This window comes from Rhipicephalus sanguineus, chromosome 9 (assembly GCF_013339695.2).
Source record: "Rhipicephalus sanguineus isolate Rsan-2018 chromosome 9, BIME_Rsan_1.4, whole genome shotgun sequence".
Classification (NCBI taxonomy): domain Eukaryota; kingdom Metazoa; phylum Arthropoda; class Arachnida; order Ixodida; family Ixodidae; genus Rhipicephalus; species Rhipicephalus sanguineus.
In genome coordinates, this window is record NC_051184.2 from 152,701,092 (window position 1) to 152,823,483 (window position 122,392).

General features: G+C 47.0%; 3 protein-coding genes across 4 annotated transcripts; 2 read left to right on the forward strand and 1 right to left on the reverse strand.

Moving 5' to 3' along the window:
• The first annotated feature begins 10,326 nt into the window (after window positions 1-10,326).
• LOC119404023 (cyanocobalamin reductase / alkylcobalamin dealkylase) lies at window positions 10,327-30,969 on the forward strand. The gene is made up of 4 exons (XM_037670649.2): window positions 10,327-10,488; window positions 10,722-10,916; window positions 22,409-22,567; window positions 25,450-30,969. Exons 1-4 carry the CDS (start codon window positions 10,414-10,416, stop codon window positions 25,765-25,767), a joined length of 747 nt encoding a protein of 248 aa, XP_037526577.1. The 5' UTR covers window positions 10,327-10,413; the 3' UTR covers window positions 25,768-30,969.
• A 22,014-nt stretch (window positions 30,970-52,983) lies between these two features.
• LOC119404025 (zinc finger protein 367) lies at window positions 52,984-67,897 on the reverse strand. The gene is made up of 4 exons (XM_037670651.2): window positions 67,468-67,897; window positions 62,837-62,956; window positions 56,351-56,510; window positions 52,984-53,466 (listed from the first exon to the last, which is right to left on the reverse strand). The coding sequence occupies exons 1-4, from the start codon at window positions 67,775-67,777 to the stop codon at window positions 53,175-53,177; spliced, it is 882 nt and encodes a 293-aa protein (XP_037526579.1). The 5' UTR covers window positions 67,778-67,897; the 3' UTR covers window positions 52,984-53,174.
• Window positions 67,898-68,109: 212 nt separating this feature from the next.
• LOC119404024 (plasminogen activator inhibitor 1 RNA-binding protein) lies at window positions 68,110-117,008 on the forward strand. Of its 2 annotated transcripts, none has more exons than XM_049419327.1 (7): window positions 68,110-68,490; window positions 88,031-88,199; window positions 97,306-97,500; window positions 97,600-97,671; window positions 99,762-99,857; window positions 108,057-108,288; window positions 114,973-117,008. In XM_049419327.1, exons 1-7 carry the CDS (start codon window positions 68,232-68,234, stop codon window positions 115,267-115,269), a joined length of 1,320 nt encoding a protein of 439 aa, XP_049275284.1. In that variant the 5' UTR covers window positions 68,110-68,231; the 3' UTR covers window positions 115,270-117,008. The 2 variants fall into 2 exon arrangements, with proteins under 2 accessions (XP_049275284.1, XP_037526578.1); XM_037670650.2 differs by having other exon boundaries at window positions 68,111-68,490; window positions 108,048-108,288.
• Window positions 117,009-122,392: the final 5,384 nt, after the last annotated feature.

The window sequence follows — 122,392 nt, forward strand, 5'->3', positions numbered from 1 at the left end:
GACGTTGCAGGTTCGATCACCATGATCGAAACATGAATATCGAAAAGAATGCACACGTATGCGTTTCGCAACATCGAAGAATTCGAAGTTGCGAAAATTCGTCGAACAACAATGCCGTTCGAAAGGTACCGGTGAAGTACAGGTGAAGTTAGCAGAAGCGTGGATCGTGGCCGTAAATGTATCGCTCGGACCATTTCGCTTCCGCTGGTCGAGCTCGATCGAGCGTGTTGGCGGCATGATACGGCGCTCCATAATATCCACAATAAGTTGCGCTACATGCAATGCACAAAAAAAACTATGCTTTTATTTTGATTTCGCTCAAGGACATTGTGCATTAAATACAATCAAAGCGCAACTCGCTCCTCGTGAGTTAGCAGCTGATCGTTCATCGTCGCTATCACTCTCGGCACTTAGCCTTCTACGTCATCGTCGTGGTCAAGATGGTTTCTTTCAACATCAATGCTGAAAACAATCTGAAGAATTTCCCCCGTGGAAAGACTTGGACTACTCCGCGTCACCATGTTTACAATTAGAGAAACGTCTGCCGGAGAATATATATCTTACTCTCAAAGCTTTCAACAAGAAAATCGCTTGCAGTGTGCTGACACCTATTAATTACACACGTACAAGACGAAGCGGCGCAGCGCTGTCTATGAATGCATGAACGCAACACACAGGTGAATGACGGCGTTGAAGGCGTTCGCTCCACGATAGCCGTGGAGCGGACGCCAGGGGCGTAGCCAGAAATTTTTTACAGCGAAAGCTGTTATGAGATCATTACAACGGCCGTTTTTGGCGCCGTAGTTGTCCGCCGCCGCCACTGCCGCCGCCGCCGGTGTCCGTAACCACCAGGGGCGTAGCCAAGGTGGGGGGGGGGGGGTTCAGACCCCCCCCCCCCCACCGAAATTTTTCAGTTTTGCTTGCGTATATAGGCACGCGCACATACAAACGCACGTACGAACATAAATAAAGTATGGCTGAACCCCCCCCCCCCCGAAAAAATTTCTCCCCTGGTAACCATTTTCGCTCGAAATAAGAAAAAAAAACGAAATAAGAAAAAATTTCCAGGATGGAACGGGGTTCGAACCTGGGCTCTCTGCCTGGGAGCCCAGTGTTGTACCTCAGAACCACGCCGGTGCTCGGAACTGACTTGCGAGAAGACGCTATACAGGCTTCATGTCCAGAAGGAACCACATAAACATATGTAATTTAGTGTGGTAGAAGAGTGAAATAACAACCACGCACCACACAACGCGAATTCTGTAACCAGGGGTCACACAATGTGAATTGCGCAACGATTGGGCTGTTGGATGCTTCCAACCCATTACAAGGGGCTCTGCAATAATTCTTCATCGTCATCAAACACAACACCAGAAAATGCGCATAATGCCTTACATGTTTTTAGCGGGTACCCCGGCTCTCCGTTGAATGACGAAAAATGGCATGTGGCTGTTTCCCTACTTCACAGAAATTATGATGGGTTATAGCGCAGTGGGTTCCTCGCAAGTGCACTTGCATTAGTTGCCAAGGAAGCCCATAAACCCATCAACCATTTTCTCAGGGTGTCAATAAAGTTCTTCCCTCCTCTATCTGTCTCTTTTTCTCACGTCAACGTATGTTATATTGCATGGTGGGAGAGTGAAATAGCGACCGGGCGTCCCATAATGTGAATTACGCAATTTGGAAACTCGAGATGCTTGTGTTGTTTGATAGTCCTGCATGCGGGGCCACTTCTGACCGATTATGAGTGACGAGCGTTGCCTTTAAAATATTTTAATTTGGTTTTAAAGTAAGCCTGAGCGCTCATCTGAATTTTGAACTCCTATCAACATAACCACTAGCATGACGTAGACGTAGGCCCCTTGTGACGTTGCAGAGGTAAAGCAAGTGTTGTCGACGTCACCGACAGAAATATGCGCGGTGCATGCACTGTGGTATATTGCGAAGCATGTTTGCTTTCCCACCTTCTCCTTCTTCGATACGTGTCGGCAGGCAGCGTGAGCTCTCCGTGTGTCTGTTCTCCAATTGGCAGTTAAACAAGCGCGTGGCTGACGTCACCGAATACTGAGCGCACGTCATCACGCGTGCAGGCACGACCGCCGCGGCGCGGCGCTAGTTTCTTATCCTCTTTCGGCGGGCGTTCTGAGCCACAATTCTTCATCGTCATCAGTCGTCACGTAAACAAAGTGCACATAATGCCTTACATATTGTAGCTGGAACCTCGCTTCTGCGCACAATGATGAATAATGGCGTTGTAGGTGCTTCCCAACTTCACAAATAGTGTGATTTATGGCGTAGTGGGTACCTTGCTAGTGTACTTGTATTAGTAGCCCCCACAGAGTTTACAACGGGCTGTAGAAATGCCGCTCTTCCAGCTTTCGCTGTGACTGTGCTGCGCTTTCCGCGCAGGCCTGGCGTTTTTTTTTTTGTTTTTTTTTTTTGGGGGGGGGGGGGCACCGTCTTGATCTGAAGTGGGGGTCGGGCAGGCAGATGTGATCGAGAGTCATGTTGGGCTCTGTATGCCATGGCCAAAAAAATTCCGGGGGGGGGGGGGGGCACGGTTCCAGTGTGCCACCCACCCCCCTGGCTACGCCACTGGCGGACGCGTCCTCGAATGACTACAGCGCTTTTCTGACAAAGGATAAATGGCGCTATTTTAAAGTATCGCCAATTTGAGAGCGCTCATGCTATAGAAGAGCACATCGCGAGCCCGCGCGACTTCCCGCGTACAATGTTATGGGATCCATGCACTAGAAACACTGCCGAAGTGCAGTGAAGCCTGCACGAATGTGCACACTAAGTTTCAGGTTATTTAAAGAAACACGCGGTGCGTGATGCGACTTCGAAATTGATGTGTGCAATTGTACACACCGTGACTGAAAGGGATATGCGCTTGTGTGTATGTATGTGCGTGTCTGAATCACGTGTGTATGTATGTGCGTGCGCGTCTGTATGCGCGTGTATATGTATATGCGTGTGTGTCTATATCGCCTGTGTATGCGCATGTGTACGTAAGTGCGTGCGTGTCTTTTCGCACGTGCACGCACGTGTGTCTGTATCACGTGTGAACGCGCGTATGTGCGTATCTGTATTGCGTATTAGACTTCCGGAAGTGCCTAGTGATTTCCATCAAGTACCTGTTATGAAGCCATGTGTTCAGACTGATTTGCCACACATTGTGATATTTTGACACTGAGCAATGTGATGTACGAAGTGCAATACCCTGACCTGCCTCTGACTAATCCTGAGTTTATAGCTGTGTGCTTATTGAGTAACAAATGGAGAAGAGTCACAATTTCTTTAGCTGGTGTGTCTTATCGTTGTATTTATTCTTTTAGCTGGACATTTTTTAAATTCTGGGCATCATAAAAGAAAGTTTTTTTTTATCAGGCAGGTATTTTCATATTCCTAAATTTTATTTATTCATTTTAGTAAGTGGCCCATTCATTGTAATTTCTGTGGTCGTTTCCATTAGTTTTCTGTTCATTCATTTTGTTTTCGCGCTACAGTTGGTTTAGTTGTACTTTTTGCTATATGCTGCTGTAATTTAGTGTTGATATTTTCTGCTAGCCATGGCACATTTAAACTTAACAGTGTGCTCTCTAGGAATGTCAGACGATAATTCGTGTGATAAGTTTTGTACGCTGCATTTCGAAGCCTGAAACCGTTCCTTCTTTAGTGGGCGAGGTTTGAAACATGGATGCTGCATCCACAAATATTATTAGCTACCGTCTAAAACGGCGCCTTTTGTTCCGAACGTCTAGTCTTACTTCTTTAATGATACCAGAGTTCTTTTCCAACATTTTTTCACTGAGAATTGTGTTCCAAGATCGTGAGGCGTATGTTGTTAGAAAGTTTCTAAAAGTTCCATTTTGTGAGCAATACACTTCAGCAACAGTGATTTCATAAGCAATTTACGTTCTTTTTTTTATTACGTATTCTTGGCTGGGGGGCCAAATATATTATTTAGCAGTTTTGTTTGGTTATTAGTGATTTCAGCACATTGGAGTCGATTTCCACTAACGACTGTTTTGAAACGAAGGGAGTCACACGCCAGGTGCTTGATGCATGCCTCCTTTCCTGCTTAGAATGCTGTGTCGGAGCAAGATGGCGAGTCGGGCATGTTAGTTTGCGTTCATGTTTGTAAAATTAGGTTGAAGCACACTGAAAAAAAAAAAAAACGTGGACAGTTGAAGTGGACAGGAGTAAGCGCTGTCCTGTCCACTTCGGCTGTCCACGTCTTTTTGTTGTGTTGCTGTGTTGGCTGTGGCTCGGTGTAGCGTCTTCTAATTCATTCACTTATCGGATTGGTAGGGCAGATTAAACAATGTGCGACAACCGCAACTGTGTAGAGACTATCGATCATCATTTGTGCCGCTGTCCGCAATTTCAAACACATCGCCGGACTCTCCAGTGTCTACGAGATGCGTACGGGGGCACGTTCGCCGAAGCCGCTGAACTGTTATCAGAAATACGCACCCCCCCGCGATGGATGCCTCCGTTGAACTTCACTTGTGCTACAGACAGAGTTGTCACGAACAACGCAGCGGACTATTCGAAGCTTAGGGGTGGTGCCACCAAATTTGTGGCTTGCGCGTTCTTTGCTGTAAGCGTTTCCTATAGCTCCAGGAAGCATGATGCACGCAACAAGATTCATGTATTCTCGCTAAATAATTTAATATCGCCTTTAGATGCGGATAACTTTCGGTTTCGGTTTCTGGGCGCCGAGGTTGTGCAGTGACGTAGAAGTACGGTCTCTTCTAGGGACCGTAGTAGAAGTGTAGGAGGCGTGGTGCATGACCAGACAAGGCTGTGACGCACTTAGCCAGGAAGCGATCGAAACTCGGGAAGTGATGTAGCGACCGATGCTTTCCCGGTACTATAGTGAACTAGAATATATTCTAGTTCACTACAGCCGGTACGTACGTTGCGGAAGTGGCGGAGGTCACTCACGTTACTACAGCATATTTGGTGTGACGTCACTACAATTCTTTCGTTGCCCATCCTACAGTAGAGCCACCCTACCTACAGATCTACGTTAGTGTTGGCGCGCTAGCGATTGGTTTCGATCGGGAGAATGGGCATTTAGGTACACTTTGGAAGTGAATTAAAATATATACTAAACGTTTGATCTGCCCGACCCTTCGTGTGGAGTGTCCTTGCATACAGAGGAAACCCACAACAGGCTTGTTATAGCCTCGAAATTTGATGGCACCACCCCTTTTGTGCATTGGCTACCGCGGCGAAGTGACATCGCAATTTATGCCTCGCTAGAAAAGGGTCAAATGTCTTGGATTTTTACTCGCCGTTTAATTCGCCTAAACGTACTGTGTTAGTTTTTTCTCTTGCCTGTGTCTGCTTAGAATAAACGTGTTTGATCAACATCGACAACTGCTGGCGTTTTACGCTCCAAACAAGGTATGATTATGAGACACGCCGTTAGTGTGGGAATCAGGATTAATTCTGACCGCTTGGGGTTCTTTAATGTGCACATAAATCTCAGTACGCGGGTGTTCTTTGTATTTCAACCCAATCGAAATGCGGCCACCGTGGCCGGGAATCTATCCCGCGCCCTCGAGCAACAGCGCGACACCATGCATGCTATATATGCTAGCACGGCCTGGATCAACGTCCGCGTGCGCGCATACATACCGCGGGCTGGGCATACGGCAGAAAAACGTTGACGCAGCTACCCCTTGCCTCTTACTTTTTTTTTTTTTTTACTGCACTAGTGGGCAGCTGGTATCGACGCAGCACGTACGCGATGGAGGCTTGTGAGCCTGCACTAGCTTGACGCAAATCTCAGGACGCAACCAGAAAATGGTGACGACGGAGTCGCCACCACGGCACAGCACTGTCGCTTCGACGACGTATGTACAGACGTAGTCTGCTTTGCCGGCCTTCTCTCCGTTTTTGCAGTGCTTTCCTGAGAAGGTAGCCTTCAGACAAATTATTTTTTTTCTAAACCATAGAGCAGTATTACTTGCGCAATGGCTGCTCGAGCTGTTCGCGCCAAAATGAAGCACGGGAACGGCGCACGCGCGTGCGCTCACCGCGGTACAGTGCGGCCGGTCGTCTGAGCGCGAGTGGCATGGCCTCCGAGATTAGCCGGCGGCGCGGAGGCATGCGAGCGGCTGAGTTACAGTGTAGCTGAGTTATGTCGCGACTCCCTGCCAGGTGCCCTTTTTCGGCGCGCCACCTATCCAGTATTGGCCTCGAGGAGTTACGGAGTCGCCCTCTATCGGACGCGCCTCGATTGCGTGCTAGGCAGGATACCGCCGGCGCGCTCCCCATAGGTTTTGCTGTCGGCGCTCTACAAACACCTCGCGGAAGCCCTCCAGGGCATTTCTGTAAGTACTTTCGAAATGAACTATTTTCTTTACTGTCAAAATAATCATTTTCGACGAACTGAAAGTACAAGATAGTCTACAGTCGCTGTCTGTTTGCAGAAAACCGAGCACTCGCTTCACGTTGTCACCGCGTTGGAGACCCCTGAACCGGCTTCTTGCGTGAAAGGTAGTCACTCGCTGAGTGCAAACTATGTGAAATATCTCGTTAGAGTAGACTGCCTGTATAAACTAACGGAGCATAACAGAAAGAAGCCTCAAGCCAGCGATCGCACGGGTTCGCGACGACTGACGGTGCCTCTGCATGTATGAGCGTCTGCATGTATGTTCGTACTGATGGTTTCGCTTTTGCTACGAGCGCGTTTTGGCACCGCGCTGTGAACTTTAGGCCGCAAAATATGAGAATTTGTCAGTAAACAAAGAACTACTCTTGCGCGGACGCTATCAGAGCAGTTCAAAAACAATTTCCTTACAACTGCGGCTTCGGTGCGCATGGCAACTTTGTGATCTGCCGTCCCGACGATTCAGTGTTTTTTTTTTTCTTTCTCGGTCTAAATTCGGGTACGTTTCAATGTCATTTGACAAGTTTTCTCCCACTGCGTATTGATCGGTCTTCTCAGCGGGCAAATGCCGCTGCTTCTGTTTCTTTAATCAGCGCATTCGTTTCGTTTGGTGCTCACACAAAACGTGAGCAAATGCGACGCCTTTTTTTAATGCTCCTTAATTATCGTTCCGCTTGCCTTCCAGTGAACTTGCCGCTCTCTGCCATCAACAAATTCATAGACCAAAGTTTCACCACTTCGAGATTGCTGGTGGAAGGAGAACCAGTCTAGTAGGATGCGACGCCTAGGAAAAGAAAGAAAATACAGTAACGTTTGCCGGACTTGTTCTGCAAACGTCGGCGGTGAACTAGGACCCACATGAACTTGAAATAGCGGTGAATGAAATAGAAGGTATATATTGCAGCAACCAGCAGCCGCAAAACAGGATAGTAATTATTTGGCGAGTATCCCAGCAATTTTGGCAGCAGTGTCGTGTCTAACGCCAACAGGGTGGCATCTTTCGCACGTAAGTAAATGAGGCTCTAAGAAAATACATGGGGTTGGCCGGTGGGCCGATCACGGAAGCAATGCAAAATTTATGTTGCTTATGAAGCAATGCATGCCTCATCAAATGGGAAGGTTGCCCGTCGGCGTCCCGCGTCGGCGGCGCCAACACGAGTGATGCAAAAATAATCGTCACGTGATGGTGTCACCATATGACGTCATCATGACGTCACAGATCGCCAAAATATGTAGCGTCATTATGACGTCACATAATGTGACGTCACATGATGACGTATTCACACGTCATGGTCGCTTTGCATTGCCTCCGTGATCGGTCACGGAGGCCGTGCAAAACCGCGTTAGGTGCAGAACGCTTTTGGAGGGGGGCGCGGGAGTACATCGACTGACAAGAAGAAGATGGCTTTCGCCTTCTAGTCATCTTTAACGAATGCATAAGGGACCCTGTGCGTTTTTTAATTCAACGTATCTAAACAATGACTTGCGCATCTGCAGCCGATTTTGTGGACGCTGGGCACGGGGCCGACGATCAAGAGGTCGCATTGGAGGCTTCTGAGATGGCATCGCACGTGGTAAAAGGTAGCGCTTTTACCATCCTGTGGCAGATAAGCATCATTTGCCGGGGGGAAACGCGCGCGAGCCATCGTTTCAGTGCGCGCTTTCTGCTACTCACCGAACATCGCGGGCCCGACGCAGTAACAAAAGTCTTCGTCGCGGAAGTGCTTGTTGCACAGAAGACTCGTAGCAAATGGCTACTTGACGGTTCTTAGCTTTACAACCCATGCTTCACGCTGTTTCTTGTCATACGGTTACCAGTGCAGGCTGACACTGGGCTCCTTTGCGTAAGCGCGGCACTGCGGCACCGAGCGGTAGAGCCCCATGTTCGTTGCCTTCGGAGGCAGCCACTCTATTACAATGGTTTCAATTGAGTAGAAAATGACAGAAAACTTCCGAATTTGAACAGACCGCAGCGCATGTGGGACTTGAAACTCGTTTTCAAAGCACGCGGCAGTGCGCCACAAGCAGCCGACGCGGCCGCTGAGACCACGTGATCCTGCCAAGCACGTCACGCCGACGGTGGCGCCGGCGTTTCCAGTGGTGGGCCTCGAGGCCAATATATCCAGCGCTGGTCTCCCTAGCGCCGTTGCGAGGGGGTGTGCAACGGGAGCGAGCGCGCGCCGCATTATATACGAGCGCACAGTTGTGGTGGAGAGAGAAAAACGGGAGAGGACAAATGAAGCGGAGGCGGCGCTCACGCGAGGGGAGGGGGAGAGTTGGCGCATGCGCGTGGGGAAGCGGACGCGGGAGGGAAGGACGCGTACACAGCCCCGAGCAAAAGCTGCTTCGCATCTAAAAAAAGTCGGAGCCTGTTTACTGGCCCTTTAATATCCGCACTCATGCAATGCACTATCTCCTGATTCAACTGCAGTTATTCCCCGTTCACAAGTAGGCTATCCCTAGCCACGTCTTCTTTCCACCTACTGTGCCCAAAACCTAGGGATGGGCGAATAGTGAATTTGAGGTTCGAAGCGAATCCGAAGCGAATAGTGATTTGGTCGAATAATTTCGAATCGAATAGTTCGAATAGTATTTACCGCATATTATTAAGAAAAATTAGCACTTTTGTCATAACCCTTGCAGAATATTTTTAAGGATTGGAACTAGGTATGAGTGAATGTCACTTTTTTGGTTTGAAATGAAGCGGAAGCAGCCCTGAATAGTATCAAGACTTGAATATACAATTTAAAAATTACTATACTTGGCGCAAATATGCCCATGTAACACGCTTTTAAATATAAGTACATTTAACCTTGAAGTGTGGCTTCGCGGCAGTGCAGACTTCTCCTGAATGGGTCGCTTCACGGCACAGCAACCAGACGCTGCAGTGAAACCACCTTTACAGAGGGTTATGTGCGATCAAATGTATATATTCGTTCATTTCGAATACTTCGAAATTTCGAATAATCTAAATTCGTATCGAAGCGAATTCGAATACTGTAACATTCGTTCGAATATTCGAAACACCCGAATATTCGCCCATCCCTACCAAAACCCAGAGGCGCTCTGAACAAGTCTGAATTCACTCTGACCCATTTGGCTCCGCGGTGAATTAGCATTCCTACTTTTATTTCTGATATGATCCTGCTGCACCCTTCCCAAGCATAACTGTCAATATGTGGTGGCTCTTCCAAGTCTCTAAGGTGTGTTTCTGTAAGAACATAAACGCCTATCTGTTCTTCATTTAATATGCTCCTCAATCTCTAACCATTTGGCTTTTTTTCTGCCACCCTGCATGTTTATGTAACTAATTGCAACACGCGCCTTCTCCCTTTTTCTGGGGTTTTTTTGCAATACTACCTGTCAATACTCCTGGTTGTCTTCCCTGTTACTAGCTACCCCGGACTCCGAAGGGCCCGCGTTCCCCCCAGAAAAGCTGCTGCGCATCCTGCCAGTCGCCAGCCCACCTCATGACCAAGCCTCTTATCGAAATTAATTGTCTCTTTGGAAACCACCCCACCTGTGCACCTCCCTGTTTATATCCACTACCTCGAAACCCTTCTCTCGACTAATTCGCCATATCTCCAATATCTCTTTGTTTGCGTCGACAATAACCGCTCTTTGCAAGACTACCGATCGCAGCGCCACAAGCGTATTGACCCTGTTTGGGCTTCATTTTTCGAAGCTCGTCTACAGTGTGTCCACTGTATATGTAGTAGCGTCGAGAGCGTGGCCATCTATCGGATTTATTTTTAAGCTTTCTTGTACTACCCGGTTAGGGTGACTCGGTGTTGCCTCCAAGATGGCAATGCCCGATCTCGGAGGCCGCACCCGGCATATCCGCAGCTCCGCAGCACGTACGCGTGTCGTTCTCGTATGCGCATGTGGACTGGCGTGTGGCGCGGCGGTTTATTGAAGCGCATCTCGCCATTGACCGGCTTCCTCGCAAACACGCCGCGGAGCACCGTCTCATCGTAACGGAGCACCGGCGAGCTCGTGTGGCGATGCGGGTAGAGCACGTAGCTGCCGTGCTAGAGCAGCTGCTGTCACCCGTGGGCATCGAAACGTATCCTTTCAAGGTAAGGCGACATTGATTGACATCGACCACGCGAAGCTCACACGCAGTGCGAGAGCGTAACTGGCGCATTTAAAGACGTGCGTTTAGCCTGGAGCGAACGCTCGATCTCTTCGAGGAAGTCGCGCGTCTGCAGTACGCAAAGCGGTTCAAGGCCACGTCGTGTTTTGACGAGTGCCGATAGCGGCTCTGTTTATGCCTCGACCAGATTAGAGCTGTCGCCGCGGTGCCTTTCAGATCTCGTGGTACAACGAGTGCGTGCCGGATGCCTTCAAGTTCCCGCACCAGCCGGACACGCTGTGTTTCGTGGCCATCAGCACACCGTCGACGTTCGAGAGGGCCTTCTTGCCTTTCATCCTGGACAATCGCAACTCTTCGCTCAAGGACCCGTACGACCAGTGCATGACGGCCTGCTTCGCCACAGTCAAGCAGGTTAGCTCGTTTTCATTCGCACTTCAATTTCACACAAGCATGACCTCACATATTTGGCAGTCTGCATGTATTTCCATAGAGCAGCGCGAATTTGAACAGTTTCATTCTGAAGAGTGCCGCGAGATCAGGGTTGCTGAGTGTCCGACTGCTCTACGTGTAACCAGGTTTGGGCAGCTTGCAGCAAATCCAGCGATGTGAACAGCATTGCATAGTGCGACATGCGAATTAGGACGTGCTGTACTCGCTTAAAATTGCTTCTCTGCAGAACACTTTTCTGCTAGAGTATGCTCATCTGTTTGGGAAAACCTGGTCATAGTTTATGATTATTCACATTCAGCCAGTATTTCTTCTGTAGCCAAATCTAGGTATTGTCAACTTGCTCATCACACACAAAAAAAATGCTTTGCCTTTGTTTACTTGACAAAACTTCCTTTCACAACAAAGAGATGAAACAAATTTCTAGAGGAACCACCACATGTGTCACAAAACATCTCAAGTTCGCAATTTCGGTGTCAGACGTTCTCTAAGGGAACAGGGTAAGCCCTGTGGCACAGTGTGTTTGGACAGTGCCACCAGCGCAGTGGGGTTCAATGCCGCTTCCGCGTCACTGGGCTGATAGCATTCCCCTCCTGCGAGGTTCGTACGATGCGCGTGAGCGCACACTGTCTACACGCGTTCTGCTGTAACTGCTCGCTGGGTTTCAGAATGTAAAAGCCTTAAATGGACACCATTCACTGCTTGATGAACATAGTAAAGGCAGGCTACTTCAAAAAAACATGCCATGTTGCAATGTTAAAACAATTAACTCGTGGATACAACATTACTGAGGCTGGTGTGGCCACCAACTGCGGATCAAAGTCCTGTTGCAAAAATGTCAAAGTTACTAGTAAATAAGGGTTTTTATTCCTTGGACTTCCTACACTTTATCCAGCTTTTCTGTATGGAAGCTCTCTGGAAACAATTGTGTCCTTAACGCGACTCACCAATGCAGAGCAGACATAGCCGGCAAGAGCAAACGTGGCGGCCTTTACCAGTCGTAAGCAAGTCATCCGAGACCATAGGTATGCCAAATGTAAGGAAAGAATACCTGAATAGCTTAAATATAGCCTGGCTGAAAAAAAAAAAGACGAGGCTTACTTCTATTCTGTAGCTACATTGCACACATTAGATGTAGCTTTGTGCATTAAGCTGGAAATGTAAGTAATGCGACGAAAGGGGCTAATTGTTTCATGCTGGCTTGGTGATGCCCTTACAGCAGGGACATGCTACAAAGGACAGACTACACATTAAACCCAATCAATTATCTAAAGACAGACTAAGAAGGACACAGGCACTTATTCTGTTAAACTGTGTCATTTGTAGTCTGTCCATCGTAGCATCTCCCTACTGTAAGAGCATCACTAAGCCAGCTGGAAATGTAAGCGGTGCATGTTTAGTGGACTTCAAAGATCCGCTGAAGTGTCTAAGCCACCAACACAGTGACTGGAAAAGAGGCATAAGCCAGCTGTTCGAGCCCTCTTGTAAAGGAAATGAAAATAAAAGAAAGAAGTGCTTCAGCAAGCAGGCAGTCCCCTTGAATGGTCCTAGTATCGTCCACGAAATGCCTGCCGCAGATTCTAGTGTTCTTCTTGTGGCCTCTGGACTGCCTACCAAGGTTGCGCACCAAAAATAAGGACGATAATAGAAAATATTCCCACAGTTGTTGAACAATGAGTCAACACACTATGAATTGGAGGCCTTGCGGTCATTAACAATTGCATCGAAAGTGCTCCAATACCTTCCCAGCTGACCATGCCATGACACCCTCAGTGGAACACAATGAAGAATTCTTGTTGCAATGAACGAGCTGAATCCAACGTTGACGTCTCTTCTCTGAGCGAGCTTTCGAGAAGTGGTAAAACTTCGTTCCAGGTGAATTACTGTAAATATTGTGGCGGCCCATAGCACAACAAGGCATGCTGCTATGACGTGAGACCATTAAACGATGAGCCAAAAACATTTGTTCACCAAAAGTGAGCCAAAAAAAAAACAAGCAAGCAAGCAAGCTGGAGCGAAGACTGCCACCAGTCTATGTAGCCAAAGCTGCAATCACCTAAGCCGCTAGAGACTCTCTCTTCAGCGGAGAAGCACAGGGTGCCTATACATTTCACGTATTTAAGGGCATATCGTGGTGGACTTTTTTTTCAGCAACTAATAGAGATAGTGGCCGAATGTTTATATAATTCTGTTCAGTGCCTTGTGTTTTATTAACTGAACTAAAATTGTTTTATTACACCAAGAAAGAAAATTTTTAACGATGTTCTCGCAGTACATGATGTTAGACAAATTTTTGTATTTTTTCTTACCATCAAGTGAAAATGATTAGTTCTACAGTCTGAATTTTAGTTCTGTATACTGCCACGTAAATGTTGAGTATGTGTGCAAAATATCAACATGCCATCATTTGTCATTGTGAAAATAATTGCACTGACATGATAAAAAATGGGAAGGCACTGCAATGTTTGACGCACAGTTTTGGTTTGCTCAAATTAAACACAGCCAAAAACATATTGAACATGCATGTTGAGCTTGAGATTTGATTATTTTTATCCTAAAATGGAACATGACTGACTACAGAAGAAATGCATATTTAATTACTCTCTAATAATGGTTAATTTCTGGAAATTGCACGATATGGCGTATTACCCATTTCTCTTGAAATAAAACATCGAGTGCTTTGGAAAAATGCCGTTTTAGTTTGACACACTTACAGACAGTCTTTCATTGTTCACACCTGAAGAGGCATGCTTTCTGACACCTTTCGTTTAAACCGACCAAAGCACCTACCCGGCACTGCTGTGTATTCTCATGTTTGGGACTAAGTAATACGTAGTGCCTTGCATATTAGAAGGAGACATACGTGCAGAACAAACAATTTGGTGTAGCTTAAGGCAGTGCTTTTATGTTACAAGATATTGTGTGCTTGTCCTACAGTCGGTTCGAGAAGGTGGGAGAGGCCCCGCCCTGATGACCAACGCGCAGCAGCCTCCGCAACTAAAGAAATAGTGCCGCTTGTGTTTTTGGCCCCGTTTTCCTTTTCCAGGTCCAGATTGTAGTGTCAGTCCAGAGTGTGCACCTATTTGTGCAGGCTTGTATGCGTCTGCCTGAGAGCTGGAAATACCTTGTAAAGTTGTACCTGACTGTAGGGAAGGCATTACTGACCTGTACGACCATACAAGTAGAATGACAAACTTTTGTGACCAGTGGTTGTAACACGTTGTTTACACTTGTGACTGAGACGTGGTTTATTTTTACTTTTTATTCCAATATGAAAAATAAAGAGAAGACATAAGAAGGTAGGCTACATTAGAGCCGGCTATACCATCAACGTGACAGTAGTGAAGAAATGCACCAAAACAAGGAAAACTAGAACGAATAAAATAATAACAAATGAGAAAAATAATCAGAAGCACTGTGTACTTAAATGCAATATGTGGCATATAAAGAATTAGCAGAGTCTAAGGGCAGAGTCCAATACATAGAGGGTGGTCTCATAGATTACCGCGGATAGAGTCCATACACACTTATATATGACATGACTATGAAGTATGTTCATTAATAACACAGTACTATGATGGGAAACAATAATGACAATTATAAACAGTTAATTAAATTTGTGTTGTATAAAAAATCCCGAAGAGCACTCACTGCGCGTCTTTGATTGTTTAAGATCGTCAAAACAGCGCGTAAACACTAGAAGACATACGAGCACTGTCTTGACGATCATGAACAATCAACTAGCCTGAATTACCGCGCTTGAGACGTAGTTTATGGCTCACAAATCATTTGACCCAGCCTCCCATCCATAGTAGCGGTTATAATATGGGGAGTAGCTATTCTGTAGACAGCACTGCAGATAAAAAAAAAAAAGGACCGCATGGTGTGTGGAGGCAACTTTTGCGACTTTTGGCAACATTGGCTGTTTTGTATGAAGCCAGGTATAAACTGGAGGCACAGCTGCTGCTGCCTTTATGAAGCGGTGGCCGGTCTTTGTCTCGAAGTTTCGTGCAACTGATTTAACGATGAGTGGTTGCTTTCTTTTTATTCGAGCTGCATGAGGCTCAAAGCAGTGCTTGACTGCTGCAGTCGTCTGGTGACGTAGAGACGAGAGACTTTATTTATTTATTTATTTTATTTATAGGATACTGCAGGCCCATTTAGCGGCCCAAGCAGGAGTGGTTACATATACATTCAACTGAGCATTATAAATTCTACACAGTTAGATCCGTACAACAACAACAACAAGGTAACAAAACAAAACGCCATGCTAAAAGACTGCGTCTGTAAGTTGTCGTTCAAATTAAGGCGGGGGTACCACTGCAGTGTAGTTTCATTCTGAACCACCAGAAGACGCCACCAAGTCACGTTTGGAAAAAAGAGAGGAAAATGCGCTCTCTGGCCGTCGCGACAGCGAAGAGCCTCTCCCTGCTGCAACTAATCCACTCTTTTCAGGGGCGCCGCTGCTCCTTTGAAAAGTTTCAGATGTGCTTGACGCCCCCCCCCCTCCTTCCCCCCCGCTCCCCCCCCCCCCCCCAAAAAAAAAATGCACGGCCCAGAGAACCTTCGTACTCCCATGCAACAGTCCAGAAAAGAGGTGCCTCTCTCTCTTGGTAGTATAACTATTTACGCGCTGAGCCACGCTGGCTGCCGCAAGGGCTGCTTTTTTTTTTCTCCCCTTCAACAACGCCTCTTTCTATCGCTCCTTCTGTGATGACCCTAGCTCACTTGTCCCTTTCCCCAGCGGTGCGGCTCTTTCCACGGGAGGAACAATTGCGCTGCAAACCGCTCACGTAGGCTGCCAGGCCAGCTGCTCTCCGTGACATACAGTGCCGGAATGCGGGGTTGGGTGACAAGCTCTATCGCGGAGGCCACATCACAAGCGAACCATGAGACATCACATCCTTCCGTGTACAGTGTACATATGTAAATAATCCCATCTGTCGCTGTCGTTTACTCCTACCTCATTTACTGATTGTCACTACGCAGTCATCTGCTTGAGCTAGACAGCGGTCATCATAATAAACTCTCCTTTTCCTTTGTTCCATTTCTATGTACTTCCTCAAGTAAACGGCCACTTACGTCTACCACTCTATATGCCGTTACACACCCTGACACTATGTACTGAAGATTTTATTTCTCTCGAGATAGAATTGACAGCAATATTTTGCAGAGAGAATGCTATAATTATGCAGTAATTATTGTCCAAATAATTATGGTGACATGAGGGCTTCTATTCACACTTTATGTATGATTTGCAAATGCTCACGGAAGTCCTGTTCTCGTATATATATATATATATATATATATATATATATATATATATATATATATATATAAGCAATTTTATTTTACGTTTCGCTGGAGGTCTAAGCTTCATTAGATAAAGCTCGGACCCCGAGCGGCACGTAAATAAAATTGCTTAGCACGCGTGTCTGACTTTTCTGAGAATATTTCACCGAACCTAGAAACCCTGCGTTGTTTCGGTGTATGAGCAATGAGGGCTTATGAGCAAATACGGCGCTGTGCGAACATCCCAAATCGTCGTGGTCACTCTTAGTTGAAGGAAGGAAAGGAAGAAAGTAATAAATAAGTCAAGTTGACAGTGGTGACGTATAGTGCGGCAAACAGTTCCTCTCGGCTCATTCGCTAGAGCAAGCAAACAAGAAAACGGGGAAAAAAGCGCCGTTTCGGCGGAGTGGGGCAGGTGCCGAAGATACGGGCGGGAAAAAAATAAATAAATAACAGTAAATAAATAAAATAAAAAAATAGAAATGGCAGAAAGGAAACAAAGCGCATAGTGCGGCTTCCGCGACGCGCCTTTGAAGGTCGCGGGGGGCATTGTTCCTTTGCTTGGACGGCAGCAATTACTCGCTGCGAGGGGTGCATCCATGGCAAAGCAAGCCCCGGTCCCCGCGCCTTTTGCGGTTACTTCCAGAGGGGGGAAAAAGGGTCGGTGTTCTTTTGTCGCTTACCCGTTGCGTGTGTGTGTGGCGGGGGGGGGGGGGCAAAGATTGTGCATGCGCGCGGGGCCGTTTGAGAACTACAGTTCAACCCTCATGTCTATGTCAATGTGGCGGCGTGGGTGCAGGAATCCTGCCCTGTTAGTGCGGCTCTCTGAGGCGCCTATGGTTGAAAAATCTAGTGTGGGTGAGCCTATCCCGTTTGAAAAATGAAAAGGAAGAAGATAAGACTAAAACGAATAAAACGTAATAAATATATATATATATATATATATATATATATATATATATATATATGTATGGGTCATTCCATGCCAAATCACCCAGCGTTTTTTCCGACCATCACAAATATGGCTGAAAAAATTTCCACGCTTTTCTTGAAGTTCGAAACTCGTTCTGCTCGTTTATTTCTGTTGCCAAAAATTTTCCGGCCTGTTTGTGAGAGTCTGTAGTTTTGCGGAGACTGAGCTAAAGGGCATCAAACAACAATTTTTTTTTTCAAATGACGTTTACGGCATGCACTCGATAAAATGGTATTTCCGGCAAGCTAATGAAGTGATGTAACTGTAAAAATAATGACTTATTTATGCATATCGATTCTTCGAGGGCTTTTCGCACGAGCAAAATTGAATAAAGTTGCAAAGTTTGATATTTTTTTCCAGGAACAAGGCAAACTCAAAGGGTAGAAATTAATTATATACTGGAAGCCTGTTCGACATACTAGAAAAGAAAAATAATTTAGTCGTTGAAGGTGTAGCAAATCGTCTGAAAAAAAATTGCGAATTCCACTTTTTTTTTAGAAAAGCTCTGTATTCATCGTCATAAAACTTGCCTTGGTGGTCGGACTAAAAATATGCACGATACTTAATTTGAAAGCTCTATGTATTAGCTGAACATAGATAAAGTTACAAAAGGGTATGATTTTTTTAACTTGAGAAATATTTTTTTGAAATTTTGTATCTCCACCAGCTTTCCGCCGACGTAACTCAAGCGGCATGAAGCACTCGCAAAGGCAATCTTCAGCCCATGCCCACTGACCTGGGATGCAGACGTCAAGCATGGTGCTGTCTATAAAGCAACCCCATTTCCTTTTCCATTACTTTATAGACAGCACCATGTTTGACCACCTGGGGTTCTTTAACGTGCACCTAAATCTAAGTACACGGGCCTCAAACATTTTCGCCTCCATCGAAAATGCAGCCGCCGCGGCCGGGATTCGATCCCGCGACCTTCGGGTCAGCAGTCGAGTGCCATAACCACTAGACCACCGTGGCGGGGCATAGGCGGAAATCGGACCCACGTCCTGAAGCGAAACAGTCCGATGCATAACTTGCCAAAGTATATGATACACGGCGAATCGGAGCGAGCGTATCCTGCCAAGTTTCCGCTTGTAGCCTAATCTAGGAAGTACAGAGCACAGCAAGCGCAGTTGAACGTGATGGGTTACTTTCGCGACACGCACTCCTACCGTGCCGTACACTCACAGGATAGATCGAGTAAAAAGGGCGTCTGTTTGTCCCGCAAGAATAATCGTCATCTGGCTTGCTTGCGTTTCCTTTCTTGAAAACTCGGCGCTGGCCACTTTTCTATCAGGAATGCTGTCACGCTGATAACGCACGCGCCGTTCGTGACTAGAAAGTGCCGGGCGCGCAGCGATAATGCAAGGAAAGGCAGGCACATTAAATGACGATTATTGTTGTGGGACAAAAAGAGTCCTTTTTTACTCGATCTATTCTGTGAGTGTACTTTTGCCCGGGGTAAATGCTGCGACGCATAAAGGAAAGGTAGCCGGTACAAAAGAAATTCGAGTGACCTACATTTTGTAGAAGTGGAGGTATACATCTATTGTTAATTTAGTTAGTTTAACTGTGCGGTGTTTAGTTTGTTAGCAATGGCAGAAAGGAACACACAGCAAGTACAAAACAGTTGTCGTGTCATTCCTATATATGTGTGCCTCATCTCGCATTTATGATGTTTATTGCTGCGGATTCATACGAACAAGCCCAGCAAACCACACTTCTCAAAAACTACATTTTTTGTTAAAAAAAGGGGGAAAAAAAGGAAAACTGAGGTGCTATTCAAAACATACTTCGCCCACGCAGATCTACTCAGTTCCCTCGCATCGCACGCGCACTGTCCGCTTTTCTGCTTTCTTTTGTCCGTCGTTGCACACCCCTCGTTTTTTCGTGGTCGCCTCAGTGGGGCCACAAACATACGCACACACACGAGGGGGACGTTCCAAGGGTACGGCTTTTCTTTTCACTTGACGACCCTCACCCCATACCCTCAGAGGACTTCACAGTTCACACCAGCTTTCACGCTCCCCCACGCAGCCTTCCGGAGGGCAGACAAAAAGAGAAGACTTACAGATGCTGGGGCATGGTTTGAAGTTAGAAAAGACATTCTCCCTTGAGGTAAAATGCTTTCGAACGCCACAGTCGGGGAGACGGGGAGCTTTCCAATTCAGCGCTTTCGTGTTGTCTGTCTAGGTGGCGCTAGAGGAAGATTTTCGTTGTAGTGATAGGAATAATGCAGATTTCTCAGTGTTCCTGCAGCATTTGTGAGTGATTAGTGTGTATAATTATATAAAGAGACCGTAACTGTTATATTTTAAGCTCTGCATGTTGAGATTTCAGCGCAGTTTGAAGATTACTCCGCTTTTGTTGACGTTTTCAGCATGAAAAATTACGAGAGTTTACGAGCTTCGTATCGCATTTCTGCTTACTTTATTGAAAAACGCTACGTCGAGGAGGTAGATCGGGGACCCTAGTTTCCTTACGTGCAAATTCGGCCATGGAACTTCAGTAGCTTTCCACCAATATGGGCCACGGTAGGTCCCTATATTGAGAATAATGCCCACTTTAGATGAATATAATTTAAAAAGTAGCACGTGCACATCGATGAAATTGAGCATTCAGACGGAAAATCTTATCCTCTACATACGCCCCGAAAATGAACTTTCTCTAGCGAATAGTTACTGGACAATCTGCTGCGGAAGTTACTAAATTTGGCTGTTTTCAAAAGCTCAGCAGCAAAAAAGTAGAAGTCCAGCATCAATTTGCTACGTTGAGAAAATAGGTAAATATGTCTTGAATGTGCTGTGCAAAGAACAGTGCTGTAACTGTTGCAGATTTTTCAAAAAATGGTCACTGCTGAGGCACAGTCAGCCAAAACCGTGTAACTTGCGCTTATTCTTGGCTATCCATCCCCAAATACTAATGGTTGACTTGTTTTTAATAAATATATTTGAAATGTACAAAGATCAAGCTTTTCAATGATATATAAGTCAACTATATGAAACACGGAGAACAGCCGCCGCGTCAGCTGGAAAAGTGACAAAACCGACGTATTCGTGCCGCCGGAGTGAGACCGCCACCTTAAGTGGGAAATTTGTATACTGGGACTTGCCTGTTGCACATGGATATGTAGCACTGTGTACACATATAAAATTTGTGCTGGAAATAAAAGCTTTCGATAGTTAATAATAATAATAATAATAATAATAATAATAATAATAATAATAATAATAATAATAATAATGTGCTGGAAACACTAGGTGGACTAAGAGCCAACAAGACAAAATATAATGTACGTGAACCTGGAGATATGCAAGTAAAAAAGTGTAGCGCTAATTATGGAAAACAGAAGCTACAGTCCTTGCTACCTACATTAATGAACATCATTATTAATGAACAACTTTTTGATATTAATGATGTTTCATTGCATTATGTACTATTAACATTAACTTACTCATGCCTATATGCAGTTAATGTATAAAAGTTGTTGGTTGCATGATTTACAAATACTATAATACACTTATGTTTGTTTTTCTCTGTGTATGCTACGTAAAATGTGCTGCACTGTTCAGCGCTATAGCATTGAGGAGCCTGTGTCACAGAAAATCTGGTGTTGGTGTCGGCAGCGTTGGCCATAAGCAAAAAAATCCCGATAGATGCAACGAATAAGAACAGGCCCAGGAATGCAGCTCATATTGGCTGCAAATTTTTCGGGGCAGTTCCTGCAAACAAAGTGAAGTAATTTAGTTGCAAAGAAAATTGGGTGAAATTGGAAAATTGGGAAAACGACAAATAGTGATGTGCGTGCACTGTGGTGGTACCACTTTTTCGACAGTCACTCTATGGTCCGGCAATTTTTTGTAGAAAAATTCATTTAAATACAATTGTTCGCTTATTCTGTTCACATTACTTTTTAAATGGGTAATGAACCACCTCTTGGGCTTGATGTGAACACACATGCTGCAGATAGCAGACTGCTATGCACAGCTCAGCCAAATCTTGCAGTGGTGCACGGCAAGGAGAGTTTAGATGCAGAGTGCCAAGTTGCCATTTTCTCAGGCACCCTCTTTTCATTCAGAGGCCTGTGCTCACTATCTTGATCGCATGCACTTCTTGCCACGGGGTGCCGCCACGTGCCGTCGTTGAGCTCCATAGTCCGCTAGCATTACACAGTGAGCCACACTTGCGCAGAGGAATCACAATGGGAGACAGTGATTGCGTTTCATCACGTGCGCTCATCACATGCGCTGACGTGACCTTTTTCCCCCGTGCCATCTCACCCTGTGTAGCTTCCAGCACACTCGTCGGGACGAGAGAAGAGCGAAAGCGCTGGAAGCGTGTTACATATCCATGTAACTGCACTCGTTCTTGACCGATTCGTGAAATGTTTTGCGACAATCAATTCTTGAAGCAATAAACTCTGATACTGAGGTCATTCAGTGATTACGTGGAGAAGTGGTTCATGACCCATTCAAAAGTGCTTGCCTTGTTTAATGTTTCACATAGGCTCTCTCTGTTCAAACATTGGTGTCATTTTACTGGTCAGTTTCAGAGTAAATCTATTGATTGTGTTGCATACAGAGAATTGAGGTGCGTTATTCTTGCACATCCGAGATGAACCTTGTGGTTGCTGGCGCCTTTGTGAAGCTCTGAGCTGACGGATTTTTTTTTGCTTTGTTCCCGCGTAATGTCTGTGCTGTGCAGTTGTATGTGTCCAGGCTATTTGGTTTGTGTAACAGGGAAAAAACGGTACAAAATTCTTACAGGACACAAGACGAAGAAGAGACGACAACACTGCTGACTTGCAACTGATTTTATTTTTTGACATGTGGGCACATACTATAGACCATGACAGTAAAGAAATGGAACAAAAAATTAAGAAACTTAACATTATTGATGCCTCTATCTCTCGTCAACGTTTATCACCGTTGAGCGCCACAAGCACGGGCTGCACGTATCAGCTACAGTTAAAAAAATCTATTTCTTTTTGTGACAAGGTCAAAGATAGCATGCTCGCACAGTTATTCTTAATATGTTCTTTTCTACAGCTTCAGTTATTGTGTAGTTCTATGATATTTGTTTTTTGCTATAACTTTTGTTTCTGGAAACATTAGTTTGCACTGTTTTTTTCCCTGTTACAACATGAACCAACTAGCCCAAGCTTCAACCCTAGAAAACCGTTTGGTTTTTACCGCAGGCTTTTCCTAATGATGTGCTGGAGGTGATTCAAGATTTTGAACTGCATCCCAACCGGCGACCAAAGGTCATCATGCAGACTGCTGGTCATGTGGCCGGTGCCGTGCACTATTACAGCTGCAGGGGCATGCAGTTTGACGAGGAGCTCCCACCGAAAAAGGTGAGCCGCACCTTCGTTATGTACAGACGCTTTTACAGTGAAAGCTGCTATCGGACCACAACAACAGCTGATTTTGGTGGCATAGTTGTCCGCCGCCATGGTGCCCGCAATCGTTATTGCACATAATGCAAAAAAAAATATCCGGGATCAAGCAGGATCTGAACCCAGGCCCTCTGCGTGGCAATCGAATGTTCTACCGCAGAGCCATGGCAGTGCTTGGAACTCATTCCCAAAAAGACCCTATACGGGCATCATGTCAGGCAAGGAATCATGTTTACAGATGCAATATAGCGTGGTAGAAGAGTAAAACAACAATCAGGCGTCACACTATGCAAATTGCACAAGTGTGTGGTTTAAAGTTCTCCACCCATTACGAAGTACTCAGCCATAGTTCTTCGTCATCAGCCACAGCATCCACAAAGGGCACATAATGCCTTATGGTACTTGACTTCTTCGCAGAATGACGAAAACATTAAAAAATATCATTTATGGCGTAGTGGATACCTTGCATGTGTACTTGTATTTGATACCCCAAGAGTGTTTGCAACGGGCTCTAGAAAGGCCACTCTTCGAGCTTTGGCTGTGACTGTGCTGCGTGTCGCACGCAGGCCTGGCGATCTTTTTAAACATTGACACAATTTTAAAACATTGCCACCGTCATGTAGCACCATTCTACTTCTCGAGCCAGATTGCTCTTAGGAGTGCATATTATTTTCATCAGAAGGCAAGACGAATATTTGACTAATGAATAAAGCATTGGTAACTTTTGCGTACGTACTTATTACTTTACGGCATGTGTGGCAATACATTCCGCTGTGTTGGCCAAGTGGTTACGATGCTTTGCTGCTGAACCAAATGATCTGGATTTGATCTTGGCCACGGTGGTTGCTTTTTGATGGAGGTGAAATGCTAGAGGCCTGTGTGCTGCGAGATGTGAGTGCACTTTACAGAACCACCCTGCCGTATAGCTCGAGTTGCTTTGGAATGTTAAATCTCTGAGACAAACAAACAAACAAAAGTTAGTGTATGAATTGTTGCTGGTGTTTTTGCAAAGTATGAACCACTTGTGATGAATTCAGGTGATGTGCCAGTTTCGAGATATGCATTAACAAAACTTTCCATGTAATGTGTTCTTGTGTTTACATTGAGCCTGAATACCTAAAGAAGAGTCTTTGTAAATAAGTAACTGGAACAACTGTATAATGTATTTTCTTAAAACTGATGCTAGATTAGAAATTTGTCCCGAGTGGATATGCCTTGTGAAATAGTGGGCTTTGTACTTTGCGTTGCATTATGCTTGCTACCTTAATAATCAGTAGACTCGTTAAATGGAACCTGAAGGGACCAGGAAAATCTTTTCTGCTTAGACAGGACATCCGTTTACTGAGAGATGAGCATGAGTGCAGAATTTAAGTATAAAAGAAGTCATATTAGAGGCAGCAGTATCTAAGCAGCAGTTCCGCTTAATTCCGTTAACAGGTTCCTCCTCTGTTGTTTGCGCTGGAGGAGAGGGTACAAAACATGCACATACACGTGCTAAGGTGGCCAGTTACACTTTGAAGAAGACAGGTCCGCTTGTTGAAACGTTGGCTCCAGCGACACCTCCTGCTCCAAGGATATTTCATCAGGAGCTAAAGGTGTGCCTATACACGCCTGACTAGGCTCTTGGCAGCACAAGTACAGAAGAGAACTGTAGAAAAACAAATATATATACACATCCTATGTACAGGGGTGGTCACAAGTTCCCAGGCCGCAACGCCCAGCTGCAGAGCAGCAGCTCGCTGCTATTGGGGCGCTGCCATCGTAATCACACCTTGGCGCATGCTAGCGTCAAGCATGTGTGTGAGGGCGGGGGAGGGGGGGGATGTATCCCTCTGTCTTTGTTGCTCTCCTTGATAAGGCTTCGACCATGTTCGCATGCAGCGAATTGGCCTGTGCAGACGGCTGAGAGAGCCACCGCAGTGCCAGTGGAAAGTTAAACACATGATACTATTGTTGTCCAGGAAGCCAAAAACCACGGTAATGTGTATGGTGTCTAGCTAAATGTGGCCGCAATCATAATGCATCAGTTTTCCGGAAGATTGCCGCCTCGCTACACGCTGCACAGTAGTAAAACATCGAAGAACGGACAGTGAGGGAACATGACGCACCAAGTTTATACGTCGCGTTCTCATCAAGGGAAGCAAGAAAAGGAGAGGGATGCACTCCACCTCCGTCAACACGCTCGACGCCAGCGTGTGCCAAGGCGTGATTGTGATGGCAGCGCCCCGATAACAGCGAGCTGCTGCTCCGCGGCCGGGCGTTGCGGCCTGGGAACTTTTGACCACCCCTGTACATATGCACAAATGGCACAGTTACACATGAGCTAAGTTAATACAGCATAATAAACGGCAGTAACCCGAATTAGTGTGAGCGCAATAAATGAAATGCATAGATGCACAGATTTGGAATGCGCCCGATATTGTAGTAAAGCAGAAATCAATCAACAAAAACAGTCGTACAATCCATAAAACTGTGCAAAGTACGAGCACTTGAGACCAAAATTGTTCACACTTCCGAGAAAGTACCGCTTTTATTTTTTCCTAAATGTTGGAAGAGTTAGAGAATGTTCCATAATATCGAATTATGCATGGTCATCAATAAGGACATTGCCACTGTAATACTAGTTGTTTTCTGTATTTTGTTCGTGTTTTCACATTAACAAAGCTGGAGTTGCTCAAGGCCACCTAACCCTCATTATAGTATAATCTCCTCTCTAGAAAAATGACCTTTCATAGCCCTAATTTGTTTACTCAGTGTCTAGGCATAGCAAAGAAGTGCACATAAAAATGACCGTCTCTTGTTGCTAGATGCCTACATTGTGTGCCCCCTGCATATTTCAGAGGCTTCTCGGTGTCAGCATTCACCCGCGATACGGCGGGTGGTTCGCATTTCGAGCCGTCTTCATCTTCCGCAACATCGTCGTGCCCGATCTCCAACGGAGGCAGCCGGTGGATGTTGTTCGTTCCGACGACCAGCGGACAAACCTCGTGCGCCTGTTCAACTTCTCGTGGCGTGATGGACGCTATCGCGACATCATCGATGTGGAGGAGCGCTACTCCGCGAAGCAGCAGGAATACTTCAACACGCTACCTGCCCAAAGGTGGCAGCTCATCGAGAAGTGGAGGCAAGAGGCTAGCTCCTGCAGACAGCTTTCCTGATGACTGTTGCCCCTACTAGCTGGTGAAATTAGTAGTTGCCATTCCACATCTCAGGAAAGGAGAGAGGACGTTTGAAGCACGGGAAACTTATCCAGTTCCGCAAAATTTTCTATAGGTAACACGAAAACCATGATTTGTGTAAGTTGGTTTATTTCACTGGAAGTGCGATAGGGCATCAAAGACAAAAGGTGCAAAAAAAGGAATGTATTGTGAAATAGGGGCCCATTTCCAGCAACTGCATTTCGAAGGTAATAGTACTTGCCCTGTTGGGTGTGCTTTTTGCATTATGTTGACATTGCCAGCAAGTCAGCCTTCAGGCTAGTGCTTGTGTCTTTGTGTCGATTTTTTCATTGTTTTCTGGGTATTGATGGGTGGTCTTTGTAGCATGGCCAGCTCCACCAAATGCTTTCGTTAAAGGGATACAGAACTGAACTTTTGCCACCAGGATTGTCAGCCCAATTGAAAGCTTGGGTGCTGAAAGTGGTTAACAGAACCTTGTGTTTGGGCAGAAGCTGGTGGAAAATAATGAATTTAATGCGTCTTTCACAAACAGCTGTGAACCAGAGGAGGTGACGTTTAACCCCCCCCCCCCCCTCGCCGGAAAACGGAGTCGCCAACCATGCTGGCCGTCACCTGCGCCTCTCAACCTGCTCCACTCCATCTTGAACTTCATTAGTACAGCGCTACACTAGACACGGACAAAAGGGAGGAAAATGAGCAACCTTTTTTCCATGTCCAGTGTTGTGGTGTAACGACGTTCAAGATGAATCTCAACCAACTGGCCCAACTTGCCTTCTTGCTGCTGCGGTTCCTAGAACCAGTACAAACAACACTAGCAGCGAACAGTGCTTTCGGGTGGAGTACATCTCAGTGCTTTTGTGGAAGGAGAAAGGGAATTAGCTGGACAGGAAAGCGTGCACCCTGCTTCTGTCGCGAGGATGCTTGACATCACGCCCGTGAATGTGCAGCTCTGTGACATGCAGCCGCCACGCGATCACATTCCTCTAAAAATACAGCCATCTGTTAAAAAACATGTGAATCGAACTCTGTTTGCTGGAACAGTCACGTCTTACGTCTTCTGAGTGGAATTTCAATGTTTTCGGCATTTCTTTCTATTTCTGTTCAGTATCCCTTTAAAAAGTGTGCATCAGCATTTGTGCTGTGTACAAGAAAAGCAGGTTGTGTGTGTGGTGTAAGTGCACAGGTATAATGACTGCTCTTATTCATACACTATTTATTTTCACCAGCCCTCATGAGGGGATCGAGTTGTGATATTGATCTAATGCTAAGTCCATGAATTATCGTTCGATTACTATTTGATGTTATTGCGTGGGATGTTTTGTGCTTATCTGATTCTTTCACACTGTACCTAAGAAAACCACAATTTCCACCTCTTCTATCACTCTACAGCGCAAAACTAGGGGGGCAGCCACTGTTCGCTTCTTTTCGCAGACAAATGAAACAGTTGTTTGCTCTTTTTTGGGTTTACGAAAGAAACAGGTAAGCACCACACACCAAACGCAAGAAATAAGCGGTCCACTTGTGTATCTGAGACGACTGGAGGTTTTTCCTGACCAGATTCTGCTGCAACGTGCCCCTTTTCAAAGTTCGTCATGTGAAGTTCGGGTCTGGCACAAAACAGCCACCACATTTCCTGCGCACACGGCACGCTCATTTTCGATATCACCTCGATTGGGGCTTTCAATTTAAACGAATAATGTCTCAAAGAACAGGAGAGTTTAGTGATTTCTAAAATAAGGGGCATGCCATTAATTGTCACGTCCTGCAACTTTCCACGTAAACAACTGCCCTCAATTTAATAATAACATTTAATTAAATAGTTTTTGTTAATTACTCATTCACTGTAACTTTGGGTGTGCAGTTTTTCCTGCCTCACCGTAGAGTTCGTGTGTGAAGACAACAGGTGCCTGACTGTCATAGATTTTTAATTAAGATCTGTGTTGTCTAAAATGAACAATGCCTTGTACGTTTAGCCTCTGGGCAAAGATGTTCAGAAAAGTAAGAAGTCCATTGACGCTTAGGATATTCTGTTATGTGAAATCGGAGTTTACCCTTATCTAAATGTGCTCCGAACTAGTTGCCATCCCTGATGACATTGAGTAGATTGAGAGCTGCCATTGGTTCTCTGGAAGTGGGCAGTATGTTTGGATCCTTCCTACTGTGATTGCAGTATGTTTAAATGAAGGGGTGTGCGAATGTTAAAAAAAATTTCATATGACTTGGTCTTTGAATGAAATACTAGCTATTCATCAAGGCAAATATTTTTCCAGTCTTTTAATGTGTGAACTGTACCGAAATATACAAAAAATTGGTGAAAAAGTATGCCATGTTTCACTCCCATGGGCATAGTATTGGCATAAAACATAAGGAGTTTAAGTAGAACAGCCTATACTTTACTGGCCTATAGAATGATCATTCGCAGTCAGTGAAGACTTTAGTGCATGTAAATAACTCGTTCATTTGGCCCTGATGTGTGTTTCTAGCCATAAAATTTTGAATACTAGGATGTGAGCACCATGGTATATTAATTGTAAAATGCCCTGTTCAATACTAAAAGACGTACTCGAAATTCAATTTCATTCTTTCCTGGCACCACTAGTTCAATCTAAGAAGTGTTCATTTGTACATCCTTAATTAATGATGAAGCTAATTAAATGTGCCTTTGATAAGGGTTGCACACTTCTGAGAGAGATCTGCTTATGCTGCATCAGTAAGGACTGAAATTGCTGCACTGTGTGCATCTTGGAACATGGATTGGAAACATTCTGCTCTTGATATCTAGCTATACCCATACTGAGAAGTTAAAAGAATATTTCTGTGAGGCACTTTAATTTTTTTTTATAAGAATTCATTGCCTTCCAAAAGCATGTTTCAGCACAATTAGCTGGTTGCTTACTGCTCAGTAACAACCAGCAGGTACTCTGTTTTTCCCTTGCATACCTGAGTTTTTTCTCGTATAGGTAACTGTAAAAAAACGTTCAGCGTCTGATGTAATATGAAGTGGCCGTAACAGCCAGCTGTGGTGGCGTATGCAGACCACAATCCACTGGGTTGTCGAAAGAATGATGAAATTGTGTTGAAATTGTGGTGGTTGGAGTTGTGGTGAAATTGTGCCGAAAGAATGGAGAACGGTGAAACTGTGTCGAAAGAATGGAGAACGGTGAAACTGTGTGTTGTGTCAGGTAATACTCTTTCATGCATACAAGTGTTGTTCCGCAAAAGACAACTTTTGATGGGATGGCATTAGGTGGTGATGGTTGTACAAGATGATGTGAGCTGCTGTGCATTTGTTATGTTGATGATTTTAGTGGCCCACTTTGATGACTGAAAGTTTTCTCTTGGTACGCACTGCTATTCCAGGCAAACTGGCATGTTGCATTTACCTACCTGGGAAATTGGGCGGGCTCGTAATGATTTAATCTTGTTTGGATGATATTGGTCACACCTCTGTCAGTGCATGACATGGTTGCGTTCAGCCAGGAGTGGGTGGAACTCAAGGAAGCTGATCATACATTCCGCACAGCTGTTCCTGTGCAGTGGTGAATGTGAGCTGTTTGCACATTTCCAAGATTCATTTCGTGTTACTAGAGTTGAGCCCTTTCGTAAGAGACATAACCAGTCTGTGTCCCTTATACGAGGGGTCTCTTATAAGTGGGCTCTCCATTTTATGATCAAGCCTTATTTTCATCTAGGAACCCAGCGACTAAAATAAGCATTAAGGAAGGGCCTGTTGCTAGATGCTTACGATATACCATTTGCTCTAATGTTGTGCTGTTTGCTTGGTGGACTGCCACACAGAGAACATGTTATCGACACGACGACATTCTAGCATTATTTGATCTTGCTTCCTCGGAAGTTGGCACGGTGGCTGGTTTGTGCCAGTGAAGGTGCAGCTTATCGCTGTGCTCTCATTTGCCAGGTAGATTGGTCAACACTGTGCAGTGTGGTAGGCAGTGCACTCTTTCTATTCTTCGGCCTTGTGGACACCACCACATCTGCGGTACTTCTCAGCTAGGCGCTATGTGAATGAAAGAGCTTACCACACACTGCTTGTATTTGCTCACAGAGACGCACACACTCACACCCTTAGCAACTTCTCTGCATCGCATTCCTATTGCAGGGCTTCAGTGTTTCACAGCCTGCCGATGCACTCTGCGTTTATAAATCATGAGCGCACACATCTGTGATAATTAAGTGCCGTTAAAGGGACACTAAAGGCAAAAGTCGACGTTGATTGTCGAAATAGCGTTCCAGAAACCTTGTAGTGCTTGTTTCGTGCCAAGGAAATGCTTATTTTGAATGAAGATCACGTTTAAGTGGTCAACACAGCATTAGCGCACTTCAAATCGCGCACCAGAAAAGGCCTCCTGACGTAGCGTTTGCCTTGCCCAATGTTGCCTGCCTTTACTGCCCGGCAACCGACGCTGTGGTTTCTGCTCTGAAGGGCACATTACACAACATCACATAGACACTGCATTTCATCGAAAATTCCGTTAGAGCAACTTTAATGAGCATGCAAGGCAGGCCCGTAGCCAGTGGGGGGGCCCAGCACCCCCCCCCCCCGAAATTTTGATGACACATGGTGTTTTATCGAAAGTAAATGATGAATATAGGCGTTTTTTTCAAATAGTCAAGGTTTTCAACAAGTGGGCCCCCCCAAAAAAAATTCCTGGCTACGGGCCTGATGCAAGGCACACGCAGCAGTACGCGATAGCGAAACTACGACTGAGATGCAACCATGCAAGCAGAGCGCAGCCCTGCGAAAACTGAACTTTTGCACAACCCACACCGTTCTCTACTGCGACGTCAAGTTCTATTTTCCACGAATCGAACAGAAACTCGCAAGCACCATTTTATCACGTCTTGCAATGCTCGGAATGTTCTTTTTTTTATCATGAGTAATAGCTTGAATACTAGTGATAACTTGTACTCTGGACTCTTGACATCACGGGCTCGTTCCAAAACGCCCCCGCTGGTGGCACATATAGTGTCCTACATTTACCTTAATTCTCGATTACTAGAGCACTGCTATTGATAATATGACATTTTAGACATTCTAATTGACCTTTCACTCTTACATAAATTTCTCTTTGCTTTAACGTCCCGTTAAGTGCTAATGGCACTGCATTTGAAGTTGAAATGTGTGCAGGGGTGAGACGTCTGCGCATATTGTGCCTATTTTTGACACATATTTTTGACACTGCGCATATTTTTGACACAATTTCATTTTCCTGTGCCAAGCTGCTCCAAAGGCATAAAAATTGCAAAAATTGCACCAAGTTGCTCCAAAACAGCCTCAAAGCAAGAATTATGATGCCCGCATCAGCTTCAGTGGGAAAAAAGGCAGAGTTGACATGATTTTCCAAGCAGTGCCTGGGATACCAAGAAAATGGGACGTTCGCAGAACACATAGACGTGCCTAACTGTGTTTCTATGCAACTTTTCAATGAATGTGCATAGAGGTGCTGCCATCATCTCCTCTGGGCTGTTGTAAATATGCGTGACCCTCCCCAAAAATGTGCTGCCATGCCCCAAGCATGCTGGTTCTACACGCTAGGCTGTGTGTTCTGGGGCTGCTGTCGCTAGCGAAAACTATCGAGTGGCATGTGTAGCGGGGTTGACTCTCAGGTTTCTTGTTGTGCATAGCGTGTTCCTCCAGTCGCTCTGATTTTCATGTCGACACTGCTGCGTGTGGTCATCTACGACCGCGTTTGCCGTGGGAGTATTCGTACCACTATGCCCTATACCGTGCAAGGGTGAGGCGAATAACTCGTTGCGCCAACGCGGCGATACCTAGCTTCCTGCATGCAACACTTCTCTATGATGCTGTGCTTGCCGTACCATACGCGTGCGTTTGGCGAGGTAGTCAGCGCGCGTGAAGTTTCTTGGCGCCCATGCCGCACTCTTGAAAGCGGTCCCGCACGAGGTGGCAGCGAACGGCGGTGGAGCGCGCTTTTATTGTCGCCTGTTAAAATCGTGCACTACACTTGACGCTACGCCAAACGCGCAGCTGACCTCTGGGGAAGCTTGAAAAGCTAAGTGGGCAGACCTACAAAAAAACCAAAGCAGTAATCTGCTAAATCATATCACTGATCTTAAGCAAAGGCTTATGTAACTACAATTCTGGTAGTCCGCTGATGCTCGAAGCAGTTGCCATGGTGGAGGCCAGAACTTGCAGTGCATGTTTTGCAGTAGAAGACCATCTCCTTGCTGCCATCTTCCTATCACTGCACGCAGCACAGTCCTTGCTGTTGCCATTCACATTCTCGTATGTGAAGGGTAGCGCTAAAATAAAGTCCTCCATCATCGGACCCGCTAACATACCGCAAGTCCCATCCATGAAATGGCCTCACAGAAAATGTTGCCATCCGGTCAGCAGCATGCGCTACAAATTGCGTGCAAAAATCTCTTCAAGTCCCTTTGAAAAATTGCTTCCCTCACTTGGAGACAACAAAAACTGCAATTTGTAATTAAAGAACTATGCCTAGAGATGGTGCAAGCCCACCCAAATAAACAGAGAATGCAAGCATGTGTGCACGTCGGGAACTTCCCGACATGTGACTGCACTTGCTCATGCCTCAAGTACTGTCTTGAAGCAACAGATGCACTGGTATTGCAAAATTTCTATGTGCATTGGCAGGGTCACCTGCATATTAGAAAGGTTGCAGTGTTCATAGACAAGGACAGGCACTGACAGGTCAGCGTTATGTCTTATTCCTTCTTCACTCTTGTTACTGACCGTGTGCACTGTAACCTTTCTAAGATGCAATACCAACTAGTAGCCCGCCGAGCCATCCTCACCAATCACAGGCATGGAGATTTTTCTTATGGGTAGTTGCAAATTCTTCAGTGCGTTCTTGCATTCCTATGAAAACAGTGAAAGGAAACACTGAGCTTAGGTTACACTAATAGAATAGTGAAAACTCTAGTGTCATTAATTTTACAATTAGACATTGGCTATCACATAAAAAAATAATGACATGGAAATTCTTTCCTAAATTTTGTACTTGGCATTAGTTTGCCTGGGCGACGTCATTAATCTTGATGTATTTTTCTTGTAAACGTTTACCCTCTTAAATGCTGTCAACAGTTGCAAATTTGAGTTCCTTGTTTTGTCTTTTAATTCAGTGTTAAGGATGACATCATTAAGCAGTGTTCAGGTGTTTGAAAATGTATGGTGTTATGCTGGAATGGTGCAAAACTATAATGTCTGTCCACCTGTGTATTGTGTCTTTTCTGGTTTCACAGATAACACTGATTTCTCAGGAACTTCAAAAGTGCAGCTTTTTTTTATGTCTAAACTCTAAGTCATTAGCATGTTTCAATTAATGTTGACACACATTTTCAAAGTTGTACATACTTTCCTGCATGTAAAACAATGGTGACAAATTATTGTTGAGGTTATGGTGTATAGTTTGATACAAAAAGTAGTCTCGGAGTGTTGTGCCTGGTGTCGTTGACAGATGTGATAACAGGCAGAGCTGACGTCATTTGACTGCTAAGCTAACTGTGACGATACTGCTTGCATTTTTTTGCCTGTGATAATTAGGGTACTCTCCTGCCTCACAATATTTTTTCTTGTTTTTAGAGAGTTTGCATATTAATGTAAAGGACAATAAGAGAAGATAATAAGCTGAGTTGTATTAGCGATTTACCATTCTGTAATCTTAAAAGTAGGCTTAGAAAATAATAAAAAAAAAAAGAGCGATGCCTTGAGAGTTGTTGCATGTGCTGGCTGTGTCATTATGAATTGCACATTTTAGTGGACTCCAAAATGGACTTTGCTGTTAAGTAGGCCAAACACAGAGAGCCCTCTGTTCTTTTTCCGAATCTTGTGTACGCTGTAAAAGCCATCTAAATCTATCTTGCCCAACTTTCAGCCCTTGCAAGCGCAAGTCATTCTGGCAAGATTTGCTAATTTTGACTCTGCTGCCATGGCCCGAATACGAGAGAATGCTTTGAAATCTGCGACATAAAAGTTTCTGGGCTTCAGTGGAAAAAGGAAGCTACTTTCTTTCCTACTAATGAACCTCTTGTAATGAAGTTAATTGAAATATTTGCTTAGGATACTTGCTCACTTCTTTAACAGAAAGAGTGACCATTTCAAAATCTCTCATTGCTATTCCTTTAGGAGGTATTATTAAGTTAGTGGCAAATACGACACATTTTTCACTCGGTTTAATTCGAGTACCAGTGAAAATGACCTATGTACGAAACCATATTATAGGGAGCCTTTTTAAAACAGAGAGGGAAAAACTGAATTGAGGTGCCACCACTTTTAGTCCCAGTTGCCACCAGAATTAATTTACGTGCCAACTAATTAATTCCTCGCACCAGCCACTTTAGGAGCAATACTTAAATTTTAAACCCCTTGCCATTAAATGTAATCCTGGAAAAAGGTTAAACAACCAGTAAACATTGCACGAAGGAGGATCATAAAAGATGTGAATTAATAATGGACGAATGTGCAAAGTCATCATGCCGCCAGTGATGTCATGGGTGCTTTACAAACACTTTGGTTGAGTATGTCACTAGTCTGTTTTTAGAAAATGAGCAATATAAGGAATCAAGGAACCTGCTTTTCTTTTGTTGTTGTTGCTGCTAGGCACAAGCATATGAAGCCAAGGAAAGTATTATCGGTATTCTTTAGTTACATATGAGATAAAGGAAAATTGGAGTGGACGAAAAAGCAGCTTGCAACTGGCTGGCATCGAACCGACAACATTGTCATTGCACGTCACTCATCTAGGTGTTAAGGGGACACTAACGGCAAATATTAAGTCGACGCTGATTGTTGAAATAGCGTTCCAGAAACCTCGTAGTGCTTGTTTCATACCAAGGAAATGCTAATTTTGAAAGAAAATCGCGTTTTAGTGGTCTGCACGGTGTCAGCCACTTCAAATCACCCGCCTGAACGGGCCTTCTGACGTAGCAGTTGCCGTGCCCAAGGTTGCCCGCCTTTACTGCCCGGCCACCGACGTTACGGTTTCTTGCGCAACAGCAGCCATCAACCTTTCCAAGACGCAGCCACGGGCCACTCCAAAACTGGATAGTTCACTGTAACAGAACTTAGCTTGGGCAGCAGCAGCAGTAGAGTAGCAACAGTGCGAAAATAGCGAGAGCCAGGGCTGGGCAAAGATACTTTCAAATTGTATCGCGATACAATACAAGATACTCAGGCAAGAAGTATTGGAGATACAGATACAAGATACTGCTGCAACAATTGTATCCGATACGATACTTGGCAGTTGTATCTTAAGATACTTCAATACATTCTCAAATTTGTTATTATAGAACCATATAATGTAGCAGCAAACGCCTATGCACGAAAATGTCTGCTTCAAAATTTCTTAACTGTGACCTATTTTGTTCCACTTTAATGAAATGTCTCTTAGTCCTTGTTTTGCCCTTCTTGCTCAAAGTACATTAGTTTCCTTCCAAAATAACTTATTGGGGTTTGTTTTAGCTTCTTCACAGGACAACTATTTGTCCAGTTCGCTGACAACAGTACTTGCTTTTTTGCACAGCTTGCCGACCATCTAGCAGGTTGCCATATAATCACAATAACTTCAATAAGAAGCCTTCTCACGACGGCGCAAATACCGGTGTGGACTTTTATCTTGTCCGTAAAAGACAGGTTGCACAATACCGTATATCTGGACAGGTGTACAGCAGCAACAACGCTGGTAGCGACATTTTTTTTTCTTTTTTTTCTTGGGGGGGGGGGGGGGGGTGCGCATGGTGTATACTAGGGGTTTGAGCCATTTCGCTACCAGCCCGGTCCGCACACATCACTGTCTTCGTCTCATTTGTTTTTATTTTCTAAAGTGTGTTCGTGAGCTGCACGGACATGACTGGTCTCAAGCATTCCTTTCGTGAGGAACATGTGGTCACCATGTACTAAAACATAACCGTGGAACAAAAACTATATTTCAGAATCCGCGTCGAGATATCAGTCATTCTCTACATCGCTATCAATGTTTCTCGAATCCTGACTCCAAATCCCCTTCAGAAATGACCTATATATGAGATATGGGAAAGGCTTCCTTTCAAACGTCAATTTGTTCAAACTCTCTCCCACCATTTTCACTGTCCCAGCCCTTGCAACTAAATTTCGCGACTACGACCCGCTGGCTGTAAGCTCAGTTTGAGACCCCTGGTGTATACGTAGATGACGTAAAACTGCAATGAATTGTCATATTTTACTTATCTGCTGGCGTAAAGGATTCTTTGTTGAGATACTCACTAACGTGCAATCTTTTTAGCAGTTATCCTTCAACGAGGGAACATGTGCAACACAGAAACATCTCAGACGTATTGTATAGTTCCACAAAGCTTCGCAGGACACCGCCGCTATTCGAGCTATTGCCGCTTATAGCTCCCATTAGGTGGCGATTAGTAATACGAAAAATATTTAAGAAGGCCTAAAGCAGGAAAACAAATATAAGTAAAATAGAGAGGTGGTTCTGTATCAAACATTCACATTGATGGGTACAGAAAACAATACAGACGGTGCCCTTAATAGCTATGTGCATGAAGTATTGTCATCTTAAATGTTGAGACAATAAAAAATTCAGTGCCTATGAAAAATTGCCCGAAACGGCTCGTTGGGACACTCATGAGTAAACCGGAGCATTCAGTAAAACAATGTTTCCCGAATCCCCTTCCTAACATCCTTAAGATGCCTCTTAATGATTTCCATTTATATAATGCAAACTCAATTTCGTTATTTTCCTAAGCGGTAAGCAGAATATTTTGTACTGTTTACTCAAGGTACGTCCACATAATTATATATTTGTTTGCAAAATCGTCTTGGCAACGTGTAAATGTGTAAACAATAGTGGAAATAAAGTAGACAGAAGAATAAAGCAGAGATCTTATTTTGGGAGCGCGTTGCAAAAGACATACTGCGGTGACCAGACCGGAAAAACAGTGCAGAGACTTAGGTAATGTAAGGAACGTGAAATGACAGCTAAGAAAGCACTTGTACTAATAATCAAATTATGATTTCATAAACTGTTTGAATAAATGTAGCAAGAAGCGAAAAATACGGTATGCTAAGATAGTTTGTTAGGTAAACGCTTGCTCTTTTAGATCTAGCATCAGTACCAGTGGTGCCAACGTTGTTAGATTCTTATTTGCATATAAGTAATTTCATTGCATGCAAGTCAAACTTACATCCACGAGGTCATTCAAATTGCTGATATGTAAAATCCACGCGACGCAAAGGAACCCCATTCTTGCACGCATTACATTTTGTTATGGAGCAAGACGCAAGACGCAATAGAATCTTCAGTATGTATAACGACACTGTAGCAATATCAGAATTTGCGCGATAGACGCGGCGCAGGACAGTGGCTAAGAGCAGGTGTCGTGGCATTGGCGCAACTAAAAAGAAAAGAAATCGAGCAGACAAAAGGTACGTGGGCTGGGCGTAGACGTCCGCGTGCTTGACTTCCTCATCTTCTGCCCTCACTGGGGTACTATAGAAGAAAAATAAAATTGCACCACTGCCCTAGGGCTTAATCAGATGGCTTAGTAACACCGGTACCAGCTTGACAAGCGGAGCTTGGCCAGCGATCAGTGTTTCACACGGTTGTGTTGCAATAGAAGTATCTTGTATCTTAAGATACATGATACATTATCGAATGTATCGGAAATACAGATACAGATACTCGTCTTTCGAGAAGTATCGCGATGCAGATACAAGATACCCATAGAGTATCTAAGATAGTATCTAAGATACATGTATCTTCGATACTGCCCAGCACTGGCGAGAGCCAAGCACACACAGCAGTACGCGATACCGAAACTACCACTGAAACGTGACCGTGTGAGCGAAGCGCAGATTGGTGAAAACGGAACTTTTGAATCACTCGCGCCGTTCCCCATGGTAACGCCAAAAGGTTCTTTTTTTTCCATGAGTCAAACAGAAATGAAGAAGCAGCATTTTATTACGTCTTGTGATGCATGGACGGTTCTTTTTTTTTTATCACAACTAGTTTGATTACTAGTAGCTAATTGCACTCGGGACTCTTGACGTCATCGGGATCATTTCAAAAATGCCCCACTTGTGGCGCACATGGTGTCCTACATTTACCTTAATTTCTCGATTACTAGAGCACTGCTGTTGATAATGTTGACGTTTTAGACGTTCTCACACATTGACGTTTCGCTCTGGCATAAATTGTTATTTGCCTTTAGTGTCCCTTTAATAATTAATGTCTTTCACGACCTTTTTGTAATAATTTATTTGTGCCTTGAATCTTTTTCAAGATGGTTAATTTCATTTGCAAGGAATTAAAAGTACAGCTCTTGCATTAAAGTGGCCGGCACGAAGATTGAATTAGTTAGCTTGTAGATTACTCAGATGGCACTGGGATTAGATGTGGTGGCATTAAAATAAATTTGTGGCTTTTTTGGCTTTGAATTAAGGACACCAGTGCTCAGATTAAAACTGGCTAGCAGATGGGTTATCTTACTGGCACTTGGATTAAACAGAGTGGGAAAACCTGTAGCTGTGTCCAGCTTATCAATTATCATGTTTGATGTTGCATTTTGGAACTCGCGTGTGTTCTGTACAGCTCTTGCAGCTGTATCAGGCAGTGATTTGCTTGTCCCAGCTGTGGACAGTGTGAGTGTACAAAAATTCCAGCAGGAGCGTGTGATGTGTTTGATATGTGTGATCCGGATTTTGTAAGTTTGTGTTATTTTGTTGGAAGATTTTTATGAACATTTTTTGTTTCGTTGCTTTATTTTTGACCGTTTTTGGTGCTTATGGAGATATGAAAGCCTGCGGTAATTCAGATCGATTGTGCATTTATGGAGGACGGCACCCTCTGCGTCAACCGGCAGAATCGTGCGAGTGGTGTTGTGCAAGCTACTATTATGCAGGCCTGCTTGCATCTTACATGCACGTGCAGTGAACTCTGAATGGTGTGGAAAAATCATTTCACATATTTTTAAAATAGAAACTTGAAATCCTAAAATGGAATAAAATTGTCTTGTTAAGTGAAGTGAAACATTGTGGAGTGTTTCCATACGAGAGTCAAACGTTGACATAACGAACGTGGTTGTATTTCAGCAAGGAAACGGGAGTTTGTGATTCACAAACACACGCTAGAATCTGTGCAGGAAGTACATATGTCTATGTCATTGACTAGCAAGTGAGCCTGCTCAGCAAAATTAAATTCACCAAAGAATAAGGATGGGCTGGTGCACATACGATAGACATTCCGAGCTCGTGACTGGCAACTTACTGCTGTCTCTAAACCATTGCATATTGCCAGTACTAACATATGGGACTGAAACCTAAAAAGGCAGAAGTTCAGGGGAAGATGGCAGCTTGAAGAGATGAGAAATTCGTGAACACGGGGTGTCCCTGGAGCCGACATTTCAACCAGTGGACTTGTCTTCTTCCAGGCTGCAACAGTTGCAGCCTTGAAGAAGACAAGTCCACTTGGTCGAAACGTTGGGTTGAGCGACACCATGTGGCTGAAACTTGGAGGATAATAAAGAAACTTGTGATGAAGCTTGAAACCACGGAATGCGTGATGCAGTGGAAAATGGTAGGCACAACACTAAGGTATAGAAGGACAGCAGAGTGAATCGGAGACAAACAGGGGAAGCAGATATCCTTGTTGACATTAACAGAAAAAAAAAGTGAACCTAGGCTGGCCACATAATGCGTAGGACAGATGACCGGTAGACAGATAACGCCGGAACAGATACCAAGGCATCAAAAGTGTGGATACAGCCCTTGGAAGCTTCGGACATCATCAGACGGAGAAGGTGGTGGAAACTCGTTGAGTCTGTGAACTTTGTAGGTCCAGGCTGCATGCAAGAAGTGTTCACCAAGTGACTGAATGCTCGTATTTCGCAGAATTTGTGGCATTTTGCAGAACTTAGCTGTAGGCCAGCTTGTTGAAATGACATCAAGGATGGCTCTCTGATGTCAGTGTAAAAATAATTGTACATCGTCCAGATAACACAGATGTGGACTACGATTAACATCCTTTCAAACAGTGCAGCATGTCGCAATTTAACAATTTATTAAACATAAAAAAAGGTATTTTTGTGTTAGGTGCCGCCACCTTATTATGAGGAAGCACTAAGTAAAAGCTCGTTAATTCGACTCTCGTTAATTCGGAAAATCGGTTAATTCGGATGCGTCATCTGGTCCCTGTAAATATATGCATCACTCTATGAGACTGGGCGCTCGTTATTTCGGACAGATTTGACCGCAAATCGGATAATTCGGCGACTTTCGGGCCGCTGGCGAGGCTCGAAAACGAAAAAAGAACCATTCGGAACAAAAGTGAAGCTCAAACGCAGCATCGCCATGGACATCAATTATCGGCTTGGCTTGACTTGAGACTGGTTGAACGCCTTTTCTTCGCGCGTGATAGCGTGTGGGTAGAGTGAGTGTGGGTTTCGCGCGGTGTCATTTTTGTTGCTTTGATCCCGTTGGTGTGCTGCATCGTTGAACGCCGCTTTATCGAGGAACAATTCAGTACGGCTCCTTTAGCTTGATCGTTGCTGGTGCTTTTGTGCTGACTTCTCGTGTGAACGCACTCTCCGCCGATGACAACGCCGGCGAAGCGGCCCAAGTACGATGCCAAGGACTATTTCAGGCGCAGTGGCTTTGTTGTGCCCGACTCCAGCGATGCCGCAGTGGCCGAAGTGTCGCCGAACGACGGTGCCGATGACGGGCAGGATTTCGGAAGTGTTATGCCTGATGCAGTGACACTCGACGATTATATCGGCATTGATGGCGTTGCCACTGCCGGCTCTCTGACTGATGAGCAAATCGTCAAGGAAGTGATGCATGGCGACGAATCGTCCTTAAAGAATTTTGTTTTGGCACTGCAGACAGCATGCGAGCTGCTGAGCACCTTGAAGGGCTCAGAAAAATTGTGTCCGCGCGAATTTCTGCTCGAAAACAAAGACGCATCCGCGATTACCTTGTAAGGTAAATGTATGTTGAAAAAACTTGCATTTATTGTGTTTATTTCGACCATTCGATAATTCGGACATTCGGTTAATTCGGAAATTTTTCCCGGTCCCTAGAAATCCGAATTAACGAGCTTTTACTGTAGTACACTCATACCTCGATATAATGAATTATCGGTTATAACGAAGTAAAGAATAGTCTTGTCATAGATACAGTGTTACAAATAAACATTTATAACGAAGTTTTGGATATAATAAAGTTATTTTTGTGGCAGATGTGACTTTGTTATAAAGAGGTCTGAGTGTATATACAGTACTAGGCATACCTTGCTACTGTATGAAACTCTGCTGTCAATACGGCAAAGCTTTCAGCATGAGAAAATGTAGCCAATACAAAGGCTGCTGTGTAGTTGGTACTCCACTGTATTGGCAGAAACTGCATTGGGTGTACATTACGAGGCAATGATAACATACAGAATTGTTCTTGTTTCTAGTAAATATAAAATTTCAGCTTTAGCATAACCTTATTGCCAGAGTTCCTTGTCACATTATACTGTTCGCAAAGCTTCTGACAAGTGTGGCAAGTTGGCAAGATTGGTAAAGGTGCATGGTGGCTTAAAATGACAATCGCGTCTAACTTTTTAGTGATCTTTATTAATGCCATTCAGTAAGTCACGACTAGAGGCCGGATTTTTAGGCATTACAAAAGCGCATCTTAGGCGGCAAAAATAGGCAGGCAAAACAACGTTTTAGGCCTCCAACATCGTAAGTGTAGGCACAATCAATTTTTACATAAATGCAAATAATTTCAAACCAAGACGTGTGCGATCTGTATCTACTAGAGGAAAACAAAAAATGGTGTTTATGGTGGTACAAAAGTGCCAACAGTTGAACATAACTGTGCAATTGTCCTTTTTCTCACATGACTCGCAGAATACGGTCTCTGCTTTTATTCTCTAGCATGGTGAGTCAAGTGTGCACTGTCGAATCAATGCACTGCTGTGTCTCCTTCTTTTCAGCGTGGAAAGTTGGCTAAAAGACCAGAAGGGAGGGACGCCCGTGTTGGCCGGATCTAATCGCAAAAAGTCAATTTCTCCCCTGTCTGTCAACACCGTAAGAATAAGTAAACAAAACACAAGCCACATGCATGTCGCATTTTCCTTTGTTTTTGCTTTCACTCTCCTTTCTCCTGACGGCTATCCATGCTTTCGCATTCGCCAACCACTCGCGCCATGTCAGTGTGGCGGCGTATAGTCGCTGGCGCGTCTTGTTTCACTGCTGCTGGTGGTTCTTTTCCGGAAATTGATTGAAATAGAGGACTAAGTTGAACCCCATACAGTTGCGTACAGTCAGTGTTGCTCAGTAACATGAACAAGGTTCTCAAACTGCACTCAAAAACGAAATTTGAGGTTAAATTGTGTTCATATAGATGCTGAATCTGAAAAAGAGGCATTTATAGTAGGCACTATAAGAGCACTATAAAAACCCTTCCTAAGCTTTAATTCGTGCTCATATATCAAAGTGACGTGATAGGAGCGCAAGGAACAAAAGAGGCCAAAAATCCGGTCTCTAGTCACGACAGAGAACTTCTCAGTCACTCTGTGGGAGAGCTTCAGCACTATCAGTTGCAGCACAGCAGCCGCCAGTTGTCTAGGGGGTCCATAAGACAGATCCTGTTTAATCATGTGAAACGCAGATTTGGTACGTTTTCCAAAGCAGTTATATTTGTGCAAAACAGAAAATTAAGTGTTTAGTGTCTGTGAGCAGACACTAAACACAGCAGACATAACAGTATTGGCACTTTATTTCTGCCTTGGGTGCAGAGGAGGTCAAGACTTGTTGGCACAAACAAACAAGTGTCCTCGTTCACTGGGTGTGAGAGTAGTCGATGTTGAGTCTAGCGAGCTTCTCTTTCAGCTCTCCCGATGTTCATGCGTGTCAAAAGCATTTCCGCGGATGAAGACTGCATTCCTAGTGTTGAGTGCATCATACTAGGCACTGTTGTGATGCTGCAGCACCCACCGAAGGATTATCGAACTCTGCTGCATCACAAAATATTTCTATATGGCAGTCACAACCACCACAAATCAGGAAGCTGCCTGAACAGATGCTTCTCCCTGTAGACCGTGCTAGCATGTAGCCATGGACGTTGCTTCTGTTGTCAGTGTTATGCACGTGCACAACACTACCATCATTTCCTATTCTCCTGTCAGACCAATGGCTAGAGCCACCTATGTTACGTGTCTCCGATCTGTTTATCTAGAATGCAGAAAATTGCATTTCTGCTCTCAACTGGTCTGGCCCTTTGTCCCATTTGCTCCGAAAACAACGTATCATAACAATTAACACTTATGTCAGTCTCGTCCCTTGCTCATCCTGTGTCCTCAATTTTACCTACAGACAGGGAAGTGGCTTTCCTCAATGACCATGTATAAAGCTTCTAGGATTCTGTATTCAATTGGTCTTGTTTTCACCTCCTGTCATGCATTTTGTTTGGCAGCAGTTTGCAGCATTATTGTTTTACACTGTTACAAGTACTATTGTTTTTAGTGGAGTCATAATGAGCTTCCTCTTCCTCTGCAGTAATGAACATGTTTGCCAGAAAAATGTAGGTTGTGCACCTTGTAGTAGTTTAGGAAAAACGATCGTTTGGTTTTTGCAGAAGGATGGTGCATGTGATGCATCAGCCTGTACTTTGCACTTTATGGTAGTGTTGATAAATGGTTTTTTGCATGCAGGTGTTGCACGTGATATGTATAGCATTTTGGCCTCGTCCGATAAAGTATCGGCAGCCTTCATCCTCTCCATCTGCGTGTGCCTCAACAGTTCCATCTGGACCAACCAGTCTGCAGGAAAGTTTTAATGCTACACAAGAAGGACAACCTCTACATAGTTGGCACTCTGTGTGTGCATTTTTAGCGCCCCAAAATAGTGTTCCCGAAATCGCAACAACTTGTGCAAGAAGTTCTTTTCATATAGAATAGTTTTAGGAACTATTAGAGGTGGAATTTATGTTCACACGCATAAAGTGAACAGCACCATGGCCTCCTCTACACTTTCTACGCCTACTACATCGTTGGCAGAAGAATAGGAAGGCAGCATCACTCGAGTTGCGGCGAGTCGCCACTCTCCTTCATGGCAGCGAGGCCGCCGAGCCCTTTTGAGCGCCGAGAAGCGGATGGCCCGAAAAAGCAGCTGTCGCGGTTATCGCACTGCTATGCCGCACTTGTTGATTTCGCACCTTCACACAATAAGAACAGCCATTCTTCAAAGGCTCGCAGTGGTCCACACAACGTAAGAGTGGTATTTGTGGAACACGACTTGTGCGGCTGAGAAATGAACCCACACCCTGTGGTGGGCACTGTGCGGAATAGTCTGACAAAAGATTATTGCAGAAGGGGGCTGGGGTACACGTCAATACAAATGGAAGTGCTGTTGTAGATGGCACAGATGTATCTTTATTATATTGCACGAGAAGGTCAGGATATATTTTGTGACGTATGTACGGTTTTTCTTGCTGGAGTGCGGCATAATAAAGGAAACAAATGAAAGGGATAGCGAGACATCTTAAGTGGAAACTAGGTGCAAGTTGGCAGGCAAAGCACAGGTCCAGGCAACTAATTAAGTGGCAGCCGAAGGGCACGCAAGAACAAAAGATGACATTATATATAGAAGCTGGTTTTTTTAAGCTTTCTGCTCAGAGGCTTTTGCGAGAATGACTGGTAAATGTCAATTTTGTTGGTGGTTACAAGTAGTGGCCTGATAAACTTCAAGCCGATCAGCTGTGCCAGGCCCTTGCGCTGCTGCCAGGTCCTGGTGTTAGTGCAAGGCCAGAATCAACAACGGCAGGTAGCTTCTCCAGCTTTGGCTCCTGTTTGAGAGCAGTTTCTGCGAATAGGTGCAAAATGTCCAAGACATGGACGAGCTGGTTAGACGGGTGTAGTAGCCTGCCCGTCTTGATTTCGCGTCAGCTGCTGTAGTGGCTGGTCAGACAGTGGCTTCCAAGTCTGAGAACAGCAGCTGTTGCACACCACATGATCGCTGATGACACGGGCAACATAGCCACCAACATACACCGTCGCTATTGACTGTCAAGGAGCAAACCCCAGACTGTGGCACCTCAATTTTTTTTAGCTGTACCTTAAAACCAGTCTCGGCTGAACTGCTCCCAATGTAGTTTTGCACTGTGCTTCTGCTCGGCATCTCGAGAAGCATTTCCTTTCGCACATGCTCATATGCCTTGTAGATGGGTGCCCAAGAATTACATCTCCAGACCATGCTGGCTTCTTTCGCTTGAAGTTGACAATTTGGTCCCACAAGAAAACAGCTAGAAGGTGTCTTTCTTTTTCTTGTTCCCGCATGCACCACAAGTCACCAAAATGCCAGTCAGACTTCATTTTGTTCAGCTCTTCCTTATAACGATCCGTTGTTTGACGAAGTCCTTCAATTTGTTTTCTCAAATCTCGCTCCTATTTTATTCCACTTGGCTCTTCTGTGGCAAGCAGGCGGGACAGGCCAACATCAACCTTTGTCAAGAACATCTGTATGGGAGACGTGTAGGGGGTCATTACAGCTCGGAAATTTCGACAGCTGCTTGATCAACTCCGGATGTGTTTGAAGGACTACTGTCTTTGGCCGACTCTTCTCCACATGGTTGGTCGGTGTCTGGAATCCCCTCTTAGTGGTCTTCATCTTCTAAGCGCTTCCTTTTTTTCTGTGGTGGCCAATTTTTCTTGGCCCTGCTCTGCGGCGTTGACCGTTTGCTGGCATTTTCAGAACTCCTTTCCTTCAAAGGTTGTGGCCTCAGACACGCTGGGTGTTCGGGAAATACAGATGGCACAGCACCTTTTTGAGGCAGCGCCACTTGCCCTCTACAAATTTTGTCTCTCTAAAATGCCTGTTTGGCTCCCAGTCGTCCCTCCGTGTGGCTTTTATTCACTGCTGCCACAGTGTTTCGTCCGTGGGAATTTTATGGAGCGAGATGCCAGGAAGCATTCTTTGGAATCTGACCGGCAGCATGGTACACAGCAGTAGGTCATAGAGATCTGCCAAAAAAACAGTCCATAAACTAACAACCATGCATATTAGATGCCTCGGCCAACAGTCGGTGATACAGGCTAAAATCAAACAGTTGTAAAACCAGATATAACTACCTGCTAGTTGAGATAGAGTACCTTTGATCAAAAACATAGCCAACTTGGCTTAAAATTGGCACTTACGGGTGCAAAATATGCAACTTACTTGTGACATACAGACCATGCTTGGTCAGTGTTCAGGTTCAGACAAACAGCTTGATTAAGACTACGATATAAGCTTACTCAAAACAATGAAGTTTTGCTATTGAATGCCTCTTTCGCGATGCATGCGCAGTGTATTTACACTCGTAAACACAAAGAGCTATCGGCTTACCTTAGAAATTGGGTGCTCAGGACGTGTTGCTCGTCAATTTCTTTGCTTTCTAACGTGAAGCGCCGCCTCCACGTCAAACTGACTTCCGAAACGAAGTGTTGCTTACTAAAGGCTGCAGACAGTAAAAGCGTTTCCGCAACGCATGCGTTTCTGCAACGCATGAGAAGTCAACTTATCGTTGCGGCAGCAGCACGCCAGGCCCTTCAGCACGGTGGCCCTACGTGACTGGCGCCACCACACTGCGCAATTCCAGGAAGAGGACGAGCGGACTGCCGACGGTTGTGCTCGGCTCGTGGTGGGCGCAAAGATATAAAGGAGGCTATGACAGCACCTAATGAGCCCGTGGTGGCTTTTGGAAAACTCATTAGTGGCACTAGTTGCTGAGCTCCATTACGAAGTCTTGCGAGTTATTTGTTTAAACAGGGTTCGTACGGTTTTCAAAGGAGAAAATTCAAGGATGTTCGAGGAATCCCGAGGGCCTGTCAGGACTAAAAAAACTGCATCCAAATGAGGATTTTTTAAAAATATAACACTGTTTCAAGTTCTGGCTAAATTTATCACACTTATACATATACAGTTAAAACTCAATTTAACGAAGTCATCACCACGCTCAAATCACTTTGTTAAATCGGGAAGTTTGTAAACTCGAAAAAGTTGTTTTTCAGTCCTTTGAAACCTAAAATTGTAACATAGAGGCACCTAAAATCTGCCATAGCGCTGTTTTTACCACTAACCCAAGCGTGCTCGTGTGAAAAGTCTGTTCAGGTGTACCGAACATTTGGGCCTCACATATGTGGTCCAGGCAACGTAGTGCAGTCACGTGAAATATGACAGGCAGCCGAAATGCAAAGACTGGGAGAATGAATGCAGTGATAATGCGAGCAATAAAGTTGTGAGGAGACAATTAGTGTCACATGTTGCCTAAATACTAATGAAAGCACACAGTAGTGTTCCTGTGGGCGCATTGAGAGGAACAATAAACCACCGCCACCCATAGTGCCATCTGGTACGTAACAGCGCGACTGTTAAGTCCGCTGTTCCATGCAGTGGGCGGCGTGTAGCCTTGTCAAAATAAAACCAGGCTCATGACTATGGGTGACGGATGGTTTAATACAATGGCGTCAATGCTCGCGCTTGAAGAAAAAATCCATCTGTGTAAAAAATAGAAAAAAAACATTAGCGCTTCCTTTTACTAATTTATTTCAGAAAAACCTGCATTAAATCGCTTTTGGTTCCAAGTTAGTTTCGTTAGTTCGGGTTGACAACAGCGTTGAACCCTATGAGTACCTGCCGGGGAATGCAAATTTCTTCCTTAGATCGGGAACTACATAAAATTGGGTTTCGTTAGATCGAGTTTTAACTGTATTATTATACTGTAGAGAAGCCATCTAAAGTAGTTCCTAACACACAGCAAATGGTAATGACAGGTGCTGAGACTTCTCTAGTATTAGCCTTAGGTCGGCAAACTCGCTCATGAGTCGACTCGCTCAGACTCGGATCGAGCCGTGAGTCTGGGCGAGTAATATTTTGGCGAGTTTGAGTCCGAGTGAGTTTGGCTGAGAAAAATTTCAGTGAGTGTGAGTCCGGTTGAGAAAAATTTCGGCGAGTCTGAGTCCGAATGAGCCCTAAGCGCAAAATATAGTTCCTGAGTGAGTTTGAGTGAGCTCCGCACTTTTTTGCCGACCTATGGTTCTATTTAAACAGCTTCATCATTAATTTTAGCCTTATGTTGGCTCACGTTTATACTCCCGTTGACTCACACATATACTTCAAAGCACTAGTGTTGATATGCCCGCTCCATATTTATTGAAGAGAGGCGCGAGTTATGGAGGGGGATGCGGGGGGAGGGGCAGGTGACACACCCCTCCCCCTCTTGCAAACTCTTTCACGGGTAGTTCTCGATAAAAATATCTCGTGTGAGTCATCTCTTTCAATAAAAATGTCCTTACTGGATTGCTACCACTGATATCTCATGTTTTTGAAGGTATGAGATCAAAAGGTGCCAAGTAGAGCACCATTTATGCGAGATATTGGCGTTGACACCATGGTTTAAAAAGCTAATTATGCGCTAACGGACTCGTGAGTCGTCTCACTCAGACGGAGCCGTGAGTCTGAGTGAGTATTATTTTGGTGAGCTTGAGTCCGAGTGAGTCCGGCTGAGAAAAAGTTTAGCGAGTCTGAGTGAGTCCGCTTGAGGAAAATTTTGCCGAGTCTGAGTGAGCTCTAAGGTCAAAATATATTTCATGAGTGAGTCTGCGTGAGCTCCACATTTTTTGCTGACCTATGGTATTAACAAAGCTTGACATCGTTACAGTGTACTAACCACATGCACCGCTCGCTCGACAGGCAGAAAAGCCGTATAAATGCAGGAGACAAGAGTGAAGTCGTAAAGAGATAAGTAGGGAGAGGGACAAACTGAACTGACGGGTGAGTAGTGAAATGAACGATAGGACAAGGCATGCACAAACAGAATAATGCATGCTAACTTGCACGGTGTATTGTTTCTGAAATGGAAAGTTTGCTGCATCGATGCTAATCTACAACGGGAAGCAGGTCGCACTGTGGACTTTAGACTGCACTGGTCCCAAAATTCAAGGGTTTTCCAGGACAGAATGCAATTCCAGGACCTTCAAGGGCCTTGAAAATGTGCTTTTCAAATTCAAGGGTTTTCAAAGAACCGTACGAACCGTGTTAAAGGAGTTAACAGGTGCGTGTTGTGTGTGCAAAAGTATGGGATATGCTTTTAAATTCAAGTAATTGACATAGGTTCTTGTACACCATGTGCAATTAAAATACTAAAACTTGTCACGTTTACATGCCTTCCCATTTTCCATGCGCATAACTGTGCACACTTGTCTGCTCCTCTGTATTTCATTTCTCAATGTTGTCATTGCAGAGATACAAGAAACAACAATTGGTCATTTAGTTTTTATTAACATCATACAATAAAATTTTTCACCAAAAAAAGTTGTCAGCTATACTTTTTATTCTAGACAGTGGACGGATGACAAGCAGCATCTCGAAAGTGTAACCTTGCTGTAGACTCAAGACACAATTACATATACACTCAAGCCTCGATATAACGAACTCGGATATAACGAATTATCTGTTATAACGAAGTAAATGAAGAATAGTGTTGTCATAGCTACAGTGTTACAAATATACATTTACAACGAATTTCTGGATATAACGAACTTATTTTCGTGTCAGATGCGATTTTGTTATAACGAGGTTTGAGTGTACAGCATTCGACATCAATGTGCTGTAATAACGGCAACGATGCTTTATACAATGACGTAATGCACAAAGTTGTACAGTCGAACCCAGGTAGTATATTGAATCTGAAGGGGATCACAAAAAAAGTTCTATACAGATGAACCTCATTATAATGAACACTAATACAGTGAATTATTGGTTACAGCAAACTAAATACGAACTTTGGTTTACCATGCTTCATTCCAGCGACATTAACTATTTTTATAATGAAACTTAAAAAGCGAGCGCTGCCGTGATGTAGGCTACAACAAAAATATTCGGTTTACACGAGGCTCATAACGTAGCATAAAAACCAAAGGAATTATTAAAAGGCAATTCACAGCTGCATTGTTTTTAAAAATGGCATTGGACATTAAAAATTTGGTTACAAATGTGGTTGCACCCTTCTTCAAATAAACGTGAATTAAATGCAGGCTTGTTTTGTCAAATGAACTTTGTTCTGTTTTCACCTTCTCCTGCTTCAGTCTGTTTGGTTTGAAATGCCACAAGGATTACCTCATTGATAGTAGGTTTGAAGCATAGAATAATTTGTTTTTTTTTTGTATCTAGGATTTTTGCACGAGCCAGATTGCCTATTTCTATCGCTACTGTTACAACAAATACAGTGAAATCATGTTGGTATGTTTGTCACAGGATCCACAAAATAAAACGTATTATTCAAAAATCGTATTAACCAAAGAGGTTGGCTGGGAGCAAAAATAAAAACGTATTATGCAGAATCCTATCTACGTGATTCCACTGTATAGGATATAACAAAGTTATGGTCCCCATGCTAGTTCCTTATGAGAAGGTTCAAATGTATATAGGTAATTCGATATCAAAAATACACTCAAGAGAATTTTACGACTGTTCAATATACACAATAATTTGTGACATGTGGGTTCGACTAGCAGCTAGGTCAGAGATTGCTGCTCGAGATAACGTGACAATTTCATATACATATACCATCGTCACACTTGGGCTCATGCAACTTGCGAACTGAGTTCTCGTTGCTGTGACAATACAGCCTTCATCTGTTGACAGTGTAAAGGAATGTCTAACGCACACTGTCTGATAACAATAAGAGTTTGCCAAGAGGATAATATTGACACAAACCAATAATGAAAGGCTTCCAAGTATTTGGCACCTAATCCAGGAAGGATAGAAGCACCGGTTTTGAAGTTGAGCAACAGTATCTACACACATCTAAGGAACTAGAAAATAAATGACACTGCCAAGCTTTTGCATGGAACAATGCTCACTGACACGATAGAGCATTTTCTGCATGCTACTTATAGTCACACTATGAAAACAAGTTCTTTATTAGAACTAAATCACAAATGTATTGTTACACTGTCAATTATAAGGTTTGCATGTGTAGCAGTTTCTTTTCATACATCTCGCAAGCACCACTGCAGAGCTGAATGAAGGTTGGTCCTGCCCTATTTCAATTTGGCTCCAATAATTCATTCTCAATGCTATGCAGCGGGAGCAAGCACATTCAGAGACGTGTTTTCGTAAACTCCTAGCCAATAACCGAAATAATGGCACCTGGTGTGCCTGCCAAGACAGTCGAGGGACTTTTAGATGGCACAGTATGTTAACAGCAGCATCAAAGAATAAAGTTCAGACTAGAATACAACCTTAAAGAAAGATTGGGGTGCACAAGAGGTAAGTCCTTCTTTGTGTTACGTTGTTTTACGAGAATGAAAAGGGGGTGACCTCAGTAGACAACAAAGCATAAAGGAACACACACGCGGGCATTCCTGCATGTAACACCAACAGGGCTATTTCAAGTGACAGCTACAACACGGCATTCACTTGAGCATATGCCACCCAAGCACACATTACAATAGCATACACAAAGGGGTCATGAAGCACATTCTGCAGAAGGCAGACATTGCTATGAACAGCTCAGCCTTATATTGCAGTCGTACACAGCAAGAGTTTAGAGGCAAAGCGCCAAGTTGCCATTTTCTCGGGTGCCCTCTTTTCATACAGAGGCCTGTGCTCTCTCTCTTCCGAGCTGCCGGTGCCCGCTGTTTGACATCAAACAGAGGGTAGCATGCTATTGGCCAATAGCTGACATAAATTAAGTGCGGCGTTTAGACCAGATGCGCTTCTTGCCGTGGGGTGCCTCCACGTGCCGGCGCAGCACTCTAGCCTGCTAACATTACGCAGTGAGCCACGCTCGTGCACAGGATTCACAACGGGAGAGAGCAATAGCGTTTCATCACGCGCATTCAAGGTCAAGACACCTGCAGACGTAACTCCTTTCCCCTTTGTGCTTAGCTTACAGTGCGCTCGTTGGGACGAGGGAAAGCGCTTGAAGCGTGTGACAAATCCCCATGACTCTGCTCATTCTTGACAGATTCGAGAACTTCTTGCGGCAACTGATACATGAGGCAATAAACTCTGATATTGAGATCATTCGATGATTACTTAGAAAAAAAATCACCATCTCCCGCTAAAGGGGACCATGAGGCGATGCGAAGCAGTGTTTCGGCATGTAGAGCGTAGAGCCCGCGTTTCAGAGGGGGAGTGGTGAGGGGGGAAAGGGGAAGTGGAGAGGGGGAGGAGAAAGAGCAAAAGGGAAGGGGAGAGGAATAGGAGAGGGAGGGGAGAAAGGGGAGGGGAAAGAGAAGGGCAGAGGGGAGGGGAAGTGGAGAGGGTTTGCGCATGCGCAGTAAGGGTGGTCACGCCGCACACCACCACCACCACCACCACCACCACCACCGGACTGAACTCCGCTATAAGATGCTTCACATCTAAAATGGCTCAGGACCCCTTTAAGATTGGTGTAACTGAGTTTGACAAAAACTTCTCTCTCAGTGGAGGGACACATAGCCAAGATGAAAGGCTTCATAATGAAAAAGCAACGTTTCAACACTTGAATGTCCAGTAAGGTTATCGATTGACTTGAGTGTCGAATGACTTGATGCGTTTCTGTGCAACTCAAGCCCAGTCCAGTTTATAGAGATGAAATGCTAAACTATTCAAAAAAACAGGTGGTATGATAACTTCAATAACTTATTTTCCTGTTCAGCAACCGAAGGCGACTCCCAATCAACATCATGACTTTCTTTTTACAATCATCACGCATATTATTCATAGTGCCACGCGTGTTATTTTGATGTACTATTCGGGCTTCACCAGCAAAGACTGTTTGCAACACTCCATGCAGACCATGCCGCAATGTTTTGGAAGCTTCACGATTGTTTTAGATCATTCGATCGACTGTTGCGTTCGTCAACGTGACAATAGCAAACAAAATACCTGTACACACTGCCAAAAAGCAAAAACACGTTCATTTTTTTTGTCTAGCCACCTAAGATAGGCGTCCACACATAGCATGTGCCCGATTACTCAGAGGCCTAACACTGAGTCACATTGTGCGGTCTAAGAAGTTTCATTTCCTCAGTGAGCTAGTGGCCTGTTCGGAATCCGGTCTATGAAGCTCTTCTAAGGATTCAATGGGGGCTAGTTGGTACTGCATCGTTCTTGTTCTGCGCTAAAAAATGTAACAAGGGGACGACACGGGAACACAGACGTGCGCACGTCTGTGTTCCCGTGTCGTCCCCCTGTTACATTTTTTAGTGCAGAACAAGAACGAAGCTCTTCTCCCGATTCAGAGTTCTTTGGCATTCTTCTCAACGATACAATACAAGGTGGCATTGTTCCTATACAATTTTACACACATGTGCAAGGGCAGGAGAAGCTTCTGTCACTGACCGTCAAAGATGAGATCGTGAGGCACTACCCGGTGATGGTTAGCTGTCGTTACTGTAGTACCTAGACACGCTGAGATCAAGTGGCCGATCGTCAACGTCGATCGAGGTGGGACTGGATTGGACCTTTTCCATGACGACGGCGGGAGCACACCCGTGGCCCTTGTTCGAAAGCTCGATGAGTGCGAGTGCACCAATCATGTCACGTCGTGAGGACGGTGCCAGCTTCTTCTGGAGCAGCTCCTCGGAGTCGATGCGTGCTTGGGCGTCCAGCTCACGTTTCAGCTGCCGTGCTTTTGGGAGTGTCGTTCTGTTGCATGTTTGCGTCGAGTGTCTGCAGGAAAATGGAAACAACTTGCAGTCCACCTCCAAGTGTCTAATTTTAACTTGCAGTACCGTTAAGGCCAGCCATATGCTCCTGAATAAGCTTTGTGAAAAAAGTTAACAGCTACAATTGCAGTTCTGCAAGTGTACTAGTTATAAACCTTCACTATGGCATTCTCAGCAAATCTTTGAAAACTTGCCACATGACACTGACAGTGATGGAAGCGACATTTTGCTTTTTGGAGCACACTCTGGAGCAAAAAAAATGCTAGTTTCGAGCAGCTATTGACAATTTCGGAGCAGATGGCACAATATTCCAAACGACTCCTGAAGTTTAAAGCATTATTTAAGCATCTCATAAGTATTACTACTTATTATTAAAGATACTGCACATACAATTATCACTGCAAATTGCAACAAACAAACAATTAAGCAGATGGGTGGTCACTGAACACTTAAGATGAGCTATATATTTAAAATACCGGGTACTTGTAACAAAAATGATATAAACCCGGTGAAGCTGAGCCCCAAATTATAAACGAAACTAGAATCACATAGAGCAGTTTATAATCGCTAACAGAGCAAAGCAATTTGTTATTTTCATATTTCATCAAAATAGCCTGCATCTGAAATTAAAAAAAAAAAGAAAGACAAGAAACCAAGTTCGGATAGGTTGAAAAAACAGCCTTGCCATTTCTTGTGGCAAAAATGAGGTCGGAAATCACAAAGTGGTAAATGTGATCAGTCACACATCACAGTCCTCCCACCAGCAGTCAGTAATCAGTAAGATATCGAACTAATCTCGCACACATTTTACCAAAATAGTCTGCCTGTCATGTACAGCTACATACAGCTAAATTGGAGACATACAGTCGAACCCGGGTATATCGAACTCGCCAAAAAACGTTTATTAGTTCGATATATGGCATAATTCGATATAGGCCCGCTATAGGATTTAATGACACAAAGGCACACACAAATAAGAAGAGTACTTTATTAATATGGTGGCTTACTTGCGTGCCCAACTTTGGAACAAAATAGTCCTGGATTTTCTTCTGTTTCAACAACTTCGCTGCCTGCGACAGCACGCACGCCTCTACGTCCAACGAGTCGGAGCAGCCTTGTATATTCAAGCAATAGCGCCGGACCAACGCAAGTGCACTAATCACTTCGGAGGATGTAGGCAACGGGCCATCGTCAATTTCCTTATTGCTGTCGCTTTGGCTCGTGGTCGGCACGACGTCTGCAACGTATTCCTCATCTTGTAGCTGGCCCATGATGGCGACATCATCGTCCGCACTGACGAACTCGTCGAATGTCGATCCGTATGCGGTGGCGACGCCGGACTTCTTCTCACCGCGCTCGACTCGATTTGTGATTTCGAGTTTCGTGGCGAACGGCAAATTCTGCCTCTTTGCAAAGGCCATGACGACAGCGCGCCAAGAAAGTACACAGAGCGCCAACAGGCAACACCACCAGCACGGACCACGCTTAGCTCGTGGATAAGACAGATAAGAGGCAGCAGCAGGCCCGCAAGCATAAAGAAAGAAAAAATGGCGCTCACTTGTACGCTTGTACCGCCTCCGCGCCTTGGAGAAAGTGCGACGGCCTCTGATTGGCTGTAAGCGCTACGAGCAGGCCAGGATCATTTTTTGCAGGGGGGTGTTCGGCCGTGCGCAGCCGGGTCTAAACCACTTTTTCTAGGGTGGCGCCGGTAGTTTTCCCCGCCACCGCGAGGGAAAGCCAACTTGCTGGGGCACTTTTGAGGCACATGGAGTTTGATATATCGGTTGTCGTTGCTATTTTCGTTCGATGTAACAGTAACTTTTGCTATATATATTCTCAATGTAAATTTACCGTGTTTAGAAATTGTTCGATATACGGGATAATTTGATATAAACGGGTTCGATATAGTCGGGCTCGACTGTATCAACAATGCCACTACTTGTCGCATTGTCGATATACTAGTATGGAGCTAGTACAGAAACTCCATACTAGCATACTATCGTACATACTATACTCGCGGACAACTTTTCTTGGCAATGAAGAAAAGGCTACGGGGGCGGAGCTACTGCACACTACTGCTCCGCGAAGTAGTCCGGTTTGGCACGCGTTTCGAATTTAGTTTCGGTTTGTGAACCTTCCGTATCTCTTGTGACGGCTGTTGGATTATTCGAGTGGCCATGGTCGAATAATAACATTGCATACTATTTGCTTCGTCTGCTTATACAGCCATTTGTTAGTGAAATTCGTCACAAGTTCCTTCGACGAGTCATTGAAAAAGCCGGAGGGCGACGAGCGCTCACCTGAAGACAGAAGGCACCATTTTGACTGTGAGGAGCACGCAAAAGTTGCGTTGTTTTCACACGTGCAAAAAGCGTGAAATGACACTGCATATAGTAAAACAAATAATAAATTTTATATCTCCTTGGTGCGTGCTGCGCCTCTTTTCAAACAATGTCCCATACAAAATAGAGCAATGTTGTTTTGCTTAATTCTCACGCAGGAAACAAGGACACAATTGTAGGCCTTTTTTCTTCAGCGGTAGCACACGCACAGTTTGGCTCTGCAGCCTTTTCTTCATTGCCAAGAAAATGTCCGCAAAATATAGAATGAAAAGTTCATTGTTTTTAGTTTACCAGTGCCATTTCAGAGCAGGTCCGGACCAGTTACTAACAAAAATTACAGTTTAGAGCAGCATGTCTCTTTTGGAGCAGTTTGGAGCAATTGGAGCAGCACTTCCATCACTGCACTGAGCATGCTACATAAGTTTTAAACAATTTGCTAATAAAATACTTTGCCTTAAGTATATTCTAATCATTCATACTGCAAATTAATATTACCGTTATCCAAGCCTCGATACCGCATTGTGCACAAAAACGTAGAGCACTCACCCTTTGAGCCACCGAGTCACAGCCTCGCTCTGGTTTTCACAGTTTGCTTGCGTGTCCTCTGCACTGCCAGCCACTGCAGTGCTTGCATCATCTCGTCGAAGCACAGCAAACGGATGGGCGTTGCAGCGACGGTTGGAGTGGGTGAACCTCTGGCCACACTCTGGAAAAGAAGGGAGTGTTGACATCAGTAGGCAACACAGTAGGCTCATCTGGGAAACACACCAGTTGTTTGCATCTTATACGGCACCTCCAAGTGGTGGCGGCCGCAGGTTGTGTTGGGCTTGCTTAAAGGTGTTGTGAGCTGTCTCGATATTAGTGTGAAAGTTGAATACAAATTAAAAAGAAAGATGAACGTAGTTTGCTGGCGAAACTTCACGAGTGAGTAACCAAGCAGCCGTGAAGGTATAAAGCATCCATGTTGTGCCTGACAACATCTTCTGGACTATTTTACATTTCTCCACTCAGCACTGTCGCTGTGTAAACAGCACTTGAACTGTTTGGAAAATGATTGCAAAGTCACAAGAAGTCAGCTTCCAAATTCTGTGCATCTCCAGCTCCCAGAGATTTTGTGTCTTTTTCTTTCACCGACTGAGTCTCTGCCTATCATATTCATTGCATGTCACAAACATCGAAAACATAGAAATGTCAAGGCACTAACTACTTTGCCCTTCTCCTGGATTTATTCGATGCTGGCTGAGTTGTCGATTTATTCACATATACCCTACTTGCCTCAATAGATGCACTGTGCAAGCCTGACAAATACAAAAGTCTAAACAAAGTAGATTAACAATGAAAAGATTACAGCCAGTACAGTAAGACAGAGGTAAGTACAAAAATAGTGATCTCATATGTTAAATTACAGTACTATTACAGTACAATTAACATTCCCTATACCTTCCTTGGCTGCATTATCTGCTGGTTTTCATTAAAGGGGTCATGAACCACTTTTCCAAGTAATGATCTAATGACCTCCGTATCGGAGTTTACTGCCTCCCGAATTGATTGCCGCAAAAATTTCTCGAATCCGTCAAGAATGAGCCGAGTTACAGGGGTTACGGAGAGAAAGCGCTGGCGCACGCTCTCAGCGCTTTCTCTCTTTTCTCGTGGCGACGAGCGCACTGGAAGCTACACAGGGAGGGATGGCACGGGGGTAAGAAGTTACGTCAGCGCGCGTCATGAAACGTGATCACTCTCCCGCTGTGATTCGCATGCGCGAGTGCGGCTACCGTGTAAATTTAGCAGACTGAGGAGTGCGGCGCAGGCAAGTGGCGGCACCCCGTGGCAAGAAGCGAATCTCATCCGGCTATCGGCCAATAAGCATGCTATATCTCTTGTGACGTAAACTGGCAGATCCGCGACGTCAACGTGCAGACGCCCCGCCCACCGACGAGAGTGAGAACCGGCCTCTGTTTGAAAAGAGGGCGCCTGAGGAAACGGCAACTTCGCGCTCTGCTTGTGGCCTTTACGCGGCGTGCACGACTGTAATATTTTGCAGAGTAGTTCATAGCCGTGTCAGCTTTCCGCAGGATGTGTTTTTTCAACCAGCCCAAGGGGTGCTTCATGGCCCCTTTAAGGTTGGGTCAAACAAAGAAACGAGTCCACAAAATCCCCCCTCTTCTTTCATTCGAGATATTACAATTTGGAAGATATAATACAAGATGACAACTATGCCTCATGAAACACAATAAGGCAAGCACACAAAAGTATTACACATAAGCAAAACAGTAGAGATTGCAGCTGTACGCTACGACAACTGCGCACGAGTGGAACCGAATCTTAAGCAAGTTGTTATGCTGTTTTCTATCTTTTTTGCCTACTTACTTCACTTGAAGTAGATTGAACTCTATGCAGCATCTCTGCCAATTTTTCGCGCATAATGGAGTGATAAGCAGCACCATGCTCTGTGACAGGCACATGTGTTTACAGCTATACAATGTTCATGTAGCTGAGGCTTTTTCAGTGATGGCAAGATCTTATCCCTGCCAACAGGATAACATAAGCTCTATCTTCACATGTGTCTACAGTGTTGTGATCTTTTCAATGACCACCATGTCGTAACTACGGATGCAGAACCTATTAACTGCGAGACACTGTTATTTTTAAAAATGAATTGAGCGTCAGTTTAACAAAAATAGCAGGCAATGTAGCAGTGTTAATTTTATCGTTTTCATACACAATACGCCTAGTTATTCAAGAGTTTAAACGTCCCCTTTTGACAACTTCAATAGGTGTAAATTCACAACACAAAAGCTTACAGTTTCACGGAATCTCTCCCACGAAGGTCCCATTTTGTTAATACCCCACAGAGTGGATGTGTTCCCAAGTGTCTATAAACTTCATTCTGAGAAGTACCGGGCCAGATGCATGCATGTACATGAAACCTCGATATAACGAACACAGATATACCGAAATATTGGTTACAACGAAGTAAATGAAGAAAAGTCTAGCAATACATACAGTGTTAGGAATATATGTTTATAACGAATTTTCGGATATAAGGAAGTTATTTTCGTGTAATATGTAACTTCTTTATAATGAGGTTTGAGTGTACTACCTATTTTAGTGGCACGGGCCGCTACTACTGCTGCTCTGCCTCCCAGAGCAGCAGTACGATGCTTGGGATGTCAAAGCTGTGCTGGGTTAAGGCACACGTGCACAGAGAGCTTTGCAGATCTTTATGGGGCTGCCTTTCAAGGTAAGTACCCACAAACATCCGAGTGCACGGTCGGGGTACTCCTCCATGAATGAGAAAAACCAGTGGGTTCCCTGCAGCACTGGGAATCAAACCCAGCACCTCCTACATCGGAGGTGAACGTCCCCTCCCATCTCCCCTCCCGCACAGTGCATCCTCAGTGACGAGAGAGTGCGCTGTGTAGCATTCCCTTGCCCACTTTTTCCCAAGAATTTCAATCTCTGCCTATTCACCACAGCTGCGATAGTAGGTGCATTTACGTTCACTAACAGCACTGAACCCTTCCCTAGTGGTCATTTGTCTCTCTGCATAGGTGGCGACCCTTAGTCTTTCTGATTTGCCTGCACTTTATATACGGCACACTAGGACCACTTGGAAAGTTACACGAAAATGCCAATGAGGTGCACATCTTCTGGGCCCCCCATGTCGTGCCTTTCGCTGTCCAGTGTGCACTGCATTGCACACTGTTGCCAGATTTGTGACTGCTGGGCAGTTAGGAAAATGACGATTGTAATGGCCAGCATTGCAACAGAATGAATGAGCACAATGAGGGGCTAGCCAAGTGCTGACGAGACAGAAAACTTAGCAGCAAAAGACTACCCACTTTGGATTCCCTGCCTATTGATATACATGCTCAGTGGCCACATACGAATGCTGGCCTCTTGTGTAGGATGCTCACGGATTGAAATATACATCATCAAAACATTAAGTACAGTGACTGGTATTCACAATTGCTCGAGATAACTGGGACATGCCGCTACGAATCTGGCAAAGTAAAGGTGGTGTTGGCTCCAATGTAAGTGTTCCAGTTGAAAATACACTGACGTGACATGAATTGAGGACGATTGAAATGAAAGAACATGCGCTAAATTGTCACGTCTCAATCCACTGTACATTGCAGCTTGTCCATGCACCACTCGAAAGCACGGTCACATCTCTCACAGTGCTGACACGCTCTCCAATATCAAAACTCCCGGGAACTGAATTTGAATTTTCCATGCACTTCTTAAAGTGAATGGAAAGGAATGGCTTCTGTCACACAGTGATTAGTAATTCTATGGCTTCTACAATAACATAGTTAGTAATAAGTAGGGATGGGCGAATAGTAAGTTTGAGGTTCGAAGCGAATAGTGATTTTCGAATAATTTCAAATAGAATAATTCTAATAGTAATCACGTCTTGTAAAGAAAAATGACCATTTTTGTCATGACCCAACCAACTTGCACAATATTTTTAAGAATTGGGATTAGACATGTGTGAATGTCACTTTTTTGGTTCGATGTGAAGTGGAAGCAACGTTGAATAGTAGCAAGATTTGAATAGCAGTACGGTGCAAGTTATAACTGATACAATACGTTACATTTTAAAAATTACTATACTTAGCGCATATAAGCATGCTTTTAAACTTAACGAATAAGTAATTGAGGGGACGGTAATATGAACGTCTAACCTTGAAGTGTGGCTTCGCAGGAGTGTGGATTTTTCCTGAAAGGGTGGTTTCACAGCATAGCACCCCGATGCTGCAGTGAAACCACCTTTACAGGGAGGTTTTATGCACTCGAACATACTGCACCGGCTCCAAACAGGAAAAGACCTAAACTCCAAATTTGCCCGGTGGGCACTCAAACTTCAACACTACAGTTTTACGACCGTTCATCGCAACGGTTCATGTCACCGACACGCAGACTACCTTTCACGCAACCCTGTCATGATGAAGTACCCTGCGCCGGCACTTGCAAGTGCTCGACCTTTGAACTGCACAATCAAATGATACTGAAATCTGCGACGTTGTCAGGCGCCTCTCTGCTGATACCAAAACAGCCAAGTGCTGCCTCGAGCGACTCTCGTCGGCGTGCACTGTCCAAGATGGCGTCCTTTCTCATCGACGCACAGGAAGCGAATCTTGCGTATCTGTGGCCACACGACTGTTAATACTTTTAATGTGGCACGATGCCTCCTCTGCTGGCCACCTGGGTCAGCAGAAGACCTTGGCTCGCATTAAGGAAAAGTTTTGGTGGTCTGGCATGAGCGATGATGTCTACTTGTACGTGTCATCCTGCACCGTCTGTCAAGCTCGCAAAGTAGTCGCCAACCGACATCCTGTGCCCTTACAACCAATCGCACACGCTCCCAACGAACTGTTCGATGTGGTGGGCATTGATCACATGGGCCCATTGTCTCGCAGCAAGCATGGCAACAAATTTCTCGTTGTAGCGACGGACTACCTGACTAAGTGGGTACAAGTACAGGCCGCTACTGACTCTGGAGCCACCCATGTTATGACCTTTCTTAACGAGTCCCTCATATACCGGCCTGGCATGACAAAGCTGTTGGTTACCGACCGTGGCATGGCATCCATGTCACGGGCCTTCAAAACATTCTTGCCTAAGCGTAGAATATCCTCAACATCCAGAGACAAATGGACTTGTCGAGCGCACCAACCGCAACATAAAAGACGTCATTTCTTCCTACTTCTCTACCACCACACACGACGACTGGAATAACTACGTTGCTGCTGTGGTTTTCGCTATAAACATGTCCCAACAGGAAGTCACTTTGCCATTCCAGTTGCTCTATGATCGGACACTAAGGTTACTGCAGGAACACCTTCTTGGTTTAGACATGCCTCTGCAATAACACCCCTCAATACTGGATTCCATCGAGACCCTGCAACAGGCTCGCATCCGAGCTCAGCTAGCCATACTGCATCGCCAAGCGCAATATAACAAGTCTTCTCAGCAAAATCCTGCTAGCTCTTTCCAACCGAGCAGTTTAGTCATGGTTCGGCGGGCACTGTATTTACCTCGGTGCTGCGAACAATTTTTACCCCGGTTTTCTTGCCCTTTCCGTGTAGTGGAAGCTTTGGGTTCTGTGACATATCGTTTAGCCGTTATTCCAGAACTGAAAAATTCACCTGCATAGCAGTGCAAGCACAAACACTACGTAGTTTCATTTTGTCCATGAATTCTCCGGCAAGTGCTACCGGCCACCTTTGAAAAAGAACGTACGGTTACTTGCGGATCATGTTTGCAGTGACTTGCAGTACAGAGTCGGGGTCGTATTGCTGCTTCTCGTGCCTTGTGTGCCACTGTGTTAACAAATTGTTTCCTGAAGTTGACGTGGCCATCCCTTAGTTACAAGAGCAGCCTACCTTGCTCTACTTTGAAACAATTACTTTGACGGTAGCGTATGAACTTGATTGATTGTTGGCTGTGCTAGGCCTATGGCACCAGTGATTTCGATTGCTGAACGAGATGTACACCTGCTCAAATTGCATCTGGATGAATGCGAAGCGCTGAAAGATAGTGCATCTCAACTTTGGAAATAATTTTAGAGTGTGTGTGTGCACGAATCAGTATGCACGCAAGCGCAGCTGTTGCCACAATCGCATTTTCAGTGCGAAGTTTTCACTCTGCGGCCAACTGCGTCAGTCAGCCAGACTGGTTTTGTTGGCTCGACCGCATGAATATGACCGTGACTCACTGTCGTCGGTATTCCCTAGCTGCAACACGGCCAAATGTTGGCGTCGTTGGCCTCGTGTGTGAACCTTGCTGCAGGCCACCCGCACATTCCCAACCGTGCACCGTCTGCTCCGCGGACTGCCTATGCAGTGACACCGAAGACTGCAGTGACCATGGCAAGATGTGTGTTTTTTATCCCAGGTGCCCCGTCAGTTTGGTACCTTCTACAAATTTGCCCATGGGCATGTGTGGATTTCAGAACTGGTGCGATTGAAGAACTCCGATTCAGAGGTGTTGGGAGGCCATTGCGGATGATGCCCCAGTAAGGCTCACCTGGTTCGGAGCAGACAAATGGCTTTTCACCCGTGTGCAGGCGCTGGTGAGTCTTCAGTTGGCCACTCTGGGCGAATGCTCGCTTGCAGCCTGGAAAGTCGCACACGTAGGGCTTCTCACCTGAGAGGAAAATGTCAGAAAACAATGGAAAGAATGAACTGACACAGCACACTCAGCAAACAGGCCCCGGTGGGCTAACTTGGTACGTTTGCAGTTTTGATTGCAAAACTCAGTCTTGAATGCTCCCGATAGAAGGGGCAGAACAAGAGCAGAGTGCTGTGTGCGGGCTCAGGAATTGGCTTATACAAGCGAGACCTTGACGAAAGAATAAGAGAACTGCAATAGCGTGCAAAACTGGGCTAGTTGGTTGATCCTTATGGTAAAAGCAGCGCAAAAAGATGGCAACACGAGACGAAGAACGACACAGGACAGTGCCTGTCCTGTGATGTTCTTGTCGTGTCGCCATCTTTTAACGCTGCTTTTACCACGAATAAGAGAACCTTGCCACTGAACCACAAAGTCTATTTACAGGCTGTATTTTTTGGCAATACAGTGACTGGCCGTGCTTCGACACATCAGCACTTTGCTAACACTGTTACGGCAGCAGCTAGTGAAACCCGAGTCCAAGATGTCATGTAGCAATTCTATTCTACCCATGCCACAAGAGCTGACATATTCAAGTTTTCCTTCTTGCCAAGTACAATTACCAAATGGAACTGCCTTGTAGACAGCATTTCCTGCCCACTCATGTAACAGCCCATGAGAGCTTAAAGGGCCAGTAAACAACCCCGTGGTCCAAGAAAGAGGGAAAGAAGGAATGAAGGAAAGGTAGGGAGGTTAACTAGACTATGCGTGCAGTTTGCTGCCCTACACATGGGGAGGGGAATAAGAGAGAGAGAGAGAAGGAGAGACACATTTCACAACACACACAGTGCAGGGTTTCACAGGCTGTCGCTCAATGCTGTTGCCTTCAATTACTGCAGTCCAAAATGTGTGATGAAGCGATAACTGGGCACTTGTACGATGTGAAACTGCTGCCACAAGAATTTTGCAAATAAGTGCTGTAATAACGAAGTTACAAGGTATAGAACAACCTGCTTCGGCTGGTTTCGGTTGCTCGCTCGGCCATTCCACCTTTCTCGGCATCGAAGAGGGGTAGGTGTAGCCCACGCTCATGACAGCGCCAACTTCGGCAGTGTAACACGACGTCAATGATTACGTTACAGACCAGATACCGGAAGGACACGCGTAGTGTACACCATGCGCAGCAATCACCACAACTTGATCAACCGAGCACACTCATGATTGCGCATCCGAAAAGGAAAATTCAGTGCTGAACAAGGTTAAAGAAGGAACACAAATGGACTGCAAACCTACTGAAAAACCAAAAAGACTCGTACCATCAAGGAAAAAGTAAGGACAGGACAGAAAGGGCGTCCTTTCTGTCCTGTCCTTACTTTTTCCTTGATGGTATGCGTCTTTTTGGTTTTTCAGTAAGCATGTACCAACTAGCCCAACAAAACGTTCTATTAAGGACTGCAAACCCAATGACTGTATGAAAAAAGCCTCTGATAATTCCCGGGTGGAGGTGTCACCGCTCTTCTTTAAAATAGTGATCAGTAGAGCTGTGCGAATAGCAAAATTTTAGGTGCGAAGCGAATTCGAATATTCAAGTGTGAGTGCAAATCGAATATTTTTCCAATACTTCGAAGCGAAATTGCAGAAAAAAAAAGTTGGAGAGGAGTCCAAAGCATATTCTTATGAGATAGCAACATGTAAGTGTTTCTTTTCGCTAGGTTGATGAAGCACTGGCGGGGTGGTGTTTCATAGTTGTCTTATCAAGAATGAGGCAAAGTAGAGGCCAAATTCTATTTATGTACATGATTTGGTGCAACCAAAGTGTTGCCGACAACACTTTACACGTCATAGGCAAAGATGCCATTTCCTCAGCCTCTCCTCCTCTTTCAACTTCTGTGGAAGCCCAACTGATGTGGCAGACAAGGGTGTGCTCCCTTCAAGTCCGGAGTTCCATATCTGCTTCATAGACGTCGATATATAAGAACATCTGAAACTTTGGATGCTAAAAAGTTTCGGCGTCCGATTTTTCCATACTTCCTGCCAAAATTTTAGGTCCAAAACAGCATTAATTGAGCCCCCACCTCTGCCACATCTTTCATGTCCATGTTAGAACCAGCGTTTTCTTGAGCTAATACATTTGCGACCGTAGCGCAGCTTGAAAGGCAGCTTTGCCACATACGGGGGTGTGATGAGATGAAGCATACTGAAAATCTAGGGACCACTTACAATCGGACGTTGACTGTGCCTTGGCTAATTTCGACTGTAACGGAGCTTGAAAGGCAGCTCTGCCGCAATACGAGAGTGTAATGAGGTGAAGCATACTGAAAACCTGATGGGGTCACTTTCAATCGGATGTTGACTGTATTTCTCTTGGGGAAGTTCGAATAGTAAAATTCCGGTGCGAATCGAATAGCAAATACTATTTGAAAAATATTCGAAATTTCGAATATTCGCACACCCCAGTGATCAGTCTAAACAAGGCTTTCGTTCAGTGTTGAGCTAAATGTGAGCCTGTACCAGTCAGCAGGGATCGCTAATTAACGCAGCGGCCTGACTGACCAACATACACTTTGCCACAAGAGAGTGGAATCTTGTAGACCACATCACCGCTGCATTCTACGACCTTCAGCTGTTTCTTTTCACATTGCCGTTTTTTATTTTCTTTACAAATACGCCTGCACAGCATTGACAGTTTCCGGGGGAAGGGGGCAGAAAGTACCACTGGAATTCGGTACCTAGTGGCCACATTCTTAAGATTGTGAGCCAATCTGTGGCAATAGGGCACAACTACAGGCCTCCTCTTCTGTGTGTCACTGTTACACCACCGGTGCTTGCCTTTCAGCTTCTGAAGCAAAACCTCAGAGACTGACGCCACATCAGTCTGGCAAGCCCCAGAGGTACACAAGTGCCTTAGGGTGTTGTCACTGTGCATACATCATGTGCTAAGCAACCCTATTGCTATTTTTCAAAAATAGCGCATGCACCCAGGCCGGCCTCACAGCTGCTACACATTGATCTCGTGAAGCGCAATTCACTTGGGTTGACGGTGTACAAAGACATCTACGGTCGGGTACAACTTAAGGACACGGGAGAGGCTCGACGGCCAACACGTGTCACCCGATTGCCTCAAGAAATAGTCCGACTTGCGTGCCTGCCAATGTTCTCCAGTAGCGGGGTCCCTGGCTGTTCAGCTCGTGAAGTCAACCTGGAGTCCATTGGCGCAGACTTGTGAGCATCTTGCCTTTGTGGAGGAAATACCTTCTAAAGTTGCACCCGACTACACTTTGTGCTGACATCGACCCGAGGCCTGGATACCCAATTCTGCAATGGTTGCTACAAAGGGTGCCTCGTGCGAGTGCTTATCAGAAACGAGGATGCTACACACGGAAGATGCTCAGCTGCTCCCAAAAAGATCTCAATCACTAGTTGGTAGCGTCACTTCATACAGCCAATCATACGCAGCTTTCAGAAGAAATTCTTCCAACTGACGGAACACATTGTATTCACGTAGCTGTTAAGATGCTGAGCTCGAGCATTTGCGTGTGCAACGCAGAAGATAACAATTGAAAGACGCGCAGAACAGATGCTACTCTTAGAGCACATAGATTTTTGTGCAGACATATTACAGATAAGCCCCCGAGGATCGGCAGTTCTGACCAAAGCATTTGTGTATCACGTGAACATGTAACAGCGCTCCGAAAAACCACCAACAGCTGCGCTCCTACAACGATCGAGTAGAAGGAACGCGACTGTCAATTAATGTAACAAAACACCAGAGTTGCGACGGCTGTTACCAAAAGATTGACCGAGTGTCGCCTGTATGACGTCACCATGCAGGGACCCAGACGGGGAACTATTCACAAGTGTGGAAGCACGCACAGCAAACAAAAGATCAGATAGAGTGAAGCTACGAACGCTGCACTGTTAACATAAACAGGCAACGCTGTCGTCCGAGGCGAAAACAAAGCCCGCGCTACTATCTCGACGCGGCAGTCCAGTTAAAGGACCAATTAAAGCGCGAAGCTCTTTCCGCGATGAAGGAAAACGAGCACAAACAGCGTAGTACCGTGTAGTACGAAGGTCAACTAACGTATGCAGTTTGGCCATTCCTTTTCGATGGAATTGCATTTGATACCGAACAGGCGCACGAACCCGCGCCTACAAACGCGGAAAGCGCGCGCTTTTCTCGCGTTCGGCGAGCCTAGCTCATTAAAGGGCCGGTGACAATGTATTGTGGAGCAGAGGATTTATAAAGACCGAAACATACCACGCAACTGAAGCCGACAAAAAAATGATCGCCCGAGGAGAGCAACACGAAAGCAGGGGACACAGTAGCGTTAGCCTCAGAAAACGTGCGCGGGCTTTAAAGTGTGCGCCGCCTGCTGAATTGCTATGTGAGGAAATTTTCTTCTTTGTTCCTTTTGCGCTAACCATCATGAGCATTTTCCAACTCGCTACCCTCCTAGAGGAAATTCCAAGACAGACAAATAGCTGCGCCTATGCAATTTCTCGCAGACTTTCGGCTCAACAGGCTCCTTCTGCAGATAACTCACCAGTGTGCGTCCGCATGTGAGCCTGCAGCGACTTGTCGCGCGGAAACACGCGGTTGCAGACCTTGCACTTGATGTTGCTGGGTGACGAGGAACCCTCGCGGATCAGAGACGTGATGGTATCGAGCCTCGGGCGACCGCGGCGCTGGCCGTCGTGCGCCGGGCTGCTCTGCGGCGACGGAGGACGGCAGCCCGCGAGCGCGGTGCCGGCGCGCGGACTCTTCAGGTCGACGGCTTCGGCGACTTCGTGCCAGTGCCACGGGTAGTACGCCTGATCTCTGATCGGCGGGCTGCACGGGGACGGGGACGACATTTCCGACGCAGACCACGAAGATGCCGCTAAGCACGCGGTCGGCACACTCAGCTGACGGTAGCGCACGCAATCACCGTTTGCGCGCGCAAATTTCCGCAAATTTCGCGCCCGAACCAGCCGCTTCGCGCGTAAACGCAGCCACAAAAAATGCGATGCGGCAATTAGATTAGGTTGTTGGCAATTACAAAATCAATTCGCAAAAAAAACTTCGTATAAAAAATTATATCGAATGAAACGCTCCGGTTTTATTTACTTTTTAAATAAATGTTGAGGTCAAGGTTTTTGGGCGCAGGAAAATGTGGTGATCAAAAAAGGAAAGGAGAAAAGTTGTCTTCCCGGCGTGCATCGCGGTTCGTTTACCTCGGCCATTTTGCATGAATTCGCGGGAAGAGTAGTAAAATTGGTCAGATTTATAATCCAAAGGCATCCTCCGATTGGAGAGGCCGATCTGACCATGGAGAGTTCGTACGGCATCGGCGTCAAGAACAGGTATGAACTCTTCTACGATGACGAGGAAGACCCGACAGAACTGCTGCGGCAACAAGAAGAAGAAAAGGAGCGGCGGAAGGCAGAGAAAACCACGGCAAAGGACAAGAGCAAAGGCCCCGTGCCCGTGAAGGGCGTCAAGGCGCCCGTCAACGCGGCCGGCAAGAAACAAATCAAGGAGGCACCGGTTAACAAGAGCCAGGAGAGGACCATCGCACCTAGGGACGGTGAGTGTTGAGGCCCGGCCTAGTGCGTTGTTTCTCGCGCACCGTAGGCCTAAGCAGCCGAGAAACGTGCGCCGCGCGCTCATCGAGCACGCCGCGGCATGCACGGGCCGCTGCATCCGCTTTTCGTCATTCTTGTCGGTGTATCGAGGCAGCGCGCGATTGTCGGTGCGACCACGCCGCCGACACTTGTGCCCTTTCCAAACATGGCAATGTCTATCGGCGCGTCATAACTAGGTGAGCGCGGTCACGCTTGCCGGTGCGCTTCGATTGCGAGACTGACGCGCGATAAACGAAGCTGTAGGCGTCTTCAGTGGCTCTCTGCACTGTCGTCTCGTCCTTCATTTGTGTGCTTGTCATATGCCACGGCGGTGGGCGTCCGCCATTAGCACCGGCCGGCTGTAATTCACGCGCAGCTCGAGATCGCTGCGCAGCTGCTCCCGGTTCTTTTTACGACTGGGCCGTTCGGTTAGACGCGGCACGTGACGTTCTCGAAGCGAGTCGAGCCACCATGGCGGCACGCTTTCTTTGACGCCGGCGGTCGAGGCGACGTCTCGCACCACGTGCTCCATCCCGCGCGGTCTCCGATCGAGACGGGCAGCGAGGTCAATCGCAGGGTTTGTTTACTCGCGGTGCAGACCGTGCTCATGTTCAGCCCTGTACTGCGCGCGTATCCAGCCTTTTGTGAGATTAGGCCTCCCATTAAGCCTTCTCCGATCGCACGGCTTCTTCGTTTTAGTACTTGTGGTAGCCTCTGGAAGGCTCGTAGACGTAGCACGCGCTGCCCTTGGGAGAACGGAAGGTGTCCCGGACCAACACGTGATGGCCGCTGTCGTCTTTCCGGCGTCTTGTCAGCGCTCTAGCAGACGACAGCTTCGTGGGTTGTGCATGCGTCGTGATGTCGACCTAATTGCCCACAACAGTTTATACAGCTGCTTCTCATTGGCAACGGGCGGTTGCCTTGCATTGCTACGGTACCTACAATAATACTTGAAATATGAACGCGTAACTTAAACAAGGGACTTCGGAAGACAAGAATGCCCGTCACGAGTAGACCGCCCCAAGTCCGGGTTGAAGTTGCGCGCTCGTATTTTGAGTGTTGTGAATCCACTCGCCCAATCAGCCATTTTGACAAGTTACAGTGTCACCGTTTTGTACTTTCCTTCTATGTCAGCACGTGATGGCCACCTGCTGTCGTGCGTTTGCATACTTCAAGGAGGGCAGGCAAAGGCGCTACTCGTAGGTCGTGGGCATAGAGTTTCATACAGTAACCTAGAGAGGAAACTGGCGCTGTGATCGTTCAGCCACCATGGTAATGATGGGTAGTGCACAGATTTGCAGTAAGAGCAGCAGAAGTGCAGCGAAAGCAGCAAGCACGACATTAGTCGTCGGCAATCTGACCATTGGCGGAACATCCAGTGATTTTACACATTAGTGATCAAACCTGCCAGTGTTATGGCTAATGCTCATGTTAGCTCCCTAGTAAACTTCACTACTCGCATCCTGCTCAATATCTTAACAGAACAATCTGAAACAATCACAAAGATTCCCGTACATTGCTACGCTGCCTGCGCCAAGGGGTGTTAACATTTCTTGTGGGTGAAATGCGAATACATCAAAATAACGAAATAAGGGCTCATGGCAGTATTATTTATGCAACAAGAACTGACATATCAAGTGTATAGCTCATTTAACTGTTCTTTTTTCTACTTAACGTGCAGGCTATTAGGTGAAATGCGACAATGACAGATTTCTTTTATCTCATACCTGTTAACAGCTGCCGTTTGTGGCAAGTTATTGACTATTTAATATTTATTTATTTATTCTCAATATCTTACAGGCTCCTTATCGTAGCATTGTGTGAGGGGGGGTCATGACATGGTTAAATATGTGTGGTGTCATATGCATAAAAAAGGAAATACATGCTATACAGTCAGGGGTGCAACAGCTGCACCAATTGCACTAATTTGATGCAAGTCCTTATTTTTGTTCCAAGCTGCGCCAAAACCGTAAAATTTGTTGAACTTGCACCAAAATGCTCGACCAGCCTCAAAATTTCTCAGCAGTGCTAATTTTAGCATGAAATAGGGGTCGTGTTGGCCATCTGCAGTTTGGGCATCATCGTCCAATCCAGTCACGCAGAAAAGGCATAGGCATGCTTTGTTAGGCGCCCAGCAACTTTTTGCTCGTTGCAATGCTGCTCTGCATGGAAATTTGAAAATAAGAGCGAAAGGTCTGAGTAATAAATGTGGACAATGTGCTGCCACTGCATTCGATAGAAACATAGGCCATTTGCCTGCCAACCAAGTCTCCCTTTTTGCCCGGAGACTCCTGCATTTTGGGCGACCTTCCTGGTTGTACGGGCATGGCAATAAATCTCCCGATACCTAACCCCACCATAACAGAGAAGACAATGCTTCTAAATTTCCTCGCCTTGTCCTATCACGAGCAGAATACTTTTTTCCAGTCACTTTCGCTGCAGTACACTGGTGTCTTGTGGGAAGGCATACTGAGATTGGAAAGGGGTCCTGTACAAGCTGTCACGGGACACATCACATTTTGTTCGTTAATTACACACACGTCCCTGTGCCGTGTAATTTTGAGTTCTAGTATGACTAGTACTTGTGCACTGTGATTTTGCGATGCATTTGAGTGACAAAGGAAGTACGAGGCATATACAGGTAAAACGTAAGCAAAGGAGCACGTGCAAAGCGGTCAAAAATGCATACCTAAATAACGTTGACCGTAGTTGCCTGAGAATACAAGCAAATCTAGACTAGATATAGAATACTACAAAAAGCTGCAAGAAGAAACACGTCGGGAACATAACTATAAACTACGTAAGCCTGAAATGTTGGAGTAGCTGATTGTGGAATGGTTTGCAATTATACGTGGCGACAGCTATCTGTGGCAGCACAGCCAAAGCTACGTAGGCGGAGTTTCTGCACATCTGCAGCGGTGGGAAACCTGCGCCAACTGGCAATTGCTGCTCCACACTGCTCCAAAAGGGTCTTTTTTTGCCTAATTTGCGCCACAACGTGGTTTTAGGAACCGAAACTAATGTTTCATGGACATCGCGCTTCGTGAGTGGATGTACGTTGTGGTCGCCATCTTGAGCTGCTGCATTCGTTAATGGTGCCACTAGCGTCCCAGTCGTCGTGACAGCCGACGCAATCCAATTCAATATCAGTGGCAACGGTACAGAAGCACTAGCACCGTATAAACCCTGCAACCGCGCCGCAACCTTCACTTTCTGCAAGCGATGCGCACTCCTCGATGCTAATGCTCTAGCGGCCCTGGCAGCGGACGGAGGTGCGTTTGTGTTGTCGCCTAATAAAAGCGTGCAGTATGGCTACGACAGAGTTATGCTTGCGGTGCCGTGCGCGTGCGTTTATCGTAATGGCGTGAGTGTAGCGTGGTTTCTGTGTGCACGATCCGCAACGATCAACTCCGCAACAGCGAGCTGCTTTCGTTTCTACAAAGCGGTGCGCGTGTGAACGCGGTCCGGCACGAGCAGCAACGATCGGCGGCTAAATGCGTGCTGCTGGCTTAGAGCAGCGCGACGCGACAGGCATGCCCGAGAAGTTAGGTGAATATACTTTTTGCGACAGGGTTGTCAGCGATGTGTCATACTGGCGCGGTCGTTGGTGGCCGCCACCTCACATTCGTTCATTCCCTATGCTTGCATCGCTGCAATCGCGCGGAAGTAGGAATCGTTTATCGACGGACTTACACACTTCTCGAAAAGGTGGAAGACACTGTGGCGTTAGCAAGTTCAGCGGCGCAGTTGATTGCGTAAAACGTTATCGTGGCACGCAGACGCAGTGTAACTATATATATATATATATATATATATATATATATATATATATATATATATATATATATATATATATATGCGTGTGTGGTGTGTGCGTGTGTGTGTGTGTGTCGGGTGTCCCAGCTAACTTCTGCCAAGGGTTAAATGCAATATTAGAGGCAGTTGAGTGAAATCATTTACATATTGCTGATAGCCACCTTGCGCACTACAGATATTTTTTTGTTTTGTATAGTTTGTTAATTAGGATTATTTAACTCAATTGCTAAATATTGACTTTAGGCAAGAAGTGGGATTTGCAAAGTTCAAGAGCGTCTCCACAAACCTCCATTGCATTATTTGCGAGAAAGAAAGTCTCAGGTGTACCATTTCTTCCGAGTTGCAAAGAAGCCCGAGAAATACGAAAAAAAAAAAAACACGTGACTAGCGCTTTCGCGCGCCGCGATTGTGCTGCTCTCAGCCGTGGTCTGAGCGAACGAAATCAGCAGCGGCCGCGACTCGCCGGCTTTGTCCCGATAAGTTGGCGGTCGTTTCTTGGCCTGTGTCAGCCAGTTGGCACGCGTGACCGTGCAAGCTTTAGAGGCGCGGGCCAAGCAACAACCGCCTACTTATCGGCCTACCGCTACAACGGAGCTGGCGAGTCGCGGCCGCAGCTGATTTCGTTCCGTCAAACCATGGCTATGGTGGCTACCACGTCTGAGAGCAGCATGATCACGGCGCGTGAGTGCGCTAGTCACGTGGATTTTTTTTTTGTATTTCGCGGGCTTTCTTTGCAGCTTGGCTAAATTTCTAGTCTAAATTGGCAAATTCTAGGCAAAATTTTCTTCCTCTGTGTGTTTCATGAAAAGTCAGTGCCTGCTCCAAACACAGGGGTAGCTGCTCGAAAAGCAATTTTTCCTGCTCCAATGGCTGCTCCAAAATGCTCGAAGGCATTCCCACCACTGCATGTGTTACTATGCCAAGTACTTCGTTTGCAGGAGATTTCGGTTTTGGTTTAGCAAGCGCATCCAAACAATGATCCAACGTGCACGTTTTCTTACGTACATCCAGGGATTATGATGTTATTTGTGAAATAGTACTATTTAAGGTACGTTAAGTATAGCTTTAAGCGAATGCTACGGCAAGCTTATGAAGGCATCAGCAAAGGAAAATATACCTGAAATAATTTCCAAGCTCTTCTAAAATCTCATATATAACGCTAGTCTGCTAGCGGTTCAAGTCCGCGAGTAAATCGAGCACAATATAGTAATGCTTAAATTGTTTTTCAAGCGATGGAATATTCTGCATCGTGAAGGAATGCAGGATGCAGCTTTATTGAAGCGGACGGTTGTATTTTTGAAAGGAAAGAGGGCATGGCCAAGAAGGAGCTTCGCAATAGGAAATCCTACGCAAAGACAAACCATTTCCTAAATTTCGGTGTATACCGGGTCAGCATTGTTGTTTTCCTACTTTTGGAGACGCAGTGACTGGAAACGCTCCCGTTATTTCGTCAGGGAATGCAAAGGCATCGGCGGGCTGCAGATATCTTGGCCACGATTGGTCGGGAATGGCCGTCTCACGCTTATACAGTGCAGACCACTTATAACGTAACCGCATATAGTGCAGGACCGGTTATAATGCGGTCTTTTTTGACTCCCGTTTACCCTCCCATAGAACCGCATGTATACGCATACCGCTTATTGTGCAGTCCCCCAATATGAAATACCGTTTATAATGCGGTTGCGGGAAAATATTTCTGACAAACGCGGTAGCGAGTGCGGTTCTCAAAGCTGGTACGCCGCTGAGGAGGGAGCGACGAGGTCGTTACGAAGGGCAAGGGCACGCACAGTGAACGAACGAGGGGCGGAGGGAGGAAAAAGACCACGGCAGCGCTGTGCGGGCCCGCCGAGTGGGGAAGGATGGTGGTTGCCTACGCGACGGAGTAGCCTTTACACCGGCAGCGGCAAGGCTCCGCGGCCTCTTGCCGGCAGCGCGTTCCGCGTGGAACGTACGATCGCGTCCTCATCAAGTGCGCTTTAAAGTAAGTTTCCTGTCGGGAAAAGCGTCGTCGTTATCACACTTGCTACAGATATCGCGTTTGCTACCTCGTCCGCAAGTTGAAAAGTTTTGCGGCTTCATGACGCGAGCTTTCGCCTTTTCTGCCAGTGTGCGGACTTAAACGAGCTTGGCGGGCTTTTGTCGCCGTTGATCTCCCGGCCGCGAACACAAACTTCGTATCACACGCGCTGTTCTTGGGTTAGTGCTTGAGTGCGATCTTTTCGACGTCTGATCTTCATGTTGTCTTGGACAAACTTCCCGCGACAACATGCTGAACCGCAGGCTAGGCCTAGTCAGCGTTGGTTGCTTTTCGGTAGCGGTCGCGGGCGATAAAAGTTGCGTTTTGGTGCGGAATCAACGAAACTTTTTGCGATGGCTGCACATGAAGGGAAGGGAATCGTATTGCCGCAATCACTTGCCATCCTTATCGCTTTGCTTGTGACGCACGTGGCTAGTGTGTATCTGCGCTCCATCATGAACGCGTGAACTTATCTTCGTGCTGCGCTTTATCGAAAAACGCCCCTCGCCAATAAGCTGAGTACAGCCGTGGGCACCGGTGTAGTAGTTCGCCATCTGTACGGCGGTTCACTTGTTTCTTTCGGGCGCAAGTCAGCCCAGTGAAATAAAGGATTGTTGCGGCTTGCTCCTGATCCTGTCGTGCACGTTCCTTCATCGTCGTGGCTGCGTGACAACTGGTGGAGGTGCTGGGTATGCACCAGGTCCCTGAGCCGACAGCTGCACGGAAGGACGAGGCCCCCAAAAGCAGCGACGCGACTCGCAGTAGCCGCCGCCTACAAGGGTTGCCACCGGAACCCGGAACACTACCGGAGTGCACTCGACAGAAAAAAGAAGGCTCGACGTCAACCATGAGCCTACCAGCTGCGCCCACCCCTGTCATCTTACAACAGCCTCGAGTGCCTCCAACCTTCCACGGCTCGCCTGTGGAAGATGCGGAAGATTGGCTCGACCAATTCACTCGGGTGGCTTCACTAAACAATTGGGATGACGAGATGAAGCTGCGCCACGTTTTCTTCGCATTCGACGGCCCCGCTAAAACGTGGTTTGAAAACCACGAGGCCTCTTTGACTACGTGGGAGGTGTTCAAGACTGATTTCTTGAGGACGTTTACCAACATGCTGCGCAAAGAAAGGGCTGAAATTTTGCTACAATCGAGGATCCAGAAGCCTAACGAAACTGTGCCTATATACGTCGAGGAAATGAAGCTCCTCATCCGCCGTGTGGATCCGAACATGACAGAGGAAAAACAGGTGGGGCTTCTAATGCGAGGAGTAAAAGAGTCCCTTTTCGCTGGCTTAGTTCGCAACCCGCCGAAAACCGTTGCCGAGTTCACGCAAGAGGCATCCACTATTGAGAAGACCTTAGATTCCCGAAACCGCCAGTACAACCGCACAGCGCACATAGCTTCCATGGACCCTCAAGCAACGTTTGCAAGTACCAGCAACTTGCGTGAAATAATACGCGAAGTCGTCCGCGAGGAGCTGCGGCTACTTATACCATCACCCTCGCAGCCTCCAGAAGCGTCACTCACGGATGTCATACGCGACGAAGTTCGCATTGCTTTGGGTGTTTCTCGGACGGCGACTCCAGACAACCAGGGAATAAGTTACGCTGCCGCAGTACGCAGCCCAAGAGGTCCCGCCAACATGCGCCGTGAGCATTACCAACCACCCCAGCGATCGCCGTCACCCGTCCACTCACCTGCTTTTTTGGAAGCGCCGCGAAAAGCAGACCTCTGAGAACCCCTGACCAACAACGCCCACTATGCTTTCACTGCGGTGAGCCAGGCCACATCCTCAGATACTGCCCTTACAAACGCATGGGACTTCGTGGTTTTGCCCTCAGCGCACCACGACCGCGACCCGGACAGCGACCACGTGAAGTTGAAGACTACTTGCGCCGTGCCGAGTATCCGCCCACCAGTCCATCACGGTCACCATCACCGCCATACAGCCACTACACATCGCCAGGCCGTGGAAACGCGGCGGCAGCGCGAGGAAGGTCCCCGAGCCCTCGTAGGGGAAACTGAGTAAAGCAGCCTTTGGAGGCGAGGTTGCTTGCCGGCGAATGGACGAAGAACCTCCACTGACCATACCGCACGACGACGGCGTTCCGACGGAGACACCACGACCGCTACGACGACACTTCGCAGTAAGCTCGACGGCACGCCCCAACCGCACTTGCAGCACTCGCAGAAGCCGTGATTCGACACCAAGACTGACGTCCAACTCGAGATCTAGAGTCTCTGACCTAGACGTACTTATAGACGGCCGTGGTGTAACAGCACTTATCGACACAGGGGCCGACTTTTCTGTGATAAGCGGAGCCTTCGCAGAGCAACTAAAGAAGGTAATGACTAGATGGGATGGTCCCGTGATCCGCACAGCCGGAGGCCATCTCGTGTTGCCAACGGGACGATGCACAGCACGAGTGACTGTCAGTGGACGTACTTACCCAGCGTGCTTCATAGTCCTGCAGCAGTGTTTCCGCGATGTCATCTTGGGCATGGATTTTCTGACCGAACATCGAGCAATCATCGACCTTCAATCAAGACAGATCACACTTTCCACGGGCCAAGCCATTCAGTCGAAGACAACCCTAGGGCACCACGCCATCCTGCGTGTTCTAGATGAAGAAGTAAGCATCCCACCAAGGTCAAGCGTCATAATACCAGTGGTTACAGGCAACACAGAGGATGTTGAAGGCGTGATCGAGGGAAACACGCAGTTCCTCTTAGACAGAGAGCTTGGCGTCGCCAGAGGCATCGCTTACTTCAAGAATGGACAAGCTGACGTGCTCGTAACCAACTTCGGCAGGGAACACCGACACCTCAACAAAGGCACCACAATTGCCTTCTTAGATGAAGTAGGGGACATTCCAGGCACGTTCGCCATCTCCGAACAATCCCACCAAGACTCGTCAATGCAAAACCAGCCGCCTGCGTTCGACATCAACCCTGAGCTTCCCAGCGACAGGCAAAATCAGATCCGCATTCTCCTAGAAAGCTACGGTCACTGTTTCGCAACCTCGTCCAAGGTGCCGAAAACACCAGTTACCAAGCATCGGATCATAACCGGCGAGCACGCCCGACCTCTCCGCCAAAGCCCGTACCGTGTGTCGCCGCGAGAGCGTGAAGCAATTCGGAAACAAGTGGACGAAATGCTTCGCGATGACGTCATTCAACCTTCGAAAAGCCCTTGGGCAGCACCAGTCGTTCTCGTCAAGAAAAAAGACGGAAGCCTCCGGTTCTGCGTCGACTATCGCAGGCTAAACAACATAACGAAGAAAGATGTCTACCCGCTCCCAAGGATAGACGACACCCTAGACCGACTCTGTCATGCCAAGTACTTCTCGTCCATGGACCTCAAAAGCGGATATTGGCAGATTGAAATCGACGAAAGGGACAGAGAAAAGACGGCTTTCATCACTCCGGACGGGTTATTCGAGTTTAAGGTCATGCCATTTGGGCTTTGTTCCGCACCGGCAACGTTTCAACGAGTAATGGACACGGTGTTGGCAGGCCTGAAATGGCAAACCTGCCTCGTGTATCTCGACGACGTCGTAGTCTTTGCCGCAAACTTTGACGAACACATGCGAAGACTGAGGGCCGTACTCAATGCAATCAAGTCTTCAGGACTTACCCTAAAGCCTGAGAAGTGCCGCTTTGCATATCATGAGCTGTTATTTCTTGGCCATATCATCAGCCCGGACGGTGTACGACCCGACCCCCAGAAGACGTCCGCTATCGAGCATTTTCCACGGCCGACAGACAAGAAAGCCGTACGAAGGTTCCTTGGCTTGTGTGCTTACTACAGAAGGTTTGTGAGGAATTTTTCATGCATAGCTGAACCTTTGACGAAGCTAACAAAGGCTGATGTACCATTTCAATGGGAAGCGCCGCAAGAAGAAGCCTTTAAGGAACTCCAGCGTCGTTTACAGTCCCCTCCCATCCTTTCACACTTCGACGAAGACGCCCAAACTGAAATTCATACCGACGCAAGCAGTGTGGGCATAGGCGCGGTCCTTGTTCAGAAAGGCAATGGGTTCGAGAAAGTGATCGCATACGCTAGCCGTGCGCTGTCGAAGGCGGAGAGTAACTATTCAACTACTGAGAAGGAGTGCCTGGCAATCATTTGGGCGACATCGAAATTCCGTCCTTACATTTACGGGCGACCATTCAAGGTTGTGAGTGACCATCACGCCCTCTGCTGGCTTGCAAATTTGAAAGATCCCTCCGGCCGCCTTGCTCGCTGGAGTCTTCGTCTCCAGGAATTTGATGTCACCGTAACATACAAGTCTGGGAGGAAGCATTCGGACGCAGACTGCTTGTCAAGGGCCCCTGTCGATGAACCCCCAAAGAACGACGACGACGATGACAGCTTCCTTGGATCTATCAGTAGCAGCACTTTTGCGCAACAGCAACGCGTGGACCCTGACCTCAAGCGTCTCCATGAATACCTGGAAGGCAAAACTTCATCACCCCCTGCATCATTTAAGCGGGGACTCTCATCCTTCTGTTTTCAAAACGGCATCATCGTAAAGAAGAACTTTGCGCCCAACAAGACTACGTATCTCATTGTCGTTCCCAGCAACCTTCGAGAAGAAATTCTACAGGCTTCCCACGACGAACCGACTGCTGGACACCTTGGATATGCGCGCACTCTTCGCCGAATCCAAGAGAAATTCTACTGGCCACGACTGCCCACCGACGTCGCGCGGTACGTAAAGACTTGCCGTGAATGCCAACGAAGAAAGAGGCCACCGACCAGGCCAGCCGGACTGCTGAACCCCATAGCACCCCCAGCAAAGCCTTTCCAACAGATTGGAATGGACCTTCTCGGTCCCTTTCCGACATCAACTTCTGGCAATAGAATGATAATCGTAGCAACTGACTACCTCACCCGTTATGCCGAAGCAAAAGCCTTGCCGAACGGAACAGCAGAGGAGGTCGCAAAGTTTTTTGTTAACTGCATCCTGTTGCGACACGGTGCCCCCGAGGTCCTCATCACGGACAGGGGAACAGCGTTCACGGCAGAGCTAATGCAAGCTATCCTGCACCACAGTCAAACCAGCCACCGGAAGACTACTGCGTATCATCCGCAGACAAACGGCCTCGTGGAACGACTGAACAAAACTATCGCTGACATGCTTGCCATGTATGTCGATGCAGAACACAAAACCTGGGACAGCATCCTTCCATTTGTCGTGTTTGCCTATAACACTGCAATACAAGAGACTACACGCATGACGCCTTTTAGCCTCGTCTACGGCAGAGAGGCAGCTACAACGTTGGACGCCATGCTCCCAGATGTCACAGAAGAGAACCACGACGTCGCCACCTACCTTCAACGTGCAGAACAAGCCCGACAACTTGCACGTCTGCGGATTAAGGAACAGCAGTCCATCGACGCTCGACGCTACAACTTACGCCGCCGCCATACGGAATACAAACCCGGTGACCGTGTGTGGATTTGGACCCCCATTCGCCGCTGAGGACTCAGCGAAAAGTTGTTGTGCCGTTATTTTGGACCTTACAAGGTCGTACGTCGTGTTAGTGAACTGGACTATGAAGTTGTCCCCGATGGCGCGACGACACCGCAACGGCGCCGCGCTAACCCAGAACTTGTGCATGTCGTGCGCCTTAAACCCTATTACACGCGGTAATAGACCTTACGGTTTGCAATGTCAAGTGCGAATTTTGATCTTCCTTTTGTTCTCGTGTGTTCTTATGTATGACACTGTTCTCGGTTTTGAATGTTTGCTCTTTTTAAGCATCGGGCCGATGCTTATTTAAAAGGGGAGTAATGCCGCAATCACTTGCCATCCTTATCGCTTTGCTTGTGACGCACGTGGCTAGTGTGTATCTGCGCTCCATCATGAACGCGTGAACTTATCTTCGTGCCGCGCTTTATCGAAAAACGCCCCTCGCCAATAAGCTGAGTACAGCCGTGGGCACCGGTGTAGTAGTTCGCCATCTGTACGGCGGTTCACTTGTTTCTTTCGGGCGCAAGTCAGCCCAGTGAAATAAAGGATTGTTGCGGCTTGCTCCTGATCCTGTCGTGCACGTTCCGTCATCGTCGTGGCTGCGTGACAGTATCGTTAATGAAAACGGGGGCATGGTTGGCACATGCAACTCTCGAATGGTGGTTCCGGATTCGATTGCAATGTCTTGGACATCGCGTGCGCGCCCGTGAAATCGAACGATCGGTACCGCTCAGCACGTTAAATTTCGGTCGCGATTCGACGTGGTTTCTGTGTAATGCGCATACCTCGAGGTGGCCTGAAACGTAGTCGGCGAATTTCCGCGATGGCACTTTGTTTTGTTTGCTTTTTCTTCCCCGTGTTCATTTCGTTGGCAATGCGGGTCTTCGGCGGTTAATTTTTGAACATTCGGAGATTTAAGCGGTTGTAAGCGCCCCAAATCGCATATGTCTATTATCGGACACGCGAGGCTACATGCTCAACACGTTTTGCGCAAGTGCAGCCTTTGAAGAAGGTTGTTTTGGTTATAGTGCGGTACCGCTTATAGTGCGGATATTCGCGACTCCGGCGACTTACGTTATAAGCGGTCTATACTGTACTTCCATGCTGGTGAAATGCGCTCCTTACCCGCTGTAGCCAAGAATGCTGTTTTTGCTCAGTGAAAAGCACACTGTTAGCAGCATTATAGACATGAACACGTCTGTGTTGCCCAGGCAAAGCCTTGAAGTGGTAATTTTATCACGTTACGTAAATCGCTCTAATCGTAAAGAAGAGCTTTCGCCGGAGACTCCGACGAGCACTGTGTTACAGTATGCGATCTGCAGCGTGATTGCATCAGCAGTAGTAGCCAACCAAAATGTGGACAATGTATGCAAGGCAGTTTATGAAATGGGTCATTTTTTTTATTTACAGTTTCCAGTCGCAGTTTTGCTTTCAAGCAAATGGTCTTGCTGAAGACTGGCAGGTTGCTGGCGTCACCTTCAAGGTGGCTATCGCGATGAGAGACCCAGTTGCGCTGATGGTATCACTTCCACGCAAGTCCTTTCTTGGTGATTGTTTATGCAGGCAACAAAATAATTCACAATGCACCGCTGTCTTCGATTCTTTGAATACAGATCACCTAACAGACACGCGTTCATGTTCGTTTACAACCTTCGATGTGAACCTGCTGCAACCGAGCGACGCCATTGTTGTTTACAGGGGCAGGAAAATGTGAAATCGACACCAGAAAACTATAAACAGCAAAAAACGAAAATCCTTCACGGGGTAAGCCTTCTTAGTTGCAATGTAAACAATCTTGAACATAATACCCATATCTTCATTTTTTATGTTTTCTTTTATGCTGTCATATTCTACAGAAGTTGGCGTTCGCGGACCACATGCAGAAGCGCAGTAAAAAACTGCGTGCTTCGGCTCTGTAGCCCTGGCTGTGCTGCCACAGGAAGTTGTCGCCAGGTATAGTGATGGAAATGGTATTGCCAGGGAGGTTGTTTTACAGTTCAGTGGCATGCGGCAGTGTGGAAGTATTAAACACCCTTGTCTTGCCGTTTCAAGCTGCCATGGGGACATACGTATTGGGGTTTCCAAAGGGAGATGTGACCTGGGGCTGTTAACGGATCTGCAGGAGTGGAAGCGCTGCACCATTTGCGCCAACCTGCGCCAATCCGCTTCTGCTGCGCCATCCTGCTCCAAAACTCATTATTGCGCCGAAACTGCTCCCAAGCGATCTTTGGTGCACGGCCTCCGCGATGGGCTCCGGTGCGCCGCTGGAACCGATCACCGAGGCTACGTTTGATGCCTTCATGTGCCGTTGTCATCCGTGTCATGGCGCGTCTATGCGAGCTTATATCATCATATCATCACTTGGTGCGCTCTCGTGATGTCGAGGTCGCAAAAAAGCCAGCGAGCCTGTACAGGAGCTAGCTACAAGAAAGTGAGTTGTGCGGCCATATTTCAATTGTGACGCCTGCGGCAACGGCGTTTTTTGGCACGCTGCGCGCACGAGGCGGTAGCTGTCATCGTGGCCTGGGATTGCGAACATGAATAAAAATAAGTGCGTGGACGCTTGATAACGTCGAAAAGGTTCTATTTACTGCGAATATTTAATTTGATGTGAAGCCATGAGGATAGTGCGAGCAGCGGCCGCGGACGTATACGCGCAACCATTATTTAGAAACTTTGCATTAAGGAAACTGCTGTAGAGCTGAGTGTGTAATATGGATTTTGTGTCGTAAGTCTGCATGAGAAAGAAAAATTTGTTTTATCCGTTTGCGGCCATTGAAGCCACTACCAACCTCGTACCACTCACACGGCTTTAACTCTTTTTTTTTTTTAGTGAGAGCCTGCCTCTCCATGTGCAGAATGTTTTGCACTGCACACAAGCCCTTAGACGTTATAAATGCAGCATGTATACTCGCTCGTGCAGCGACGAGCTTAGTCTCGCCAGTGCGATCGGTCGCGTTGTTCGATTTTGGCTCGTCAGAACCTGCGCTCCGCTCGTGGTCGAGTACGCTGTAGCTCGTACACGATCCGCAGCACAACATGACATGCCGCTCGCCGCCGTTGCTGTGTGTGGCTTGGTACATGAGGTGGCGAGTGAAGAAATATACAAAAAAGGAACAAGATAGACACTTCAAACGTTTGTTACTCGAAAGACGAATGTGAGGTAGTACGAAAACAGAACCACGGGATACAAATTGTGCGCTTGCGACATCTAGTATCATCGCACCTCAAGTACCATATATACGTGCATTAACCGACACCAATAATTGACAAATCTTGGAAGGGAACATGAAGGGGAAAGGTGGAACTGCGTGGCGCAATTATTGGCGCGATTTACGCACGTTTGGAGGGACGCGCGTGTTTTTTGACGAACGCCTTCGCGAAATCGCGCCGTTGCGTTCCGAATGGCGCGATTTCATGCGCGACTGACGCGTGGTCGGAGGGTCGCGCGCATCATTTTGACGAACGCCATCTCAAAATTCCGGTGCGGCGTCTTAAAGGGGCCCTGCAACACCTTTCTTAGTTATATTGGAATAGTCTCATTATTGACGTATGACTCTTCACGAGTCATATGCCGCAAAAATTTTTCGAATCCGTCAAGTCTGAGTGGTGTTACCAAATTATAGAGATCACGTTCCGCAGCTTTCTCCCTCAACTCAACGCAGCGAGCGCGCGGAGAGCTAGGCAGCGAGTCGAGGGAGGGAGCGCAGACGAGCGAGGCTCCGCCCAAGAGCGCCGGCGGAAATTTTTTCATTTTTTTCTCTCTGACGTCTGGGCGCAACCACGTGGTCTGTGCCGCCACTTCCGGTCAGCTTGCGTCGTTCTCGTCGAGCGGAGCCGTATCGCGCGTGCTTGAAAACTGCGCGTCGGTTTGGTAATGTTGGGTGTGCACCTCGAACACCGTAGTGTTTTCATCGCTTTGCCAACCATGGAAGCAAACCTGCGCGCTCGTTTGGAATGAATGACAGCTGAGATCGGTTTCGGCCCATACTCCGATACACCGCCTCGTAAGACTGCACTGGCAGACGACCTCGAAGCGCCGCCATTACCGGACGCCAGCATTGTTATCGGAGACATGCTGCACGGCCGCCTCGGTCGGTCGTGAGAACGTGCCGACGACGCAGTTCCCAGCTAACGAGGCAACACTCGAACGGCTGCCACTCTCAACAGCAACCGGCGATGGTCAAAAGCACAGAAATATTCACGTTTTCGGCACTGCGCATGGCGAAGAAAACGGAACCACGCAACTACGAGCAGACGAGCTGTCGGTGAGACCGGAAGTGCTAATATTAATGTTTGTTCGGTGTTTTTAACGCGATAACAGAATATAAACATACATATTATCTACTTATTGAACTCAAAATTAACAACGAAAGTAATAATGAGGGTGTTATCGTGATTATAACATCAGCCAATGGTGCAGCTGCCGACAATCGCGTCATATTCTGCAGACTAATACATCATTTGTCGAGAGAAGAGGGAGCGATTTTCAGCTGACTTTGAGAATTTATTGTAAATTCCAGGCCGTGCGCATCGCTATATTTGGCTCGCGTGTTCTCGGGAGCCTCGACTACCGATCGGCAGCGCTTTTTGAGCATGCTCGAAAAGTGTTGCAGGGCCCCTTTAATACCTTCTCGAAGTAGAACAGAAAACGTCTCGCGGGGCGCATCGCCCGCTTGTCTGACAAACGGAGTTTAGGGTGCAAACGCGTGTTTATTTGGTTTCTTCCAATGCGTCCGATGGCGCTGACCTCCGCACATTTTGAAGGAAATTTTTGAAGCCGGCGCAAGCTTTTGGCCAGCTTCATTACCATGAACGTATTACCATGAACATTTTTCATTTGTCAGTCTAGTCAAATGTAGCTATTCAAAATATCGGTTATCTCGTTTTCCTGAGAAATTGCGCTATCACAGCTGTGATGTTTTAATGATAACACGTACGCGTGTATATATATATATATGTATGTAATATATATGTATATATATATATATATATATATATATATATATATATCATTTGTGTTAAGTGTGGTTCCTTCATCAGTATTGAATGTTTTCTAGGATCGTTGGAATTTCTTGTGTATACCAGAAATAAAAAGAACAATAAACAATGGGGTTCGACCCTACAATAGACCGATCCCACCAGACCATCTGCGCATGCGCGAGTTTCCGACAGTGGCACTGTCGCCATCTTAGTTGTAGTTCTCGGAGCGCTGCTGGTGCGGCTGCTTGCTGCGTGTTTCAGGTATATTGGCGTTTTGCACCAATCCTCGACACGCAAGACGAATGAATGCGGTGGAAAACTGTGTCCGCACCTCCAACGTATGTTATTTTATTTCAGGTTAACTGCATCCTAGCGCTAAAAGAAAAAAAGAACAGTTGATAGTGCTTACGTGTGACGAGGTGGTCTCGTCGGGTTGATGAGCTTGCCTCGTTTTGCTGAATAAATATTAGTAATAAAAAAAGAGAAATCACGTTCCTGTCGTCATAAGAGCAAATATGTTCTCCAGTGAACGCAAGCACGCAAGCGACACAAGCTACAGTATGCGGAAAATTACTTGCCCAAACAGGAGAAAAAAAAAAAAAGCCGAAGGGGACCAAAAAAAAAGAAGCTTATTGCGCTTTTTTTTTTGTCGAAACGACACTTTCCATGTAGGCGGTGTTGTCAACGCAGGACTTCGATCACAGTAATAAGTTAAACGTGAATGAAGATAAAACGGTCGCCGTGAAGCAGGTTAGAGGCGCGCCCGCTGAACAGTGACTGGCCGCTCATGCCGTTTGGCAAAGGTTAACATCACGAAAATCTCGTGAATGGCATAATATTTCCTGCTGTACAAGGGATGGATGAGTCAGTAAGAGATTTTGGCGGCACGCGCAATGCGGCGGATAAGCAGTAGCTCGCTCCGGCTGGCGGCGGCGGCCTCAGCCGGTGGCTCGGCGCCGGTATCGTTGCTAGGCCTACCGCTTCGAAACGGCAGTGTACGGTTAATAGCCTACGCTCATAAAGAAGTCCAGCTTTGTTACCGCTGTTGCCCGCTTTACGATGCGTTCACAATAATATCGCATATTGAAAGGAACAGGGAAATCCCGGCGGCGGAGTTGGCTGCGATACCGGCACGGCCGAGTTTTCTCCGTGCGCTCCACGGCGCGAGCTGTACACAGCATGCAGTTATTATCTTGGTTTGTATCACAGGTCTCGTTCATGCTAGACGCTTGACAGTCGTCATCGCATTTGGTGAGAGGTCGGTTTAGGTCTTCCTATATATTAAAGCGATATCTGTTGAGCCGGGAAAGGGCGTTGTATCCAACCTGTCGCCGCTGGCGGCGATCGGCCCGGCAAGGGGATCCAGCTCGCGTTATATGAACTTTTGCTGTCGCTGATCGGTCCATCGTTCGCGCAGCAAGGTTGTTATGACGCAATAGGGCACTGCTAAACCACGATGCATCATGCACAGGGAGTTCACAAACACGTTGAACAAGAAAGTGCGCGGTAGTTGCCTCTCTGTCCGACTTCGTTGACTGTCGCACACATTCCTGTCGGAGCTTGAAATCCTTTGAGAACACGCAAAATCCGAGTCATTTTGCTTCAGGCTCATGTTGTAGCATTCCAGTACACAGCACGTCAACCCAACCATCGCAATTCCTCCAAATAAGGCCGCTAAAGCTCGTTAATGCAGCTCGCCAATGCACCAGCTGTAGGCAGCTGAACGTACCGAGTACTACAAGTACCGGCATGCACTGCGGCAGCGGTGGCGTAGTGAAACTCGCGGTGAGATCGGTCTATTCTGCTCGAAAAATAACTTGCATTGCTCCAAAACACACATTTTAGTGCTCCAAAACAGCATTATTCCTGCTCCCTGAGCTGCTCCAAAACACTCAAGCCCGCTTCCACCCCTGTATCTGTGAAGCGAAGGGTGAGTCTGAAGAGGGTGCAGTGTGTGTTCGTTTTATTTTTGAAATAATGGACTTTTGTTCGTAATTTCAAGTAATGAACCATGCGGCACGGTTTTGTGTACATCCTAAGTTAGTAGTTAAGTAATCTTAAATACACAGCTCATTTCATGAATGTAGGGAATTTTGAGGGTTAAATTTTGTTCAACGCAACCTTAATGAAAGCCAGCAGATAATGAATCCAAGGAAGGTATAGGGGATGTTAATTGTAGTGTTTTAAGTGTTTGTAATAATTGTGACGTAGATGGGAAAGTAAAGTGGTCGAAAAGACAAGTTGCCGGTGGCAGGGACCGAACCACCGTTTTGTTCAGCTATGCCAGGTTGCGTGCTAAAGGAGTGAGCTGCTAGCCTTATTTCGTATAACGTTCCAATTTGTTCCTATCGCATTCATTGCTTCACCCTTGCAGAGAAACTTCTTTGTGTTTGTTCTTGTTGCGATCCTGCGTGTACACACTGTGCTTTACATGGAGCAAACCACGCAACACTGTCAGCAAAGCTGGCCTTTGCTGAATAATTAGAGCCCTTTCTGTGAATTTCAACAGATAAACCGATAGTTGCATTCCTGCATCAGCATCACCAGAGGGTATTCAGTGTTCGCTCGTGTCGTGAATAGTAAAAAATAAAAATTCTAAGTGGTGCCGGTGCTCCCTCTAAGCTGATGATAGGCGTTAGCCTACTCACCTGACCTTCGGATTTTTTAGGGGGAAATGAGCTCCGCAAGAACAGATTTAAATCAACTTGTGATGTCAAGCTACTGCATACTGGTCAAGTAAAGATTTAAAGCAATGGAAAATGAAAACTCTGGCATGTAGATAGGATGTAATAAATGTGAGAACGGTGCAACAGAATGGTGAAGAACACTCACACAACACTGTGTAGGCTTTCTTTGCCAGTGCTTGTCTGTTGCACTGTTCTCACATTTAACAAGGATTTGTGGCAGCTTCCAATTCTTAATTTCAAGAAAGTCTTCGTGTTTTTTCAAAAATGTTTTGGAAAGATTGCCACGTAAGTACAAATTTTACTGCAAGCTGTTGGGACAATGTATGCACATTGTCTTTGGTGGCTGGTACCAGGAACTTGCTCTGGCACTTGGAGTTTGTCTACAGTTTCCTATGTGTTCATCGTCAATTTCCGATTATAGTGGTTCACGCATTAATATCATCCTGAAGTTCCATTTTATGCAACATGGGTTTGCAAAACGTAAGCTTGATGGGCTATGGTGGTTTCTTCTGTGCAGACAACAAACTGCAGAGGACGACAAGGCCGGCTGACCGAGCGGTGAAATTTGCCCCACCCAGTGGTGGCGGTCGAGAGAATCAGCAGGACTTTGAGGAACGCAAGAACAGGCGAAACCGAGAGGAGCGCATCTCAACTGGTGGCACAGAGGCGAGATTCGATTTTGGAAGGTGAGGCTTTGTCTGGTTGCAGTATTGCGTGGCTATATAGAATGACATTAACCCTTTGAAGGTCAAATTTTTTGTGAAAAAAACTTTCCCAGATAGTCAAGTTACTTTATTGCGGACTTTGAATGTAGCAAATATGTAAAGTTGGAAAGAAACTGTAAAAAAAATATCGGGAACAGTGTTTCAGTGCCAGCATCACTCGGACCGGCAAAGTGTTCAATAGTTTCAACGTTGTTCAATAGTGTTCAACATTGTTTCGCATAAGAAAATAGTCAAACCAGCCAATGTTGCAGGCAAGATCAGTGTAACCAACTGCTAAGTCCAGAGAATAGGCCTTCTCTGTCAATGTTGTGACTGGAAGGGGCTCCTCGCATGGTGCAACCACACAATCAGCGCAGTTCTGACGTCCGGAAACTTCAAGCCTCGAATCCGCTTCTTTGATTAGGGCTACCTTTCTTTGCAGCATCAATGACTTGCTTTGCTTTGGCAGCATTACCTCACTATGTTGCACAGCCGACGAAAAAATCCACACGACGTGCCTTGTGTAAATAAAATGCTGAAATCGCATTTCTGACGGTAAACAAAACGACGTGTACGACCTGTGCTATTCTGCAGGGCCTGCCTCTGTGCACGTCTATAGAGTCACATGACGTGGCACAGGGTTGCTTGACGAAATTGTTATGCCGCTAGGTTCCAACTTCACTTTCGGGAACAGTGTCCACTTGTCGTAAGCGCAGCAGCCTCGCGCGATCCTTGTGAAACGTATGATATTTTGCCGCTAGTATTTTGTGAAACGGTTCAGCGGCGAAGTTTTTGTTCCACTCTGTCAAGATTTCGAGATAGCCGAAAGTGGGCATGGAAATGCTTTGAGATAGAGGGCAATAAATACATTGCACCTATGGGAAATCATTTGGTACCACGGAAAATTTCGACTTGGCCGATTTTTCGAGATATGCGAGTTTCAGTAACAAGGTACAGTCAAACCTCATTAATACATACCCGCTTTAAACGTACTAACGGTTAAAACATAGCTGCGACGAATCCCCGACAGAGTCCCATAGAGCCCAATGCGTTCGCAGACCGCTTAAGGGGGGACACGGGTCTTGGCGACGAAAAAACGCCAAAAAAATCGATTTTTCAGTTTGGTGATTTTCGTTTTCTTCATATCATCCCGCACCTGCCAGCAAAAAATGAACTCGAAATGACGCGTCGTTGAGCCAAAAAATGTCGTGTTTATTCATCCCAGCACTTACTTGGTTTCGCTTACGAAAACGCCGAAAACAGCCCCCTTTTGCGTTGCTCGGATCGCGCTAACCACTCATCGGACCGCGGCCATCTTAGTCTCGTTTGAAAGAGCTTCTGTTGAGCTCGCTTTCCCGCCAGGAACGAACCTTCAATGCTGCAGCCAGTCTGCGCTACCAGGCAAAAACAAGCGACAAAACCGTGCCGTATCATTGGTCCATAGCAGTCACGTGAGTGAACAGCGGCTTGTGATTGGAGCGCGGGGACTGACAACACTGGTAGATCACGCGCGCGCGGCCGCAAACACGCGCGTTGTCACCGCCGTTTCGGAAGTTTTGTAGTTTTGCGATCGAAATCGAGATGCCGAACCGTGCTCGAAAGTTCCGCACACTGCACAAATTCGGCAAGCGACGGAAAAAATGTGCTGTGCATCCCAAGGAGTCATCGCAGCCAGCGGCGGCTACGTCGGCAGAGCCGAGCGTGACAGCAGACCGGCAGACGCCGCGATGCAGCAGCCCGACACAAAGGCAGCCTTCGATCGCTACAACTTCTACCAGTGGCGACACGCGCTCAGAGTGCCATAAATCATCGCGACTGCCGACGAAGATATCTGCAGATCTCGGCGGAAGAGAGCAACGGATTCCGCGACGAAGCGGCGCTGCAACACAAGCGATCGCGACGGCGACCACGGTGCCGTCGGAATCAGCTGATTGCGGTGATACTTCAACAAGGCGCCAGGAAACAACGCCGCTGCTTGTGATTACGACAGCAGAGAATGCTGCTGCAGCAGATCTCGCAGCCGGAGAAAGCGTGGCGGCGACTGCGACCGCTGCCTGCAGTACTTCAAGTATGCGCGATCGAGCTGCGAGGATAGACGCGACATTTTTGACATCGGCTGACCGGGAACTCATCGAGCGTCGCGCACAGCAAAAAGCAGCGGAACTTTCCTCGGTCTCGGCAACCGATCGCAAAATGAGTGTTCTCGCGAGTCAGCGCGGCACCGAAAGTTCGTCGGCCCCGACGTATACCATGGTTGACCTCGACATGGTGAACAGTTTACTAAACGAACGTTCTGCTTGCCGAGTGTGCCGTGGTCAGTTGACCATCGAACGCGACGGGCGTGAGTACGGCGTAGCCGTTAAGCTGAAGCTTCACTGCAGCAACTGCGGAGAAGTTGGTTCGAAATGGAGCTCGCGATGAGTTGGTGGCAGTAGTAACTGCAACCCGTTCGAAATCAACGTTCGCACGGCGCGTGCTGTTCAGAGCACTGGGAATGGTCAGGCAGCTCTGAATGACATCTTTGCCGCTATCGGTGTTTCACATCGGGGCCTTCACACGAAAACGTACCAAGAGTACTTGAAAATGAAGCTTCAGCCAGCAGCAACGAGAGCTTGTGCCGAACATTTGACTAAGTGTGCCACAGTGGTAAAGAGCCTCTACAAGGACGTCAATTTTGGCAACCCCGGAAATATTGCCGTCTCTTTTGATGGAAGCTGGCACACAAGAGGACACACCTCTCACATTGGAATAGCCACTGTGATAGAAGTTTTTTCAGGTTATGTGCTAGACTATGTTGTGCTTTCCAATTTTTGCCTCGGCTGTGAATGTGGTCCAAAACCCGAGAGCCCAGAATACTCTGAATGGAAAGCCAAACATTCATGCTAGAAAAATACCTCATGCAAGGCTGGCCAAATGGAAGTAGAGGCAGCAATGATTTTATTTCAGCGCTCCCTTTCGCTTCATGGCCTCAGGTACACCACCATGCTTTGTGATGGTGACAGCCGGTCGTACAGTGCTGTCAAAGAAGCTAAGGTGTACGGCTTCATAAATGTTGAAAAAGAAGACTGCTCGAACCATGTGCAGAAGCGCATGGGGACTGCGCTTCGGAACCTCGTGCAGAAGCACAAAGGGGACAGCAGCGAGCGCATCAGTGGCAAGGGCCGCCTCACGGGTGACCTCATCACAAAATTGACGAGTTATTACGGCTGGGCTCTCAAATCCCATTCTGGGGATGTGGATGAGATGCACAAGGCTGTGTGGGCTACGTATTATCATGTGACATCCACTGACGAGAAATCTAACCACAGCTTCTGTCCACACGGCCCCGAGTCTTGGTGCAAGCATAATGCAGCCATGGCAAGGAATGAGCCCATCCCAAAAAGCAAGTACAATTTGCCAGAGGCTGTGAGCAATGCACTGCGTCCTGTTTATGAACGCTTGTCCGACAAGGAGCTCCTGCAGAGATGCACCAGAGGGAAGACGCAGAATGCGAATGAGGCCTTGCATTCGGTCATTTGGAGCCTCTCACCGAAGGACAAGAACGCGTCATTGTTTGCCGTTGAGACTGCCGTGGCAGATGCTGTTATGCGTTTCAACTTAGGGAACAAGGAATCTAGTTCGCTTATTTTGCGTGAACTGCAGCTAGATCAAACATGCACGGTAACCAGCGGGCGGTTGAGAAAGACTATCGCCGTGCCGTCGGCTCAGAGAGGAAACGTGCATCTTCAGCGGCGTTCCAGGCAGCCGCAAAGAAGAAGCACAAGCAAAAGCCTGCTTCAGACTACTCCGCAGGGGCTTTCTGAGTGATTGTGAACACAAGTCCTGTGGCTTTCATGCATGAAATTTTCATTTTCACAACTTTTTCAGTTTTTTGCGTTTTTCTCAAATACAGATTTTTGCATGTTTTGAATTTTGGGATGAGCACTGTGTCGCTAATACTGATTCGATTTTCTTGATTTTTTTTTGTTTGAATGCTAGGGAATTGGAGTGTGCAAGAAAACCTTGATAAAATGTTTAAGGACATTGTAAAATTTTGAAATTTTCCAGAAATCACCAGTGAAAATTCAGAGCTAAGAGACTGCGACATAAAAACTTCATAACTTTGGGTAAAATTTAGATACTAGCATTAAATTGCATATTTGCACTATTTGAATATTCAGCAACATACAGGTTCAATTTTAGCTCTTTTGATGCATTACTTTTTATGCAAGTCACATCCCAAATTCATAAAATAAGAATAGTTGTAACTTTGTTTTGGATTGATGTAAAGAAAATGTAATTACATATTTTTAATCAGTGTACAAAGCTGAATATTCCCTGAAAAAATCATGTCTCTAGGCCTAATACTAATATATTTCACTATCGGGTCCCATGTCCCCCCTTAAGCCATAGTGGTTCGCCCTATGCCTACCGGTTAGTGCGTACCTGCGCGTACTGCGATAACTTTTTCTGCCATAAAATTTTACTGCACGAGTGAAATTCTCGACGCCACAGTGTACCGCCAAAGGTTTCCAGTCTTTTCGAGAAGTGCGGAGATCGGTCGATCACAGATTCCGACTTCCGCGCGATTGCGGCGACGCCTCTACAGGCAAGCATCGGGAAAGAACGAAGGCGAAGCGGCAGCCAGCGTGACTTAGTGCCGACAACCTTATCACAATAAGTATCTTCAGCTATCTGCTCGGGCACGCGTGCAGCGCAGCGCTACTTTAAGCATACTGCACGCATTTATTTGGCGACAACCTGAACGTGCTGGGCCGCCAATCGCTGCCACCTCGTGCGGGGCCGTGTTCAAGCACGCACCGCTTTGTAGAAACGAAAGCAGATCGCTGTTGCGGAGTTGAGCGTTGCGGGTCGCGGACGCCGTGAAACCTCGCTGCATTGACGCTATCACGCTAAATGCACGCGTACGGTATAGCAAGCATAGCGCTGTTGTAACCATACTGCACGCTTTTATTAGGCGACCACCTAACGCGCCCCTGTTCGCTGACAGGACTGCTACAGTGACGCGGAGGAAGCACGACATCGCCGCGTTATCTGAACAAGCTACTCACCGCATCTGTGCAAGGTATGGAGCGAAGCGGGCACGAAGAACACTCCCACGACAAATGCGCGCGTGCGATACGGCAAGCGGCCCGACAGTGACGGCGTGAGCCAAGTAGGCAACGCGCTGCACGCAACTACCCAGGAGACGATCGGCTCCACGCAGCCGTTCCGCGTGTCCGTTTTCGTTTAGTAGTAGATCGCGGCACAGACGCATACACACATCGCGGAATGCAGACACTGTCTGTTCTGTCGCTATGTCGGGCACTGAGTATCCCGGACCCTGTAATAGTTTCGAAATGCTCTTTGGCGTGGCGCCACCGCGTGCTATCGGGCAGTCGTGCGAGTGTGCCGGGATCTTTTCTCCACTTTGGCAAAAAGAAAGAAAAGGCTTTGCAGTGGGTAGTTTAGGCAATATTTGCTGCGGCACTCTTTTTTTCTTTGCTGGCAGCGATGGCGTACGCCAGGAGAGGCAAATTTGTACTTGGTGGTTAATGCGTACTACTGTTTAGTGCGTAGTTTTGCCGCGTTCCCGGCAGGTACGTATTAACGAGCTTTCACTGTATTACTGTATTTGATTCATATCTGAAAACTGAAAATTTCAATATTGTCACGTGTTTGTGACGGCGAAGAAGGCAGAACGATGTTGGTAAAGATCAAACACTTTATTGGGCGAACTTGCGCCCAGTAAGAGAAAGATTCAAAGTACAAGCAGCATGCACTGTACTACGATCACGGCAAGCACGGACGTTAGTAACCTGCTCGTCTGTGAAATGTGTAGGTTTTATACATGCTTTATTGAACCTTCCGGCATTATCACTGGTGCTCACATTAGCACTAAGCTAGGTTACTCGTGTCCTGCACATAATCTTCAGAACACTTTGAAACAATTGCAAAGTTTCTAAACATTGTGGCGCAGCCTGCGATGAGCGGTGGTAAGATTTTGTGGGTGAAACCCGATCACGTCTAAAATAAAGGAATAAGTGCGCGTGGCAATATTTGTGAATTCCTGGTATTTGCATTTTCGTGATCTGGATTGTATAATGCAGCAGCTTATTTTTCCTGTATACAGCCGCATCCCTCCCAAAGCACGCTGCAAGGCTTGGTGGCCTGCTCAGTGGCCTCCTTGCCGATGCTTTGTGGGAGCACATTGACAAGCCTGTGTGTGTAGGGAGGTTAGCTTCACGCTTTGGCTGCCTCCTAAGGGTAAATCAGGCACATTGCATTGAAGTTGCTGGTAGCAGAGCGTTGTTCGGCACAAATATTTTGCTGCATTGCCAGTGATTGTTGCAGTAGCATTGATTGGATAATGCTGCGGTGATTAGTGACATTGCTTACTACTGTGCAACCTCGCTAATACATATCTGTCGAGAATGTGGCATAGCTACGTACTAAACGGTAGTACGCATTAACCAGCAAGTACAAATTTGCATCTTCTCACAAGCGCCGTCGCCACCAACAAAGTAAGGAAATATTGCCAGAAGTACCCGCAATGCCTTTTCTTTCTTTTTGACAAATTGCAGAAAAAATTCTGGCTCTTTTTTTGCACGACCGCCCGATAGCGCGCAGTGGCGACACCAAGGAGCATTTCAAAACTATTGCGGGAAACGCAGCGACTGACACGACGGAACAGACAGTATCGGCTTTCTGCATTACATGTGTACGCGTCTCTACCGCGATCTGCCACTAAGCGAAAACTGAGTTTCATTGAAACATGGTACGGCTGCATGGAGCCGATTGTCCCTGGCTAGTTGTGTGCAGTGTGTCACCTACTCAGCTCACGCTGTCACTGCCGGACTGCTTGCAGTACCGTACGCGGGTATTTGCTGTGTGAGTATTGTGTTCTGCGTACCCACTCTGCTCCAGACCGTGTACAGATGTGGCGATTATCTAAGTTGGTTTATCACAGCGGCGACGAGCTTCCTGCAAGCGATGTGCATTCCGTGACTCCGTGATGCTTTAGCAGTCCTGGCAGCGGACGGGGGCGTGTTTGGGTGGCCGCCTAATAAAAGCGTGCGTGCAGCATAGTTACAGCAGCGCTGTTTGCTGCACTACGCGCGTGCCTGGCGTGACAGTGTCAATGCTGCAAGGTTTCCTGGTAGGCGCGCGACTCATGATGCTCAACTCGGCAACAGCAAGCTGCTTTCATTTCTACAAAGCAGCGCGCATTTGAACGCAGTCCCGCATAACAAGGCGACAACGATCGGTGGCCCAGTGCGCTCAGGTTATCGCCTGTCAAAAGCGTGCAGAAGTCTTAATGTAGCACTAAGCCACACGCGTGCCCGAGCAGATAGCTGAAGATGATTTAGTTGTCAGCGATAACTAATACTGGTGTGTTTGCCGGCGACCACCATCTCGCCTTCGTTCTTTTCCGATGCTTATCCGCAAAGGCGTTGCTGCAATTGCACGGAAGTCGGAATCATCGATCAACCGATCTCTAAAATTCTAGAAAAGATGTAAGACCTTTTGCGGCACATTGTGGCATCTGCAAGTTCAGCAGCACAGTAAACTTTTATGGCACAAAAAGTTATTACGGTACGCAGGATACGCACTAACCGGTAGGCATAGGACGAACCCCTACGGCTTTAGTGGTCAGAAAATGCATTAGGCTCTGTGAGAGACTGTTGGGGATTCGTTGCAACTACGTTTAAAGCGGTTACATATTAACGAGGTTTGACTGTTACAATGTAGCATGAACATTGCTGCAATGTTGCATGAGCATTACATGCTAACAGGGCAATAGCGTAAAGTTTTCCGCTGCAAGAATTGATGCTGGCTTGTCTACAGAACTTGTTTCATGCAGTTCACCACCCACTTCTCCGCGGTGAACCTTTGCGCTTATGATATCCCACTGCGTGAAATGGCAGACTTTCTGCTCGCTGTGACACTGTAAAATCCAGTCAAATATTGTGATGACTTTGCCAAAGCATACGAGATGCCCAGGAGTACCTTACACACAATCTTGGAACAATGACAAAAGGCCGTGCGGGTGCTTGCGCATACGCACAGCTCTGTATGATGTCGAAGTAGCCACGAGCAAGCGGTTCGTTTACAGGTGTTGGGCAATGTCGAGAATCTCTCCGAGTGGTGGAGTAAAAAGCCAAAGAACTGCCCTTTACTCTTTGTAGGGAGGATGTCCATAGTTTTGATCGTGTTAACGTATCAGTAAGTTGATGGATCAACGGTCAAGAAAAGGGCCAAGAAAAGTTTCCTGGCGTCGTTTGCCGGATCCCACGTAAAGACAGTGAATATGTATATATCGGTGAGACGGGAACTTTGAACAGCGGGTAAAACAGAATGTCGATGACGTTAACAAGAAAAAAGTTACACCAGCTTCACACTAGTGGTGCCAAGTGTGAAAGAAGTGCAGAGCTGGGTGGCCTTCTTTGTTTCTCTTTATCTCGCTCTTTCTTTCTTTTTCTTTCCTCTCAGTTTATGCCTTTTTTTTCGTGTTTATTTCTATTTCTCTCTCCTTGTAATTCTTGCTTGCTTCCTCTTTCATGTATTTCTCCATTTCTTTCTCTCTTTCATTGATTCCCATTTCTTTTTCTCTTTCTGCCTTTTATTCTATTTCTCTCTTTCTCATTCTTTCTATGCTGTTTTACTCTCTCCCCTCCTCACCATCACTTCCCTTTCCTACCCCCTTGCCACTTCAACCTCCTTTATAAAAGAGGCTGATGTAAGTCCACGTCAAAACGAACTTAGATACTGTAATATTCGTTTAAATATTTGGAGCGCTTGAATTTTCTGGTTCGAATCTTCGAATTGTCCAAATATTCGCCTCTTTAACCACATATTTGGCCGTGGCCAAATAATCGGGAAAGTTCACATGTGCTTTGAATTGGGAAAATGTTCAATTCGTATTCAGATTTTCGCTCACCCTTAGCAATTAAGAGTAAGTCTGAGCTGTAACGTGTATGAACCCTGCTCCGTGTAGTTGGTGCTAAAGAATGCTCGATGCTAGAGAAAAGTGTTCACAGTGGCGATGCCTAATTGATTACTGCCAAAGCAGTGTAGTGGTGTAATCGCTGCTCTCTAATGACAACAGCAGGGACCGTGGAGATGGGGAAGTCAGGAGAGGCGGTCGTGGAGGTGGCCTTGGCGGTCGTGGCGGGTATCCTCGCCGTGGCCGTGGAGGCTTTGCACCCGAGGGAGGCCGGGGCGGTGGCTTTGGTGGTCGGGGAGGAGGCTATGACGGACGCGGCAAGCGGGAATTCGAGCGCCAGAGTGGCAGTGACCGCAGGTGAGGAGGGAGCATTTTGAGCACAGTTTGCCAAGATGAGCACCTGGGTTGTGTGCCAAGCTCTTGGCTTATCGCGACTTGTGTGCGTGTTTGTTCCAGTGGAGTGAAGCCTGTCGACAAGAAGGGTGGCGAAGGGTCCTACAACTGGGGAACGGTCAACGACGACTTGGAGTGAGTGTGCAGTTCTGCTTATTTTGATCGCTGCAGTTGGGCAGTATGGTGTTGTCAATAGGCATTAGGTTGTTGCACATATCATTACGAGTTGCGGTGGCAAAAGCTTTTCGGAAAAAAGAAAACGCTAACCAGGAAAACACATGGTCCGAGGTCAGCAGCAAAAGTGGCAGTTTTAGCTGACATGAAGCATTAATAATGATCTCAAACATTGAACTTGCTACTGATGACAGGTATCTCAACTGCTGTAACAAACAGGAAGTCGATAAAGTGCAGCAAAAAGTAGTGCACATGTCGCACGCAGAGTTTGCGAATTTTCCTAATAAGATTCTACTTGTGCCGGGGAAACTGTACACGCTTACCTCAAACATTAAAGTCTTCAGCGGTTTGGTAAGCGGAGCGGTGGCAACTCTATGAATGGGAATCGGTGGGTGCTCGTGCTGTGCACTTCATCGCGTTTCACGAGCTGCATTTAGCACAGGATTGAGGACTAAACCAATTGCTACACTAGTTCTTTTTTTCCTGTGTACAGCCACATCCCTCCCAAAGCACACTGCAAGGTTTGGTGGCCTGCTCTGGCCTCCTTGCCGGTGCCTTGTGGGAGCACATTAACAGGCCTGTGTGTGTAGGGAGGTTAGCTTCACGCTTTGGCTGCCTCCCAAGGGTTAATCAGGCACACTGCATGTTACATAGGGCAGCAAGACTGCAAACATTTAGCACTGTTGCGTAGTGCTTGTACGAGGCCAGTTCAAAGTGACGCGGAGAAGAGACACTCCAGTTGTTTTGAGCTTGGCACGTTGTTGGTTGCCGTGTACAAAGATTATCAAAACATGCGTACTGTGTAGTGTTGGTGAAGAATTTTGTCCAGTTTGGGCTAAAAACGGCCTCATTGTTAATGCATTGGGTCAAGCCTAGTGCTAACTACAGTACAGACCACTTGTAGTGCGACTGCTTATAGTCCAGGACTGACTGCAATGCGATTTTTTTCTGACTCCCATTGAACCTCCCATAGAACTCCATGTATAAGCAAGCACACTGCTTGTTGCACAGCCGCCCTCCCCTCCCCCGTTGGGAAAATCCCACCGTCAAGCAGGGTGGCAGGCGTCCTTCACAGCAAAGGTCACCAGCCGGGGAGAGTGCGACGAGGGGGAACTGATGGAGGAAAAAGGCATGAAGAAATGAGGAGCCGAGGGACAAAAAATAGTCTGTTGCAGCAGCACGTCGCGGGCGTGAGGATTTAGGAAAGGGTGTGCTTACCTAGGCAATGGAGAAGCCTTTGCGCCGGCGTGGCGGCTTGGCTCTAACCGCTTGTCGGCTGCACGCGCTACGCACGAAATGCACATCAGTGTCTGCTTCATCTGAGTGTTACCATCTTCACATCGCACGGCGATGCCCTGGTTTGCTCTTTTGTCCAATAATCGTAGTGCACCAGTGCGATTTGTCAAAGACAGCATAAAAGACAACAGCTTTGTGTGCACTGCCCTTGCTTCGTTGCGTGAGCGCGATCTCTTTGTTGCCCGATCTCTGTTTTTGCAAGGCACGCCACCATGCAGTCTCTGCTTTGAGTGCCAGTCGCCTGGTCGGTACGACTGTTAATGTTGCAGTTCGTTACCGAGTCAGCTGAACCCTGTGGTAGCTGCAACACTCGAAGGATGCTTCACTGTTTAGTTTGGGACATCACGCGTGCGCGCGCCCGGGAACTTGAACGTATTACCCTTTGCGTAATTTTGGTCGCCGCTCGACATTGTTTCTGTGTAGTGCTGTTCCATGCAGAGATGTATGCATCATCCAGGAGGTCCGGAAAGTTAGTCGCCAACGCAGGTTTTTTGACTTGATCGGTGTTCAATATTTGGAAACTGAAAGGGAGGCAAATACCCTCATCACTTGCATCAGTTCTCAGGCACGTGTAGCTGTTTTGCTCAACATGTTTTGCATTTGTGTAGCCTTTGAATAAGCTTGTTTTGCTTCTAACGCAGATATTTGCGACTCTGGCGACTTAAGTTATAAGTGGTCTACACTGTACTAGCAAGTCCTGTAAGCGTTTCTGTTGATTGGACATCTGTATAAGTGCAAACATGCTCTTGGTGCAGAGTCCAGCTGAGTCCCTTTGGCGACGAGAACACGACTGAGGCGGCAGAGAAAAGTGGCGACGAGACGGCAGCTGGCGAGAATACTGCGGACACGAGGTTTGTACACTCCTTTTTTCCCCCTCCTCTGAAGCAATACAATGTCTTGGTTTGCGTTTAAGGGGGGACACGGGTCTTAAGAGCGAAAAAATAGCTAAAAACCGATTTTTCAATTTTGTTGTTGTTGCATTCAGGACATCTTCCTGCACGTTCTCGCAAAATTCTAGGCCTGTAAACTGTATAGTTTTCCCTGAAGATAATATTTACTACGCGAACTTTCCAGTTTCGCGCCGCTGCCAATTTGCAACCGTGCCACGGAGCACAGTCATCTTGGCCTCATTTGAAACTGCATCCTTCGCTCTTTTTTCCCCGCCAAACGAGAGTTTTCAGTGATACGCTGCAACTGAACAAACAAAAAAGAAAATTGAACCTAGCTATCTCATTGGCCCACTGCCCCCACGTGACAAAAGTGCGCCTCCTCATTGGTCCGTGGTAGTTTCCGGCTGCTTCCGGCGAAAACGAACTGCTGCCATTTTGAAAGAGACCATTGTCGTCTATTGTCGTGCGCCATGCCTAACGGTTATCGGAAATTTCGCACCGTGCACAAGTTCGGCAAATTGCGACGGAAGTGTGTTGCGAAGTGTTGCGAAGCGAAGAAATGCATCGCTGCCTTCAACCGAGCCCGCTGTGCACCTTGGACTGGCATCAGATAACTCGATAACGACGGAACATGAGCCGGCGACTGATGCTCATGCCCTGGACTTCACCCCGACGGTTGCAGCAGCGACTGTGCAAGACACCGGAGCTGCGCGGCCTGAGCGCACAAGATTGGACTCAACTTTTTTAACAACTGCAGATTGTTCTTTGTGGGAGCAACAAACGCAGCAGAGACTTTCCCAGCTATCGTCAGTATCAGCAACGGAAAGGAAAATGAAGTGTGTCGCGAGTGACAGTGCCCCGAGTTCAACCACGGCGTATACGGTTGTTGACCTGGACGTTGTGAATCACCTGTTCGAGGTTGGTAGTTGCCGTGTGTGCCGTGGTGATCTTACTGTCGAGAGGGACACGCGTGTGTACGGCATCGCCATGAAACTGAGTGTCGTGCAGCAATTGCGTTGAACTGCGATCGCAGTGGAGCTCGCGGCGAGTTGCTGGCTCAGCGACGTGTAATCCCTTTGAAATAAGTATTCTCGCTGCACGGGCGGTGCAAAGCACGGGGAATGGGCAGACTGCCCTAAATGACATTTTTTCTGCAATTGGAGTTTCCCACAGAGGTCTTCACAATAAGATCTACCAGCATTATTTGAAGACCAAGCTGAACCCAGCTACGGCAAAAGCATGCTCTGAGGTCACTGTACAGCAGTTTCACTCTGTACAGTGACCTGAATTTTGGAAATCCGGGTAACATTGCCGTTTGTTTTGATGGCACATGGCACACACGTGGACACTCTTCTCACATTGGTGTGGCCACAGTGATTGAGCTATTTACAGGATATGTGCTAGATTATGTGGTCCTCTCCAATTTCTGCCTCGGCTGTGAGTGTGGGCCGCAGCCAGATAGCCCAGATTATGCTGCATGGAAGGCAGAACACTTATGCGAAAAAAATACAAGCTGCAAGGCAGCCCAAATGGAAGTTGAGGCAGCAAAGATTCTGTTTCAACGTTTACTCTCTTTGCATGGCCTCAGGTATACAACCATGCTCTGTGATGGTGACAGCCGCTCATTCAATGCCATTGGTGAAGCCAAAGTTTATGGCTGGTAAAAGAAGAGTGCACCAATCACATTCAGAAGCGAATGGGCACAGCGCTTTGCACCCTTGTGCAAAAGCACAAGTCAGGTGATGGGCAGCGCATTAGTGGTAAAGGACGGCTGACCGCAGACCTGATCACCAAGATCTCCAGCTATTATGGATGGGCTATCAAGTTTTTTGCTGGAGACTTGGATAAAATGCACAACGCAGTATGGGCCACATTCCATCACATTACGTCGACAGATGAGAAGCCCAATCATGACTTCTGTCCGGGTGGTCCTGACTCTTGGTGTAAATATAACTCGGCCATGGCAAAAAACGAACCACCACCAAAAAGCAGGTACAACTTGCCAGAAGTGGTCAGCAGTGCACTGCTTCCCATTTTTGAGCTTCTGGCTGACGAGTAGTTACTGCAGCGGTGCCTGAGAGGACAAACTCAGAATGCTAATGAGGCACTGCATTCAGTCATTTGGAGCCTTGCGCCCAAAGACAAAAATGCCTCACTATTTGCAGTCGAGGCAGCAGTTGGAGAGGCTGTGATGAGGTTCAACCTTGGCACCCACAATATTACGAGAGCTCAAAGTAGAGCAAACCGCCAAGGGTTGAATCTCGCGGGGTCACCCAAAATATTCGTATCATCCGAAATTTCTATCAGCAGAAAATCAGTGTCTCGCAAAAGAAAGCTGGTGTACGTTTTCATTTATTGTTTCACGAACCGCTCTGAAATTATTGCCAGTGAAGTTTTTATACATTGAGCACACTCGCTCATAAATATACGGCGTGTGTGTAATCAATGAACCGGATGTGTTGGGACTAGGCTTGTGCAAATATTCTAGTACTTTGAATATTCGCACGAATAATACAGCATTCGAATGCGCTTCGATTCGAATTGAAAAGATTGGAAATTAAGAAGTATTTGAAATGAACGAATAGGTGTATATTAGTCCACTTGTAACTTCCCTGTAAAGGTGGTTTCACTGCAGTGGAAGGGTGCTATACCGCAGGGGTGAGACAGCTGCACATGTTGTGCATTTTTGATACAATTCCGTTTTCCTGCGCCAAGCTGCTCCAAAAGTGTGAAAATCGCAAAAATTGCACTGAACTGCTCCAAAACAGCCTCGAAAGCCAGAATTTCGATGCCCACGTCAGCTTCGTTAGGAAAAATGCTGAGTTGACAACATGATTTTCTAAGTTGCGCCTATCGCAGCGCCTGGGATACCAAGAAAATGAGACGTTAGCAAAACGCGCAGACACGCCCAACCGTGTTTGTATGCACCTTTCTAATGAGGGCTCCCATGATGCCGCCATAACCTCCTCTGTGTTGTTGTAAATATGCGTGGCGCCTCAAAAATGTTCTGCCATGCCCCGAGCGTGCTGCTGCTTCTCGCTAGGTTGTGTCTTCTGGCACTATCAAGTGGCATGCGTAGCGGGAATGGCTCTAAGGTTCTTCGTTGTACGTAGCTGTGTTCCTCTGGTCGCAATGGTTTTCGCGTAGACGTTGCTGCGTGTGGTCACCTACACGCACGTTTGCTGTGGGAGTGTTTGTACCATTACAACCCATACCGTGCACGTGAGAGGCATCACCCTTGTTGCATCAACACGGCGACAACTAGCTTCCTGCATGCGGTGCATCTCCGCGATGCTCTGGCGGTTTTTCACGCCAAAGCTGGGCAGCGGACTTAAGGCCCGAACACACGTACGCGTTGCAGCTCGTCAACGCGTGACTTTTTGACGCGGCGCCGCGCCCTCACCCTATGACGAGAGAGGGCTCGCGGCTACGCGAAGCTGCGCGCCCTTCCTCTCCATAAGGAGAGGGCGCGGCGCCACGTCAAAAAGTCACGCGTTGACGCGCGGCAACGCGTACGTGTGTTCGGGCCTTTATGCGAAGCACGTTTGTGTCGTTCCACAATAAAAGCATGCAGTATGCTTACAACGGCGCTATGCTCGCAGTACCGTACGCGATAGTCAGTGTGAGATAGCTTTATGAGATAGTCAATGCGGCAAGGTATCTTGGCGCCCACCCCACACTCTCGAAGGCAGTCCCGCACGACGGGGCAGTGAATGGCGGTAGCGCCAGTGCCTTTGTTCTCGCCTGTTCAAAGCGTGCAGTAGGTTTGACGCTACGCCAATCGCGCGGCTGAGCTGAAGGCGCTTATTGTGATGTCCTCCTTACAAACACTGACCTACAGGAAGCTCTGGAGAAGCTTGAAAAGCTAAATAAGCAGATCTACAAAAGAAAATCAGTTTCACTGCAAGTGAAGCAATGAATGCGATAGCATCAAATTGTAACATTATACGAAGTAAGGCTGGCAGCTACATGTGTAACTACGAAACGCTGGTGTAAGGGAATACAGCTGCTCAAAGGAGAGAAGCGTTGAGATCACAGCACTTAGAAAGGGTATATGAGCAGTCTATACGAGCCATCAGCAATGACTACTGCGCTGTTAGTCAGTCCACAGTTGCTCCTCGAGTGACCCCCCCCCCCCATCGCATTCCTTCGTGCTCCTTCAAGACGGGCGGAGTGTTCCTTTCTGAGTAAGTAGCAATCAGCGGCAGGTCTGGCATGCGATGTTATTGCATGCGCCCTCCGTGCAATGGGAATCGGTCGGCTGCACTGAAAGATGAAATGGCTGTTTGACATAGGGGCGTGTCCTAGTTTTAAAAAGATGTTGTAACATTACGCTCACATGCATTTTACAGCGAAAGCTGTTATGAGATCATTTCACCGGCCGTTTTTGGCGCCGTAGTTGTCCGCCGCCGCCGGTGTCCGTAACCAGTATCGCTCGAAATAAGAAAAAAAACGAAAGAAAAAAATTCCAGGATGGAACGAGGTTCGAACCTGGGCCCTCTGCGTGGGAGCCCAGTATTCAACCTCTGAGCCATGCCGGTGCTTGAAACTGTTTTGCAAAAAGGTCCTATACAGGCTTCATGTCGGGAAGGAACCACATTAGCATATGCAATATAGCGTGGTAGAAGAGTAAAATAAGCACCAAGCGTCGCACAACGCGAATTCTGTATCCAGGCGTCAAACAATGCGAATTGCGCGACGAGTAGGTTGTTGAATGCTTCCAACCCATTACAAAGGGCTCTGCCATAATTCTTCATCGCCATCAGGCACAGCATCAACAAAGTGCCCATAATGCCTTACATGCGTTTAGCAGGTACCATGGCTCTCCGTAGAATGACGAAAAATGGTACAGTGCCTGCTGCCCTACTTCTAAAAAATTACAATGATTTATAGCGTAGTGGGTTCCTCGCAAGTGCACTTGTATTGGTTGCCAAGGAAGCCCATAAGCGCATGATCCATTTCCTCGGGGTCTCAGTAAAATTACGATTTAGAGCGTAGTGGGTTCCTCGCAAGTGCACTTGTATTGGTTGCCAAGGAAGCCCATAAGCGCATGATCTATTTCCTTGGGGTCTCAGTAAAGTTCTTCGCCTCTCCCCCGTCTATCTTCCACGTCAACGTATGCTATACAGCATGACGGGAGATGGAAATAGCGACCGGGCGTCCCCCAATGCAAATTACATAACTGGTGGGCTGTTTAAAGCTTCCAACCCATTACAAAGGGCTGAGCCATAATTCTTCATTGTCATCAGTCGTCGCGTCAACAAAGTGCACATAATGCCTTACAGACGTGTAGCTGGTGCCTCGCTTCTCCGCAGAATGACGAATAATGGTGCTTCCCAACTTCACAAAAATTGTGATTTATGGCGTAGTGGGTACCTTTCTAGTGTACTTGTATTGTAGCCCCAAGAGAGCTCACAAGATAGCTTACAACGGGATCTAGAAACGCCGCTCTCCCAGCTTTCGCTGTGACTGTGCTGCGGTTTCAGCGCAGGCCTGGCGTTTTTTTTTGTGTAGAACTCTCGAAAATTGGGTGTGAAGTAGGGTATAAGCATATGCTGCACATCGCACTTTTAAGCTGCGCTCTTTCTAGTTTGCGTGCACTGATCAAGCTACCTCGTCTGAAATAGCATTGGGGTGCAGTGACGACCGTTAACCACTCTGATATGTTGAAGTTCGCGAGGAGAATTGGGTTTACACACATAGTTTAGAAGCGCTGTGCTCTTTTAGCGAATGAAATTATTTTTTATTTTCTAGAAGTTACTTTCGAATACACTCAAACCTCATTATAACAAAGTCGCATCTGCCACGAAAATAACTTCGTTATATCCGAAAATTCGTTATAAACGTTTATTTGTAACACTGTAGCTATTACAAGACTAATTCTTCATTTACTTCGTTATAACCGATAATTCGTTATATCCGTGTTCGTTATAACGAGATTTGAGTGTAGTCAAATTCTTGTGCGAACCTAAGCGAATACTATTAGAAAAACATTTGAAAGTTTGAATATTTGCACCCCTGTAGTTTTCGCTCATTGTGAGGCTTTTTGCAAGTAAAGACTCATTCCAGTCGCGACAGATGAGTGTTTTCCTGTGGCAATGGTCTGTGGAGCCCCTCAAGCCCTGTGTTGGCCTGTGGGGCGAGTCCCTTGTCAAGGACCAGACAGCAATGATTGGCGAGCCCATAGTGCCCCCGTGCCCTTCCAATGGCACTGGTGGTCTCTCCGCTTGCTACATGTGCCTTTACATTAACTTTACTATTCAAGTAGGGGTATTGAGTCAATTTTTATTTTTTGACGTGCATACTAGAGGGTGACATGTCAGCCAGTCTTGACATAGAACAAAGTTCTGTTTCATTCAGGGAATTTAGCAGAAGCATTCGGGGAAAACCTGGAAAACATAGGGAATTTAGAAATGTCAACTTGGTAGACAGCCTGAGTGAGCGAAGAGACCTTTGGGTGCAAACCAAGTGGTGAGATCAGCATGCAAAAAGGTGTAAGCCCTCTGCTGATCCCTGTAAAGATAGCTTGAACGACCGCACCCGACAGGACCAAGTATGGGATGGCGCTTCCCCTTGATCAGCAGCCCTTGCAGACTCTCTGGCACATAAAACATGGGAGGGGTGATTTAAATGGAACATCACGGACATGTACTGTCGGTCGCAAAAGTTTGCGGGATGTGCAGCGCGTGGCCGAGCGACAGAAAACTGCATTGCTGCGTCACCTACCGTGATGCGGCGGGTGTTGAGGCTATCGGCCTCGGCGATTAGCGACGGCGCGTTTAGACAACGTGCAGTTGCCGAATCTAATCGCGGAGGCCGCGGCCGATAGCCTCAACACCCGCCGCATCACGGTAGGTGACGCAGCAATGCAGTTTTCCGTCGCTCGGCCACGCGCTGCACATCCCGCAAACTTTTGCGGCCGACAGTACAAGCTGGCTTGGTTTGGGCCATGCGAATTTCAGATGATAGGAATATTTTGCTTGGCCCTGAAGAATTAGTACTGTGAAACCTTGTTAATTTGAATCGAGAGTTCAAATTTAAACGAAATTTGAACTCTCGGAAATGATCAGCTAAAGGCTGTATATGATGATGAAAGGAGCGGAAGCATTTCTGGAACCATCACCATGTTATTTGAAAAAGAAATTTGTGATGTTTCTGTTTTTGTTTTTAGGAAATGGATTGCAATCACTGCCTGAACTATTTGATCATGCAGCTTTTAAGTATATTCCTGCGATTGGTGCACAATGTAAATGCACTCCTGGCATCCAGTCGGCTTCCCTTATCTAGAATAAAAAAGCCGCACCTCCCCAAAGGGGATCGTGAGGAAATGCGAATGCATTTGGGTGCACCCGATGAGTGTGCGATTAATCAAGAGAGACTAGAGTGTGCACATAGAGGCGTAATGCTCGAGTTGCATTGTTACACTTCGTCCTAGTGGTATCGTTGCCGCAAGAGATTCGACTTCACCGACTTCCATCGCTATCAAGACACCAAAGCGCGCGCTCCCTGCTGTCTCCGCCGAGCCAGCTCCGCGATGCGAGCGCCCTCACCGGGTACACTCCTCCTCTCCCTTACCCTCCGCCGCTCACCACCTGCTCCGGTTGCTAGGCGCGGCGCAGCTGTTGCTAGGGGCGAGGAGGAGCACGCGCGGAGAGATCTGTGCGCACGCCGGCCAGGGACGCAGGACAACCCCTGACCAAGAAATGCATTCGCATTTAAAATAAAATAAAAAAAGGCTTTGAAAAATGTTCTTGGCCACTGGTACTGGGTGGCAGCGGTGTCTACAACCATATTGCCAAGGTTTTACTGTATGCTTTCCAAGGAAGGTGGTATATCACCATGTGCTGACTCCCAGGTTTGCATGCACATAAATACCCGATAAGGTGGACGAGAGGATGACCGCCGCCGGGCTCAATTGGTAGAGCACCGGCCGCGTTATCCGAAGGTTGCAGGTTTGGTCCCTGCCGGTGGCAAGTTGTCTTTTCGTTCACTTTATCTGCAATACACTTAAGACGGCACAATTAACGTCCCCTATACCTTCCTTGGCTTTGTTACCTGCTGGTTTGCATTAGGGTTGTGTCAAACACAGGAGCGAGCCCTCGAAATTCTTTCATTCGTGTGATAAGAGGCGGCATGTTGTTCTCCTTTCAGCAAGGACAGTGGTGTGGCGGGCGAGGAGGGTGCAGCGAGTGAGAATGCCGCCGAGGACACCAAGGAGATGACCCTGGACGAGTACAAACGGGAGCAGGAGCAGAAGCGGTCGCGTGCTAGCTTCAACATCCGCAAGCCGGGCGAGGGTGGTGAGGAGAAGGCCGAGTGGAAGAAGATGTACGTCCTCAAGAAGAAGATCACGGACGAGGACGGGGAGGAGGAGGAAGAGGAGGAGAGTGAGGTGGGCAACTCCAAATATGTACTAATTACTTCTCCTGTAACAGTAGACTCTCTGAACGGAACATGAAGGGACCAAGAAAATGTGTCTCATTCAAGGGGAAAGAGGTACTTTGACATAAAGCATCTTTTTATATAAGGGGCTCATTGCACTGGCTTATATGCTCTAAGTGTAGTAAATTTTAAAACATATTTTACAGGTTATCAATTGCACATACCGAAAGTCAAATCCTGCTACTATTCAAAGTTGCTTTCGAGGGCAATGTTGGTAACACTACCACCCAAATTTTTCAGTTTTGCTTGCATGTATACAGGGTGTTTCAAAAAATGTGTCCAATCTTTTTAAAAAATCAGGAAAATGCGATATTTGCTCGGGCCTTTCAGAATTGCTTCTTCTTTAGCGGCAGGAATCTTAACGTAGTTGAGGACATCATTTAGGACACTAATTAAGAAAGTTACATGAACTTTTTAATGAGTGGAGTTAGGTGATTGTGCCAAATGGGAGAATTGAAGTCCTTGATGCGAGGAATCCATCCGAGCTTTGAGATTTCGAAAAAGCGTCCTCTAGTAATTGTTGTGCCGTAATAAAATTCAACGAAGTGCAACGGCTTTCAACAGCGAAAGCCATCGAATTCAGTTGAAATTCATTACTTTGTAATTATTACTAGAGGCCGCTTTTTCGAAATCTCAATGTTGGGATGGGTGTCTGGCACGAAGAACTTCAATTCCCCAATTTGACACAGTCACCTAACTGCACTAATTAAAAAGTTAATTAATTTATCTTTCTTAATTACTGTCTCAAGTCATGTCTGTAACCACCTTAAGATGCCTAGCGCTACAGAAAAAGTCATTCACTCATTTCGGACGTCTCAGAAGAATATGGCAGTTGCGTCCTTCTATGTTTCTCTTTAGGTTTCGCCATCGAATTTGGTTGAATTTCATTACTTCGTAATTTTTACTAGATGCCACTTTTTCGAAATCTCAAAGTTGGGTTGGTTTTCTGGCATAAAGAACTTCAATTCTCCCATTTGACAAAACCACCTAACTCCACTAATTAAAAGTTAATTAACTTTCTTAATTATAGTCCCAAATAATTTCTTTAACCATTTCAAAATCCCTGCCACTACAGAAAAGCCAATTCTGATGGCAGCAAACAAATATCGCATTTTCCTGATTTTTTGAGAAGGTTGGACACATTTCTTGAAACACCCTGTATACACACCATGCACACAAACATACACAAGGTATGGTTCAATACACCCCACCCTCTCCCCCCACGCAAAAAAAAAGCTGCTACAGTGCAGACCACTTATAACGTAACCGCATATAGTGCAGGACCGGTTATAATGCGGTCTTTTTCGACTCCCGTTTACCCTCCCATAGAACCGCATGTATACGCATACCGCTTATTGTGCAGTCCCCCAAGATGAAATACCGTTTATAATGCGGTTGCGGGAAAATATTTCTGACAAACGCAGTAGCGAGTGCGGTTCTCAAAGGAGGTACGCCGCTGGGAAGGGAGCGACGAGGTCGTTACGAAGGGCGAGGGCACGCGCAGTAAACGAACGAGGGGCGGAGGGAGGAAAAAGACCGCGGCAGCGCTGCGCGGGCTCGCCGAGTGGGGAAGGATGGTGGTTGCCTAGGCGACGGAGTAGCCTTTGCACCGGCGGCGGCAAGGCTCCGCGGCCGCTTGCCGGCAGTGCGTTCCGCGTGGAACGTACGATCGCGTCCTCATCAAGTGCGCTTTAAAGTAAGTTTCCTGTCGGGAAAAGCGCCGTCGTTATCACACTTGCTACAGATATCGCGTTTGCTACCTCGTCCGCGAATTGAAAAGTCTTGCGGCTTCATGACGCGAGCTTTCGCCTTTTCTGCCAGTGCGCGGACTTAAACGAGCTTGGCGGGCTTTTGTCGCCGTTGATCTCCCGGCCGCGAACACAAAACTTCGTATCACGCGCGCTGTTCTTGGGTTAGTACTTGATTGCGATCTTTTCGACGTCCGATCTTCATGTTGTCTTGGACAAACTTCCCGCGACAATATGCTGAACCGCCGGCTAGGCCTAATCAGCGTTGGTTGCTTTTCGGTAGCGGTCGCGGGCGATAAAAGTTGCGGTTTGGTGCGGAATCAACGAAACTTTTTGCGATGGCTGCACTTGAAGGGAAGGGAATCATATCGTTAATGAAAACTAGGGCATGGTCGGCACATGCAACTCTCGAATGGTGGTTCCGGATTCGATTGCAATGTCTTGGACATCGCGTGCGCGCCCGTGAAATCGAACGATCGGTACCGCTCAGCACGTGAAATTTCGGTCGCGATTCGACATGGTTTCTGTGTAATGCGCATTCCTCGAGGTGGCCTGAAACGTAGTCGGCGAATTTCCGCGATGGCACTTTGTTTTGTTTGCTTTTTCCCCCCGTGTTCATTTCGTTGGCAATGCGGGTCTTTGGCGGTTAATTTTTGAACATTCGGAGATTTAAGTGGTTGTAAGCGCCCCAAATCGCATATGTCGATTATCGGACACGCGAGGCTACATGCTCAACACGTTTTGCGCAAGTGCAGCCTTTGGAGAAGGTTGTTTTGGTTATAGTGCGGTACCGCTTATAGTGCGGATATTCGCGACTCCGGCGACTTACGTTATAAGCGGTCTATACTGTAGTTACACCCTTGGTTGCTTCCAGGCCAGTAGCCAGTAGGGTGTCCCCAAAAAAGATCCTGGCTACGGGCCTGGTTGCTTCCACTTCCCTCTGAATCAAAAAGAATGACAGTTGCACATCTTGTTCTTAATTTTTAAAAAATGTTGTGCAGGTTAGTTCGGTCATGACTAATAATAATTTTTCTTTATAATATGTTATCTATACTATTCAAATTCAGTTAGAAATTATTCGACAAAATCTCTATTCGCTTCGAACCTAAAATTTGCGATTTGCACAAACCTAGCCATTACCATCATTGTGACGGAGTTAATGTCGGCTCACTTCTAGAGGAGGCATTGTATCTGCTGCCATCAGTACACACCACACCAAGGTTTTCAAGGCGGTTCTTCGCTTCCTTGAGGACAGTGGACTGGCCAACCGGCTATACAGTAAAAGCCCGTTAATTGGGATAATTCGGACGGCTCTATTGGTCCCGGCCAAAGTGCATGTTAATCTATGGGACCAAACCTTCGTTAATTCGTCAGAATTGGGCTCCGCACCGCTTAATTCGGACAAATTCTGACGGCTGCCGCTACAGAAGTGTGGTAAAGCAGCGCTGGCACCACTGGGGCGAAACCGAAACTTGAGTGACATCGCCATCGTCATCAACTAGTGGGGGTGATCGCAGCGTCACCGAGCGTCGGCGTCTTCTTCGCTCCACTGCGCCTCTGACGCCATTTTCCCTTGTGTTGTGTCGGCACCGTCTCTTCTTGCGGAGTTCTTGTTTTTTTTTCCCGTTGTGACCGTGTTTACATGTGAGGCCCGAGCATGCGGCAGTAGCCGACGGTGGCATCGACGAGGTGTCAGCCAAGTCCACCGACGGTGACTGCCCGACCTTCGATGCTGTCCTTCCCACAGATATGACCCTTCAGGACTACATCGCGATTGATGATTGTGTTGCCACGACTGGTCTCCTGCCCGATCAAGAAATTATTAATGACGTCGCGACCTCATCGCACCTCACGGGAAGTCTCGGAGGCGCTTTTGATATTAGAGGGCGTTTGCCTGAGCACTTCCGACAGTTTGCGTGCTGTTGGCCATTTGGAAAAGTTAAGAAAAGTTGTAATGTAAGCCGGAATCCGCGTGAAAACGCAGACGACCATTACAAAATACTTCAGCAAATAAAGGTATGCTTCTCCAACTTGATTTTAATGTTGTTACTCCTGTTCATTCGTTAATTCCGCATTCGGTTAATTCGGACATTTTTTCCGTTCTCGTGAAATCCGAATTAACGAGCTTTTACTGTAGTAGCTGCCCGCCGCGTCCTCGGTCATGGACAGCATTCCTCCTCTCCTTATCCTCTCTCTTCTCATCTTTATCTCCCTTTCCCCTTCAGACGCTGAGCCGTGCTCCCAATTAGGGTTGCAGAAGTTGCGCCTTTTCCTTTCCGCAACCTCTCCTCCTCCTCCATCAGTACACCGTTAGCAATTGTGTGCAGCGGAATGGCCTTCGAGATCTGCACCTCTTGTTGGTTGTGCTGATCTCTCGATACAAGGCCAGACATCATGTGACTGCAAGCACATAGTGCCCCACTGCCTTCGTGCTATGGCACTGGTGGTCTCCATACTTGCTACATTCATCTTGAGGGAAGTTTTATTTGAATTATATCGGATGCGAGCACGAGTATGTCTTGGCGTAACATATTTGGATAAGCGATAAGTATGAATTAATAGAATTAACTGAGAATATGAAATACAGTAAAAGCTTGTTCATTTGAATCTCACTGGGATGCTGCAGAGTTGAAATTAAGGACCTCTCTGGACCTCGTAGGGTAAGCATGCGTTTTCTCTCCCGTCCGTCGGCTCCTCTTTTGGGCTCGCTCGGACGGAGTTTGCTAACGGTGCCTTGCGCCAGTGCTTACCTTACGTTGTCCTTTTCCGAACGCTAGGCTGAAGAGCAGTGCGGTGCATTCGCGCGTGGTCATACTACGCCGAAACCGTACCTATCGAAGCCAACGCGAGTGGAGTTTGCCCTCACTCGAGCGATCGGGCCCTGTGGTCGCGGATCGTGACAGTACGCAGCATAGTCGCGAGGGACTGTTTTCCTCAGCGGCGTGTCGCCGTGAGCCCTTTGCCCGCGGAGACGTGCTAGCGGCACCCTTTGTGTTGTATTTTCGCTCGTGGCGTGGTGAAGCCTGTTTTTGCTTCTCCCACCGCCTTTGGGAGCGGGCGTTGTACGGCGTTTGGGGTGTTGCCGCAGGCAATAAAGTGTTGCGGATCTCTAGAGCAGAACTGTGTACTTGCCGCGCTGCACTTGGCGCCTTTGCGCTCGAACGTACGTGTGCAGCGGTGCGCTAGTTCACGCGAGGCGACGGCAGACGCGGCCCTGTGGCTCGCTAAGTCCGAACCCACGCTAGTGGCCGTACTCCTGTGAGATACGTGCACACTACAGTACGCATTTCTGCGTGAGACCAGAGTACTGCAGCGAAAATGACCAGAGGAGTGCTTTGCACCCGATGGTTGGAGGCCAGAAAATTTTAGAACAGCTGTATTCTGTTGTTGTTTTCTTATCGAAGGGGTGCGGGGGCAGTTTTTCGAAAGGTTTGCTCAAAATTCGGGTCTCTCCCATCCAAATCGGAGAGTTCGCCGGTGTGCGCAGCCCCAACCATTGTGCATATTGACGTTGCAAGGCCTAGCTCCTTCGCCAAGACAGTCCGCTTCCTCTTTTGCTCCTCGTCCACCTTTCATAGGATGTCTGATTCGACATGGCAGGCATGTGTAAACACAGTACAACATCGCTGCCTCAAACACAGCAGCGCAAATGCCATCTGTAATCTAAACACGAAGGCACGCGAAGGTGTATTAGGGCCTCCAAGATTGGCGTGCACAATCCCTGAGGATACCACGCGCCGCTGATGGCTGATTCTGACAAACTGGCAGTGCGGTGCGAACGCCCGCTCTTGATTGCCGTGTCTTCCACGGCAGCACCTGTTTGAACCTGCGCAGTAGCGTTCGTTTGTATCCAACGCTGCAAGGTGAAGAATGGTTCACAACTATACTCCATTACATTGCAGGATAATGGGCCTTGGCTGGGACTACAGAAAAATTTGTATCACCTCGAAATTCCTACGAGCTGTGATAGTATCGCCGAGGTTCTACTGTACGCGGCATTCATGATCACCTTCCTGTTTTTGTTTCTCAAAAAGTGATCACTGTTACTGCCTGAGCTATTCGATTACACAACTTTTACGTATATTCCTGCGATCGGCGTGCTATGTAAATGCACCTCTGGCATTCAGTCTGCTGTGCGTAACTAGGGGAAAAAAAAGATAATTGGGTTTGCGTACTGGTAAAGTTTTTTCTTTTTGTCTTGTCCGTGAGACACTAGCTCTAGGTGACGGACGCTTCTAATTTTGATTCAGTGCGAGGTAGCCACGGTAGTCATTCACAAGTCAAGTGTCAGGCACATTGATTTCTGCCCATGTGCTAGCATCTGACTATCGCAGTGCAAGATCTCATTGTCGCCACTCGTAGCTGCCCGTTTCATGCAGGTTCATGCAAAATGCCTTGGATTGTTTATCACCTGCCCTTATCTTGAAGCTTATCAGCATGTCTGTACGTAGTCTGGGCATTGGCTAGCCCATCTACAGTTGACATCAAAAGTGCCCAAAAGAAACCACGGGGTCTGAGAAAAACCTTGGAATTTCCCAGTAATTTGTGGCTTTATTTGGTTGAGTGCATGCTAGCCTGTGTTCACAGCAGGCTTGGAAGTCTAAATACCGGGCTGCCTGGCCAAGCAGTGGGAATATAGTGCTTTTTCATCTGTCTCACGGTCACCACGTAACCATTTGACACTGACTGTACATCACATTTGTCGACTCTTGTTTTAGTGTCTGTTTTTTTCCGGGTCCTGCTGTCTTCTAGCGCATCCTACAAACAATTAATGGAGTAAAATCTCCTTGATGCGCGTTTTAGTTTTTTGGCTATGCCTGGCGATGTTGTATGTGCCATTAGCTGTAACGATGTCTCAAGCACTTGCTCTTTTGGGACTCTTGCAGGACGAAGACGAGTACATGCGTCGCGGTCGACAGCGCCAGGTAGTGGACATCGAGATCAACTTTGCGGATCAACGGCGGGGCCGCGGCGGCCGTGGAGGTCGGGGCATGGGCCGTGGAGGCCCCGGCCGAGGCAGCTTCGGCGGGCCCCGTGGACCACCCCGCGAGGGTGGCGAGCGGCCACCGCGAGGCGGATACCGCGGCGGTGGCGCCGGTGCCGGTGCTGGTGGCGAGCCACCCAAGCAGTCTGCACCCAAGGTGGACGACTGGAACGACTTCCCTTCGCTCGTGGCCGCCTGAGCTGGCATCTTGTCGTGCCACTGCCTCCAAGAGGAGGGAGCGGTGGCCGGGAGGTTGTTTTGCGTGTGGCTACACTATTGACTTCCCCCTCCTTTGCCTTGTTTTTCACGTGTGTGCTGTGAGACGGATCCCCCTGCTATCCCAACTTAGGAGGAAGAAGAAGAAGATGGCAACAGTTGTCATGCCCGCTCGTCTCCCTGGAGGACTATGGACATGTGTGCGTGGCAGCAGGAACGTCCGAGGTGCCGCTTCTCCCTCATTCATGCCTCTCTGCCTTGCTGCTTTTCAAAAAGTCACGATTTGTTTTGTTTTCATTTTGTAGTTGTCAAGTGGCTCGTTCACACGGGAAGCCTCTTGGCAAAACTCAAGGCCCATGGCTGTAGTTGAACAGTCCTTTGGTTGTTGTCCCCTCCTTGACAGGGCTTTCTTTGTGCTGATGGGGAGAGTGGTTGCCTGTGGCCTACACAAGTGTAGTACAAATTCTTTTTTCCCAAAAGGCAAATCCACTCTGCACTTAGTGTGCACAACAGGATATCTTCCTTTGCCAACTCGAGATGTGTTGGCTTCAAAATTTTGCTTGATTGCCTAAAAATTGGAATGTCGGATGATGCATTTTTTTTTTTGTTTGCTTGTAGATCTTGGGCACAGTGTGCAGTTAAATTAATCTGTAAGGCTTTGTTGAAACAAAATTGTGCTTGCTAATATTGCATAAGGTGCATGCCTTTGCTCGGGTGTGCCATTGAGGCATGCTGTCGCGTCACTTCAATATTAAATTTATTGTGGGTACTGCCTAGTAACTCCATGGAAGTGCTGGCCGTATGGCGAGCATGTCGGATTATGTTTGGAGGCTGTCATTGCTGGCCAACAGCAGTACTTCTCAAGGTGTTTCCTGGTGTTCGGATCTTGTCCGTCCCACGCAATCCCGTGCTGTCTTGGTTTCTGCAGTAAGCAAAGTGTGCCGCACTTCAGATCCCGACATAGTTTGCCGACAGCAAGTTGTCCTGCAGAAGTGGGTGTCCTTTGCAGAGCAATCCTCCAGGCTCGCATTAGTGGTGCGCGAGCTGCATTCACTTTCAACCGCTGCTTTATGGTGTGACACGAACACGCAGACTTTCTGTTCTACTGTTGTGTGTGTATGTGTGTGCGCGTGCATGTGGCTTGTGATGATTCGCATTGTCCTTATTTTATTTTCATTTTATTTTTTTTTTTTTTGCCTATCAACCTTGAAGTTTCGACTTCACAGTTCACAATGGCAAGGTTGAAGCAGTCCTGCAACATACCAGTGTGCGTGTTGGCTTATCAAGGCCCCTCTCCCGTTTTTTTTTTACCCACACACACCCTCAGTTTCACACACTTGAGGTGTCTCAATGTTATTTTGCGCACGTGCATAGTAATGAAGACGAGTGCTAAGGTTGCGGACACTCGCGCATCATTTGTGGAGGCCTCGGTGTCTCGTAAAATTGCCACAAAATAGTGTTTGACCCCCTTTCTTTGAGAGAAGTGGTGGTGTAATGTAAGCATATGAGTCTGCATACACACACAAAAGAAGCTGCATGTGTGTTGTGAAAAATAGAAGTGCAAGGCAGGAAAGAAGGCATGGTGTGTGTGTGTGACGTCTTTCTGGTTGCCATGTAGCCTTGTATTTTTCTGGGGCACTTGAGGGGGCTTTTTTTTTCCTCCCCTACAGGGTTGCAAACTGATGGGGAATCATGTCGTTGAATAAACGTCATAGACAGTTACATGTAGTGGCAGTGTGGTTTCTTGAATATTGTGGAACCGTGGAGCATCTCTGCTACGGCGTGGAACCATTTCCTCGCATCTTGCTTACCAGCATTAATATTTCAGAAGCAAAATGTAGGACTGTTTCAGGTGTGGCTAGCTCTGTCACTTGGCTGCAGTAATACTGTAAGCATGCGTTTGCTAGCCTTGTCAAGTCCGCCTAATCAGGTGGTTGTGGACATTCTACATTGCTAGCTGTAGAAAGTTCAGGGGCAGATGGAGGTTTGATAACTGGACATGATTACTAGCGTAAAGGGGACGGCAAGGAAAAGGAACACGGGACCAGCGCTAGACTTGAGCTGCTGAACTTTATTATATTCAACCTGCAAGCATGTATAAATAACAATCGTTGACCACATGCACCTGGGAGGCTCGCACAAATTCACAAGCCCTGTGATACATTTTCCTAGCAGGTAATCAACCTCATGTCTGAGTGCTAACGAGGGATCGCTACCACGCATCAGGTTCTGTTGTATGAAAAGCATAATTTTATGGTACCGAGGAAGTCTGTATGCATGTGTGCTGCGGTGAACGGGCCAAAACAAGCCATGTAAAGCGAGCTGTGCCACGCGTTTTTGTTCTGTGCAAAACCGCAGTGGTATATATAGGATTCCATGTTCGAAACTTTTTTAGCGTGCACAAAGACTACGCAGAAAGAAGGTATAAATAACAAGTGCTTACTCCCAACTGGTTTATTTTTTGAAAGGGACTAAACATATAAGCGCAAATAATCATCGCAAAGCATGCGCAGAGCAAGTCATGAGGCATAGCAGAATACAACAAGTTAACCACAGTTCAAGAAAGAAATTTCTTTATCGGTAAGCGCCACTCGTGGTTGACTGATACACGTTTTCCCACACCTACTTAGTTGTAAGCGCTCGTTTGTACCTTCTTTGTGTGTCCTTGTCTTTTGTGCGCTCTAGAAAAGTTTCAAACATGAATTCATACGCACTGTCCCAGCTATCAGTTTTAATACAGGATTCCGTTGCTAGGTCGACCACGCTGGTCGGTGCATAGGTTGTGGGAGCACAGAGCGGCAGGCGCTGGCAGGAGGTAGGGACCTCGTGGACCATTGTAGGAGATGCTCATGTCGCCCTTACTGCGACAAGATCAGTGCCGCGCAGCTTCACAACGCCCCCGGGGATATATCGTTAAACAAGAAATTAGTAGACCGTTGTGATTAGTTTGCCGTTCCGGCGCCCGGGGGCGTCGATGTTTGCAATGAAATAAATACGGCGCACATGACCAGCCAGTCAGTGGAACCCGCCAACGTGTGTGTGTGTGATTCGGTCCGGCGACCGGCAGGGCCCAGGACTACCCGGTTATCACAAGTGGCGACGAGGTCTACTGACTAACCGGACGGGCGCAGCACAATCACACGTCATTCCTGTTGTCGGGAAGCTGGATTCGTTCGACCAGAGTACATCGGAGTGGGTGGAATACTGTGAGTGGGCCGAGCTGTACTCCATCGCGAACGATACCCCGAGTGACAAGCAGACAGCTGTATTTTTGACATGCTGCGGTCCAGAGACCTATTCGCTGATATGAGGCCTCCTAGCACCAAGCAGGACTGACCGAAATTTTTGCCACACTCGACAAGCACTACGCTCCTCGCGTATCAGAAGTAGTGGCAAGTTTCAAGTTTTTCTCGAGGCATCGAAAAGAGGGGGAGACCGTAAGCGACTAGATTGCCTCGTTGAAGAAATTAGCTGAAGACTGCAATTTCGCAACATTTCGAGAGCGCATGTTGTGCGACCAGATAGCGGAACCAATGACGTAATCATGCAAACACGGCTGCTGGAAACGACGTGTTTAACCTTCGAAACTGCGAAGGACACTGTCGTAGCTATTGAGGCTGCGCGTAAAGATTCACGCGCATTGAGCTGTCAGCAAGCACAGCTACTATCTGACGAAGCTGCGGAGCAAGCGAACGTTGTCGCCTCGGGGAAAAATGATAGCTTTTGCTTTCGTTGCGGGGGAGCTCATTCTACGCGTTGGTGTAGGCACGGCAGCACGATCTGTCACAACTGCCGCCAAAAAGGGCACCTTGCTAGAGTTTGCAGAGTTCAGCCGGGGAGTGGAAATTTCGACCGGAGCCAGTCTAGTCGCGTGAACAACCTGGGCGACCTGCCTGTCTGCTGAAGAGCCCGAAGTTTTCGACTTGTGGACGCTTCACACAGCTAGTTCGGAGCCAATGCGCATAGCGGTTGAAGTTAACGGCGTAACGCTAGATATGGAGTTGGACACCGGCGCTAGTGTGTCGACCATTGATGATGGCAAGTTCGCCGAGCTCTTTCCGTCGGTGCCGTTGGAGCCATCGAGTGTGCAGCTGAGAAGTTTTTTCGGCGACATGAAACGCGTCCAGGGAAAGCTGGAAGCAATGGTCAAACTTGGCGACAAGGAGCGCCAGCTACCACTATTTGTCGTGAAAGGGGCGTGTCCTACGCTGTTTGGGCGGAGCTGGACGAAGGCCTTCAAGCTAGGCATCGCTCAGACGGAGGGAGTCAACGTCGTGAAGTCTACGGAAGACCTGGTAAGCCAATATCACGAAGTTTTTTCGGAGCAGCTTGGCACGTTTCACGGCGTTGCAGCTTCTATATCCGTACAAAAGGGCGCGAAGCCGCGTTTTGTCATGGCACGTCTGATACCATTTGCTTTGCGTGATCGGGTTTTTGAAGAACTACAGAGGATGGAACGGGAAGGCGTTATCAAACCGGTGAAAATTTCTCAGTGGGCCGCGCCCATCGTTCCTGTATGGAAGCGCGACGGTCGGGTTCGGGTCTTACCATAAACCCGGTGACAGTGTCGAGTCCTACCCTATTCCTAGGATTGAGGAACTTTTTGCGCGGCTTACAGGGGGCAAGAAGTTCACAAAGCTTGACTTGCAAGACGCCTACCAGCAGGTCCCACTCGATGAGGAGTGCCAAGAGCTAGTCACCATTAACACTCCGAGGGGGTTATATTGATTCACAAGGCTGCCATTCGGGGTTTCATCAGCTCCGGCTATATTTCAGCGAGAGATTGAAAATCTCTTGCACGACCTTGACCATGTCGTAGTGTACTTTGACGATATTCTGGTCACAGGAACTAGTAAGAAAGAGCATTGGGAAAATTTGGGCTGAGTGTTGGATCGCCTGAAAACCGCGGGACTGCGACTGAAGTTATCCAAATGCGAATTCTTGAAACCAGAAGTCCAGTACTTGGGCCATATCATTAGTGCGGCTGGGCTGCGCCCAAACCCGGCTAAGACTGAAGCAGTCCTGGAAGCCCCCGCACCCCGAGCGGTCAAGGAACTTTACCACGGGTTGGTTAATTTTTACAGGTTTTTGCCAAACCTTTCTGCCGTGTTACAGCCGCTCAATAGTTTGTTGGTGTCGGGAACACCATGGCGCTGGGAAACTGATGAAGAGCAGGCATTTCGGAGAAGCAAGGAGCTATTGGCCTCTGCTGCTATATTGGCACACTTTGACCCAGGAAAGCCAACTGTGCTTGTCAGTGATGCATCTCCCTTCGATATTGGAGCAGTACTGGCACAACGAGAGTCATCTGGAGAAGAGCGCCCCATTGGGTTTGCCTCCCGCAGCCTGGCAACCGCGGAGAAAAACTACAGCCAATTAGATAAGCAGGCATTGAGCCTTGTATTTGGCGTTACAAAGTTCAGGCAGTACTTATGGGGCCGGCATTTAGAGGCCGTCACAGATCACAAACCGCTGCTCGGCCTGCTAGCAGCAGACAAACCAGTTCCCGAATCCTGTTCTCCGAGAGTGCTAAGGTGGGCCTTGCTATTGTCGGTGTACAGTTACGACCTGAAGTATAGGCCGGGTTCACAAATTGCACATGCCGATGGGTTAAGCCGGCTACCTCTGCCAACTGCCGAAATTGTTGACTGCCCTGCCGAAGTGTTAATGCTGGAAGGAGTATACCCAGGGGTGCTGTCGTCAAATGCTGTTGCGGCAGCCACCTCCAGGGACCCGGTGCTGTCGCAAGTAAGAGCAGCGTTGTGGTCAGGCTGCCAGATAAACCTAGGGTCAGAGGGAAGACCCTACGAGACGCGCTTTCATGAGATGAGTGTGCAAGGGAACTGTCTATTGTGGGGCAACCGAGTCATTGTTCCAAAATCCTTACAAGGGGAAGTCCTCCAGTTGCTGCATGAGAGTCATCCAGGACTGTCCAAAATGAAGGCAGTTGCGCGTAGCCATGTGTGGTGGCCTAGCTTGGATAACGATATAGCGATAACCATTCAAAGGTGCCGTATTTGCCAGGAGCATCAAAGAGTGTCACGACCAGTGCCTGTCATGCCCTGGCCGTTCCCGGAGAACCGTGGTCACGACTGCATGTGGACTATGCCGGTCCTTACAGGAACACCTATTTTTTGTAGCGTTAGCTACACTTGCCTAGCCGCAGCCGATTTCGCGTGGTTCCTCATAAGCCGTGCTGCGCATGCGCGAGGATCAGTGCGGAGCCGGCATCTCACGCGCACTCCGCCACCGCCGCGCGCAGCTCGCCGCTGCTGGTGGCGGAGAGCGGGAGGAGTGCCGTCGTAGCCGGGTAGACAGACTGGCGCCGGCGCCGGCGCCCCCGCAGGGGCGTCTGCGCAAGTAGGCGTTTGGTGTGTAGCGACACCACGGACCCGAGCTAACGGGGGGTTTCGACCCCTCCCACGCCTAGCCGTGCGTGGCTTTGCCGTGTCCGGGGAAAAGGGGATCCTGGGGGTTGAGCCGACGCTGGGTGATTGGACCTTTAAGGCCCCCCGGCAGAGGTAACACATCCCTTTGGCCCCGGCTTCACGTAGACGGCACCCCTGGGCTGACCCACCCAGGGGAAACCGGCAGTCGCCTTTTCCTGTCTCTCTCTCGCCTCATCTTCGTCTTTCTCTCTCACTTTTAAACTTTCCTGTCTACTTCTCCCTTCTCGTTACTTCCGATTTTTCCTGGCGGCAAGGGTTAACCGTGTGTGGCTCCCAACCTTGGGTAGACCATATTAGGTTATAGTGACGGCGTACTGCTGGCGTTGCGCAGACTTTTCGTATGTTCTGCCACGTCCCCCTGTTGGGCTCCGTGGTGGGTGGTAGGCGCCGTTGCCGAACAAGCGACTTTTTCCATGGGACCCTCGAACCCCTCTTCCACCGATCGTGCCCCAAAAAGGGTACGCACCGATGCATCCCAATTCTTCTGGCCCAAAAACAATGACAATTTTCCGAAATACCACGTGGTTCACTGTGAACAAACATCTGAAAAAGCTAGAGCCATTTCACCTTTTCTTGTTGCTAAGTGCTTGAAAGACACCATAGGAACGGGATATAAGGCCACAAGGATGGCAAGCGGGGACCTACTCCTCGAATTAA

Excerpts from the sequence above, each read along its gene's own strand:
- LOC119404023 (XM_037670649.2), top strand. The coding sequence starts at position 10,414 with ATGCGGGTAGAGCACGTAGCTGCCGTGCTAGAGCAGCTGCTGTCACCC. Across the intron at positions 10,917-22,408 it reads GCTTCGCCACAGTCAAGCAG|GCTTTTCCTAATGATGTGCT; the intron begins GTTAGCTCGTTT and ends TTTTTACCGCAG. Across the intron at positions 22,568-25,449 it reads AGGAGCTCCCACCGAAAAAG|AGGCTTCTCGGTGTCAGCAT; the intron begins GTGAGCCGCACC and ends TGCATATTTCAG.
- LOC119404025 (XM_037670651.2), bottom strand. The coding sequence starts at position 67,777 with ATGTCGTCCCCGTCCCCGTGCAGCCCGCCGATCAGAGATCAGGCGTAC. Across the intron at positions 62,957-67,467 it reads TCACATGCGGACGCACACTG|GTGAGAAGCCCTACGTGTGC; the intron begins GTGAGTTATCTG and ends TTTTCCTCTCAG. Across the intron at positions 56,511-62,836 it reads ATTTGTCTGCTCCGAACCAG|AGTGTGGCCAGAGGTTCACC; the intron begins GTGAGCCTTACT and ends CTTCTTTTCCAG.
- LOC119404024 (XM_037670650.2), top strand. The coding sequence starts at position 68,232 with ATGGAGAGTTCGTACGGCATCGGCGTCAAGAACAGGTATGAACTCTTC. Across the intron at positions 97,672-99,761 it reads ACGGTCAACGACGACTTGGA|AGTCCAGCTGAGTCCCTTTG; the intron begins GTGAGTGTGCAG and ends CTCTTGGTGCAG. Across the intron at positions 99,858-108,047 it reads GAGAATACTGCGGACACGAG|CAAGGACAGTGGTGTGGCGG; the intron begins GTTTGTACACTC and ends TTCTCCTTTCAG.